Below are 139,225 nucleotides of genomic sequence, written 5' to 3'. Positions count from 1 at the left end.
TTACAGAAAAGTTGCCAAAGATAGTACAGACAGTTCCTATATTCCCCACACCCAATTATCCCTATTTCTTTCTTCTCCTTCTTCTTCTCCTTCTTCTTCTCCTTTTCCTTCTTCTTCTTCTTCAACAAAGTCTTACTCTGTTGTCCAGGCTGGAGTGCAGTGGCGCAATCACAGCTCACTGCAGCCTCAACCTCCTGGGCTCAAGTGATCTTCCCACCTCAGCTTGCCAAGTGGCTGGGACTACAGGCATGCCCCCCATGCCTGGTTAATTTGTTATTTTATTTTAATTTTTTTTGTAGAGATGGGATCTCACTATGTTGCCCAGGCTTGTCTCAAACTCCTGGGCTCAAGTAATCTTCCCACCTCAGCCACCCAAAGTGCTGGGATAATGGACGTGAGCCAGGTACCTCACCCAGCCGAAATCCCTATTTCTTTCTTTTTTCTTTTTTTTGAGTGCCCTAAACCCTGGAATGCTGCAACTCTTACAGACTCCTAGATACAAAACTTTGGTAGATTTGGGGGAAATAAAGGAGAATTCCCTGGGTTACCAGGTAAAAAGTCTCTCTCTCTTCCTTCCCTTTCTGGCAGAGGAAGTCTCTGCACCAGGCTGCCTGGAGTTGGGGGAGGGATAAGGTGGTCACTCTAATGGCCATGACAGCTGGCACTGCACAGGGTCACATGTAAAGCCTTGCAGCCCAGCACGGTACTGGGGCTCACCCCACGCCTGTGGTCACTACTGCCTGGCTGTTGCCAAAGTTTATTCCAGGCCAAAGACATTTTATTCAGCAGAACAGGGTTTGTCCCATCAGGACAGTGGAGTCCCTGCTGGTCCAGGGTGGGTCTAGAAACACTGTCCAGAAACAAAGGCATGGAATCCGGGGGTTCAGGAGTCTCCCTGGTGCTTTATTTTAGTGTGGCTGAGCTGATACCCAAGTCACATGACAAAGCCCTCTGTATTCTTCCTTCTCCTTTCTCCACGTGGAGCGAGTCCCTGAGCTGCACTGCCTGGAATTGGGGGATGCGTGACACAGGCACACCCTTGGCCACCACAGCTGGTGCCACACCTGAAGTCTACACCTCTGTATTAGTCAGGGTTCTCTGGAGGAACAGAACTAATAGGATAGATGTGTATATAAAAGGGAGTCTGTTAGGAGAATTGATTCACACAATCACAAGGTAAAGTCCCACAATTAAGCCGTCTGCAAGCCGAGGAGCCAGGAAGCCAGTCTCAGTCCCAAAACCTCAAAAGTAGGAAAGCCGATAGTGCAGCCTTCAGTCTGTGGCCAAAGGTCTGAGAGCCCCTGGCAAATCACTGGTGTAGGTCCAAGAGTCCAAAAGATGAAGAACTTGGGGTCGGATGTTTGAGGGCAGGAAGCATCCAGCACGAGAGAAAGAGGGAGGCCAGAAGACCCAGCCACTCTAGTCCTTCCATGTTCTTCTGCCTGCTTTTATTCTGACCATGCTGGCAGTTGATTAGATGGTGCCCATCCAGATTGAGGATGGGTCTGCCTTTCCCAGTCCATTGACCCAAATGTTAATCTCCTTTGGCAACACCCTCACAGACACACCCGGGAACAATACTTTACATCCTTCAATCCAACCAAATTGACTTTCAATATTAACTATCACAACCTCCAAGACCAGGGTGGCACGAGGGCTTACCCAAGGACTACAGTCCATGTGTCCTGACTGCTACCTAAATTTACTCTGAGCCCCAAGCCACACTAGTCAGCCAATGGTGAGGCTGGTTGGGACTCAGTTTCCTCTTGCTGGGGTGGAGGATTCCCCTCCAGCCCAGCACTGTCCTCAATGCTCCTTCCATGGGCACTGGCAGAATTCTTCCCTGTGCTGTGTTCCACTGTGACAGGGCAGTTCTGAGCTCCGATGCAATGTTGCACACTCATTTTGCTCTCTCTTTCCCAAGCCCACAGATTCTTTCTCTATGCTGTGCTGCCTGTGGCTGGGGGAGGGGTGATGTAGATAATGCAAGACTGTCTTTCCTAGCTTTTCTTTTCTTTTTTTTTTTTTTAAATTATTATACTTTAAGTTCTAGGGTACATGTGCACAACGTGCAGGTTTGTTACATATGTATACATGTGCCATGTTGGTGTGCTGCACCCATTAATTCATCATTTACATTAGGTATGTCTCCTAGTGCTATCCCTCCTCCCTCCCCCCACCCCACGACAGGCCACGGTGTGTAATGTTCCCCACCCTGTGTCCAAGGGTTCTCATTGTTCAATTCCCACCTATGAGTGAGAACATGCGGTGTTTGGTTTTCTGTCTTTGCGATAGTTTGCTCAGAATGATGGTTTCCAGCTTCATCCATGTCCCTACAAAGGACATGAACTCATCCTTTTTTATGGCTGCATAGTATTCCATGGTGTATATGTGCCACATTTTCTTAATCCAGTCTATCATTGATGGATATTTGAGTTGGTTCCGAGTCTTTGCTATTGTGAATAGTGCTGCAATAAACATATGTGTGCATGTGTCTTGATAGCAGCATGATTTATAATCCTTTGGGTATATATCCAGTAACAGGATGGCTGGGCCAAATGGTATTTCTAGTTCTAGATCCTTGAGGAATTGCCACACTGTTTTCCACAATGGTTGAACTAGTTTACAGCCCCACCAACAGTGTAAAAGTGTTCCTATTTCTCCACATCCTCTCCAGCACCTGTTGTTTCCTGACTTTTTAATGATCACCATTCTAACTGGTGTGAGATGGTATCTCATTGTGGTTTTGATTTGCATTTCTCTGATGGCCAGTGATGTTGAGCATTTTTTCACGTGTCTGTTGGCTGCATAAATGTCTTCTTTTGAGAAGTGTCTGTTCATATCCTTTGCCCACTTTTTGATGGGGTTGTTTGATTTTTTTCTTGTAAATTTTTTAAAGTTCTTTGTAGATTCTGAATATTAGCCCTTTGTCAGCTGGGTAGATTGTAAAAATTTTCTCCCATTCTGTAGGTTGCCTGTTCACTCTGATGGTAGTTTCTTTTGCTATGCAGAAGCTCTTTAGTTTAATTAGATTCCATTTGTCTATTTTGGCTTTTGTTGTCATTGCTTTTGGTGTTTTAGTCATGAAGTCTTTGCCCATGCCTATGTCCTGAATGGTATTGCCTAGGTTTTCTTCTAGGGTTTTTACAGTTTTAGGTCTAACATTTAAGTCTTTCATCCATCTTGAATTAATTTTTGTATAAGGTATAAGGAAGGGTTCCAGTTTCAACTTTCTACATATGGCTAGCCAGTTTTCCCCGCACCATTTATTAAATAGGGAATCCTTTCCCCATTTCTTGTTTTTGTCAGGTTTGTCAAAGATCAGATGGTTGTAGATGTGTGATGTTATTTCTGAGGGCTCTGTTCTATTCCATTGGTCTATATCTCTGTTTTGGAACCAGTACCATGCTGTCTTGGTTACTGTAGTCTTGTAGAATAGTTTGAAGTCAGGTAGCATGATGCCTCCAGCTTGGTTCTTTTGGTTTAGGACTGTCTTGGCAATGCAGGCTCTTTTTTGGTTCCATATGAACTTTAAAGTTGTTTTTTCCAATTCTGTGAAGAAAGTCATTGGTAGCTTGATGGGGATGGTATTGAATCTATAAATTACCTTGGGCAGTATGGCCATTTTCACGATACTGATTCTTCCTATCCATGAGCATGGAATGTTCTTCCATTTGTTTGTGTCCTCTTTTATTTTGTTGAGCATTGGTTTGTAGTTCTCCTTGAAGAGGTCCTTCACATCCCTTGAAAGTTGGATTTCTAGGTATTTTATTCTTTTTGAAGCAATTGTGAATGGGAGTTCACTTATGATTTGGCTCTCTGTTCGTCTGTTATTGGTGTATAGGAATGCTTATGATTTTTGCACATTGCGAAATCCCTATTTCAACATCTTATATTCCTGTGGTCCATTTGTCACAATTAATGAACCAATATTGACCCATTATTATGAGCTGAATCCACACTTAATTCAGATTGGCTTCATTCTCCCCTACTGTCTTTTTCTCATCCATTACACCCTCCTGTGTGACACATACTCATCGTGTATCCTGAGGCTCCTCTCAGCGGTGACAGTTTCTCAGACTTGCCTTGTTTTTTGTGACCTTGACAGTTTTCAGAGGTACTGGTTGACTATTTTGTGGAGTGTCTCTCAATTTTCCTGGTGTTTTCCTCATGGTTAGACTGTGATGGTCATTTTGAGAAGACTGAAGCAGAAATAAATCACTGTTTCTGTCACCACATCAAGGGTGCGCACTGACATTGGGATTCACCACTGTTGATGCTGACCTTGACTACTTCCATGGTGTTGTATCTGCCAGGTTTCTCTCCTGGTAATGTTTCTTCCCTGATATGGTTTGATTGTGTCCCCGCCAAATCTCATCTTGAATTCCCACGTGTTGTGGGAGGGGCCTGGTGATAGGTGATTGAATCATGGGGGCAGGTCTTTCCCATGCTGCTCTCATGATAGTGAATTAAGTCTCATGAAATCTGGTGGTTTTAAAAATGGGAGTTTCCCTGCACAAGGTCTCTCTCTTTGCCTGCTGCCATCCATGTAAGACCTGATTTGCTCCTCCTTGCCTTCCACCGTGATTGTGAGCCCTTCCCAGCCATGTGAAATTGTAAGTCCATTAAACTTCTTTCCTTTGTAAATTTGGCAGTCTCTGGTATGTCTTTCTAGCAGCGTGAAAACAAACTCATATATCCCCCACCCCATTTCCATGCTGTCATGGTTGGAAGGAAGTCACCAAGTGCAGTCACATCTGAGGGGTGGTGATTTAAGCTCCACCTTTTCAAGCAAAGTATCTATGTAAATTATTTGGAATTCTTATGCAGAAGATTGGTCTTCTCTCTCCAATATCCTTCTTTCTTCAATCCTTTATTGATATCATTATGAGCTTGTAAACATTTATTTTATGCACAGGATTATAATCCAATACTGTTATTTATTTTGCTGCTCAAATTGTTCCAGCTCTGGCCATTGGAAGGGTTTTCAGCTGCCTGATCTATTCCTTTCACAATCCGCACCATTTGGGGTCTTATTTTTTTAGGATTTTCTTCTTTTCTGGCCCCACATGGTCTTCCACAACCCGAATGTCCTTCAACTGATGAACTGGTTGACAAATGTGCTCTATTCACATGGAGTACATTCCGTGGAATCAAGCACTGACATAGGCGACAACAAGGTGAGCCTTGAGAACTTGGTGCTCAGGGAGAGAAGCCAGACACAGAGGCCACGTAGTATGTGATCCCCTTTGCATGAAAAGTGCAGAACAGACAAATTCACGTGGAGAGAAACTGGAGCAGGGGTTATCAGGGGCTGGGAGCAGGGAAGCTGGCCCTGACTGCTGATGGGCACATGTTTCTTTTTGGAGTAAAAACATCCCAAAATTAGATCATGGTGATGGTTGCACAACCCTGCGACTATGCTGTACTAAAACCACTGAACTGTTCACTTTAAATGGGTGAATTTCATGACATGGATTATATCTCAATAAAGAGGTTTGGTTTTGGTTTTGGTTTTGTTTTGTTTTTAAAGGTACTTCAGCCGGGCACGGTGACTCACACCTGTAATCCCAGCACTTTGGGAGGCCGAGGTGGGTGGATCACGAGGTCAGGAGATCAAGACCATCCTGGCTAACACGGTGAAACCCCGTCTCTACTAAAAATACAAAAAAATTAGCCAGGTGTGGTGGCGGCGCCTGTAGTCCCAGCTACTCAGGAGGCTGAGGCAGGAGAATGGCGTGAACCTGGGAGGCGGAGCTTGTAGTGAGCTGAGATCGCGCCACCGCACTCCAGCCTGGCGTGCGACAGAGCGAGACTCTGTCTCCAAAAAAAAAAAAAAAGAAGAAAGGAAAAAAAAATACTCCAGGCTCATATTGTGTTCCCCGTCCCACCCCTAGAATCAGCCCTTTCTCCAGGTAGTGCTCGGTCCTGTGAGTGGAAGAGGATGTCAGGAGTCAAGATACAGGTGCTGGGCGGGCACCGCTGGTTGCTGGCTGGGTTTGGGCCTCCCCATCCACTGCTAAGCCCACCGCAGAGCAGCCTTCTGTGCTGGTCAGCATTGCTGTCAATCTTTTTCTTCAGACAACCAATTGCAGGCTTGGAGAGATTGGGGAGCTGGTCCAACACCCCACAGCATGGGCGTGAGTGGGCTGAGACCTGAACCGGGTCTGGTGGCTGTAGATACCTTTCAAGATGCCCCCATCTCCCCCTGCGGAAGGAGCTGGGATTCCTTGTGTCTTCTCTCTGGTTCGAGCCCAGGCCATGAACTCCCGAGAGTAACCCTGCATTCCCCTGGCACAGGGGCCCTCCTGGGGCACATGGGCATGGGAGCCCCATGCCAGCATCCAAGTCCCCAGCACGGCTCCTTTCCTGTGCTGGCTGCCGGCCGAGGGGTCTTAGCTGAAATCCTGACTCCTCCACCGGCACCCGGACCCAGTTTTCCCTGTGCGAATTGGGCAGGGAGGTGGCACTGGCTACCCTCCCAGGATCCTCCTCTACTCGGACAAGCTCATGCCACTAGGGTACCACTTGGGCCTCACCCATTCTGGGCCAGGGACTGGAGGGCTCCAGAGGATGTAAGGGGCCCTGGGCAGTCTCAAGGGGGTGTTGTGGGGCTCAGCAGGCATCAGGTGGAGGAGCAGTGGCCCGAGTGGGCCTTGAGCTGTGATTTATGAAGTGCTTCCTCACTGTGAGGCAAGGACAGGGATGCCCTCCACCCATTGGCTAGCGGCTGCCATGAGGTGAATGCAGGTTTCCAGCCACCAAACTGGGCACGAAGAGAACAAGGTCCTGAGACTCTCTAGAGACTCAGTGTGGCTGGCATTTGCCAACTGCAATTCTGGGGCTTGGGTCTAATGCCCCTCCAGCCCCTGCCCCCGGCACTGGCTAGAGAGAGACAAGGCTGAGAGAAAGGGAAGGATGGAAGGAGGGAAAAAGGAGGGATGGAGGGAAAGAAAGAGGGAGGAAAAGAGAGAGGGGTGTAGAGAGCGAAAGAGAGAGGGAAAGAGGGAGGGGTGGAGGGAGGGGTGAAGGGAAGTGGGAGGTTGGAGGGGTGAAGGGAGGGAAATAGGGAGAGGGTGGAGGAAGGGAAGGAGGAAGGAGGTCAGAGAAAACTGGAGGGTGGGAAAGAGGAAGGGGTGGAGGGAGGGAAGGAGGGAGGGGTGAAGGGAGCGAAGGGCTTTCAGAGGGAGGGAGCAGGAGCAGGACTCATCCACCGGTTCACTCAGAGGTCTGGGGCTCCTAAATGGGGACCCAGGTCCCTTCCTGGAGGTGGGATCAAGCTCCTCTGGGCTGGCAGGTTCCTTGCTGGGATATCGCTCCTGAAGGACCTCACCCATGCCCTTATTCCTTCACCTGCCCTGCTCATCCCTGAGTCCCCTCTCAGCCACCCTAGGGAGTTGAGTCTAACGCCAGGCTGGGGAGGCCCCATTAATTATGGCCCTGAGAGAAAGTCTGGGCTGTATTTGGAGAACACCCAGCTTATAAAAGACTCGGATTCAGCTTGTAAAATGCCTGATTAGCTTAAAGAGGAATGGCCCAAGCCTTCCCACAGGCAGAGGAAGCCAGGGCAGCTGGCAGTAGGGCAGCTGGCAGTGGGCGGCCAGGCTTCATTCCAACGCCTACCCCCAGCCCGGTCCAGGGCAGCCCCTGCCCTCAGCTCTTCCCTCAGAGCCTTGCCTAAGAGCCCAGAAGGATGACCCCTCTCCCACACGCCCACCCTGTGGGGGCTGCAGAATCTTGGCTCCTAAAAGGCCTTTTGAGAAATCATTGAGTTGAGCATTTCTCAGAGCCTTCTGCTGAAGGAAAAACAGCTTTCACAGACTCCCAAGAATACAGACAACAGTTTGAGAACTGTGGTGTGCACAGGGTAAATCCAGCTGATGCCCATACTGAGTTTCCAGGATTCACTCTGCCCTGGTGCACCATCTACACAAGCTAGTCCTCTACTCTCAAGATCCCGCCTCTCCACTCTAGTACTTCAAAATGCAGCCCAGTCCACTGGGTCTTCTCCAGGAAGGGGCGGATGGCCCTGGCACAGCCAGACTGCAAACTGTCACCCCACTGGCATCATCGGACTGTGATGATTTATGCTAATGCGGGTCCCACCACACACACTGAGACTCATACACTCACACACTCTCTCACACACACTCATACACTCTCTAATACTCACAGTTTCTCACACCCATTTATACACACACACTCACATACTCTCACACTTAGTCACACACTGTCACACACATTCAGTCTCACGCTCAAATTCTCACACTTACACACTCATACACTCACTGACACACTTTCACACTCACACTCATTCTCATATACACTCATACACATGCAATCAACTCACACTCATACACTCATGCTATACTAACACACATTCTTACACTCACTGTCACACTTATACACACACTCATTCACTCACATCCACACTCATATACATGCACTCACACACTCGCATCCTCACACTCACACTTGCATGCTCACACTCATACACTATACTAACACATACACTCATACACACACTCATACACTCAGTCATTCACACACTCATTCACAGTCTCACACTTACACTCATACACTCTGATACACACTTTCCCACTCACATACACTCACACACACTCATACACATGCACTCACACTCACACTTGCACACTCATACACACACTATACTAACACATTCATCATACACACACATTCATGCACTCACATTATACTAACACACACACTCACATTCATACACTCACATACTAACACACACTCATACACTCACATACTAACACACGCTCATACACTCACATTATACTAGCACACTCACCCTCATACACTCACATTATACTAACACACCCTCATACACTCACATTATACTAACACACCTTTGTACACTCACATTATACTAACACACCTTTGTACACTCACATTATACTAACACACTCACCCTCATACACTCACATTATACTAACTCGCTCTCACTCACATTATATTAACACACTCACACTCATACACTCACACTATACTAACACACTCACAATTTACACTCATACAGACACTCACACTCATACACTCACACTATGCTAACAGACTCACACTCACACACACACTCACACACTCACACTCATACACTCACACTATACTAACACACTCACATGCTTACACTCATACACACATTCACACTCACTATACTAACACTCAAACACACACACTCATACAGATGCTCACACTCATACACTCATTCACACACAATTAGCACACATCCACACACATATGCACTAACACAGTCACACATAGCATCATGTACATTCTTAGTCTTAAACAGTCTCACACATTCACTCACATACACACACTTATACACATGCATTCAGTCACGCGCGTACACATACACTCACACTATACTAACACACTCACACATTCACACTCACAAACCTTCTTACACTCACACTCACACACATTCATACACTCACTGTCATTCACACACTCATACACTCACACATCCCCATACACTCACACACACTCATGCTCATACACTAACACATTCTCACACACGCATTCACTCACATACACTTCTACACATGCACTCACACTATACTAACACACACTCTCTTACATTCGCACACACATTCTCTCACACACACTCATACACTCACTGTCATTCACACACTTATACACTCATACACACACATGCTTATACAGTAACACAGTCTCACTCACACTCTCATATACTCACATGTCACTCACAGTCTTACACTCACACACAGTCTCACACACAGTCACACTCACACATGCACTCACCCACCCCAGCCCCTGTCCTGCCCCTGCAGTGAGAAGGGGCCCAACCTTGTGCGGATTGGTTACTACTTAGGGCAGGGGGAGCCCAGTGCCAGGGCTCTCTCCCCAGACCACTGTTGCTGCTGTGACCCTGCCCCTTCTTCATTTTCACAGACTCAGAGCCCTGAGGCACTGGGATTGGGGGAGGAAGGGCATGTCACAGTCTGCACCATCCACAGTGGCACTGGCAGCTCACCATGGCTTTCCTCCTGGGGCAGGGCCCTGCAGAGAAGCTGGAGAAATGCTCCCTGCCTCAAGGTACCCATATGGGGCCTCCTGGCAGGTGTGCATGGAGCCCCTCTCCCACCAGAGGCTGTGTCAGGGCCTGCAACACCTAGCCGTCCTGTCATACCACGGATCTCAGTTCCTCCCAACAGCCCTGACCCTCAACCCCACTGAGGGGTGGGTGAGGAAACCTTCCCAGGGCTGAGGCTGTGTCTGCAAAGGTGCCTGCCCCAGAGTCCAGTCCCTGTCCCACCGCAGCTTTGCAGCTCACACGCTGCCAAGACCCAGGCCTGGAAGCCGCTAAGCCCAGAGGTGAGCTGGAGTGAGCGGAGCAAGAGGAGCTGAAAGGAACGGATCCTTCCTTTTCACTGGGGCCAAGGCAATGGGAGCCCACATGCCATGTGTCCCCAAATATGTAAGTTTTCAAAGGAGCAAAAAAACAGTTAAAATAAAATACTGTTGACAAGTATACCATCAACACCACAAGAAAAGCCTGGTGTTCATTCAAATTCCAGACTCCTTGGCCTTCATGCTGGGAGACGGCTGCAGAGAGAGCCAGTCCTAACCCTGGAGCTTGCCTACCCGCGACCCTGCATCCTGCATGGCCCCCACCTGGGCGTCCAGTCCCACCTTCCAGCCTTGGAGTGGGTGCCCAGCAGCTTGGCCTGGCTTCCGAGGGTGGATGGAGAAGAGGACCCTTGGGCTCTCGGGTCTGTGGAGAGGTCGGGGAAGGGATTCAGGCCCTCAGGGGCACCTCGAGGGCACAGGTCCAGACAGACGGAGGGTATCCAGAGTGCTCCAGACAAGGTGATCTTGCTGAGGGGACGGCAGGGGGGAAGCGTGTTCAGGGTAAAAGGCAAGGCCTGGGAAAGGCTGAAGGTGAGCGTAAGTGTCTCATGCACGCGGTGGAGAGGACTGGAGCCCATCCCAGTGTGGAGGGCAGACAGGACTGGAGCCCATCCCAGTGTGGAGGGCAGACAGGACTGGAGCCCATCCCAGTGTGGAGGGCAGACAGGACTGGAGCCCATCCCAGTGTGGAGGGCAGACAGGGTGAGGAGGGAGGGGTGGAAGGAGACCAGAGGGGGAGCCATCCTGAGGCAGGGAGCCGTCGGGGGTTGGAGGAGAGACTCCTAGGGGATGTGAGCTTGTGAGCTGCTGCCCCTCAGCCTCCAGAACCCCAGAGAGACCCTAAGGATAGAAATGGGGCCAGCCTCACTGTAAACAGGCCATGTCCCATGCCCCCAGAATATCCCTGTCACCCCACAGTCCCCCAGCCTGGCCTGGGGTTGGATGGGTAGTGATTCAGACATGGCTGGGCTGCCCTGTGCACCCTGGCTCTGCCACTGACCCAAGCTAAGCCTACCCTAGACAGGCAACACCACCCCCAGAAACTTGCCAGGAATGCACCATTCCAGGCCCCACCCAGTCCTCCACAGCCAGCATTTCGACCGGATCCTAGGTGATTTGTGGGCACACTAAAGCTTAAGCAGCACTGGCTCACAGTTTCCAGTCTCCGGTGCCTCAGTTTCCCCATTAGAATGGGTTTGGTGACCCCTGCTTGCCCTGGTGCAAGGAAGAGTGCAGAGGAGAGGGGGCCGTACATACTCAGAAGCAGTGGGGAGGGGGCTGTGCATACTCAGACGCGCTCTGGGCAGTCCCCCCAGGCTGCAGAGGCAGAGCCATGGCCCTCTGCGAACTCCCAGGACAGGGCCCAAGCTGCAGGGAGTAGGGGCCCAGAGACTCAGGACCAAGGGACAGCAGAGTGGGGCACAGGTGTCTTCTGAGAGTCCTGGAGGTGGGGCAAGTGAGGCCTAGTGGTGTGAGTCAGGCCAGCCCTGCTCTCCCCAGCGCACCTTCCGGCTAAATTACCAGGTCTGGCTCAGTCGGCGGCCACCATATAAAGGCACCTTCGCACTGTGGCTCCCAGTCCCTGGCGATGAGGCTCCTCCTGGTGCTGCTGCTTCTGGCTGCTCTGTGTGCTGCCCTGGGTAAGATGCTGGCCACCCCCGGGGAGGGATGGGGACAGACTGGGCACCCCGGGGCCGGGCGCTGGCAGGGTAGGCTTTGCCAAGGACCACCAGCCTGGGCTGGGGGCTGCAGGGAGTTGGGGGAGGCCTCTTCCTACAGGGAGAGCTTCTGGGGTCTCTATGGCTTGTGTGGGGAGAGCCCCCCTGCTGGTCCTGGGCTCCAGCCTGGGTTCCGTCCCCCTTTTCCCAAGACAGAGGGGAATTCTTGGGATGTTGGACTCTTAGTGCTAAAACAGGAAAGTTCTAAGAAAACCAGGGTTAGTTCATCACCGCCCTTCTAGCCCCGCTCTACCTGGACCTTGATGACCTGGCTTTGGGGCCGGAAATGGGGCCAGGAGGCGGGGGCTGTGGGTGGGAGGTGATGGAGCGTGTGATTATCAGCTGAATAACTATCAGCTAGGGATAATTAGCCCCATCAGCTTCTCCCGAGCGTGGGGTGAGGGTAGGGGAGAAGGGGGGAGGGCTGGGGACTTAGGGGAGCAGTCCTAGCTTGAGGAGGGGCCCACAGAAGGCTGGAAAGACAGATGGAGGGGCATCAGGAAAGTGCAGAAGTCAAGGTCAGGCTGCCCAAGCTAGGGTGCCCCGTTCAGATCCCTTCATTCCTGTATGGAAGGGCACGACACCTCCATATATCAGGGGACAACCATGGGAGAGAAGGGGCCAAGGGTGCTGAGTCAGGACATGGGGACACTGGCCTGGGACACCTGTGCTCTCTGGGGCTCACTTAGCTTTTCTGGGAGGTTGGCCCATATGATGCTGACGGTCAGACAGCGCCTGCTGGGAGCTGGTCACTGCTCCCAGCATCTAAGGAGGTGACCCCTTCATTCCCACCACAGCCCGAGGGCGTAGGGACTGCCAGGATCCCTACAGAGAAGTGGCAGTAATGTGAGGTCCTTGTTCAGAGGAACCTAGGAGTGTTTCCCAGCCCCACCAGCACCAGGAACCCAGCTGCAGGCAGGGAGAGCAAGGATGGTCAGGGTCGGACCCCAAGAACATGGATATTAGCTGCACAGGTGCAGAAGATGCCATCCATGCAGCAGGCACCTGCTCTGAAGTCAGAGCAGGTGTGCTTTGCCCAGGGAACTGCTACAGGACACCCCCATCAGGACCATCCTACAGGAAGCCTACAGGGCACCCCCTACATAAAACCCCTACAGAACATACCTAAAAGATACCCCTACAGAACACCCCCTAAACAACATCCCCTATAGAATACCCCATACAGTACACCTCTACAGGACATTCCCTCCAGAGCACTCCCTACAGGACACCTATACAGAATATCTCTACAGGACACTCCTACAGAATATCCCCTACAGGAAACCCCTTCAGAACACCCCTACAGGATCCCTGTACGTGGCACGCTTCAGGACACTCCCTACAGGACACCCCTTACAGGAAACTCCCACAGGACACCCCTTATGGGAAACCCCTAAAGGACACCCCTACGATACACCTCCTACAGGAAACCCCTACAGGATACTCCCTACAGGGCGCCCCTACAGAACACCTCCTACAGGACACCCCTACAGAACACCTCCTACAGGACACCCCTACAGAACATTCCCTACAGGACACCCCTACAGAACACTCCCTACAGGACACCCCTACAGAACACTCCCTACAGGACACCCCTACAGAACACCTCCTACAGGACACCCCTACAGAACACTCCCTACAGGACACCCCTACAGGATACTCCCTACAGGACACCCCTACAGGACACCCCTACAGAACACCTCCCTACAGGACACCCCTACAGAACACTCCCTACAGGACACCCCTACAGAACACCTCCTACAGGACACCCCTACAGGATACTGCCTACAGGACACCCCTACAGAACACTCCCTACAGGACACCCCTACAGAACACCTCCTACAGGACACCCCTACAGAACACTCCCTACAGGACACCCCTACAGAATACTCCCTACAGGACACCCCTACAGAACACCTCCCTACAGGACACCCCTACAGAACACCTCCTACAGGACACCCCTACAGAACACCTCCCTACAGGACACCCCTACAGAACACTCCCTACAGGACACCCCTACAGAACACTCCTTACAGGACACCCCTACAGGATACTCCCTACAGGACACCCCTACAGAACACCTCCCTACAGGACACCCCTACAGAACACTTCCCTACAGGACACCCCTACAGAACACTCCCTACAGGACACCCCTACAGAACACTCCCTACAGGACACCCCTACAGAACACTCCCTACAGGACACCCCTACAGAACACCTCCTACAGGACACCACCTACAGAACACTCCCTACAGGACACCCTTACAGAACACTCCCTACAGGACACCCCTACAGAACATTCCCTACAGGACACCCCTACAGAACACCTCCTACAGGACACCACCTACAGAACACTCCCTACAGGACACCCTTACAGAACACTCCCTACAGGACACCCCTACAGAACATTCCCTACAGGACACCCCTACAGGATACTCCCTACAGGACACCCCTACAGAACACTCCCTACAGGACACCCCTACAGAACACCTCCTACAGGACACCCCTACAGAACACTCCCTACAGGACACCCCTACAGAACACTCCCTACAGGACACCCCTACAGAACACTCCCTACAGGACACCCCTACAGAACACTCCCTACAGGACACCCTTACAGAACACTCCCTACAGGACACCCCTACAGAACACTCCCTACAGGACACCCCTACAGAACATTCCCTACAGGACACCCCTACAGGATACTCCCTACAGGACACCCCTACAGAACACTCCCTACAGGACACCCCTACAGAACACCTCCTACAGGACACCCCTACAGAACACTCCCTACAGGACACCCTTACAGAACACTCCCCTACAGGACATCCCTACAGAACACTCCCTATAAGACATCCCCTACAGGACACTCCCTACAGGACACCACCTACAGGACCCCCTACAGGACTCACCTACAGGACACCCCTACAGAACACCTCCTACAGGACACCCCTACAGAACACCTCCTACAGGAAACCCCTACAGGACACTCCCTACAGGATGCCCCTACAGGACACTCCCTACAAGACATCCCCTACAGGACACTTGTACAGGACACCACCTACAGGACACCCTACAGGACTCACCTGCAGGACACCCCTACAAGATACCCCCTATAGGGCACCTTTCTCGCTGCCTCCACCCCTAAGTCCTGATACAAAAGGCTCAAAGATGCCTTTCTGGGCGGCACAACTTCCAAACCAGGTTGTGGTGTTTCTGGCTTCTCCACCCACTGTCACACCCTGTCACAGCTCCTGGGGCCTCACACCCTGAACAATCTGGCCTTCCCTCTTCCCTGCTGCACTTTCTGTCCAAGTGTCTCTCCTCCAACTACAAATAGAAATCCATCCACCCATGTCCTTACAGGGCCACCCACTCCAGGAAGCCTTCCCAGATCTCCCTGCCCTCTATCAAAACTGTTCCCTCTTGGCCAAGTGTCTCCCCAGGGCATCCATGGTACCTTGCCCTTCTTCCATTCAGGGCCCTGAGACTGTACATCTCTCAGCCTTGCCCATGGAGCCCATGGACCCAGTCCTCAATGTCATTGGAAGCTGGGGGCAACCACACAGCACACAGGTGCCAGCCAGGAACACAGACCACCCATGTTCCTCCCAATTGCAGCCTGGACCAGGGCCTGGCTGCAGACCCCTACATGGCTGGGGTATGGGCATCACCAGCAGGCTTCAGGCAGATAACTCTCTCAACAGCCCTTAAGCACCTACTGTATGTGAAGTCCCCAGAGCCACACCTGCCCTAGGTAAGGCAACCCAGCTGCTTCTGGCTTCCCTGTCTGGAGCTCCCTGCAATCCTTTCACAGTAAAGAAGTGTGGGCCAGGGGCCAATATTTTGTGCATTTCATCATTTCCTCCTCCAAAAAGGCCACAGCATGGGCTGTTATTACTCTCATTTGGTAGGTGAGGACACTTTGATTCAGATAGAAGATGGGGACAGTAAGAAGTATAACACCTCTGAAGACACCTCTCCTTGTACACATCATGATGCCCCATCCCTTCTTCTGTCCACCATTTGCCACTCTACCCATGCATCCTTCCATCAACTCACCCATCCACCCACCCGCCCAACCACCCTTCCGTCCACCCATCCAACCATCCACCCTTCCACCCACCCACCCACCCATCCAGCCTTCCATCCATCCATCCACTCTTCCATCCACCCACCGACCCACCCATCCACTCACCCACTCACCCTTCCATCCATCCACTCCCACATTTATCCACCATTCACTCTTCCACTCATCCACTCACCATCTACCCACCCATCCACCCACCCATTCACCCTTCCATCCACCCACCCCCCATCCACCATTCCACTTGTCCACCTGTCCATCCACCCACTCACCCATCCACCCACACACTCAACCACCCTTCCATCCATCCATCCAACCATACACCCTTTCATCAACCCACCCACCTATCCACCCTTCCATCCATCCACCCACCCATCCATCCATCCATCCATTCACTCTTCCATCCACCCACTCACCCATTCCCCCCATTCACACTTCCATCCATCCACCCACCCATTCATCCACCATCCACTCTTCCACTCATCCACCAACCCATCTACCCTCCCATCCATCCACCCACCCCTCCACCCTTCCACTCGTCCACCTGCCTGCCCACACAGCCACTCACCCACCCACCCACCCATCCACCCTTCCATCCATCTATTCACTCTTTCATCCACCCACACACCCACCCATCCACCCATCCATTCACCCTTCCATCCATCCACCCACCCATCCACCCTTCCACTTGTTCACCTACCCATCTACCCACCCATCCACCCACCCTTTCACTCATCCACCCGCCCATCCACCCACCCTTTCACCCATCCACCTTTCCATGCACTCACTCACTCATCCACCCTTCCATCCACTCACCCACCCATCCACCCTTCCATTCATCCACCTACCATCCACTTTTCCACTTATCCAGCCACCCATCTACCCACACATCTGACCATCCATCCATCCACCCACCCACCCATTCACCCTTCCATCCACTCACCCACCCACTCACCCTTCCATTCATCCACCCACCATCCACTCTTCCACTTATCCACCCACGCATCCACCTATGCTTCTGACCATCCATCCATTCACCCACCCACCAACCCCTCCACCCACCCATTCACCCTTCCATCCATCCACCCACTCATCCATCCACCTGAATACTCTTCCACTCATCCACCCACTCATCCACCCATCCACCCACCCACCCATTCACCCACCCATCCACCCACTCATCCACCCAGTCTTCCAGTCATCCATCCTCCCTTCCACTCTTCCACTTGTCCACCTGCCCATCCGCCCACTCACCCATCCACCCACCCACCCATCCACCCTTCCATCCATCCATCCACTCTTTTATCCAGCCACCCACCCACCCATCCACCCACCCATTCACCCTCCATCCATCCACCCACCCATTCACCCTCCATCCATCCACCCACCCATTCATCCACCATCCACTCTTCCACTCATCCACCCACCCATCTACCCTCCCATCCACCCATCCACCCACCCTTCTACCCTTCCACTCGTCCACCTGCCCATCCACCCACTCACCCATCCACCCATGCACCCATCCACCCTTCTATCCATCCATCCATTCACTCTTTCATTCCCCCACCCACCCATCCACCCACCCATTCACCCTTCCATCCATCCACCCACCCATCCACCCTTCCACTCGTTCACCTACCCATCCACCCACCCATCCACCCACCATTTCACCCATCCACCCACCCTTTCACCCATCCACCCACCCTTTCACCCATCCACCTTTCCATCCACTCACCCACTCATTCAACCTTCCATTCATCCACTCACCATCCACTCTTCCACTTATCCACCCACCCATCCACCTACACTTCTTACCATCCATCCATCCACCCACCGACCAACCCATCCACCCACCCATTCAGCCTTCCATCCATCCACCCACCCATACACTCTTCCACTCATCCACCCATTTATCCACCCACTCATCCACCCAACCACCCACCCACCCATTCACCCACCCATCTAGCCACTCATCCACCCACTCTTCCAGCCATCCACTCTTCCATCCACCCTTCCATCCATCCACCCACCCACCCACCCACCTAACCAGCCACCCCTTCATCCATCCATCTTATCTCCTGATTTAGCTGATGTGGCTCCACTACATTCTCTAGAATCCCCAGTCCTCTTCCCAGTGACAGCTTCAGAGGACAGGGAGGCAGATGTGTGCCTGAGTTTACAGGTGCTAAGGAAGCCATGGGGAGAAAAGGGGCTAGGAAAACCCTTCGTGAGACCTGGGGCAGCCTACACCTGCCCCACACATACCCCTCCCTCATGCTGACAGCCTGGCATTCACACACACAGAACAAGAAGGGACAGAGGGAGTGGTCACCACCACGAAGTCCCTAGCCCTTGGGCCCATCCCAGGGAACTGGTGGCTCCCCTGGAGGGAGGGCGGAGGAGGCAGCTCTGAGGGGCAAAGCTGGGTGGGTTGGGAGCCTGGCGCTCAGCCCCAGCCCCAGGCTCACACTGATGGGTAGCACACGTGGCAGCCCCAGTCCAGGCCCTGCACTGCCACGTGTGCTGCAGCCACAAGCACTGCGAGTCCCTGGTGAAGTGCGCCCTGACCAACAAGTACTGTGTGATCACATGGGCCAGTGAGTACCTGGGCCAGGCCTACCCACCCAACCCTGCCCCACCGGGCATCTCCCCACCTGGGTGCCCCTGCCCTGCCCTGGTCCAGACCCTGGGACACCACTGCCCTCCCAAAAGGATCCCGCAGCATCCACACCCTTCAGGCTGTCAGTGGCAGCGGCTAATGCACCTATGTTCATCATCACATCTTTCTGCGGGTGTTAGAGGAAGCCCCACAGCTCCCCAGCAGGATCGTCAGAACAGGGCCAAGAAGGGGCTTTACAGCTTAAACCAGAGGACACCCGTTTAAAATACTAGGGCAGGAGAGAGCAGGTGGTGTGTATGCAGAAGCCTGGAAGACGCAGCCCTCCTGGAAGGTGCCCCATGTCCATCTCTGCCAGCCTCTGCCCTGGGTGCCTCTAGCTGAGCCTGGAGCTCTGCCCTCCTGATGACACCCTTTCTGTCCTCTGGCCTCCTGTGGACCCTTCTTCATTTAGATCTGGTTCTTCTGAGCTGCAGGCTGAGCGGGGTCCCAGAGCTCACATGTGGGGCAGTGGCAGTGACAGGCAGGGTCAGCATTCAAAGGCTGGAGGAGCCTGGGGGTCATATCTGAATCCTGAGGACCTGGGGAGGGCAGGAGGGAGGAAGCTCTCTGCAGAGGCAGTGGAGACCCTGAGAATGTAAAGCCTGGGAAAGGGCAGTGGGGCCAGAGATGGGGGGAACCCTGAACTGAGGAAGGTCCTGTCCCTGAGAAGGAAAGAGGCCTGGGATATGGTTGGAGGGGGAGGACTGATGGGCTCACACCCAGGACAGTCACATATGACCTGTGAGACCCTGGAGACAGAGTCACCCCTGAGCCTCAATGTCCATGTCCGGGAAGGGGATGAGGGATCTCTCTCCTGGTGGGTCTCTGTCACCATTGGGATCATGTCTGTGGGGGCCTCTAGCCCCCATAAATCACAGCTGTTGTGGTTCTGGGGCAGCCCTCCCAGGTTCCCTGTTCTGTGCAGGGGCAGGGGTGTTAGGCAGCCTCCCTGTGTGGTCCTGGGGACCCATCCTCGGGCCCGGTTTCCTACAAATCCCAATGACCACAAAGTCCCCTCCAGCTTGGACACAGAGCCACCCCATTTTACGGGGAGACACAGCATCCTTCCCAGGGTGCCAAGGTGCCTGGCGCTGCCCAGAGACACCAGCTGTTGCTCTCAAGGGCTAGGGGACACTCCTACCCCACTCTGGCCACACCTGATGCAGAGGGTGGCATGGTGAGAAGCTGCTCTTGCCTGCATCCCCCAACAGCTGCCCGCCAAGTGTATAATATGGGCCCCACACTGCAGTGGGCACTAGGCAGGAACAGAGAGGCCCGAAGCCCTGCCCCGTGGAGGACCTGCTGCGGGTGGTGGTCAGAAAACAACAACCCCCCCAAGCTGCAAGCAAAGCCAGTTAGAGACGGGCCAGGGGCACTCTTCTCCCCAGGCGCCCCTTGCTGGAAGCCTCGGCGCTCCTCCCATACCCGCAAGGGCTGCTGTCCGCCCCCCGCCTCTCCTCCAGCTGGCCCCTAACTGTGCCTGCTTCTGTCTGTCCATCTATCTGTCTGGCCAGGCAGCATTTCCTGACAGAGATCTCCAGGGCCCATCCCCCAGGGGCCTCAGGCGTTATAGCCAAGCCTGACATGGGGTAATGGGGTGGCAGAACTGACACCTGGGGTGGGTAGCCGAGAGGACAGAGTGGACAGAAGGCGTCCTGAGCACACACCAGGGTCTAAAAGCCTCTGGCAGGCGCGCGTCCAGGCATGGGTGGGTAGAGGAAATCTACCAGGTGCCCTTGTACCCACCGGCAGTGACCAGCCGGTGACTCCGGGCCCTCGACCTGCTGGAGTCACTCCATGTGGGTGGAGAAGCAGGGGCTGCCTGGCCCCCTGAGGGTCTGGGGGCTAAAGAGAAAGGCCCCTGGGTTCAACACCAACGGGTGTCACTATCGATCCCGCAGAGCGCCAGGCCCTGAGTGGTTCTGTCTGACTTCTGATTCGCTCCCTGGCAGCCCAGCTGAATGTCCCCATTTCACAGGCGAGGAAACAAAGGCCTAAGGCCCACGCTCTGACGTGGCCTCACTCTCCCTGGAGCTCGGGGCCTTCTCTCTCCAAACCATCTGACCAGTGACTGGTGTCTGGGCCCGCCCCAGGTCTCCCCAGGGATTACTCAGAGGCGGGGCCAGCTAACGCTGCCTCTACTCCATTTTACCCATAAAAACAAAGCTCCTTACTTAAGAACAGAGTGTAGGTTCACTAACCATGGGACTTACGTAAAGAACCGCACACTGGGCAAGAGGTAAGGGGTCCCTCCGGGGAACACCTGCCGGCTCTGATGCTCTCTTCAGTCCGGGAGCAGCTTCCGTTCATCCAGACCTGGCAGCAGCTCTGTCTCTCTGCTTTGCCAGGGCCGGGAAAGAGCTGGACAGAACATGGCGCTAAACCCTGCTAGTAACTACACGCAGCTATGACTGCTATGCATTCGGCACCGGCCGTGCAGCCCCACTGCTCTGAACGCTCATCAGGAATTCATTCCTTTAACCCAAGACAGTGGCGATGAGGAAACAGCCATAGAAGCCCCCAGTCCCACACCCAGCTTTCAACAAGAGGCCCCTTGGGTCAAGGTTACAGCTTCCAGAGTGTTCTGAGCAGTGTGGGTTCAGGGAAGCAGCTCCCCTTTACCCAAGGCTACTGGGCTCTGAGTGGCCCCCACAGCGCAGGTGCAGAAGCCAGGGGAGTCTCACACAGACAGCAGTGCTGCCTGAGGCTGCAAGCCTGCTCCTTCTTACCTGCTCCCCAGGGCCCCTGGCAGACCCTGCCTCCCTTTCCCTACAGGACATGAGCTTCTGCAGCTGAGCAGCCTGCCCCATCCTCATCCCTGACCATTTCCCGACTTGGACGAGCGTGGGACCTGGGCTTTTCCTCTGCTCCCTGAAACTCTGCAATGAGACTGGGGAGGGAGGAGCCGCTCAGTTGCTCCTGGCCCCAGATGTCATGGAGGAGCCTGGTCTGAGGGAAGACTGATCCCCTTGGGCCAGAGGAAGGACCTTGCCCACAGCAGACAGTCTGTCTGAAACCTGCTCCTCCAAGCTGCCACCCCAAGCCCCGTGGGCAGGGGCCTCCCCAGGGTCTCCCAGCACAGGCTGTGCCCATGATGCCAATGCGTCCCAGGCTTCGGGCCTCCCCGGGGCCAGGCAGCTGGCAGATGACACAGGGTACCCACAGAGCCTTCTCCTCTCTCCACAGCCAGCCCCGGCGGCATCCTGGTCATGAAGTCCTGCTCCCCGACGTGCTCCAACAGCACTGTGTCCTCCGACGGCTGCGCCCCCTCTGTGTCCTGCTGCCAGGGTAGCCAGTGCAACCACAGCGCAGCCGCAGGCCTGGTGGGCAGCCCCGGGACCCTGTGGGCCAGCATCGCAGCCAGCCTGCTGTGGGCCCTGCTCTGGGCAGCCCGGTGAAGCCCTGCGCCTGGAGCTCTCGGCACGGGTCCCCTGCAGGCTAACCGGCTCCCACACACCCCACCTGGGGCAGCAGGGTCCTAGTCTCAGCTGCCACGCCCCCTCCCTCCTTTGCCCAGGCCACACCCAGCCCCTCCCTGGCCCTGGAGAGAGATGAAGGACCCCACCCCCTTGGGCTCCTGCCCTGGTGAGGGAGCTCTACCCCTGAGTCAGGGAATCGCTGATGGTATGCCTCAGAGGGGATGCCTGCTTCAAGACCAACACCTGCAAGATCCTTTGCTGGGGTCCTGGGACCCCTGGCCAGCTGCGAGTGGGAAGAGCCCCCCAGTTCTCTCCAGCAGCCTCTATCACTATTTCGGAGGCTAGGGGTTGAGGCACTCGAGCCGGGGATTTCTCCCGCTCCCGTGCTCGGCCTGACAGAACTCCCGTGCCTGTGGCCGTCAGACCCTTTGGGCCTCCTCTTCTGCCCACAGTGGCCCTGGAAGAAAGGACACAGCTCAGGGGTTCAGGCATTGCATCCCTCTGACTCTATCCTCTCCGCCAGCCACCCAGTTCTCACCCCATCCCTCCTTCCCTCCATTCGTCCTTCCCTCCATCCATCACAAACCTGCCCAGGGTACCCTTGCAGCAGATACCCTGAGAAGGGGCCTGTCCCCAGGGCTCTCACTGGGGGCTCAGTCTGCTGGTCAGTGTCCCCAGCCCGAGGACCCATCCAGGTGAACACTGGCCTTTTAAATGGTCCCCTGGCTGCGCACTGTCGGGCTTGGGCAGGTCACCTCGGGGCTCAGTGTCAGGCACTGGAACTGGGGGGTGTCCATTCTCACTGGGCGCGGGGGATCGTCCTGGCCCTCCAGGCAGCGACACCTGCCAGCCCACCTCAAAATAAAGCTGTGAGCTCTGCCAGTCCTCATTCTCAGAGACGCCGGGTCCAGGGGGTATTTCTTGTCCCTTGGGAAAAGGGAAGGGCCCCTGCAGGTAAAGGTGGGTGGGGCCGCTCTACAGAGGGGAGGGTGGAATTCCTGGTGTCGAGGTTCAGGTGTGGGAGAAATGCTCGTGCCTTGTTACCTGGGAATCCTGAGTCCACACTGAGCCCTGCTCGACCATTGAGGCAGAAACACACGTGCGGTCAGTCCCAAGTGGAGGGGTTACCTGGGGTCCTCTGGGAAGCCCTTCTGAGCCTTGGTGTCCCTTGTCTATGCAGTCCCACCACAGGCTCCCATCCTGTGTGCTTGGTCTCAGCCCTGCAGGGCGCCCCCACACCCCGCAGCCCTACATCTCTGGTGAGGGCACAGGACTCCTTCGACCACCCTGGACAGGTTTCTCGAGGCCATGTCTCCTCCCTGAGATATTCCAGGGTGGCAAGGCCAGAACCACCCCCTGCCCAGGGCTTGGCTATGGGGACAGGTGCAGGGCCCTTCCTCGGGAAGCCACCCAGGTCCCAGCGCCCACAGTGTTCTCATGGTTTCTCTGCTCCCGTGGCCTGGGAGGCCCTTCCCTGGCCCAGAGGCCTCCTCTGTCCAGGTCTTGAGCCCTTGCCCTGCTGTTCTGCCCTTTCAAGCTTGGAAGCCAGGAAGAGATATCCTTTCCCTTCCCCGAATTCTTTATCCCTTGCCTCCCTTCCCCAGGTGATGGGCACAAACTTCCAGGCCAGATGAGTGACAGTGGGCCTCCTGCCTGGCAGAGCCGGCTCCCACAGCCCAGGCGCCTGAGCCAGGAGCCATCGTGCCAGCTGGGAACCTCCCTAGGCGGGTGTTTGCCTCCGCTCTGGGAATCTGAGAGGGCAGGTGTGCAGGCCAGATGCCCAGCCTCCCCTGCGGCCCTCAGCTTCAGCTCTCCACAGCTGCCGGCCTCCAGGCAGTGAGCCGGGCAGGATGTTCCCACAGCCGCCCTGGCCCGGGGCTGCCGCCTGCCATTGGACTCTTGTTCCAGAAGGAGGAAGGCCTCCCAGCAGCGCCCTTGGCCTGCCCAGTGCTTCCTCTCAGCCTCCCGGGGCCGCTGCCCCATCTCGGTGCCCCGAATGTCCCAGCGGCCCCCCCGCAGCCTGCCACTGGTCTCCCAAGCCTGTGCCTGTGCTGAAGAAGCAACTCTGCTGGAGGCACCCAGGAGCAGGGAGCGCGGGTCAGCGGGAGAAGCTCCAGAAGCTCCTGCTCCCCGAGCGGGCTTTCTCCCAGTCATCGCGCCTTGAGCTGTCCGGAGGCCAGTAGAGGGCCTAGCGGGTTGAGGGGACCTGAACGAACCCCCGGGAGCCAGGCTGTCAGGATTTCCGCAGGCTCCCCAGCACAGCCTCCCGCAGGCCCCGGCCTGCTGGGCTCTAGGGATCCACGGGGAGGCTGGTGTGGGGTCAGGTGCTCTCAGCCATCCTGAGAGTAAAGTTGGAGTTTTCTTTTCTCAAGGAAGGTGGGAATCCTGACTCTTGCCTGAGGAGCCTTCCCAGGCAGCCTGACTCAGGAGGGCTCACCCTTCAGGGCAGGCCCCACCCTTGCAAGTCCCAACAGAAACTGCATCTGATGCCACCCCACAGCCCACGGCCTCCGCCTGCAGGAGCCTCTGTGTCCGGAAGCCAGGCCCAGCAAGGAGGCTGTTTCCACAGGCAGCTGACCACACCCACTCGCCACAGGGGAAGAGCCGGGGCACGGGGAGCCCCACTCCTGGGTTGGCGAGTGCTCAGCAGGACCCCTGGGCTCTCCGGCTTCCACATCACTAAGTCAGCAGCCTGGAGGGCACCTCCTGCACTCCAGGCATCGTGGCTGTCCGATGCCACCATGACAGACTGTGCCCGCCCTCGAGTGGGCAGGTGAGAGTGGGCACAGCAGGCAAAGTGACAAGCTCACGTGGGCTGCAGCGCCTGGCCAAGGTGTGAGGGAGGCAGGAGGGTAGGAAGGACAGGCCTCGGGGGCCGTGGCTGGGGCCCTCTGGAAGGCGCCAGTGTCTCTGACAATGGGGTCAATGTGCAAAGGCCTGGAGATAGGAAAGGGCTTGATGGCCTGACAGGACACCTCTCTGGGCACCAAGAGAGAAGGGGGTACCCGGCCCCCTGAGATGGACAGAGCACACAGCCAGCCCAGTCAGGGCCCAGAGGCAGGACAGGGAGGCTGAGAATGCGGGGAGCACTGAGGGGATCACCAGGGGAGGGACTGCATCCAACCCCAGTGCAGGGTGAGGGGCGGGACCGCAGGGCGGGGACCGCAGGGTGAGGGGTGGGACCGCAGGGCAGGGCGGGGCAGGCAGAGGCAGGCACAGCCCCCAGCCAGGAGGAGGCAGGGCCAGACTGAGGCCAAGGGAGGGGCAGAGGGAGGACGGAGATGCAGGCCTCTGGGGGCCCTTGCATGGCTGCTGCCGGTTTGAGGAGGAGCAGTTTGGTGGAGAGCTGGGGCTGAATGGGTTGGAATGAGTTACCTCTGAAATGCCCGAGGGAGGTCTGGGTCAGGAAGGAGAGGTCACCAGGCTCAGCAGGGCTCAGGCTGAGATGTGCAGGGCAGTGGAACCCAGAGCCAGCATTGTGGTTAGATCCTGCTGTCAGTGGGGCCAGCTCTGAAATGAAGGTGGGTGCAGCTTTCTCAGGTCCCTTCAATGCCGACCTGGTTCCTTGTGACCTGGGCAGGCAGTCAGAGCTGCTCCTCTGTCCTGGGCACAGCTGCATAGGCTCAGGGGCTCCTGGGCCTCCATGCTCCTTCCACTCAGCATCTCCTACTCCCCAAGGACCCACCCACTTCCCTTCTTACGTAACACCCTCTTGATCCCTTAAGTCCCTGGGGTCCTGGTGAGTTCCCTGGCAGGGCCTGGCATGGGCCTCTCTTCCCTCCCCTGGAGGCCTGGCCCGGTACCCAGTGAGGACTGCAGCAACACACACACCTCCTGCAGGGACAGTGCACCCCAGGCCCTGTCCAGGACCCAGCATCCAAGTGGGGTCCTCAGGACTCCCAGGCTAAGCAGGGAGCAGCCATGCTGGGCCGCTCCAGCCTCAAAACTCAGCAGTCACCTGATCTCAGGAGGAGCAAAGACAAGTCTCCTCCACCCAGGTCATGTGGGGACAGCTCACACGGCCCTGTGGAGGTGCTGGTGCCAGTGACAGACTGAAGACAGGGCATGCAGTGCATGGAAGATAGTTCTTTCCTTCTTAAGGCCTAGGATCCATGATGTCCACCCAAGTGATCCTGTAACCTTTAAAAAGCATGTGTCTACAGTCTGGGTGTTGCCGGCCCCAGAGCTCCATGACCTACTGCAGACCCAAGGGTCTCAGAACTCTTGCCAGGGTGGACTCCATGGCCTTTGAGAATTACCGTTTTGTCAGGGGCAGGTGTGGGTGAATACAAAAGGAAGAGTGGGTAGAGAGACAGAGGGACATCACTGTAACTAACGCCTACAGGACACATAAGTGGTATAAGGGCAGTGCCCACTGGTGGGAACACTGAACTAGGGACAGGCCCTGGAGGGACGAAGCCACTGCAGACCACCAAGTAACCCTTGCCTGAGAAGCACAGAAGGCTGGTCCGAGGTCTTGCTAGGACTTCCTGTGAGGGAGCTTGTCTGCACTGACTCATGGTGGGGAGTCCTGTGGTGGGATAGGAACTCCCACAGGGCAAGGGAGGACCACAGGCAGGTAAGAAGAAGAATGCCTGTCCTGAGGACAGGAGAGCAGGAGAGAAACAGCCCACCTACCAGGAGACCCTCTGGAAGGATGCACTCAATATCTTGGGAATTTTCCTTATGACTAAGAGAAAGGTCACACTGCGCCATCAGCACTAAATTCATCCCATGTCTTCCTAGGTGGCCAAAATGTCTGACCCACTTGCCCAGAGAAGGCAGGATGGGTGGAGGATGAATGAATGGATGGCTGAATGGAGGATGGATGGATGGAGCATGGATGGATGAGTGGTTGAATGGATGGATGAAGGATAGATACAGGATGGATGGACAGAGAATGAATGGATGAATGGATGGATCAATGGAGGATGAATGACAGCTGGATGGATGATGGATGGATGAGTAGATGGATGGATGGATGAGGAATGGATGGAGGACAGATGGGTGAGTGGGTGAATGGATGGAGGATGGATGATGGGTGAATGGAAGATGGATGGATGAGTAGATGGATGGAAGGAAGATGGAGAATGGGTGGATGAAGGATGGATGGAAGGAGGATGGATGGATGGATGGAAGGTGGACTGATGAGTGGATGGATGATGGATGGATGGGTGGACAAATGGTAGATTGATGGATGACTGGATGGATGAAGAATAGATGATGAGTGGATGGAGAATGGATGGATGGATGATGAATGGATGGGGGACAGATGGGTGATTGGGTGGATGGACGGAGGATGGATGAAGGGTGAATGGAAGATGAATGGATGAGAAGATGGATGGATGGAGGCTGGATGGATGGAAGATGGAAGATGGATGGATGGAGGTTGGATGGATGGAAGATGGAGGATGGATGGAGGCTGCATGGATGGAAGGTGGATGGATGAGTGAAAGGATGGATGGGTGGACAGATGGTAGATTGACTGCTGGATGAGAGATGAATAGATGGATAGACAATAGAAAAATGAGTGGGTGGATAGATGGGTGGGTGCATGAGTGGAGAATGAGTGGGCAGATGGTAGATGGATGGATGCATGAAGGATACAGGATGGATGAGCGGGTAGGTATTGGGAGAGAATGAAGGCAGGGGATTGAGGGAGGAAAGTGAGGTGGGTCCTGTGTTCACCCGCCTTGAACCTACCTCATGGAGCTAAGGGTTGGCAGCCACAAGTTCCAGGCCACAACAGGAAGTAGATTGAGCTGTGGCCTAGCAGGGGGGAGAATCCAGGAGTGCAGCATTAGCACAAACCCTCTGACCTTCCTTAGAACCCTGGTGGGAGCATGTCCTAATGTGTGAAAATAACCCCCATCCAGTGGGGCTATTTCTCATCCAGGTTCCTTGGGTCTTGCAATTCTCGGGTTCTGTGTTCTGCAAGCCCATGCTAAGAGCCTGCAGTCTTGGAACTCTGAGGTCCCCACAGTTGTTTGTGCTGTGATTCTGTGGCTCCATGGCTGCACTCCTCTGCAAACTCTCTCCCACTACCTCAGGATGGACACAGTTCACACCCTGAGGGACTCTCCCTCATTGCCTAGACTTTGGCACCTGGGCACCCTTGACTAGCCCCCTGAATGCCAGTGCCTCACAGGAACCGTGCTGGTCCTAGGTGCTGAAATGGTGCCTCTCCCAGGGAAGGTGCCAGCCCTGCCTGTGGGCACCACCAGCCAGGCCTGAGAACAGGTTTGTCTCTCTTGGGTCTTAGGAACCTGGGGCCCCAGTCCAGCCCTTGCTGGGAACAAGCCGTGCCCCAAGGTGGAAGGGTTTCTCCATCCACGAAACTACTCCCTAGATTGCCACCCTGGCAGTGCAGGAAAGAAAGACCCGGCAAGGATGAGGGGCTTGTATGGAGGGGCAGAGCTGGCCTCCAGCCCTGGCCCCTGGCCCGGCCCATGGACACCAGGCGTACCCTGGGAGGGGTGGCTGGTAGCCAGGGTCCCGGGAGTGACCTAAGACTGGGGCAGGGCCAGGCATGACCCTGGGAAGCAGGTGAAAGAGACCTTTCCTGGGATTGTGGCTCCATGTGTAAAGGTGACTCCAGCACTAGAGGGAGGAGTGGGGAGGCCTGGGTGTGAGGGAAGGGCCCAGGCCCAGAGGCCCAGCCTAGCTGTGGCTCCCGCTTGCTGGGTGATGCCGGGCAAGGCCGGGCCCTTGCTGTCCATGTGAGGACCCATTTGTGCAGGTGAGGGGCCGAGAGGAGCAGGGCAGCCTCTAGAAAGACACCACACACTCAGCCGCTCAGCTCGGGGCAGCACCTGCCCCTGCAGGGGAAAGAGGCAGAAAAGGGGCCTGTCACCTGGGCCCCAGTGCCCTTGCCCGACACCCACCTGCTTGCCAGGTGATGGCCACACACCCCTCCCTGCTTAGACAGCTCCACCCAGGTTGGTTCTCTCTCGGCCTCTCAGCCCCAGACCCTCAGCCTCTGCATTGTCACGTCCCTGCTGTGGGTCCTACAAAGCCAGCAATTGTCTGTTCCCACTCCCCACTGGTCTGCAGGCCCTGGGACCGGGCCCTGTCTCTCTCCTCTCTTGGTCTCTGTTATACCCAAAGTGCCTTGCATATGGCTGCTCTTTATAAAATGTTGTTGAAGAAGGAATGAATGAGTGAGTGAATGAATGAATGAATGAATGAATGAAGTGCCTCAAGGCAGAGGGATGCATTTTGAGCCCCTGGGGTGTGGCTGGGATTCTGGCTTGCCCAGGTGACAGTCTGAGGGTGAAGAAGCCCCTCCCTGTGCCCTGGAGCTTCCCAGCTCCTCCGACCCAGGCATCTCCTCCAGCCCAGGCATCTCCTCCGGCCCAGGCATCTCCTCCAGCCCAGGCATCTCCTCTGACCCAGGCATCTCCTCCGGCCCAGGCATCTCCTCCGGCCCAGGCATCTCCTCCGGCCCGGGTCCCCGCCTTGTCCACCGGGCACCCACTCAGCCAGCTCCTCCAGCCCGGGACCCCGCCTTGTCCACCGGGCACCCACTCAGCCAGCTCCTCCAGCCCGGGGCCCCGCCTTGTCCACCGGGCACCCATTCAGCCAGGACAGGGCCCAGGGCTGGGCTGGCGGAAGCCTGGAGTACCATGCTGTGCTGCCCTGAGCCAGGTGCTTCCCTCTCTGAGCCGCCACACCCCTGTGTGATCCTAGGGGCCCAGCACAAGGTAGAGGGTCAGAAGGTAGGGGAAGGGGCATAAGCAAGGAACTTCTGCTCCAGACAGAGTCTGCTCCAGACAGAGGCCTGGGCTTGTCCCCGTGCTGGGCTTCTCCCTGTGCCGGGTTTCCTGGTTCAGGGAGCAGCAGGCAAGACTAAGGGGGTGGGGTGGTGGTTTTCCCTGCCCCAGGCCCCTTCATCGCCTCTCCCAGGTGTTATTTCTGCTGCCAACACCCTGATGGTACCAACCAGGCCCAGGGCCCCAGCTCCAGGGGCTGAGTGGGAGGGGTGGAGTGGAGAGGGCCCAGGCTCTAGAGAATAGAGGAGGGAGGAGGGGGGAAAGGCTGGTGGTGATAGTGAGAAGTGCTTGAGACCCCACCAGGTTCTGCCCCACTCAGGGGGCATCCCGGCACCTGCCTGGCACTCTCTGACCCTCATTTCCTCACCGGTGAACAAGCACTGGGCAGGGACTGTCATGAGCGGCCACAATGGCTCCTCTCCCCATTCCATCCCCTGGCTCTGAGGCTCTAGTCAGGTCACTGCCTACGAGAAGCCCTCCCTGACTGCACTGTCTCCATAAGCTCAGCTGTCCAAGAGCTCCTGGCGTCAGAATCACCCACTTTCTCCTGAGAGTAACCTGTGTGTAGGGCTACTCTTCCTGCTTTTGCTAGGACCACCCGGGATGGGCGGCTCATCCTCGTGGGCAGCCCTGCCAGGTCAGAGGCCCTCCTCCCACAGAACTGGAACCCCGCTCCGGCTTCCATGCCTGGCAGGGACGCAGCCACAGCGACGTCTGAGGTGTCCCACGGGGGTGAGCCAGGTGTGCAGGGCCCTCCTCCAGCCCCAGGTGTGGGGAGCCCACTCCCCCGTGACCCCACACTCTGACCCCACTCTCAGGCCACCTGACATCCTGGACCCTCCAGCACCACCAGGCCCAACAGGAATTCCAAACCTGTTCTTCCAGCAGCTCTCATGCCCCTGGCCACAGTGACTCACCCCTCCCCACCTGCCATGCCCACTGAGTCACCACCCTGTCACCAAGCCCTGAGCTCTGCTTCCCAAGGCCCCTGGAAGTACCTTCCCCAAAACTGCCCATGCCTCTCGCTGTGCCCCATGGACACAGGGCCTTGGAGCTGGAGGAAACTCCTCCCTCTGGGTGTGGGCGTGGACCTCTGGGTCACCTGCTTTGTCAAATGAGACTCCACGCGTCCCCATCAAGCCCCAGCCAGGACCAGACACCAGAGGCAAATGTGGGGCTGCCCCAGGGGGCTCCTGCCTGCACCCCTCCTGGTTTCCAAAGGCACCACCAGACACCCCCTCCTGTAGGTGGATCCTCCAGGCCCTGGCACTGCGTCAGGGAGAGTCCGGCCAGGAGCATTCTCAGGAGACATTTGCTGGGATCCCCGGCATCCGTGACGTGGGGCTTAGCAAGGGAGAGATGCCAGGAGGAAGGGCCAGAGGGTCTGTCTCAAGCCCAGGCCTGACTAGCCCCGGTACCCATGGTGCCCCCAAGAGCCTCAGCCCAGCCCAGGACCACCCTCCCAGGAACCGGCCCTGCCCTGCCCTGGCCCTGTTGTTGTTGGTTCATCAGCCACGTGGCAGCAGCGGAGGCTGGGCCCAGGGCTGACCTCCTTCTGTGCCCCCGCTCCCACTCACCATCCGCCTGGCCAGGGCAGGGGCAAAGCACGTCTGTAGGTCCCTCCACACAACCAGGTGGGTGCTGCCCAGCACAGGCGAGCGGCAGAGCGGGCTGGGCCGAGCAGGTGGATGGGGGCTCCGAGAGGTGGGCTCCCGCGCTAGGTGACGGGTGCTCAGGACCCCGTTTCCACGGAAAGAAAGTCCCTCCTGTGAGAGTAAAGAGGGTGAAGGTGGGGACTGGCCTCCACTCAACAGGCAGCAGACCAAGAACCTGCTTTGAGGCCCTGGGTGCTGGGGCCCAGCCCCAAGGAGTTCACAGTCTTGGAGAGACTGGAGCTGGGACACCTAGAGAAATAGTTGCAAAGTAGCCAGGATGGTGCTGCCCCCAACGTAGCAGGAGCGGCCCAGAGAATGGGGGAAGGAATCCCACGGGGAGGGGTCCTGGGGCCCTGGAGGGTGGGAGGCAGGGCTGGTGGAGACCAGGAGGGCTCAGTCTCTCCCTGCGCAACGCAGGATGGAGTTGCTGCCTCCACAGCCCAGGCCTTCCACCCACAGGGCTCCCCAGGCAACTTTGAGGGCCAGGTCCTCACAGTCCTCACCCTGTCCAGTGCTTACCTCTCTGCTGCCCCAGCTGCCCTCCCTGCCTCGGGGTGGCCTCTCCCTCTGCCTCACACACCCCATCAGCCCACAGCTGCCCCGAGCCCCCGCAGCTCAAGGACCTTCCACGTCCCAGGCAGCAACCCTGAGCCCAGAGCCAGAAGGGTAGGACCAGCACCTGCTCTTCCTACCTCCCCGGCCCTGGGCACCCACAGGCACCCACAGGGCGCCTGGTACAGGCTGCAACTCTATTGAGGGAACTATGGGGGGAATGCAGGGACAAAGACACGGGATGGTGATGGTGGGGAGTGGGGGGTGGGGTAGCGGGTGGCAGGTCAGAGACAAAGTGACCCAGGAACAGATGGCAGCACGAGAACAAGACCCACAGAGACAGAGAAGTGAAAGCGGGAGAGACGGAGGCGCAGCAGCTGCAACAGCAGGGCCAGGAAGCCACTGGGCCCCGTTGCGGAGGGCAGACCTCTGCCTAGGGGGGCAGCAGAGGCAGTGCCCAGGGACAGCCAGGCTGGTGGGCGTGGGCCAGGCAGGGTGGGGCAGGTTCCCATCCTGGGCTGACGCTTGCACAGAGCCCTGCGGAATGCCGCTGGCTGGCGGACTGCCCACCCCCGCCCAGCCCGTGCCTATAAGGCCTCCGCAGTGCAGGGGCCCCCACTGCTCCCAGATGACACCAGAGATGAGGAAAGTCCTGCTGCTCCTCGCCATCCTGGCCGTGGCTACGGGGCCAGGTGAGGGGCTGGGCCAAGGGGACGGGCAGGTGGGCGGGCGGCTCTGGCCCGTGTGGTCACCAAATACTAGGAGCCTGGCGCTGATGACCTCTAGGCACAGAGAACCCCGACACTGGGCGCCAGACTCTTCAAATTTAAAACAACACGGAGCCCCAATCTTAAGCAGTGTCAGATTTACAATGTTTCAGAATCTGAGGATGTCAGAATGGATTCCTGGAGTCACGGACCCCGAGAAAGTGGCGCAGGGGATTGTCTTGAGATGCTTCTCACTGGGAGGGCAGCCATCTAGCCCCTGCCACCAGCCCCTCCCGGTCCCCAGGTCTCCCCCAGCATAACCCAGGACAGCCCAAAGGCCACCAAGCCCTTCCCGTTATAGGCTCAGAGCAGCCAAGCTGGCTGCCCCTGGGGCCTTAGCTCAGTGAGGCCCTCGGAAACATGGCCATCTCCTCCAGCGACAGCCCCTGGGGTGGGGACAACAGCCAGTGTCCTGCAGACTGCTCTTGGCAGTCACAGAGCTCCCTGAGGCCTGGGAGGAAAGGCCTGCAACACACCCTAGACAGGGCCAGGGCAGGACGCCTCTTCCAAGCCGGCCCAGGCCGGAGCACCTGTCCCCGGAGGCTGCATTCAGGACACAAGCCCCACCAGGGCCCAGGGTCCGGAGTTGGGGGCCTAGGGCAAGGGCAGCAGGGCCTCTGTCCAGGAGGGGTCTCTGCGGGTCGGGGAGTGGGCCCTGCTGAGTCACCAGGAGGCCTCTGCTGGGCCCGCTGAGCCCGACTCCCTCCCCGCCAGCCCTTGCCCTGCGCTGCCACGTGTGCACCAGCTCCAGCAACTGTAAGAAGCCTCAGGTCTGCCCGGCCGGCTCTCGCTCCTGCAGGACCATGCACACGGGTGAGCAGCATCTGTCCAGGTTTCCCTGGGACTGGGGGGACCTCCCTGGCACTGGGGGGACCTCCCTGGCTGTTGTGGGTGCTGGCTGGGAGGCTGGCAGGGATTGGGGGTCAGAGGTAGCTGCAGGCCTCACCACACTCACCTGTGCCCAGTGGAGCCTCTGAGGGGGAATCTGGTGACGAAGGACTGTGTGGAGTCGTGCACACCCAGCTACACCCTGCAAGGCCAGGTCAGCAGCGGCACCGGCTCCATCCAGTGCTGCCAGGAGGACCTGTGCAATGAGAAGCTGCACAATGCTGCACCGACCCGCACCACCTTCGCCCACAGCCTGGGGCTGGTCCTGGGCCTCCTGGCCCTCGTCTTAGCCCCCAGCCTGTGACCTCCCCCCAGGGAAGGCCCCTCATGCCTTTCCTTCCCTTTCTCTGGGGATTCCACACTCCTCTTCCCCAGCCGCAATGGGTGTGCCAGGAGCCCCAGGCTGAGGGCTTCCCCGAAAGTCTGGGACCAGGTCCAGGTGGGCATGGAGTGCTGATGACTTGGAGTAGGTCCCACAACCCCACAGAGGATGTAGCCCCTCTACAGAGGATGCAGCCCCCAGCCGCATGGAGGGTGGGGACAGAAACCCTGTGGATCCCCGGATTTCACACTCCTTCTGTTTTGTTGCCGTTTATTTTTCTACTCAAATCTCTGCATGGAGATAAATGATTTAAACCAGTGTGGTTTGTCTGTGCTATTCTGGGACGGAGGAGGTCAGGGGTGGGCATCAGGCCACACAGGTCCCCTAAGCCTCCAGCACATGTCCCCTGGGCCAGTCGTGGAGCGATGCCTGAAATGGCACCATCTGTCCCCACCCTGGGAGGGCAGGCTGCTCAGATGCCTCCCCACTGCCCCAGAGGCGGAGGGCGCTCCTGGGGTGAGGCCTGAGTAGGAGCCCAGGGCAGAGGGCTCACAGGCCCTTCCCGCACACAGCACCTAGGGTAGAAGGGGCTCCTCACCCTTTCACCCTGGGTCGTGTCCCTGAGACCGGGGTTCAGGAGCCTCCAGAGAGGCCGGCTTGGGACATCCCAGGCCCGACCTGAGCTTCGGAGCCAAGTAGGCACTGACTACCTACAGCCATCGCCCAGGGCCAGTCCAGCTGCCCAGGGAAAGTCTAGCCACAGCCTAGGAAAAGTCCCATGGACCCCGTCCATGGGAACCCAGCAGCCCCTTGGCCAGACCTCACCAGGGTGAAGTTAGACTGGGCAGGGAGCATGACGCAGGTAATACGGGCCAGGTGAGGCTGCTCAGAGGCAGGGAGGGTTCCGTGCCTACTGCCTGGGTTCTGGCTGTATTTCGGGGATGAGGCTGTGACGTGGAGTGAGAAGAGGCCCCAGCAGAGGCCCCAGCAAGGAGCCCTTCTCCTTCTGGAGAGGGCCAGAGGTTCCCGCAGGCTGACCCCACATCCCCAGCAGGTGAAGTCTCAGGCCTTACCCAGTCAGAGCCGAGCTCTGCCTTCCCCCAGGCCAGCTCCCTCACAGGCCTGGCCTGGAAATTCCATGGTGGCCAAGCCCCCTCTGGCCGTGGCCAGCAGACGGTGGTGTAGCGTGGGTGGCAGCTGGTGAGGGGTCAGTGGTGCTCCCCGGCCCTGGGTGCAGGCACTCAGCTGTTTGTCCAATGCACCATGAGACCAGGAGGTGAATCATGATTTCGGGAGGCCTGCTCTTAACATGTGTCCATCCTGCTTCCCCTGGGATCCAGGGCCACTATGCAACCCCATCCTGGAGGGCTGCCTGCCCAGCCAAGGCCCTGCAACCCAGGACTGGGTCTGGGTGAGCTTCACTGTCTCCACCTTGGGATCTCCCTTTTCCTCACCCAAGCTCCATCTCCCCAGGTGGCCAAGGTGGGTCACTCCTTGCCCTGAGAGACCTTAGGCAAAGCACTCCACCTCCAGGCGCCTCCGTTTTCCTCCACTGGGCACCCACCTTGTGCAGCCAGCACCCCATATGCTGCCTGTGGCTGTAAATGGTGGCCCTGGCCTCCTGCAAACCCTCAGCCCTCCTTCCAGCCACTCCAAGGCTGCAGGCATTTCCTGTTCCCCTCGTGCGCTCCTGGGGCCCCAGACCCCACCTAGTGCTCCTGCCCTCGGCTGGAACTGGGGTGGTGATGGTGCTGGTCTCATAGTGCGTTGGACAAACAGCTGAGTGCCTGCACCCAGGGCCAGGGAGCACCACTGACCCCTCACCAGCTGCCACCCACGCTACACCACCGTCTGCTGGCCACGGCCAGAGGGAGCTTGGCCACCATGGAATTTCCAGGCCAGGCCTGTGAGGGAGCTGGCCTGGGGGAAGGCAGAGCTTGGCTCTGACTGGGTAAGGCCTGAGACTTCACCTGCCGGGGATGTGGGGTCAGCCTGCGGGAGCCTCTGGCCCTCTCCAGAAGGAGAAGCGCTCCTTGCTGGGGCCCCTGCTGGGGCCTCTTCTCACTCCACGTCACAGCCTCATCCCCGAAATACAGCCAGAACCCAGGCAGTAGGCACGGAACCCTCCCTGCCTCTGGGCGACCTCACCTGGCCCATACTCCCTGCATCATGCTCCCCGCCCCCTCCGGTCTCACTTCACCATGGTGAGGTCTGGCCAAGGGGGCTGCTGGGTTCCCATGGATGGGGGTCAGCTCAGGCAGCTGGACTTGCACTGGGCGGTGGCTGTGGGTAGTCAGCTCCCACATGGCTCCAAGGCTGGGGTTGGGCCTGGGGTGTTCCAAGCTGGCCTCTCTGGAGGCTCTTGAACCCCAGTTTCAGGGACATGACCCAGGGTGAAAGGGTTAGGGGGACCCTTCTCCCCCTGAGTGCTGGCATGCGGGAGGGGCCTGCAAGCGCTCCTGGAGGACTGCGTAGGAGCGCCCCCTTGTGGCCACCAGAGAGCCGGGTGCTGGGGCTCCTGCACAGGGAAAATCCGCCCTCGCCCAGGCCAGTGCCACTCATGGCCCCATGTGTGCCCTTTTCCACACCACTCTGGACAGGTGGCCTGAGTCCTGCCAATCCTGCAGGACAGGGTGTGCGAAGGCACCTGGGCATGGGAGTCGGGCAGAGAGCAGAGGGGTAGGAGTGCCCAGGGCGCAGACCCACCCATCCCCACTTCCGCGTGGGGAAACTAAGGCTGGGCAAGGGAAAGTAACTCCTGCCACTTCACGGCAGGCTGGCTGCAGGAATCCTCATTCAGGGCCCAGGGAATGGGAGTGCTCTGTGCCCAGTGCCGCCTGGAGGCAGGAGCGAATGCCACCTCCCCCACCACTCCCACCCCTGAAAGTCAGGAAACCAGGGCTGCGGCCACCAAATTCCAGGATGGAAGGAGGAGGCGGTTCTGCCGGGGTCAGGGAAGACTTCGCAAAGCAGCGGCCGGTATAGAGACAACGGAGCAGCATGGGTGAGGCTGTGTGCGCGCCCTGGGCAAAGGCCCAGAAGTGGAAACCGACCTGCAGGATCCAGAGAGGGCCAGGCTGCCTGTGTGGCTGCCGTGGGGCCTGGGAGCTGGCAGGACTCCAGACCAAGCCCAAGGACAGTCACAGCTGCTAGCCCATCACTGCCCTCTGCCCTGCTCCTCCAAGGGTCCCTAGCTCAGTCTCCCAGCCTCCAGGCTGCTTCGCTGTGACCCTGCTGGACAACTTCTCAACAGTCCTGGACACAACCTGACCCCAGCCCCAGCCAAGACCCTGTCAGGCATCATCAGCCCCACACAGGGCCTGCAACCCTGTAGGTGTGGACAGCACAGCTGGCCAGATGGGGGCCGGCAGCCCTGCCTTGTGTCCCTAGTGCCCCTGAAGGAGGAGCTCCCTCTGCCGGAGCCCCAAGCTCAGAATCTGCAGGGAGATGTCTTAGGCACAGGATTGAGGGGTGGGGCCCCAAGGCACAGATGTTGAGGTTCGGCCAGCACCCAGGGGTGGGGCACTGACCCTGTCATGGGGTGCATGGCTGACTCTCCTGGCCCATCACCAGGATGCAATTTTCTCTATGCCTTAAAAATGGAAATGCTAAAAGCAGTCAAAGCACAAAGTCCAGACAGAGGGCAGCTCTCAGGGAGACTGCAAAAGCGACCGACGAGGTCCTCTGACAAGGGATCCTTCCTCCACCTGCTCTGAACATCTACTCTCCTCACCATCCAGTCGGGCCTGAGCTCCCACCAGAAAGGAAGGAGCATTATTTGGTCAGGTCAGGGGGGCCCACGAGCCTCCCTTCATGCCCAGTTTGGGCAGCCAGATCCCACAGACAGCTCGAGGGGCAGCCCCAGCCGCCCACCCCACTGGGAGCCCCCAACTCAGGAGCAGCTAGCTTTGGTTTTCAAGAGTCCTTTCTCTGGTCCTGCCGTCCAAGCCGGACTGGGAGGGTTGCTGGGGTCCTCCTCCTGGAAGTGCATTCTCAGACACTGGTCTCATTGATTTTTCTCTATTTTCTTTTTCTACCGCACTTTTTATTTTTATTTTTTTAATTTTTGCTTTTATTTTTGCTATTTTCTTTATTTTGCTTACCTTGGGTTTGATTTGCTCTTTTTGTTCTAGTTTCTGAGGGTGAACATTTAGGTAGTTTTTTTGGAGAACTTCCTTCCCTTCTAAAAGAAGTTTTACTTCTTTTTTTCTTCTAAAAGAAGCATTAGTGCAAAATTTCCCTCCAGGGCCCACTTCAGCTGCATCCTTTGACTTTGATGAATTGTGTTTGCATTTTCATTCAGTTGGACATATTTTCTGATTTCCTTTTTGGTTTCTCCTTTGACCTATAAGTTGTCTAGAAATATGTTGTTACTCAGTTTCTAAATATTTGATGATCTTGTAGATATATTTCTGTTATTGATTTCTAATTTAGCTCCATTGCAGTCCACGCAAATAATTTGTATGATTTTAATCCTCATAAATTTACTGAGATTTGTTCTATGGCGCAGAATACAGTCTGCCTTGGAGGACATTATCGGTAAACAAAGGTGTGTTTGTCTTCTGTGAGGTGGAGTGTCCTGTAAACGTCAGTTGGCCGTGTTGGCTGGTAATTTGGTCCACATCTGCTTCCTTACAGACTTTTTGTCTATCTTTATCATTTCTTGAAAGAGGAGTGTTGAAATCTCTGTTGTTGTGGATTTTCTTTTTCTTCTTTCAGTTCTATCAGATGTTGTTGGTGTTTTGCTTTGTGTATTTTGAAGCTTAATTGTTAGATGCATACATATTCAGAATTGCTAAGTCCTCTTCATGAACCGATCAGTTTGTCGTTTGGTAATGTCCCTCTTTTTAAATGTTTTCTTTCTTTCCGGTAGAGACAGTGTTTTGCTGTTTTGCCCAAGCGGTCTCAAACTCCTGGCCTCAAGCAATCCTCCCACCTTAGCCTCCCAAAGTGCTGGGATTACAGGTGAGAGCCACCACACCAGGCCGGTAATGTTCCCTCTTTGATTATAGTCTTTGCTTTAAACCTACTTTGATATTGACGTAGTCATGCCTGCTTTCTTTTAATTGGTGTTAGCATAGTATATCTTTCTCCATCTTTTTATTTGTATCTTAATTGTGTTTTTATGTCTGGTGAGTTTCTTGCTGACAGCATATACTTGGCTGTTTCTCTTTTTATCCAATCTGACAACCTCTGTTTTTAACTGAAATGTTTTTGTTTGTTTCTGAGGCAGAGTCTCACTCACTCTGTCACCCAGGCTGGAGTGCAGTGGCACCATCTCAGCTCACTGCAACCTCCGCCTCCCACGTTCAAGCGATTCTCCTGCCTCAGCCTCCCAAGCAGCTGGGATTACAGGCATCCACCACCATGCCCAGCTAATTTTTGTATTTTTTAGTAGAGAGGGAGTTTCACCATGTTGGCCAGGCTGGTCTGGAACTCCTGACTTCAAGCGATCCACCTGCCTCAGCCTCTCAAAAGGTTGGGAAGACAGGTTAGGATTACAGGTGTGGGCCACCGTGCTCGGTCTAATTGAAGTGTTTAGATGACATAGTGTCATTATTGCTGTGGCTGGGTTTAAATATATGTCATCTTGCTATTTGTTTTCTATTTCCTTTCTCCCCTTCTGCAGTCTGTGTAACATGTGTTTTTATAAATAATTCTGTATCATCACCTTTGTTGATTTATCAACTAGAGTGCTTTGACTTTTGCTTTTTTTTTTTTCTTTTTTTAGTAACTCTTTAGTGTCTTAGTATGCACCTTTGACTTACTAGTCTGACTTCAAGAAATAGGAGACCACTTCACATGCAGTAGAACAGATCTACAACAGCGAACTTCCATTGTCCCTCTCCTGGTCTACTTGTATTACTTTTTTTTTTTTTTTTTTTTTAATTTGACACAGGGTCTTGCTCTATCACCCAGGCTTCAGTGCAGTAGTGTGATCACAGCTCACTGCAACCTCCACCTCCTGGGTTCAAGTGATTCTCCCACCTCAGCCTCCTGGGTGCAACCACAGGTGTGCACCACCACGCCCAGCTAATTTTTTGTATGTTTTTAGGGACGAGGTGTCTCTACGTTGCCCAGCCACGCCTGGTCTAGAACTCCTGGGCTCAAGCGATCCACTTGCCTCAGCCTCCCAAAGTGCTGGGATGACAGGTGTGAGCCGTGGTGCCCAGCCTGTACTACTGTTATCATACAACTTACTTCTACATTTGCTACAAATTCCTTAATACATTGTTATTATTTTTGCTTTAGGAAATCAACTACCTTTCAAAAATAAGAAAAAAAAATTACCTTCTATTTCCTATTTCTGGTGTCCTTTATTCCTTTATGTAGATCAGTATTTCTGCCTGAAGAACTTCCTTTAACACAAAGGTCCCCAACCCCCTGGTCATTAGGAACCACGCCACAAAGCAGGAGGCGAGCGGCTGGCGGGCGGGCAAGGGAAGTTTCATCGTATTAATTCGTCGTGGTCTGAGACTGAAGCCTGCGACACCCTCTGGTTCTGACCTATGCGTTTCTTTCACGCCTCTTATCCACCGGAGTGTGAGCTCCATGGCGTGGGAATATTCTGGAACGTCGGCTGGTTTTACTCTCTGCCCTCTCCCCAGCTCCTGGCACAGGAGGGCGCGCATTACCTGTCCGCAAACAGAACCACCAACTGGCCTAGTTTGTTGGGGACCGAAGGATTTCCTGGAACCAGAGCCCGCTTGCCCAGAAGGCATGGGGTATTCTGTACCTCAGGCCCACAAAAATGTTTTAAAGAAAAAAATGAGCTTTAGGGTCGAAGAAAAGGTTTTATTTTTCTTTCTCACATTGGAAAAAAAATGAAAACTTTCGGACTCATGAAATTTTATTACATTTTGCCAAAACCAGAACCAATAATGTAAGTATTTAAAGTTATGTGAAGACAATTATTTAATGTTAACATTATGATGGTGAGAGGAACCACGGAGCACGGGGCTGCCTTGCAGGCCTGCGTTCCAGCTTTGCTCGGGGGGACCAGAAACGGGGGCGGAGCGCGGGGGAGGCAGGCGGAGGCCATGGGCAGCGAAGCGGGCGCGCCAAAGGGCACCAAAGGGCGCCAGGTCCGGAACTGCTGGGACTGGGCTGGAGGAGCGCGGAGCTGGGGCGGCACCGCTGGTGCCAGCCCACGAACGACGCGGTGGGGGCGAGTGGGCGGAGGCGGCTGCGGGGAAGGCTGGGCTGCCGCGGGAGCCGGTGAGGACAGCCTGCGGAGTGCCCGGGCGGAACACGTGGGTCTGAGGGTCGCTAGAGAGTCCCTGCGTGGCTGCCCGTGTCGGCGATCCAGATGCCTGGGCTGGCCTCGGGGTCCCAGCGCTGGCCCGGCGAGCCTACGGTCCGGGGGGCGGGGCCGGGGCGGGGCCTGCGGTGAGCTCGGCTCGGCGGGTGTCCAGGAGGCGGGGCCGGGCCGGGGCGGGGCCTGCGGTGAGCTCGGCTCGGCGGGTGCCCAGGAGGCGGGGCCGGGGCGGGGCGGGGCCTGCGGTGAGCTCGGCTCGGCGGGTGCCCAGGAGGCGGGGCCGGGGCGGGGCGGGGCCTGCGGTGAGCTCGGCTCGGCGGGTGCCCAGGAGGCGGGGCCGGGGCGCGGCCGGGGCGGGGCCTGCGGTGAACTCGCGCTGGGCGGGCCGTTCCGGGGGCGGGACTGGGCTGGGCCTGCGGTGAGCATCCAGCGATGCGGCACGGGTGCTGCGGGACACACAGACACGCGTACAGTTAGACCGAGGCAGGCACCTACCGGCGAGCGGCCGCGGGTGACTCCCAGGCGCGGCAGTACCTCAAGGTGGTGAAGGTCACAGGTGAGGTCACCCTGAGAGTCCCGCTCGCGCCAAGAGCCCTCCCCTCCACCCGGGACCGCAGTGTTTGGGGCGGGGCTCTCCGAGAGGGGGAGGGAAGCTCGCAGCCGCAGGTCTGGCCTCACCCAGGCCTTTGGCATCCTAGGGTTGGCCTGGGCAAATGTGTCCTGAGAGACGGATTTGTCGTTCTCAGGAAGGCGTAAGTTTAATTTAGCTCATCCCTGCTGGGGAGCTTCTGCGGTGGCCGAGGACTCAGACAACCCTAACCAGGGCTCTGGAGGTTTTCCTGGAAGAGGGGACCCCAAATAGGGACACCCCAGAGCAGAGGGGAGGGGAACAGCGAGAAGAGACCCAGCCCTTGGGCCCAGTTCTGCCGTGGCCAGCCATCCGGCCCCCAGGGCCCTGCGTGGGATGAGGTTGCAGACCACCTCCAGAGGACCTCTGTACCAACCACCCCCTGGTAAAATCCTTGTTTAGGCCTGGTATTTAAGGCCCCTCTGCCCACCCCCACTCCTCTAGCACTGCCCCTCATCCTCCCCCCATCTCTCCTCCATCCAGCGCTACAGGCTGTTTTGAGCTTTTGCAGGCGCTGGTCTCTGATTGAAATGTCCCGATCTCTTCTCCCTTCTTGTCCCCTCCCAAGTGTCTCCTCCTCCAGGACCCTTCCCTGACACCCACTGAGTTGGGTGGCTCCTCTGCCCACTGTCATCCCTGCCCAGGCCCCCCATGGGTCCTTCAGGCCCAGCACTGACCACCTGTCTTTGCCACCTGCTGTGCAGGGCTGCAGCACTCCCAGTAGACCAGGAGCTCCAGGAGGCAGGGCCGGCCCCACGTCCTCTGTGCGCCACCCTGAGTTGGATCCTCTGTGCGCCACCCCTGAGTTGGATCCAGGGCTAGCTGCTGTTCTCCTCCCCACTCTCACGCTGCCCTCCTGCCTGCAGCCATGACGCCCCTGCTCACCCTGTTCCTGGTGGTCCTCATGGGCTTACCTCTGGGTAAGATGGACAAAGGACAGAGGGATGGACAGACCCACGTTGAGGGAAGGTGGGCTGAAAGCAGGGAAGGAGACCAGAATTCCCAGCGACCACCCCTCTTTCTAGCCCCCTGCCCTGGGGAAGGTGATGGGCTGGGGACCTGATGGGCTGCAGGAGGGACCTCTCATGTTCTGCGACCCCCGTTCCCTTCCCACCCATCTGCCAGCCCCAGTCCAGGCCTTGGACTGCCATGTGTGTGCCTACAACGGAGACAACTGCTTCAACCCCATGCGCTGCCCGGCTATGGTTGCCTACTGCATGACTACGCGCACCTGTGAGTCTGGGGGCCCTGCGTGGCCCTGCCTGGGGAGGATGAGGGGGAGGTTCTGCCCTGCCCCTGAGCATGTGGAGGTCCTGAGGAAGGAGGCTCTCCTGTCCCCGGATGCTGTCTAGGAGCTCTAAGCTGAGGGGCCCTGCCCTGATGGCCTTGGATGCTGGTGTGGGGCTGGCTGGGCCCCCTGCCCCTCTTAGCGGAGCTGGCTCACTGCCCTGCCCCTCTGCAGATTACACCCCCACCAGGATGAAGGTCAGTAAGTCCTGCGTGCCCAGCTGCTTCGAGACTGTGTACGATGGCTACTCCAAGCACGCGTCCACCACCTCCTGTTGCCAGTATGACCTCTGCAACAGCGCCAGCCTTGCCATCCCGGCCACCCTCGCCCTGGCCCCCGTCCTCCTGGCCACCCTCTGGGGTCTGCTCTAAAGACCCTGAGGCAGACCCACTCAAGAACAAAGCTCTCGAGACACACTGCTGCACCCTGGCACCCAGTTCACCCTGCCTCACTCTCCACCCTCCCTGCGACCTCCTCAGCCGTGCCCAGGGCTGGGACTGTGGGCAAGAAGACACCTGATCCCCCCCAACCACCACGCGACCTCACTTCGAGGCCTTGACCTTCCGATGCTCTGTGGGATCCAAAAGGGCTGGGGGCACTGGCACAGTGCTGTTTATGGGGAGGGGCCCAGTCAGGAAGGGAGCACTGATCAGATGGGAGCTGTGGCCAAGTCCACCTTCTGGGAAGCCCTAGGAGAGGCCCCTGCCTCAGCCTGCCCCGGGTGTGCTGGGGCACGGGGAAACGAGGACCTCCCCCAGGTGGGGTGGTTGGGGGGACTCTTAGGAGGAAAGGCTCTTCCAGGCCTAGGAAGGCTGTCACACTTCCTACTGAGGCCAGGAGCTGCCAGGGCTGGTGCGGGATCAGGGCTGTGGGAGGAAGGCCTTCGGCACTGGCCCCTGTGCTAGGAAGGCTGCCAGGCCTGCATTGGAGCCACCCCCTGCAAGGGAGGGGTGGCCATGCCTCAGCAGGCCCCAGTGCCCCCGAAGCTGTAGAAGCTTTTCCGGGTCCAGCAAAGGGTCTGTGTCCTCTCAGTCAAACTCCTTGACATTTCCCACCCCCTCATGGGGAGGGCGCTGGGCCTGAGGCTGGCAGGACCTAGGGCCTTGCTATATTTGGTCGGTCCTGGTTGCTGACCTGGCCAGCGCTATTCCGGGCAGGGAGGGAAAGGGGCAGGGCAGGTGGCCCGCTGAGGCCTGGTCCCCAACCACAGCGGGACCTGGCCGAGCAAGGCAAAGGACACGGGATTGGGGGATGCGCCCACAGGCTGGAAGTTGGGAGCAGCCTGGGGCAGTGCGGGGGCAGGGGTGGGGAGGGCGAGGGCTGGAGGATGAGACCCAGCCCCTCCCCACCAGCAGGATGCACACAGTGAGTGGGTGCCTCCATCACCTTCCACCTGGGACTGCGTCCATGGGGAGGACAGGGTGGAAGCTCCAGGTGGGTATGAGGACTCCCAGGGACCCCACCCCAGGCCTGTGAAGCAGGGTTCAGCCCAACACCCACCAATTCATCCCAGATGCAGGTAGCCCTGGGAGCATCTGCCCCCGCTGCAAATGGAGCCATTGGGGGCATGAGACCTTTTGGTGCCAGCAGTCACGCTGCACCTGAGGCCCCCACCTGACCAGTGCTCCCAGCTCTGGTGTCCTTGGAGGAGCCCTTCAAGCCATCCCGCATGGGCAGGATGGTGACACGTCCATGCAGTGGGACTGCCCCGGCCCCAAAGTGTGGCCCTGGTCAGGGGAGCCCCTGCTGGGAACTGCATCTCCAGAGCTTTGATGCAGGACCCCTGGGGGCTCGGGGAGTGAGAGGCTCCACCCCAGGGTCTCCTTGCAGTGAGTCTATGTGCAGGCCTGCCTTCTGCTCCTGGGGCTGGGGCTGATGGTCCAGCCTCAGTCTCCTGAGGACAGGAGGGGTCAGAACCTTGCTTAGGGCACACCCAGCTCCTGTTGGAGAAGGGAAGTGCCGGTCTTCTGCGAAGGGGCGTTGGGTGGGAATGGGCCCGGAGTGGGAGGAACGTGACTCCCCAGAGGGAAGATAGGCCTCATACTGGGCCAACAGCTGGGAAGGGGTTGCTGCAGCACAGAGTGGGCCTGGACTCCCCTCGCCCCTACCCCCAGTGGTTGTGGCTGTAGCACTGAGCCTGGAGAGCGGGCCCGGCCCGGGGTGGCTGGGAGGCTGCCAGGTGCCTCCCAGAGCTCCCAAGGGCCCCCACCTGCAAGTGCCAGCCTCAGGGCAGTGCCCAGAGGAGGCCCTCTCAGCTGCAGCCAGCGAGGCCTTGGGATGCTCCCTGGGAGGGAGGCGGCTTTGGGCTCCTAAGTCTGTGGGAGAGGCTGGGAGCAGTCACTGCGCGCCTTGCGCAAGCCCATTGTCGGTCGGGTGGTTTCCTCAGCTGGGCTGGGAGGGGCTCCAGGATCAGGTCCTCCCTGTCTTGCTTCTCAGTGGGGTGATGGGGAGGAGACCTGGCCACCCAGCGCTCAGGGGCAGCTGAGAACAAGGACCTGCTGGAGCTGGAAGTGCCGTGGTGTTGAGGGGTGGGGTGGGCAGCTTCTCACACCTGCCTCCTGCCTCCACCTGTCTACCATTCCCCCACCCTGACTTGTCCCAGCCCAATGCTGACAGCACTGCCCCCAGCCCCATACATGGTTCTGCCTGGCTGGCCTGCCCTTGGTACCTGGCATAGAACACACAGAAGGCACTCGGCTGGGGGCCGCTCATGGCCAGGCCCGCTCATGGGGAGTGCACGGCTGTGCAGCACCAGGGAACCGGGACAGCAGCGCCGGCAGAAATCACAGCGGTAAACTTGTCCCGGTTGTAAGCATCAAGGTGGCAACGGACATGGGTCCCCCCACTGCACTGTGGCCCTGAGCACTGTATAGCAGCCCTGCAATGGGAGCCATTATCTTGTCCCTTTGACAGAGGAGGAAACTGAGGCACAGGGAGGTGAAGTAGCTGCCCCCAGTAGTGCCTCCTCGCTTACTCACCACCCCCTGTACCACAGTGCAGCCGCTTCTCCCACCAGCTGGGGTTCCTTGGACCCCCAAGCCTGGGAAGGGGGAGGTGAGTTTACAAAGTGGAGAACTTAAAAGGAGAAAAGCGGAACCAGAGGTCTGAGAAGCCCTGAGTGGTAGAGTAAGGCCTCCAGCGCTGCCTCTGGGTGCAGGGCAGAGTGGCAAAGTGAAGGGGGAGAGGCACAGGGCACCATGGGGGCCCAATTCCTACTTCGGGGATCTCTGTGATAGAGCCGAGGGTCCCCTTCGTGGGGGTAGATGCCCAGGGCTAGCCGTTCCCACTGTCTGTGTGGACCTGAGTCCTGGACATGCCCGAGTGACTCAGGAGCGGCTGCTTGGGCGGGCTCGGGCACCCCAGGATGTTATACATTCTGGGAACTGGACAGGAGCGGCTGCTTGGGCGGGCTCTGGCATCCTAGGAACATTCTGGGAACTGGAATCAGCCACTAAAGAAATTGTAGCTGTAGGCGGTGACCCTGGGAGTGGGACCTGGGGACATGGCTGGGTCAGCATGGGGACACCTGGCTCCAGCAGGGGCTCTGGTCTGTCCTGGGGTCTTTGGGGCCAGGGCTGCGGCCCTGGGCAGGCTTCCTCCAGGCTGGAGGAGCCAGGACCTTCCTCCAGCCGGAGGTCCTGGCTCCCCCACTGTGTCATCTCCCATGAAGGCGATTTGGTTTATAATTCTGAAACTCTGAAAGAGGTCGAAAGAAGCAGAGAGGCCCTCGGTGGATATGCCGAGCTTTTCTGCTGGTGCTTTGTCCCACTACTCTGGGTGGCCTGTGCTCCTCTTCGAGCCTCGGTTCGCGGGGAGGGCCTGAATCTGCCAGCTCCTCTCAGGATCTCCTTCTCTCCGGGCCCTCCCCAGCCTTAAGGAGCCTCCCAGACAGAAGGGTGGACAGAACCACCTGGGCAGCCCGAGAGACACGCGGGAGTCCTCCTGTGGACAGCCCTGCCAGCTTCCGCCCAGCCCCAAGCTTCATTTGCATCTTGAGGAGTAAGGGGTGGTGAAATGGGAATGCTGGTCTGGCTCAGCTGGTCGTGGGCATAAGTGCCGGCTGGATGGATGGCATCTCTTCCTCCTGTCTTATGTCCTGGGGTCCAGGTGCTTCCCAGCGCCATGCCCCTGCTGCTATTGCTTGCCCTAACCCTCACCCTAACCAGGACATGGACTTCCACCCGCAGGCCACTCTCTCCCTGGCCCACCATGTACCCAGCACCCAGGAGAGCTCCAGTGTTGTTTCACCAAGCCATGAATAAATCAACAGATTCACGTTGTCTGTGCTTCTCTCCAGCCCCACTGCCTTGGCCTGAGCTCAGGCCTCACCTTTCCAGCCTGGCTGGGCTGGCACTCCGGGCTCCATGCAGCCACACTCCTGTCTACCCTACCTGGTCCAGGCCCTGGGCTTTTCTTGCCTCCAGGCCTGACCTGTCCTTGGAGCCAGGCACAGGGAGGGAGACAGGCAGGGCTCCTGGGGCTTGCTGAGAATTGCCCCCAGTTCCGTGGGAGAGAGGCCAGCACCCCCGAGGGGCAGACAAGCCCCTGGGGAAGGCTGGGGGTGCAGAGTAAGGGAGGCGGGAACCCCCTAGGACCCCATCCCACCATCTCTGATTTCTCAAGCTATCTGGTTCCTGACCCCAGCTTCTCAACTGCCCCAGGAAGGAGGACCTGCATCTGCCAGCCCCTCTCTCAGGATCTCCCTCCTCCTGGGCCCACCTCCCAGCCATAAGGAGCCCCCTAGACAGAGGGGTGGACAGAAGCCATGTGGGCAGCCCAAGAGACGCACAGAGGTCCCCAGGTTGGCAAGGCTAACTGGTTACAGACAGGTCCTTTGGGGCCCCAGCCCCTCACCAGCCTTTGGAGGAACAGCCGATGGCTCCCGCTCTCCAGGGTGTCCTTTCTGGGCTCTTACCTTATCCTTGGGGCCCCTTTTAGTGCCAAGGGCCTTTCTGTCCCCCGACTCCTGTGCACAGATCCTGGAGCATCAGTCACAGCGTGACAATGGCCGTGGTTCCTTGTTCGGATGACAGACGACGGAGAGGCGGCTCACAGCCATGCTCCCTCTGCGCTCTCCCAGCCCTGGGGGGTCAGGATGGGAAAGTTCTGACTTCTTTGGAGGAGGTCTTGTCATCGAACTCACTCTAGGGTGGGAGTACGGGTGAAGACCTCTGGCTTACACCCAGCCCTGAGCTTCATGTGCATTTTGAGGTGTAAGGGGTGGGCTGGGTGCTGGTGCCTGAGGCCCTCCCTCCTTCCCACCAGACCTTCCTTCCCAGCCGCTGAGGGAGACCGGCCTGTGGCCGTCGCCTGCCTGTTGCCAAGCCATTTTATGGGATCCTCAGTCCCGTCAACCAGGGCTATCCTGCTTTACCGACAAGAAGAGATGGCTCCTGAGATTACACAGGCCCGCCTGGAGGCCTAACCAGCAAGCTTTGGGGCCAGGTTGGCCCCTATCGCCTGGACCCCAGCCCAGCTCCTTGGCTGAGCCCAGCTGCCCGGTGACTCAGACCCACAGAGTCTGCTGAGCGGGCGAGGGCCAGGGCGGGGTGCCAGCAGGTATAAGGCAGCCGGCCAGGGCGCTGAAAGCCCAACCTCACCAGGAGAACATGCAGTTCCACACTGGGCTCCTGCTGGCCGCCATCCTGAGCCTACAGCTGGGTGAGTCCAGGGGCTGGGGCCACCTCCTGCTCAGGGCCCCCATCGCTCTAGCCCAACCGCTGTCCTTCCAGCCCTGGGCCATGACTGCCCACCTCAGGAGAACCCATTCCTGTCCCCCACCATCTGCCAGGTGCAGCTTTTCCTCTGAAAGCCTCCTGCAATCCTGCAGGCCCATCCAGCTCAGCCCCAGCCCACACACTGACCCCCACACTGACCCCCCAACTTCTCAGGGCACACAGCCCTTGGCTCAAACCCCCTCTTCCTCTCCCCAACCCCCAGACCTCTCCAGTCCATAGTGACGCTCCTCACACACGCACCTTTGTGTGCGCGCATACACACACTCTGAATTTGCACCCCCCAGCCCTCTTGGGCCTGGCCTCCCAACTGGCTTGTCTCCTGAGGCCACCCTCCCTGGACTCCCTCCTCCCTCTTGCCTGGGAAAACCAAGTCCCCCTGCTCTCCCATCCCCAGTCCCTGCGCCCAGGTCCTCTCCTCTGCTCCCTGCTTCCCTGGGTGATTTTACCCACTGCCCATCCCCCAATCCTCACGCCCCCCCACAGTGCCCACGTCTGCTACAGCTGGTCCTGTCCCCCCAGCTTCAGGCCCCTTGGCCCAGGGCCTTCCTGAGGGCTCCAAGGGTATGACTCCTCTAGCACAGCCATGCACACCTGGCCTTGGCATCCCCCAGCAGAGCCCAAGCATCTTCTCTTGGCAGGGCATCTCCACTCCCATCCCGAGACCTGAACAAAACCAACTGGCCCCTTGATCGGCCGGCCGCCCCCACCTCCAAGCCCAAGCAGCCCAGCCCCCCAGGGGCCAAGCCTCTGCGTCCCTGGCTGTGGGTTGGATGACCTGGGTATCCCCTGCCTCCCAGGCCCTGAATGAGCAGGTGGTGGAGCATCGGTGAGTCCCTGGCGCTGGCTCAGGTGTCTCTTACACCCCTCCAGCCTCCATCCCCAGGGGCACCCTCCTGGCCTGTAAGCGGCTGAGCCGCTGACTCTGAGGACTGCCCCAGGGTCATGAGGACAGACCAGCTCTGTGATGAAGGTCTGAGACACACAGGGGCTTGGGAGGGTGGGCATGTGTAGGGGGCAGGCAGGAGCTGCTTCCATGCCACCCTTGGGCACCCATATCCTCACCCCTTCCTTCTGGTGCCCCAGCCTCCTGCCTATCTTCCCTGCTACCCCCCACCCCAGGCAGCTGTGACAGCCAAGGGGAGCTTCAAGCCACTTTGGTGGGAAGGGGCAGAGGGGGGCTTGGAGGCAGCTGCCACCACCTTTCTTTTTTGAAGGTGGGGTCTCAGCTTGCTCTCCGGGGCTGGTAGAGGGGCCAAAGCTGATGGTAGGGGCCTGCCCTGGCCGGAACTTCCCGTCTGTGTCACCTTCTCTGTGGTGTCTCGATGGAGGATCCCACCCACAGGACCTAGGGGAGACCAGAGGACTCTGGCCAGTGGCAGGGGCCTGGTGTGCACTGAGGTCTGAGGTCAGCTCCGTGCTGGTGCGTGCAGAGCCATGCTGTCAGGAACCCGGGCTTGGAGCTGGCGCTGACCGGGGCTGACTCCAGCCCTTCTCCACCTTTGGCAACAGTGAGGCAGGGGCAGCCCAGCAGACACGGGATAAGGCAGGCATGGCTTCCAGTGTCCTGAGGTTGGGCTGCCTGGGGCACAGCTCAAGAGGAAGCCAGGGCCTGTGCCTGGTGCCTGTGACAGAGCAGCCCTCACATCCTTATGGTCACACCATTGGCCCTGTCACCCTGCAGGCTCCTATGCAGAGAGAGCAGACCCGGGGCCAGCAGGTGTTAGGGACTCTGTTTACACAGTCTTGGGTGTGTGAACCCAGGGTGAGGACAGGGAGGGAGGGAGTTTGAGGCTGAGAAGTGGACGGAGGTGGTCAGGAAGGAGAGGACAGAGTCAGGGATGAAGAGGGGCAGAGACCAGGCAGGGAAGCCGTTGGGGAGTGCCCAGGAGGGCTAGTGGGCCTTGGGAGTGGAGCAGTGCCCAAAGCAGAGAGCAGGACTGCTGGGCAGAGACACAGCAGCACTGGCGGAAGAACATAGTGTCTCCTGAGCACGGGCCATCCTCCTGGATAAAGCAAGGCAGAGCTCACCGCTCCCTGCTGCTGCTTGGGCGCTGCCACTGTAGCAGGATATTTTAAGGAATTAGAGAGACCGAGGGGTTGAGGAAGATATTTATTATTTAGGTGCAACGGCCCAATCGGATTAATAGCCAAAGGACTGAGCCCTGAACAAAGAGTTAAGTTACCTTTTAAGCATTTCATGGGGTGGGGAGAGATCTCTGCAGGGTGAAGCATGTTACAGAAGCGAGAAACAAAGACAGTTATTCAATTAATTGAGACATGCATTACATCATTTCTTACTTTTCAAGGAAAAACATGTTTTACGACTTGAGTTTATCTGTCTGTGACCTTGCAACTGCACAGCTAGAGAAACAGGGTCTTCCCAATGCCTGGGAAAGGGAGAGAGAAGGCTCACCAGCCACAGACAAACAGGCAGTTAAGTTTTAAAGGACTCCAGTTCTTTCTTTTCCTCAGGGAATTGGGTTTTCTTACATGCAACTGAGTTTCTGTTTACACGTTCTTTTTTTTTTTTTTTTTTTTTTTTTGAGATGGAATCTTTCTCTGTCGCCCAGGCTGGAGTGCAGTGGTGCGATCTCGGCTCACTGCAACCTCTGCCTCCCAGGTTCAAGCAATTCTCCTGCCTCAGTCTCCTGAGTAGCTGGGATTACAGGCACATGCCACCACGCCCAGCTAATTTTTTTGTATTTTTAGTAGAGATGGGGTTTCACCATATTGGTCAGGCTGGTCTTGAACTTCTGACCTCAAGTGATCCACCCACCTTGGCCTCCCAAAGTGCTGGGATTACAGGCATAAGCCACCACGCCTGGACTACACATTCTTTAATTTCTTTTAATTCCTGTTCTACCACGTCCTGGTCGCCCTTGCCCTGGGCTCCCTGTGGAGGCAGGAACAGCCCCATCATCTCAGCCACCAGAGTCCAGTCCCAGGCGTCTAAAGGGTACCACTCAGTACCCAGAGGCAAAAGGGGGCATGGCCAGAGAGAGCGTCTCGGGGCCCCTCTACCTCCCCCACACCCCACATCCAGGGACCCCAAACAGCCAGGCTGCTGTACCCTCACTCCCCTGGGACATCACACCACAAGCCAGGGCTGCCCGGCCCCACCCTTGCCCAAGGCTCCTTCCTGGGCAAGGATGCAACCAGCTGGCTCCAGCTGCAGGGCTGCCAGGCACCCTAAGATGAGGGACAGGGGCCCAGTTCCTAGGAGGACTGGATCACAGAGTTGGGAGACTGGCCACTGAGAAGGGGCATGTGCTGCTGGGTGGAGTTGAGTGGGCACCGTCACTGCAGAAGGTGGCCCACACCTGCCTCCGGTCCATTTGTGTCCTGTCTGTCCCCATGCCGGCAGCTGCAGCCCAAGCCTTGTGGTGTCACCAGTGCACGGGATTCGGAGGGTGCTCCCGTGGATCCAGATGCCCGAGGGACTCCACCCACTGCGTCACTACTGCCACCCGTGAGTGAGGGGGCCAGCGGTGGGCTGGCCATGCCCTTCTTGCCCAGGTGGGAAGATGTGGGCTCAGAGGGGGACAGAGCCTGATCCAGGCACCCAGTAAGTCAGAAGCATAGGGGAGAGTGTCCACCAGCGATGCCAGGGAAGGGTATGAGCAAAGGGCCACGTCTGCCCCCAGGAGTGCCCGCATGCTTCATGTACCTGGGGTGTCTGACCCTCAGCTCAGTGGCAGATGGGGCAGCACGGTCTGGGCAAACAGAGGCTCAGGGAGCTCCATGGTTTCTCTCCTGCCCACTCAGGGGTCCTCAGCAACATCGAGAACTTGCCTCTGGTCACCAAGATGTGCCACACGGGCTGCCCCGATATCCCCAGCCTGGGCCTGGGCCCCTACGTATCCATTGCTTGCTGCCAGACCAGCCTCTGCAACCATGACTGACGACTGCCCTCCCCCAGGCCCCCGGACACTCAGCCCCCACAGCCCTCACGGCCTGGCGCCAGGGCTCACGGCCGCCCCTCCCTCGAGCCTGGCCGGCCCACATCTCCCGGCCTCTGCAGCCACCATCCAGCATCACTTGTCCTTGGGAAGTCCTGTGTGGAGTCTTGTCTAAATCTGCTGCTGTCCAAGCCTGGGGCCCATCGTGCCTGCCACCCCTTCAGTTCCCAACCTCCCCCAAATAAAATATGATTGGATCATGTGGCACAAGCTATCCAGTGGGAGTGGAGCCCCGCCATCCTGGGCTTGGGGGTGGAGGGGAGTAGATTTGGGAGTGCCTCGCTACCTCACCCCAGGCTAAACCCTACTACCCCACCCCCACCTGCCCTTATCACGGAACAGGCCCTCCCACCTCCAGCCAACTGTCAGGCCTGAAGGGCACAGGGGCCCAGGCCCCCCAGGCAGTTGCTGTTCCTGAAGTAGCCAGAGTGGGAGTTGGGGCTGGGGCACACGAGGAGACTCCCACCCCAGAGCGGGAGTTGGGAAGCCTCAGAGAAAGGACATCCCGGCTGAGACACGGAGGCTGTGCGGGGTGGAGGAAGGGAGGAGGGGCCCTTGGCAAAGACGGCTGCCGCAGGCCTTCTGGAATAGGGAGAGAGGTGAGGCAGGCTGTAGCTTCCTCACCCTCGCCCTCATACACACCCCTGGGCCAGTGGCCCGGCCTGCCCCTCTCTAGGAAACCCCCAGTTCTGGTAGGGAACACTACCTCCAGCTCCTCTGGGCCACTGGGTACCCAGCATGCAGGGCAGGGCGCTGGGGAGAGATGCTGGGAGTGGGATGAATCAGACTGAGGTGATGGGCAGCTGTGGCCGCCCATCTCGGGGTGGACGTGGGAAACTAGGTGAGCGATGTTTGTGGAAGTTGATCACTCGCTAGGCAAACATGGCGTCATGGCTGAGCTTCGGGCTGCAAGGTTGAATGAGACCCCCACATAAGCCTGGCACTCCCCTCGGAGAGGCTGAGGCGAGTCCACATCTGCAGGTCCCCCCCACTGAGTTAGCACCTGCCGAGAAAAACACCGTCGGTCCCTTTCCTCGGCCTTTCTTGTTCTCACCTTCGCAAAGTTCTGGTGAAGAATCAGCTCAGGAGAAAGCTGATGCAATTGTCAAGCTGCTCCACAAGGAGGGGGTGTCCCAGGCAGGGCCTCCGGACATTCAGGTGCCAGGACAACTTTCAGAGTAACCCCAGGCACAGAAGGAGATGCAAACGGGGTGCGCTGGAGATACCCAGATAAGCTCAAGAATTGAGGTGACAATGGAGTGTTTCTCAGATCTGCGGGGGAGGGACAGGGCACCCCACAGCCACCATGGAGCACTGCAGCGTGGAGCACTGCTGCGAGAACAGGGTAAGGCTGGATCCTCACCTCTCTCGTTATAGCCAAAGGCATTCCAACTGAATCAGAGGTTTCGATATAAAAAGAAGAGGTTTTTAAATGCTAGACAATTCAGAATAGAAAAGCAAGACACATTCCTGAAGGGACTGGACACAGAGTTGCTGTAAACACAGTAATTCCACTCCTGGGCCAAATTCCACCCCCAGACGTGGCCCAAGAGGAGTAAACAGGCGTCCACACAAAAGCCGGTGCACAAACATTCGCAGCGGCGTTATTCACAGCAGGCAAAAGGCAGGAAAAACCCAAATGCCCATCAACTGATGGACGGATCCACAGAGATGACAGACCCGTACCAGGGGATGTTATTCAGCCACATAAAGGAATGAAGCCCTGACCCACGTCAAAACACGGGGAGCCTTGAAAATACGGGGGAGCCTTGAAAACAAACACGACGCTGAGTGAGACAGCAGCCGTGCACAACAGGCCAAGCAGTGTACGATTCTATTTCTCAGAAGTAGCCAGAATAGGGAGCTCTATAGAGAGGAAAGAAGATGAGTGGTTACCAGAGGATGGCAGGGATTATTAAGAAATAGGGAAAGGCCGGGCACGGTGGCTCACGCCTGTAATCCCAGCACTTTGGGAGGCCAAGGAGGGTGGATCACCTGAGGTCAGGAGTTTGAGACCAGCCTGGGCAACATGGTGAGACCCCGTTTCTACTAAAAATACAAAAATTAGCCAGGTGTGGTGGCACATCCCTGTAATCCCAGCTACTTGGGAGGCTGAGGCACGAGAATCACTTGAACCAGGGAGGCGGAGGTTGCAGTGAGCTAAGATCATGCCACTGCACTCCAGCCTGGGCAACAGAGCGAGACTCCATCTTAAAAAACAAACAAAAGGAAATAGGGAAAAGCCAGAGTACTTTTCCTGCTCTCACACAATACAGTACTTCACCCCGTCACCAAAGTGTGTGTGTATTTCTCTCCACCAGCAACCAAGCCACACTGCAGTGGACACCGTCTGGGTGTCCTCCATTCAATTCCGACGCCATTCCCATGGAGGTCGCGTCAGATCCCGCAGGTGGAGGGCTCAGTCCCACGTGATGAGCCCCACTTCCGATGCCAGTCACAAGCCCCAGGTGTGGCCTGTGCTTCTGACCGACCTGCCATGAATCAGGGTTCCCACGACCCCCTCCTCGGGTTTGATGACTTGCTGGAGCAGCTCACAGGACTCAGGGACGCACTGACCAGCATTTACCCATTTATGACACAGGCTGTGACGAAGGTGCGGATGCACAGCAGGTGGAAGAGACACGCGGGGCAGGCATGGGGAGGGGCGCGGAGCTCTCAGGCCCTCCCAGGGGCACCCCCAGGCACCTGCACACGCTCTGCTGTCGGAAGCTCCCTGAACCCTGTCCTTTTGGGGAATTACGGAGGCTTCATTACGTAGGCATGATGGATTAAACTACCGGCCACTGATGAACCCAACCTGCCGCCCCCTCCTCTCCCCTGAAGGCTGGGGGTGGGGCTGAAGTCCCAGCTCTCTAATCCTGTGGGTCCCCATCCTGAAGCTCCCTGGGGACCCCCAGTCACCAGTCCTCTCATTAGCGTACAAAAGATGCCCTTGCCACTCCAGGGATTCCAAGGGTTTTAAGAGCTGTATGTCAGGAAACCAAAATATCCATTTCACAATCTCACAAAATAAGCATCTCACGTTCTCACAGGAATGAACCAACGAGAGTGCTAAAGCGTTCAGGGTTTATTTTCAAGATGATGAAAATGTGCTAAAACTGTGAATACACTAAAAACCACTGAATTACACACTTTAAATGGGTGGATTGTGTAGTATGTGAAGTATATTCAATAAAGCTGTTAAAAAAAATGTTAAAGAAAAGACACAAAACCAGAATTGGGATTCATAAATACTATCTAAAAATCTAAAATAAAATAAAATAAAACAAAATAAACAAACTGAAAGACAAGAAAAACAAGGAAATATTTGCCACACATGTAACATACGATGATTCCCTCCACACATAATGTCCACGAAAAGAGTCAAACTGTAAAATATGTGAAGACATTTATTCTGAGCCAGATATGAAGGGCCATAGCCCATGACACAGCCCTCAGGAGACCTGAGAACATGTGCTCAAGGTGGCTGAACATGGGGCACAGTCTAGTTTTAGGGAGACTGAAGACATCAATAAAATACATGGAAGAGGTACATTGGCTCCATCCGGAAAGGCGGGACAACTCCGGGGGATGAGGCTGGGGCAGGGTGGGGCGGGGGTGGCGCGGGAGGCGGGATTCCAGGATTTAGGCAGATTTAAAAATTTTCTGATTGGCAATTGGTTGAAAGAGTTAAGATTATCTAAAGACCTGGAATCAATAGAAAGGAATGTGTGGATTATAAGGGGTGTGGAGACCAGGGTTTTATCATCAGATGAAGCCTCCAGGTAGCAGGCTTCCGAGCCAATAGATGGTAAATGTTTCTCATCAGACTGCAGGTCTGTGTGGATGTTAACACTGGTCAGCTTTCCCTGAATTCCAAGAGGGAGGAGGGATGATGAGGCTGTCCAACCCTTTCCCATCATGGTCCAAACCAGTTTTTCAGGTTCACTTCGGAATACCCTAGCCGAGAAGAGAGTCCATTCAGATGGTTGGGGGCGGGGGCTTAGAATTTTATTTTTGGTTTACGGTAAATAATCCTTCCAGATCCCCAAAGAGCAACAGATATGAGCAGCCTGTTCAGAGAAAAAGCCATTCAAGTGGCCAAGCCAAGGAGAAGAAATTCAACCGTACTTAGAATCAGAGAGGTGCCAAGCAGTATCGTAAACCCCCAGGCAGGAGAGCGACCCGGCCACGTGGTGAGAAAGGACACGGACCAGCCTCTGTGCTGTCACAGATGCAGCCCTTGCAGGACAAATCAGCCCTGTCCAGGAAACTTCAAAATGCCACTAGCACTTTGTTGAATGCTGGCTCCCTAAAATGTCAGCAAAAACCCAAGGACAGGTCACCCCAGCTCCCTCCAGCACTCCTGGGATTTGAGTCTGATTTGAGGTAGGTCTTCCTAGGTGGGGGTTCAGTTAGGGTTGGGCCAGGACTCGGAAAAAGTAGTTTAGAATTTTGAGGCCATGGGTTCTGAGTCTGGAGGTGTCCCCCAACGGTTTCTATTGAAGAGTCAATAGGCCTTTTGGGAAGATCTTCAATAAATGATAGCTATTTGCTGCTTTATCTTCCTAGAAGCGTGAAGCTCAGGAATGAAGACGCAGGGTGGAAAGTCGTGGTCTAGGCCTGGCACGATGTCTCACTCCTGTAATCCCAGCACTTTGGGAGGCCAAGGTGGGCAGATCACTTGAGGTCATGAGTTCAAGACCAGCCTGGCCAACATGGTGAAACTCCATCTCTACTAAAAAACACGAAAATTAGCCAGGCGTGCTGGCATGCGCCTATAATCCCAGCTGCTCAGGAGGCTGAGGCAGGAGAATCACTTGAACCCAGGAGGGGGAGGTTGCAGTGAGCCGAGATAGCACCATTGTACTCCAGCCTGAGTGACAGAAGGAGACTCTGTCAAAGAAAAGGGAAGGGGAGGGGAGGAGATGGGAGGGGATCGTGGTCCCATGAACAGTGAGCCCTGTGGGTGGAGTTGGCTCCGGTTCTCAGTGTGAACAAGCCCCACTGCTCCCCACTGCTCCTAACAGGGTAGGGGGCAAAGAACGTGCACAGACAGATGTTCCCTGCAGTTTTCCCATCATGAAGCTGCAGGTGAGCTAACCTGTGTGCATGCAGAGGGTGGCACTGGAGGGCACATCCCTTCTGGAAGGACACAGGATACCTCCTTCCAACGTACAGCCCTTGGTGCTATTTGTGCCTCCACTTCCTTTTCAACATAGTAACATTGGTTTAGGAGCCATTGGTCTGCCCTGCTGGAGCCCCTCAGGGGGGATGCCCGGGAGAGCCAGAGCCCAGGTGGGGTAGCCCTTGAGACTCCCGGGAGGAGACCACCCTGAGGGCAGGCTGCGCGGGAAGGCTCACTGGGCCCTGGAGCTGCCGTGGCAGAGACAGCTCTTCTGGGTTCTGGGTGAGGGTGGGTGTTGCCAACATAAACTGGGAGGGACCGTGCAGGGGACAAGGCCACAGAGGGGGACAGTGCCAGCTCCTACAGGGCTCTGCGTGTCAGACTCAGGATTGTGTCTCCTGCCCACTCAGCACCTCTAAACCTGACTCCTTCCAGCCAGCCCCCAGGCCTCCCTGAGCCTTGCTGGCATCTAGCCTGGAAGGGTGCCCCGGCCTGAACTTTTGACACTTCCTTTTCCCGGTCCACCCAGGAAGCTGCTCAAATAGAGGAATTCCTCTTTTGGAGGCAAAAAAAGAAATGAGGCCGTCCCATACGAGTGTGATCAGAAACTACCCTGCCCCGGGCTTGGCCACAGCCTCCCACATGGGGCCTGGGGACTCCTGCCCCAAAGCAGAGTACGGGGCAGGGGTGAGAGGATGGAGGAGAAGCCACCAAGAGCAGAGCAGGTGGGGCTGTGTACAGGCAGGGCGTCCCTGGGTGCAGGGGAGATGCCCCCAGTGCTGCCCCTGTGGCACCTCACTGTGGCTTGGGGCCAGCCTGTGTTGGTAGAAGGCCCTGGCTTCCACCCACAACCATGCCAGGACACTGCCTGGCGCTGCAGGGGCTGGAAAACCACAGCTCCCTTTCCCAGGGGCCCTGGAGCCTAGGGGTGACCTCTATTTCCTGAATGTGGAAGGCAGGAATCCAGACAAGGCACCTACTTCTCGGCTGGCCACACGGGGTCCTGGCTCATGGGGCTTCCTGGCCACAGGCCACCTGGCAAAGGTATACACATGCACAGGCCCCGCCCACCGCCTCCCTGATGAGCAGTGGCTCCGCCCACCGCCTCCCTGATGAGCAGTGGGCATGGGGTCTCATTCCAGGAGTCTTTCCTCAAGGCCCATTGAGAGCCATCAGAAGACATTACTTGCAAGTGACCCTTGAGGGTCAGATTCTGGAGCTGGTCATCCAACCTCTGAGGGTCCCATCAGCCGAGAAGATGGGCAGCAACAAATCAGCTTCCAAATCCCTCCCCTGGGATGAGGTGGCCATGGAAGGTGAGGCTTTGGGGACAGCTGCACTTCATCATAAAGGCGAGAAGGGGGAAGGCAAGAGCAGAGGCCAGAAGCCACCTCCAATGAACCTCAGCACTTGCAGAGAGAATGACAAAGTTGGGGGTTTTACTGTTTGGTGCAAGATGCAGCCAGGGACGGAACATGTCTGCTAGTGGCAGAAAAGGAAGACAGAGACTGAAGCTGGAGGAGGATGCAGTGTGCGTGACTGACTGGCAGGCAGAGGGGTCACCTAAGGAGGACTGGAGGCCCTAGGGCAGAGAGTAGCCTCCGCCAGATGCCAGCAAGGAAACAGGGACATCAGCCCTGTGACCTCAAGGACACGGATTCTGCAGTGCCTGAGTGAGCCTGGACGAAGATTCTTTCTGGAACCTCCAGGTTGGAGTCCAGCCCCACCACACCTTGACTGCGGCCTGTGGGACCCTGAGCAGAGAGCCCAGCTGAACCCACGTGACAAGAAAGACCGTAGCTAAAAATGAGTGTTGTTTTAAGCCACTACGTGTAGGGTGATTTGCTACCCAGCAATAGACGCTAGTGCAGCTTGAGGCTCTGATGAAACTGGTGGCCACGTTGAACGGGCCCACATGGCCGGGAGCTGAGGGCGGCCTCCACCAACAGACAGTGAGGAACAGAATTTGGCCAACTCCACACCAGCTTAGAAGCAGGTCCTCCCCAAGCTGAGCCTTGAGATGATTATGGCTCAGCCAAAGCCTGCACTGAAGCCTGGGAGTGACCAGCAGCAACATGAAGCCATGCCCAGACTCCGAAACAGAAACAGTGATGCAGTAAGTGTGGGCAGCCACAGGATACTGACTGACCGCAGGGCGTGAGCAGACACAGAGCACTGGGTACTGATGGGACACCAGATGACCATGGACAGACCCTGGGTAGCACGGGACATGGCAGACCATGGAACCTGAGCTCCCATCCCACCCTGGGTACCATCCGACCCACTGACCTGTCAGCAGAAACTGCCAGGGACCAGAGTGTGGCCTCTCTTCACTGCTGCCCTCCCCCACCAGAGTGCCTCTAGGAGACAGACTTGAAACTTCACCCCGGCCCATGGAGAGGGATCTGGGGAAGGTCCTGGAGAAAGGCCTCACAGCAGGGGTCCAGTGTGCCCAGAAAAGAGGCAGTGGTGTGGGAGCAGGTGCAAGGGCCCCATCTGATCCCTGGATCACAGTTCAGGAGTAATTTCTTGAAGTCAGCAGCTCCAGTGGCAGCCTGACAATTCCTCAGTTTAGTGGCAGCATTACTGTGGGTGGAGGTCATCCCTGGAGGCTGTCTCTGGTCACACATTGAGCCCTGATCCTAGTTACACACTGATCCCAATCCAAGTCACAAGCTGAACTCTGACATTTGTCACATGCTGAGCCCTGCTCCCAATCACACACTAAGCCTTGATCCTGGTCACAAGCTGAGCCCTGACATTTGTACATGCTGAGACCTGCTCCTAATCACACACTAAGCCCTGATCCTAGTCACAAACTGAGCTCTGACTTTTGTTACATGCTAAGCCCTGCTCCTGATCACACACTGAGCCTTGATCTTAGTCACAAGCTGAGCTCTGACATTTGTTACATGCTGAGCCCTGCTCCTGATCCTGATTACAAGCTCAGCCCTGGCATTTGTTATGTGCTGAGCCCTGTTCCTGATCACACATTGAGCCCTGATCCTGAATACAAGCTGAGCTCTGACATTTGTTACATGCTGAGCCCTGCTCCTGATCACACACTGAGCCCTGATCCTCACAAGTTGAGCCCTGACATTTGTTACATGCCAAGCCCTGCTCCTGATCACACACTGAGCCCTGATCCTAGCCACAAGCTGAGCTCTGACATTTGTTACATGCTGAGCCCTGCTCCTGATCGCTACTGAGCCCTGATCTTAGTCACAAGGTGAGCCTTCCTCCTGATCACACATTGACTCTGATCCTGGTCATGTGCTGAGCTCTGACATTTGTAATATGCTGAGCCCTGATCTTAATAATACACTTATCCCGGATTCTGGTCACACACTGAGCCCTGACCCAGAAGTTCCTAGTGGAACTGAGGAGGGAAGGGTGTGGTCTTCTCGAAACACAGTCCTCCCAAAGAAAGCCAGCCCAGACCCTGGCCAGGCCACATTTTTCCACACCCCAATCAGGCAGCTGCAACTTTGCAGAAAGGCTTAGCCTGGATCTCTCCACTGGGGGTCAGGCAGAAATTCCAGGAGGAGCTGGATGCCTGGGGGCCAGGCGTGTGTTCTGGGTAGAAGGCACAGGTGGGGCCCCTGGGTTTGAGGACAGGAAGGAGCTGGGCCATGCCATGTCAGAGGAATTGGGTCAGGCCTCAAGAGGAACCCAGGGTGTGTAGGGTGGGGTGTCTAATCCAGTTAGCTGCACCCAGCATCAACGGCCAATTGCAGCGTGGCTGAGTGGCACCATGCAAAACCAGACAGGCTTGCTGCTGTTCGGCCTTCACCCAGCCCTGGCTGGGCGGCCTTGCCTAAGTCAATTACTTCTCAGAGCCATAGTTCCCTTATGCAAAATAAATGCATTAGCACTGTGCACTTCTGGAGCTGCAGTGAGGAAAAGTGAGATCCACTAGGCTAAGTCTCTGACACAAGTGGGGTGCTAGGGAATCCTGGGTGCCCCGCTCACTACCCCTGCACACTCTGCCCCCACCTAGTGCTCAGGGAGACACAGGCTCTCTCAGTCGCTGGGGCGAAGACCAGATCCCAAACAGAGCTGATCCAGCAGGAAAACCCAGGGACCCCAAAAGGGCCATGGCAAGGAGGGGGTGCGGGCAGGTGAGTGCAGTCTACCAAAGACAGAATTTCAACCAATGGGGCAGGAGAGGGAAGGGCATTCCTGGCAGTGGGAACAGCAGGAACGAAGACCAGGAGGGGGTGGGATTTAGGCGCTCGGGCTGAAGAGCTCCAGTGTGAGTCTCAGCATAGCTGACATCATGGCCTTGATGGCCAGGGCCCAGGAAGACGCAGGCTGCTTGTCATGCATCCGTCCCCCCACCCCCACACGCTACACACTGGCAGCAGCAGGACTGGGAGCAGGAGGTGGCAGGATCACAGACCAGACACAACCTGGGGAGGCTGGTGCAGGCACTCTGGGGGGATGTCCGTAGGGGGAGCGGGGAGCTGAGCTGGAGATGGCCTGAGTCATCCCAACCCAAAGTCACTGTCCCCTGTCTGGGCCCGGGGCAAGGAACTTTCCCTCAGTTTCCTTACCTGCAAGCAGGCGGTAAGCCCTGCCTGAGGGCAGCCTTATCGGAAGGTTAGAGATGAAGGTGTCCAGCTGGCAGGTGGCTGGGGGCATGGGATTAGCGCCCCCAAGGGACCCCAGCTCCTCCCCACCCCACTCTCCATCCAGGACCTTCTCTGCTGACCCAGTAGTTTTTGGCGTTTGTCTCCTTAAGCCTCTGAGCAAACCGTGTAGCTGACTGTCCGGGTGGCAGTTCAGTCCCAGGCCCCCAGTACCCAGCCTGACCACCCAAAGGAGCTGGGAGGTGGGACCAAGGTCCTCCTGGGAAGATTCCAGCCCGGAATCTGGGAAGATCCAGCACACGGATCTGCCCTGGAACACAGATGACCTGAAGCAGGAAGGATCCCTGAGGAGCCAGCAGCAGAGAGTGGCCCACCACCCTTCCCTGTCCCCTTCCAGGCCGTGTAGGGGGGTCCCTGGGCTGCCTGGGGTGAGTCAGTGGGGGCTGTCCTGGATGGAGGGGAGTGGAGAGAAGAGTCGAGTCATAGGGTGTGTAGGAGTCAAGGAGGGTCCCCACAAAGGGAAGGGGGGGCAGCCCCAGGACACGGCAGCAGAGGTGGGGAGCTGGAGGGGTCAGGAAGGGGCCGGGAGGGGACCCGCCCGTTACTGGAGGAATGAGGAAGAGACAGGGAGGGTCCCAGGTGGGTGGGGTGGGCCTAGAGGGCCAGGCTGGGAGTGGGAGGAGCAGCCTGGAAGGATAGGGAGCCCCTGGAGGCGGGCCTGGGGCGGGGTCTTCACACCTCCACCCTCGGGAAACTTGATCCCACTAATCCGCTCAGCAGACCGGTCTGTCGGCCACCTCACTTGGTGTCCGCTGTACCCCGCCGGGCAGGAGCACTCCCACTAGGGTGAGAGCACGGAGGAGTGGGCCGGACCATGAGGGGGATGCGGCTGGCGCTCCTGGCGCTGGTGCTGGCTGCCTGCGGAGAGCTCGGTGAGGCGTGGGACCCACGGGGAGCTGCGGCAGAGGGAGATGCCACCCACTGACATTCGCACACTGTTCCTGGGGAGGGCACCCCAGGAAGGGGCCTCAGAGGCAGGAGAAGCCAGAGGAGCGGGGCCGGGGTGTGGCCCACCCCTCGCCATAAGGAGAGGAGGGTGGAGATGGAGAGAGGGGCGGGCGGTGAGGGGGGCAGGAGCCTAATGAGGGTGAGCAGAGGGTGGCCTTTGAGGTAGGCAGGGGGCAGCCAGCCACATCCCTGGGCACCAGCCTGGGTGTCGCACTTTATGGGGGGTTATGGGCACCCGAAGGGCCTTGAGCAGGGGAAGGAAGGGGACCCCAGGGAGGCTTTGAGGCTGGGGTGGCAGTAGGGATGGAGACGAGTGGGGAAACCAGACACACGGGGTGGGGTGACTCCCTCACATGGGGCCTGAAACAACCATCGGGGCAATGTCCTGGACTCAACCAGAAGCAGCTGGGCCCAGAGACCCCTGGCAGATGGCTCTGCCCATTTCCCAGAAACAGGTGCACCAGAGGGGGCAGAGGCCCTGCTGGGTTCCCAAAGTGGGGACGGAGGAGTCAGGCCTAGCTGTGCAGCTGGCTGCCCCAGCCAGCATGGGGGCCAGCCAGACCCACCTGGGCTGCTGCCGTTGGGGCTGGGGTCACTAGAGCAGGAGGAAATTGAAGCCTCTCTGTCCCCCTGCCGGCCTGTGAGTCCCTGTGGGAGACGAGTGGGCACCCAGACGCAGCCTGGACGTAGCCTGGTCCACCCTGCATTCCATGGGCCTCCTGGCCGGATCCCTTAACCCCAACAGCAGCACTTCCCTGATGGGGAAACTGAGAGGGTAACCTGCTCCCAGCCACGCCCCCACCTGAGGCTTCCTGCTTGAGGTGCCTCTTGCTATGAAGATGCCAGGGCTTCAGTCCCCCTGAGTCTCCCAAACGTTTCCAAAGGGACTTGGCTTGGCCCCGCCCAGGCCTTGCCGGCTGGATCCCCGCCCCCAGCAGCTGACTCTGACTCTGGGATGCAGGGTCCCGAGGCGGAGCCCAGCCTGTCCCCAACCCCAGGCTCCTGGTATTGTTCCTGAGTTTTGGCCGGTGGGCACCTTGACCCTGGCCAGTGTCACTGTCCCCTTCAGACCTGGGCTTCCAGGACAGACTGTCTCTAGGCTTGGGAGGGGTGAAGCCTGCCTGACAGCCCTTGTCCCTTCTCCCCAGCGCCGGCCCTGCACTGCTACGTCTGTCTGGAGCCCACAGGAGTGTCCGACTGCAACACCATCGCCACCTGTACCATGAATGAAACCATGTGCAAGACAACACTCTACTCCCGGGAGATAGGTCAGTGGGCACGGAAGGCGGGCAGAGCTGGGTGCCCGGTCAGAGCCACCTCCAGCCCAGTCACCCCCAGCCAGCTTGGCCCCAGTGCACAGCCACCACCTCACCCATCTCCAAAAATGGCTTTCTGCCTGAGCTAGGCCTCCCTCTGCCCTCCCCTTTCTTCCTCTCTCCCTCCTGTCCTTCAGTGGGGAACACATCTGCGACCTCGTTTTGGGGGGACTGGGGAAGGTGGGCACACTTACAGACTTTGGTTTCACAGTCACCTCAGGGTGGGAACTGCCCCATCAGGTAGGGTGCAGAATGCCAGGTGTGTGCCTGGCACATGGTAGACACCCGGACAACACCAGTGGGAGGAAAGAAGAAGAGGAGGGCACTGGGCCAGGAGGGATGGAAACCCGGGTGGTGACCCCAGAGTGAGGCCTGCATGAGGTGGTGCCGGCAGGGACCAGGGCTTGGAGGCAGTAACCAGCCCTGATGGCTGACTCTTCCCGCACCCCACAGTGTACCCCTTCCAGGGGGACTCCACAGTGACCAAGTCCTGCGCCAGCAAGTGTGAGCCCTCGGATGTGGATGGCATTGGCCAGACCCGGCCCGTGTCCTGCTGCAACACTGAGCTGTGCAATGTAGATGGGGCACCTGCTCTGAACAGCCCTCACTGCCTGGCTGGGGCCCTCACGCTTCTCCCACTCCTGAACCTCCGACTCTAGAGTCCCCCCCAACCCCCATGGCGCTGCGCCAGCAGGCCCTGTGCGGCCCAGCCCCGAATGCTTTGAAGAAGTGCCCCCTGCACCAGGACTCCTGAGTCTCCTTTCTGGGCACAGACCTGCCTTCTAGGGCAGAGAAAGGGGCCCCGAGCTGCATCTCTAACCCTGTCTATGTCCCCGTTCCTGTTTGTCTGTCTCTCTTCCTGCCTTCCTGTGATGTTAAGCTCTATCCCATCGTGAGAACAGCCACTGGGCCTGGGACCCCCACACAAACCATGCAGATCTCTGCTCTCAGGGGATGTGGGGGCCTGACCAGGGTGGGGCAGGAGCTGAGACCCATGGGCAAGGGAGCACCACATCTACCAGGGTAAAGTCAGGGCCGGCTCCTGGAGGAGGGGGCATCAGGGCCAGGCCTTGAATGACGGAGAGATCTGGCAGGCCTTGAGGAGGGCAAGGCATTGTCAGGTGACAGGAAGGTCAAGGCAGTGACCAGGATCTGGGGTTGTCCCCTGGAGCACCCCACTACCCACCTCCCCAGCCTAAGCAGGGCCTTGCCCCAAGGCTGATGGTGGAGGCTGCTTTGAGGAGGAGGCCATGGGCCAGATCCCACTGAGTCCACTGCCTGCCTCTCCGGGCTCACCCCACATGTCCACTTCATATCCCTGCCCTCACTTAGCTCTACTCCCAGGGGTCGGGTGCCCAGGGGGCCAGATGCCCAGGGCAGCACAAGTTCTGGTGCAGAAGGGGCCTTCATTTCACCTTGGCCCTAGGACAGTGCCCCAGTCCTCCAGGCAACTCACCAGGGAGTCCTCTGCCCCAGAGGCCTCCAGGCTGAGACTCCCCATGATCACAGGCAGGGACATGCATGCACACACATGCACATGGTCCTAGAAACACACAAGGAACTCAAGGACATGAGGAAGGACAGGACCCAGTGGTCCTACTACCCAGCACTGGCCCCTCCCAAGGGCTGCGCAAGGGAGGTGGTGGCAGGAGACGGGCCCCAGCCTGGACAGAAGAGAAGAATGTTCACCCTGGAACCTGCCCCTCCCCCTGGACCCTGCAGACCCCCACTGAGCCTACCCACCTCACCCTCCCTGCTTCAGGAGCTCTTTCTGGGCCCCTGGGTGTCACCCTCCTGGGACTAGACCTGTAGTTCACAGTGGGCGCTATGGTCCAGGGCCTGCTCCCAGGGGCCAGGCCCCCACAGCCCAGTGAGTCCCACCACCTGGAACACAGTGACCATCGGTCAGAGATGCCTTGGGGGTAGAATGAGGGCAGCCTCCTGGAGAGGAAGGGGCCTGGGAGGCTAGGAACATTCTAGTGCTGTCTTGGATGCCGCATCCAGGCTGTGACCCTGAGCTCTGATTTTGTCAAGAGGGAGACACGCTCTCAGCCATCAAACATGTCACAGCTCTCAGCTGGCTTTTCTCAAGACTCTCACAAAGTGGCCTCAAAGCCTAGTCTGAGACTCTATTTACACACACACAAACACACACACACACACACACACACACCCTACAGAGACTGGGAACAAGGCCTATCTGTGATCAGAGATCAGGACTCAGCCTGGAATCAGGATGGGGGCTTAGTCTTTGGCCGGTGATCAAGGCTCAATCTGTAACCAGTGCCAAGCCTTGATCTATGATTGATGTCCTGGCTCCGTGTGTGAGCCTGTAGCTCAGCCACAGAGTATGACTCAGTCAAGGGCCAAGGATCGGGATTCGATCTCTAACCAGGATCCAGGCTCAGTGTGTGATTGTGTGATCAGGAAAAGGCTTCAGTCAATGATAGGGGAAGAGGCTCAGTTAAGGCCCAAGCACAGGCTGTGAGTGAGGCCCATTCCAAGCCTCAGAGCCCTATCTTTGACCTTAACCTCACCGTCCACGATGCCACCTTTTGGGTGCCTGTCCCTGAGATTCCCCATGACCCAAGTCCTTCAACCAGGCTTACTCCTCAGCTTGCCAGTGGGGTAGGAGGGGCTTATAGTGAGTGCCAGGGCAGGGACCCAGGGCCCCACCAGTGCAGTGCCCTGGGCAGTTTCACAGCCTGTAGGAATGAGCAGGGCAGGGCATGGTTTGATGGGAAAAGGAAGAGCCAGTGGTTCCAGATTTTGGTTAGAAGAGGAGCCAGGAGCAGGCAGGGGAGGGGAGGAGTTGAACCCAGTGTCTGGTGGCGCAGGCCACTCCCACCCCTGGCGGGCTGATGGGGTGGGCTCTGCTCCTCTCTAGGACCTGCCAGTTCCAGCACCCTCTGCCCCGGCCCCATCACATCTGGCCCTGAAATCAGAGGAATGATGAGACCACCTTGCCAGCCGTCCTTTTTTCTCTCCTACTCCTGACCTTCCCAAGGCCACCTGCTGTGACCTTCCAGAACAGGACGAACCCCTGCCTCACTTCCTCAGGGAGCAGGTCTCAGCCCACCCCGGGCAGGGATGTCTGGATCTCAAATGCAGACAAGAGAGCCAGGACAAAGCTGGAACCCAGCACTAACCTTCTTTTTTTTTTTTTTTTTTTGAGACAGAGTCTTGCTCTGTCGCCCAGGCTGGAGTGCAGTGGCACGATCTCTGCTCACCGCAAGCTCTACCTCCCGGGTTCACGCCATTCTCCTGCCTCAGCCTCCCGAGTAGCTGGGACCACAGGAGCCGCCACCTCGCCCGGCTAATTTTTTGTGTTTTTAGTAGAGACGGGGTTTCGCCGTGTTAGCCAGGATGGTCTCGATCTCCTGACCTTGTGATCCGCCCGTCTCGGCCTCCCAAAGTGCTGGGATTACAGGCTTGAGCCACCGCGCCCGGCCCCCAGCACTAACCTTCAAGAGGACAAAGCACCCTCAGGACCTCAGTCATCACCTCCCATATCTCGGCATTAGCAATCCCCCCACCGCACTGCCAGGACATCTTCCTCAGCCTCAGCCCTGTGCCCGCTGTCATCATGCCATCTAAGCCACCAGTCAGTGTCCCTGGGTAGCTACTGCAGCCACCTCCAGCTCCTTGCCTCCCCCTTTCTATTCTAACCATTGTTAAATCAGCAGCCAAAGCTGAGAGCTCACTCAGTGCCTGTCTATGCAAAAAACCCCAATCCTGGCCAGGTGCGGTGTCTCATGCCTGTAATCCCAGCACTTTGGAGGCCAAGGTGGGCGGATCACGAGGTCAGGAGATCGAGACCATCCTGGCTAACGTGGTGAAACCCCGTCTCTACTAAAAATACAAAGTGGTGGCGGGCGCCTGTAGTCCCAGCTACTCAGGAGGCTGAGGCAGGAGAATGCGTGAACCCGGGAGGCAGAGCTTGCAGTGAGCCAAGATTGCGCCACTGCACTCCAGCCTGGGCGACAGAGCCAGACTCCGTCTCAAAAAAAAAAAAAAAAAACTCAACCCTCCAAGGTACTTGACTAGCTACCAGACTCACCTGTGAGATGTGACTGGCTCTGCAGCCTGGACACAGGGTCAGAACCAAGGCTGGGGGTATCAGACTGGCAAGTCCGAGATCCCATGGAAGAAGGCCTGAAACAGGTCTGTCCCAGTGGGGCAGGTTCTGCCCTGAGAAGGAGTAAGATTCCCATTCCCAGGGGTGTCCAAAGCTGTGCTGAGTTCTGTTAGAGAGGTTACAAAGCATTTGTACCCTGGGGAGAGGTCATCCTGAATGCCCACAAATACCCATCCTGGGTCACCTTGGAAGAAACAACATTAAGCCTGTCTTTAACTACTCATCCACCCATTCATTCCATCCATCCACACATCCACCCACCCATCCATCCATCCATCCATCCTCCACCCACCCACTCAACCATCCATCTCCCCTTTTAGCCATACATTATTCACCCATCCATCCTTCTACCCATATGCCCACCCACCCATCCATCACTCTCTTCATCCATCCACCCATCCCCTATCCGTTTATCTATCCATACATCCATTCATCTATCCATCCATCCATCCACTCATCCATCCACTCATCCATCCACCCATCCATCCACCCATCCATCCATCTTCTGTCCAGTCTCCATTTATTCACTCATCCATCCATCCCCCCTTTCATCTACCCATCCACCCACCCCTGCATCTATCCCTCTTCTCTCTCCCAACCATCCACCCACCCATCCATCCACCCACCCATCCATCCACCCATCCACCCACCCATTCATTCAGCCATCCTCCATCCATCCACCAAGGCACCTACCTATTCATCCATCTATCCCCCTTCCATCTACCCATCCATCCATTTTCCATCCATCCCCCATCTATCCATCCACCCACACATCCATCCATCCATCCACCCATCCATCCATCCATCCATCCTCCACCCATTCCCCCATCTATCCATCCATCCATCCATCCATCCATCCATCCATCCATCCATCCATCCATCCATCCTCCAGCAAATACTGCTCAACGGTCAGCATGGTCAGACCCAGGCTGTGGGAGAAGGATTCTTAGAGGAATGGAAACATGTTCTACTTGAGGAGATGACAGTCCAGTAGTCCCTCAGGCCAGCCCAGACAGGGCAAGCATCAAACACCAACGGTGGTGGTGGGGCTTTTTGACTGCATGCTGAAGGCAGTGGAGAGCCAGGGAGCGTTTCTGGGAAGAGCAGTGTCATGGCCAGTTTGAATTTTAGCTGGTCTCTCTGAGAGGAGGGTGAAGAGTGTAGCCAAGGAGAAAGGGTCAGGCCCCTGGGAAAGAGACTGGGCTGACATGGCAGATAGCTGGGGCTTGGTGTGAACTGGCTCAGTGCTGCAGGCCTACCATGGATGAGAACTCCGGGGTTTGGGAAATGGAGCTGCCCTCAAAAAACCTGGTCTCCCGGTTCCGCATGTCGGGAAAAGGTGTGGATTCATGGAGAGGCAGGAGGAGGAGAGGGCAGTCACCTAACTAGGGCATAAATTCTCCCTGCTTGAGTCGTGTCTGACACAGTGCTGCTTTTCCACCTGCCAATAGGGTGCTGGCCTCAGGGATGGGCCAAGTTAGTGCCCACTCTTCCCACACAGCAGAAAGGCTGCCTGTGCCCCTCTGCTGGCTGATACTCCCACCCAGAGCACCCTCTGAGGACTTCCCTCCCTTTCAAAGCCAATGCAAGCAGCAGCTGAGAGCAGTACCCCTGTCCTCAGCATCTGCCCACCTCTACCCCAAGTACACCTGCACTGTAATCAACACAGAGCTGAGGCAAAAGCGTGATGGAGACCCATCCTTTGCCAGATACTTGCTAGTTTTCACAACCACCCTCTGGCAGATGTTCCCCTGACCAGTGTATAGATGAAAGAAAGTGGGGTGAGAGTGTCTTGTGAGTAGACATAAGCCACACGGAAGGCTGGGTGGAGCTCAGGTTCCAGAACTGGACAGTCTCTGACTCCTCTCGAAACATCTGGGTGTATCTGTGGACCAAGCCCTGGGGAGAGGCTGCTCTTGGCTGCCATCTGTGCACCAACCCATGTCAGCCCCTTTGTTTGATTTGCAGTAACTACGCCCTCCCTTGGCTTTCTTGCAACCATCCCATAGCCTCACACAACTCACCTCAGCCCACAAGGCCAGGTCACTTCAGCTTTCACAACTACTAACAGAAAACCAAAGACTGGAGGGAAAAAGGGACCACATCAAGGCCACAGATGGAGAGAGCAGTAGGCCAAGACCAGAACCCAGGACTCCTGGTGCCAGTCCAGAGCTCCTTCCGGCATCGAATTCTGCCTCAGAAGGGCCCACTCACTCACTACACATTTGTCTGCCACCACGCTTATAGCCACCCATCCCTCCATCCCTGAATTCTCCCATCATTCATTTTTTCACCCATCAACTATCTCAAATGTCATTCATTCAGTAATCCATCCACTCATCTTTCCCCCATTCATTCCTCTATCCTCCACCCACCCATCCACCCATCCTCCATCCATCCTTCTGAAATCCACCTATCCAAACATCTATCCAACATCCATCCATGCATCCACCCACCCCTCCTCCACCCATCCTCTGCCCATCCACCCATCCATCCCCCATCCATCCACTCATTCTCCTCTCATCCCCCATCCATCCACTCATCCTCCCCTCATCCCCCACACATCCACCCATCCATCTTCCACCCATTCCCCATCCATCTCCCACACATCCACCCATCCATCCCCCATCCATCCCATATTCTCCCCCACTCATCCATCTACCCATCCAGCCATCTATCCATCCATCCATCCACCCACTCCTCCATCCATCCATCCACCCATCCATCCATCTATCCATCCCCCACTCATCCTCCACTCATCCCCCACCCATCCACCCATACATCCTCCACCCATTTCCCATCCATCCCCCATCCATCCACCCATCCATCTCCTATCCATTCCATATTCATCCCCTACTCATCCATCTACCCATCCATCCATCTATCCATCCATCCCCCACCCATCCACCCATCCAGCCTCCACCCATTTCCCATCCATCCCCCATCTATCCACCCATCCATCCCCACCCATCCAAACATACGTCCTCCACCCATTTCCTGTCCATCCCCCACCCATCCATCCTCCACCCATTTCCCATCCATCTCCCATCCATCCATCCATCCATCCCCCACCCATCCACCCATATGTTCTCCACCCATTCCCCATCTATCCCCCACGCATCCACCCATCCATCCTCCACCCATTCCCCATCCACCCATCCATCCACCCACCCACCCGTCCATCCATCCATCCCCCATCCATCCTCTATTAATTCCCGACCCATCCACCTATACATCCTCCACCCATTTCCCATCCATCTCCCACCATCCACCCATCCATCCCATATTCATCCCCCACACATCCACACACTCATCCATCCACCCATCCACCCATTCATCAACCCATCCATCCCCCATTCATTCACCCATCCATCCCCTATCCATCCCCTATTCATCCCCCATTCATCCATCCCCCATCCATCCATCCATCAACTCATCCATCTATGCAACCACCCATTAGGACATCACAGGACAGAGAAACCAGAGAGGCTGGTATACCTAGAAGGACTGTGGAGAGGAGCACCTTAGTGGGCCTCACAGCATGGGGAAGATGTGGGACATCAGATGGGAGACCAGGCAATGTGGTCACTGAGCGGCATGGCATAGGCAGGCATGGATATGGAACAGGGTGTGGTAGGCGGCATGCAGTAAAGAGCAGACAACACAGTCAGGCCAGGAGGCTGGAGGATGAGCAGAATCCTATTGTCAGGAACCTAAAACCAAGAAACTTAGGCTTGGTCTAAAGGTCATTAGTGGGAAGGGGCTGGCAGTGATGAGCGGCCACTCCTGGGCCCAACCCTGTCAGCCTGAGAGCAGTCTAGCTGCCCCACGCTACCGTCACCTGACACCTGCTTCCTACCTCTGGCCTCTACTTTGCAGGTGTGTATCAGGTGTACCCAGACCAGGTAGAGGTCTGTGGAGAGGGCTGCAGGCCCGGCTGCAGGGAGGGGGTGTCAGGCAGGGCTAGAGCAACAAGGGCAGAGGCCACACTGACCCGGGTCTTAAGGGTCCCCCAGGTTGGGGCTGGGTGGCCTATGTGAACCCCAGAGGCACAGCCAGGACATGGGGGCTCATCCGAGGGGCAGTCTGAGCTCAGTGGGAAAGGCCTTCTCTGTCAGAGCTGTCCCAGGACCACTGGACATGGCTGGGGAAGAGTGAGTTCCCCAGTGCTGGAGGTGTGCAAGCAGAGGGCAGGGTCATCGTCCTCAGAGCTCCCAGATCCAGCTCCCTGCCTGCCTGCCATGTTCCTGCCAGCTGCCTCCCCACTGGGCCCTGTACCGCCTTCCTGACTCACACGGCCAGTTCTGCCACCGCCCAGAAGCCGGTGCCCAAGGGGCTGGGTATAAATCCTTGATGTGAGGCTGGCTGCCTCTCGTTGCTCCTGACCACGGAGCAATGGACTCTCGCTGGGCTGTGCAGCTGCTGCTCGTGGCAGCCTGGAGCATGGGCTGCGGTGAGTAGGCCAAAGGCTGGTGGGGACCCTGCCTCTGAGTTTATCTGCCCACCTCCTAGGGGGATGGGGCTGTTAGGGGTGCTTTGGAGCCGAGAGCCTCCTTAGGCCCCCATGAGGCTCACACTCCTCATTCTCAGTGACCCTCCTGGATCCCAGAGCCCAGCTTCACCCTGGGACAGGGGTCATGGCTCCATTCTGCAGGAAGGAAGATGGAGGCTTGGTGGAGGGATGCAGCATTCAAGTCTGTGGCTCAGCTCAGTTAGAGAAAGCTGCCAGAGAGGCCCCTTTGAAGGGCTCCCCAGGGCCTTGAAAGATGTCAGCGAGACTCCTTCAGCCCCTGCCTCCTGGTTCCAGGATGAGGCCCCCGAGGCCAGGTGATGAGGTTCTGCCCCCATCCCTCACCTAGGTGAGGCCCTCAAGTGCTACACCTGCGAGCAGCCCATGGTCAGTGCTGCCTGCAAGACCATTACCTACTGCAAGCCGGAGGACACAGCCTGCATGACCACACTGGTGACGGTGGAGGCAGGTGAGTACAGGCCCCACGGCAGTGCCGGCTGCACTGGAGTCAGGGCCACCTCCCCCAAGTGCCTCCCTCCTTTGCTGGTGCTCCTCTCAGCCCAAAAGGCAGCAGGTGGGATGGGCAGAACAGGCTGCCACACCTTGGCTGGGGTACCTTCCACGAGGGTGGCACAGCCCCCTCAGAGATCCAGTCCTGGGGCACCAGGCGCTGGAGGTGGGTGGGGCTTAATGGTCGGGGTCCCCTGGGGGCTCAAACACCAGCTCTGACACAGACCCACTGGGTGGTGTTGCCACAGCCTCTGGGCTCGGGCTCCCACCTCAGGGCAGGCACTTCAGAGGTCCGACAAGTCCTAATAATTCATGAACAGGTCACAGTCGGAGGAGGGCTGGGCCCCGGGCGGCTTCACAGATGTGGGCTATTGGGAACGGGGATCCCAGGGAGGGCGAGGTCAGCGGACGGCGGTTGGGAGCAGTGCAGCAGCAGGCAGGCGCTGCAGAGGAGTGTGGGTTCTGACACCGGCCCACCCTGCAGAGTTCCCCTTCAACCAGAGCCCCGTGGTGACCCGCTCCTGCTCCCGCTCCTGTATGGCCACCGACCCCGACAGCATCGGGGCCGCCCACCTGATCTACTGCTGCTTCCGAGACCTCTGCAACTCGGAACTCTGAACCGAGGGCGGCAGGGTGGAAGGTGCTCCTCAGGCACCTCCTCTCTGACGGGGCCGGCTCCACCTGCGGTCACCTCCCCCTGCCTCCTGCTGCCGGGGCACAGCTCACTCATGGCGTCTGAGGGGAGAGAACCACACCAGGGGCACCCTCTGCCTTCCATACCCCACACTTATAAAACATAAATAAGCCAAGAGTGGAGATGACTTTTGTCCTTCCTGGGCACTGACACCCCGCAGAGCTGGCCTTCAGGAGAGCCAGGCTGAGTGACAGCACATTCTAGGCACCTGCTCCTCCCTATCACCCAGAGCCTCTGTGACCCATTTCACAGACAGGAAAAGAGAGACTTAGGGGGAGAAATGCCTCCTGGGCCCCTTTCCTGATGCAAACTAGCCTGGCATCTCAGACCAAGGCCTGTTTCCTAGCCCAGGGAACATCTCCTCCCGCTAAAATCTCCCCCGCAGACACTGGAGGCGTCACTCCCACCCTGGAGTGGAAAGGAAGCTCAGAGTTGGAATCCACTTTCCTCCCAGGGTGGATGCATCTGGCTCTGCCTGCGAGGCCCAGGGGGTCTTCCTGGGCGTGTGCACCTGGGCCTGCTGGTACCACACAGCTCCACGGTTTCAGTCACCTCCTCTGACAACTGCCCGCTGTCCCCTTGGGACGGCTGAGGAGATTAGAGGAGGAGGAGCCCAGGGTCCTCAGGACCCAGGAGACCTGACTTTCAGGCTTGCTTCCCCCTCTGCCTGGCCCTGGCTGTCCCATCACAGTCACAGTGCTCTGTGCCACTGTCGCCACCGTCAGGAGGTGGGCAGAGCCAGCGGGGAGCACGGGCTGCTGTGGGCCTGAGCCACCCCCAGACATTGCCCCTCATCAGGCCCCAGTCCCCTGGTGTCCCCTGGGCTGCACACCTTCTAAGCACTGCCCAGCTAGGTCTTGGGTTCTAAGGCCTCACACGTCAGCTGGGCCATGCCCGTGGGGTCGTGCGGGCACCTGCGGCTGCTGGGGTGGGAGCAGTATGCAGCAGGCAGTAGTCTGACCAGTTGGGCATATCCGAGGCGCATGCGGGAGTAACCAGGGCAGTGGCGGGGGTCGCAGGACCCCTGTGAGAGCTCACCTCTCTCTATGAAGGGCCCAGATGTCAGAACCTACCCCTACCTCTACACCCTCCCAGAAATACCAGGAATTAAATGCTCTCCCTGGGGAGCAGCCCCGACCAGAGAAAGCTGCCAGAGAGGCCCCCTTGAAAGGCTCCCCGGGGCCTCCCCGCTAGCCAGCACCGGGCCTGCGGTGTGGCTGCCCGTTAGGGCACGTCCCCTGGGTCATGGCCGGACCTCCAAGGGCCTCACCAGGGCCTGGATTGGAGCCAAGGGGCCAGGGCCTTGACCTCACCAGGTGGACCAAGCAAGAAGTCGCCGCATCTCTGGCGGCGTCCCCAGAGGCGCAATGGGGTGAGGCCTCCAGGCTCTTTCGGAGCGCAGTGGGGAAGGCTCAGCGGGTGCCCCCATCCCTGGGAAGGTACCTGCGGGGGCCCCCCGGCGCTGACCCCGCACAGCCAGCAGAGGGCGCGCGCCCGAGCCCCGGAACCCGCGCCGCGAAGGCCCCTCCCAGAGCTCTCTCCGCGAGCACGCAGCGACCCTGTGCACTCTGCCAGGAACCTCCACTGCGAGCGCGGCCGCGCCGCCTGGACCCCGGGGTCCCGCAGCACAGAGTTCAGAGACCGGCCTGGAGGACCGGTCATGGCTCCATTCTGCAGGAAGGGAAACTGAGGCTTGGGGGAGGAATGCAGCATTCAAGTCTGTGGCTCAACTCAGTTAGAGAAAGCTGCCAGAGAGGCCCCCTTGAAGGACTCTCCGGGGCCTTGAAAGATGTCAGCGAGACTCCCGCCCTGCATGTCGCCGCGACCCTCCCAGGAAATGCGTGGGGAGTCCACGGTCCAGCAGGGACCTCGGGAGGGCGCGCCCACGGGGTGGGGCTCGTGGGGGCCAGGCGCTCACTACTGGGGCGCGCGGGGTCTAGGGAAGGGAGTGGGCGCCGCATCCGTGACCGCCGCAGGACGTGGGGAAAGCTGGCGGGGAAGCAGCCAGCTGCAAGAGGTGGCGGTGGAGGGGAGGGAGAGGGGCGCCCAACCGGGCCGCTAGGCCCTGCTGCGCGGAGGGGAAGCGGAGGCCCTTCTGAACCCCACTACCGCGGAGAGGTCCAAGGAGCCAGCGCTACTCTTGCGCAGCTTTGAGAAATCTCTAAGATAAAGGAGAGGGGTGTGCAGACCCTAGGGCGTCCCTCCCTGCCCTCAGGAGCAAGACCCTCCACCTCCCCAAGTGTGCCCCCAACTCCCAGGTGTCCAGAGGGGAAGTCATGCGGGAAGCGGCGGCCTGGGCCTGGGACGCATCAGCCCCTTTGGCCTGCCTCGTTGAGCCCTTGGGGGCCACACTGGGAATTCCCTGCCTTATTCTGTTTCCCTGTCCATGAGGTGGGCGATGGTCTTGCTGTCCCAGAATTCCGGACACCAGGCACAGCCGAACTCCACTCAGCAAGACCTCAGATGTGGGGATCTGTGTCCCTGGGCCCTGAGGGGACACAACAGTGGCCACTCAGCAGACTGAGCCTAGAGGCAGTGGCTGGGTGCTGAGACTGAGGAGGTAACTGGCTCAGGGTGAGCTCCGGGGACACCCACCAAGGCAGTCGTGACTCCACCTGGCCATCAGAGGGCACAGCACCCACTCCCCCAGGACGACCGGCCCGTGAGTCGTGACTGTCCACCTGGCCATCAGAGGGCACAGTGCCCACTCCCCCAGGACGAAGGGCCCGTGCACAGCCACCACCCAGGACCTCTGGACACACTCCCATACCCTGTACCTGTCCCTTCTTCACTAGGATCCACCAAGGGCCTCCTGGGCCCAGCACCTGGACACTGTGCAGACACCTCCGGGGGTGGGGGCGGCTGGGGCAGAAATTCTGCAGCTGTTGGCCTTGGGGGAAGGACGCGGGCTGAAGCAGTCACTGCCCTTTAACTTCTCTGAGGTGGTGGGCCCACAGGAGCAGAGTGGGCTCTAGTGGCCCTGTCAGGACAAGGCACTGGTTCGCTTCCAATCCCAGCCGCCCATTCCCTGACCCAGGCCAGTCCTGCTGGCAGGAATCAGCACCACCACAGCCAACAAGGGCCCTCCTCCCCCCTGTGGTCCGCCCATCCTCCAAAAACAAGACCAAGAGAGGGCCCTGCTGGCTCAAACCTTCCTCTAAGCCAGCCTACGACAGCCCAGGATGTTCAGCCTCCGCATGGAGAGAGAAGTCCCAGAGGCCTGCGGGCGCTGCCCGTTCAACCACCTTGAAGCTCTCCCGTTGCTTGTGCACGCCCGTGCAAATGCATACACACACGAATGCACACAGGCACGCACATGCATATGCACACTGGATACACTCACCCCTAGTCCAGTCACTGAGCCCCACTCCCCATCCAGGCCAATGTGCCTTCCACCACCCGGGGACAGCTGCTGAGCCAGGGACCGCAATGGCATCATCACATAGTGTCCCCCTAAGTCCCCAGGCACCCTGTCCTGTGACCCCTGCCCTGCTCAGGCAGCTGCTCATGACCACTGGCTGGACGGCATCCCCACAGCCTCGTCTGCAGCCCCACTGGGAAGCTGTCTTGTAACACTCAGCTCAGACACCCATGGCAACCCCACGAGCCACCTCCCCCAAGGACCCCCAAGAAAGAAGAGGCTTCTGGCCAACCGCCCTGGCTGCAGACCCCAGACTTGCCGCTCAAGTTTGCTTCCCCTCTCCAGCCCTACTGCCCCATCACTAAATGCTGGGTTCATAGCTGTTTCCAACTGCTCACTCCTTCCCTGACCCTCAGAGCCTTCTGGACCCTCCCAGGAAGGTGGTCAGAGCATGGACATGGCCACACCCCACTTCATTCACCTTTATGTCCAGGAGGGTCCCACTCCCCCTCTACCGCTTTTGAAGGGCCCACAGAACAGCCCCTATGCTCTGCCTCCCATCCACCACCCACCAAAATCCATTGACCTCTGCCTCCAATGGCTGCCCGCACCCTGCCAGAGGCTCTGGGAGGCTGGAGGCCCAGACCCAGTCTGGGGCATGACCTCCAGGGTAATCCCTGAAGGAGGGAGAACAGCAACCTGGAGCCGGCATCTGTAGATGGGGCTGCAAGCCTCAAGAGCTGGGAACCAGGGGGACCACAGCAGGAAGGGCTCCCCAGGGGGCTTTGAGCAGCACCTTCTTGGCCTCAGTCCTATGCCCCATGGGATGAGGACAAGTGCTGCCCTGCCACCCTGATCCCTAAGTTAATGGGAGCCCAAGAAGCCTGGATACCCCCCATGCCAGAAAACCCATCCTGGGAATGGGCCCCACCTCAGCCTGTCTGGATGGTGGTGGTGGTGGGAGCTCAGAAACAAGGACCTCCCCAGCATGCTTGCAATGAAAACCCTTTAATGTTGGGCTTTCTTTAAATAAAACAGAAAGATTGCAGCTTTCCAGTGGTGGCTGTAAGTCAAGAGCAGCAGTGGGGGCAGGCGTGTCCTATCAGGGGCAGCGCTGTAGCTCCTGGCTCTGGCTCAAGGTGGGCTTCCTGGAGGTAGCGGCAAAGAGGCAGTTCTGGATGTGCAGGCACAGATGCAGGGGCACAGGCAGGTGGGCACAGGGCCCTGAGCTGACAAGAATGACCACCACACCCCGCTAGATGGGGCACCTCCTCTCTGGGAGCTGAGGGCATCAGCTGGAGCCTCAGGCTGGGACCAGCCCCAACTTTGCCTCGGTGACTCTGGGCATTCCAGTCCTCAGTTTCCCCAGCTGTAAAGTGAGGTATTAGGCAGGAGGAGGTGGCCCCAGCCAGTGTCCTAGTAGCCTGGTATCTCCATTAGGGAAGCCTGAGAAGCTGCCAGGAGAGGCTCTGCTAGTGCAAGGCAGGGCCGGCCCAGCAGCTGACAAGGAACATGCTAAATACAGAGGGCACAGTTGTTAAGAAGATGCCTGCTGGCCGGGCCAGCGAGTGGTACAGAGGCCTGTGGTACTACAGGCCCAGAGAGGGCAGGGATCAGCCCCAGTCACAGAGCATGGCCCTGGTGGGCACTCAGGGGTGGGAGTGGGCAAGGGCACCCCTGCAGAGTCCCACGCCTGCTCTGTTCCCTCCGACAAGGGAACCCCCAGCAGGAAGCCTGATACCTCTCCAGGAGCCCCTGCGCCACCCAGTCACCTAGTCTGGCCCCTCTCAGCCACAAGGCTACCCTCCCATCCAGCCTGACTGGAGGTGGAGGAGGAGGAGGCGGCAAGGCCGACTGCAGCGGGGAGCCCGGGTGCCCTGTCCTCTGTCGGCAAATGCCTCCCTTCCATCTGCCTCCAGCCCCAGCCTCTGACCACCCAGGCTCTGCCCCAGGCCTCCATCCCCCTCAGCGGAAGCCAGAGGAGGCTGCCTGGCAGATGCTGCTCTGACCCGTCAGGAGCGCCCACTGCACCTGAATCAGGCCCAGGTCCTGGAGAGGCCAGGCCTGTACCCAGGATGCTTTGGCCGGGCCCTGCCTCAGCCCTTGCAGTGGTCAGAGCCAGGATCTAGACTCAGGAGGCACCTGTGGGTCCCTCTGCTCCAGGCAGTGTCCTCCCCTACCTAGGCCCACACGAGTGGCCTCACTGTAGGGCGAGACAGGACTCCCCTTTGCTCATCCATCCTCACCTTGAGGGCAGAGCTGGGTGAGGATGCCGATGCCACCCCCTCCCTCTGCCTAGCGTGGAGCCCAGCACAGAGGGCTATCAATAACTGGGGGGCCCAGTGGGTGAAGGGGGGTGGGCCAGCTGCTCAGGAGGCCACTCCAGCTGGAAGAGAGTGCAGCCCAGCCTGCCCATCTTCAGGCAGCCCCCAGGCCCAGGATGGTGGCCGGAGCAGGCAGGGTGTGAAGGTGGTGGTCACTGGTCCTTGGTGACATCACTGAGCCCACTCTCCATGCGGAGCAGCTGGCTGCTGGCCTCGTTGTAGGAGATCCAGTGCTGCAGGTCAGCGGGCAGCTCAGGGGGCTCCACCTACAGTGGACAGAAAGGGGACACCCACCAAGCTGCGGCCTTCTCACCTCTGGGCCACTGCCCACACTGCTCCCCAGCCCATGACCTTCCAGGAGCCCCCGCCCCGCGGCCTGCCATGCTTTGCCCATGCCTCCCCAGGCCCTGCATACGTGTGCGACCCCTGCATACCCACCTTGACATGGCCCCACTTGTGCCAGGCCCATCTCCCCTAGGGGCCATCCCCAGAACCCGGCCAGAAGCCCATGAAGTTGGCAGGTTGGGAAAGGCTGACGAGAAATCCAGGGGCCTCAGGGTGACAGGGGATGTCAGGCCTCGGAGCCCAAGCCAAGCCATCGCATCCCCTGGGACTTGTACATATAAGCCCAGATGGCCTGAAGAAACTGAAGAATCACAAAAGAAGTGCAAATGCCCTGCCTCGCCTTAACTGATGACATTCCACCACAAAAGAAGTGAAAATGGCCGGTCCTTGCCTTAAGTGATGACATTATCTTGTGAAATTCCTTTTCCTGGCTCATCCTGGCTCAAAAAGCTCCCCCACTGAGCACCTTGTGACCCCCACTCCTAGAACAACCCCCCTTTGACTATAATTTTCCTTTAGCTACCCAAACCCTATAAAACGGCCCCAGCCTTATCTCCCTTCGCTGACTCAGCCCGCCTGCACCCAGGTGATTAAAAAGCTTTATTGCTCACACAAAGCCTGTTTGGTGGTCTCTTCACACGTGACAGAGGGCCAGGATGGGAGCCCTCCTCCGGGAAGGTACCACACAGGGCTCACTGGGTCCTCTTCTTTCTCCAGGGCACCCGGAGGACGGCACTTCATCCGCCAGGGCAGCCTGGGCCTGACCACTCTACTATCAACCCTCTCCACACACACAGCCACCATGTGGCAATGGCAGCCAGGCTCCAGGCCACTCCTGAGGGGTCCACAGCCTTGCAGATGGGCATTGGGAGCGCCCAGAATGAGGGGACAGGCCAGGCACAGGCCCACCCCCACTTCAGGGAAGAGCAGCGTACAGATGTGCTCAGAGCTGGAGCCCAGACCTTCCCTGCAGATGGGCCAGGACCCCCACGGCAAGTCCCAGCAGAGCTGGGCCTGGACTCTTCCCTGGACGACTCCCCTCCCTCCCTAACTAGTTTCAACCATGTGACCGACGCTCGCTCCAGCCCAGCTCTGCCCCTTTGGCCACATCACCGCAGGCCAGCCTCCCAACCCGCGAGACCCCAACCCGCGAGACCCCGCCCCGGCTCAGCCTGCCCAAACTGTACCCGCAGGCGTTCCACGGCACCCACAGGGTCTCTGCTGTTCTGGGTCCCAGCCTTCACCTCCCACAGGGACCTCACCAACCAGCCCCTGCCTGATGTTATCACGCCCTCTTTCCCAGAAAAGCAAGCCGGGTCCCCCATCTCCTCAGCCTCCGCGCCCGGCTCTCAGCCTTGGTGGCCTTCCCCTCTGGACTCCAGATGCATGAAAGACATACAGAGCCCAGCACCTGGGGGCAAGGAGAGATCTAGGCCCTTTAGGGGGTTCCCAACTGTAAACCAAAAATAACATCCGAAGGTACCCCCAACCATCTGAATGAACTTCTTCCAATAGGCCAGGGCCCTCCACATTTAACCTGAAAGACCAGCCAGGCCGTAAAGAGGGTGTGAGACAGGCCTCATTATGCCCTCCAGCATTAACAACACACACCTTAAGTCTGAAAAGAAACTTTCACAATCTAATCCCTCTGAAGCCTGCAGCCTGGAGGCTTCATCTGCATAATAAAATCTAGGTCTCCACAACCCTTATCTTAATCCAGACATGCCTTTCTACTGATAATAGCTCTTCAACCAACTGCCAATCAGAAAACTTTTAAATCTGCCTATGACCTGGAAGCCCCCCTTCCAGATGGCATCAATGTGAACCCTTCATATAGTGATTGATGTACTGTGCCTCCTGGAAATGTATAAAAGCAAGCTGTACCCCAACCCCCTTGGGCATGTGTCCACCTGTCGTCAGGACTGGTGTGTCCTTATCCTTGGCAAAATAAACTTTCTAAATTGACTGAGACCTATCTTGGATACTTTTTGGTTCACATGACTCAACAGAAACAGAAGACCAGGGAGCTGTGCCCTGTGGCCTGATGTGCAGCGCCATCGCTCCTCTGAGCCTCAGTTTCCCCACCCCTGACATGACCTCTCAGTGTCAGAGGCATTGGAACCAGTGACTCCATTTTGAGTGAGGGTTGGGAAATGAGGCTGGGGCCTGCTGGGCTGCATCCTCAGAAAGTGAGATATTCCGAGCCTCTAGATGTTCGCAGTTGTAAAAAGTAAAGTAGAGGTTCCTCTTCAAGGACTTTCCTCCTGATGTAATTAGGAACAAATAGTAACTTCTCTTAAAAGCAAAACTTATTCAAAGACCTGTGCTAACATTCTTAAATATCTGCTAGCCGTGATAAAGAAATCAATGTACTTTATGTTCTTAGCTCCCACAATTTAGCCTAAATATTTGCCCTGGCATGCTTATACCGGTCCAAGCAAGCATTAGGTCATAGCCTGTTCCTCTTCCTTATTTGAAGGTGTTTTTACCTTTCTCAGCATTCCACAAATTACTTCCTTCCTTTGTTCTCCTATGCCTTTGCCTCTTTTACAAAGTTCTAAGTTGCTAGCCCATCAGGACAAATATGGAATGTGAGGTCCCGTTCCAGCCAATGGAAACCCGGACACAGCAGTAGGGTGGATGCGTCAGGTTATAAATGACCCTGTTTCCTTTGTTCGGTGTACTCTCGTGGAAAAGCTGCTAGCGAGTGTACCCTTTCTGCAGGAAGTAAAAATGGCCTTGCTGAGTAAATTAATGTTCAAGTGCTATTTCTGTACGGCACCGGGGAACAAGCATTTCAAACGATTTGGCAGCAATCCGTACGGGAAACGGGATGATGGCGAGAGAGAGAACGAGAGAGAGAGAGAGAGAAAGAAAGAGAGAAATTAAAATGTAGAGGGAAAGAATAAGTAAGAGAGAAACTGGAAGAGACAGAAATCAAAGGAAGACACAGAGGGTGAAACTAGGAAAAATAAATAGTGTAAAAGGAAGGCATAAAGTTAAGACATGTTGAAGATTGTGAAAGTCTTAAGAAAAGCTATAAAAGGGAATTTATGCAAGAAATAGTGTATATTTTAAAAGTAATTAGGCCTCCTGAATGTAAAATTATTTTTTTAAAAAAGTTTATATACAAGGAATGTAAGAAAAATAAAATATACTTTTAATAACAGGACTATAAAGAGGTATAAGAATATGGATTTCTACCTACATTAAAAGGTTAAAAATATATTTTGTTTTAAAGGTTTAAGCAAGTTTTAAAGTGTTAACTGTAAAGGAAATTCCGTATGTAAACATATTGGCTAAAGTTAAAGGGGTATCATGCAGTTTTTCTGTGAACTGGTCATTAAAAGCACAATAGATTTTTCTTAAAGCACTAACCTGCTCTTTAACAAAAATTATAAAAGCTTAAAAAGAGTCTATAGAAATCTTACCTTATAGTCAGACATTAAAATTGAATAAATAATGTCTACAAGATTTTATTAAATTTAACATTAATAGCACTTAATATAAAGGTAAGATTTAACTTATCTGGTATAAAATCACACAAAAAGCACTGTCAAATATAAAATGGTGTTTAGCTTTCTTAAGGCCCAAAGGCGGCCGGATAAGTCACAAGAAACCTCATGTCCAAGGCCACAGTGCACAGGGGCAGTGAAGGCCCCAAGAAGGCCAAGACCTTAAGAGGAAGCAGGGCCGCAGCGTCCCCTGGGCTGCGCTGAGCAGGAATGGAGTGGGGCTTCAAGCCCTGGATATGCAGCAAAAGTTATATACTTAATTTATCTTCCACTTTCCCTTCCCTCGGAACTCAAAGTCTTTTAGCACAGCTACCACCCCTAGAATTTCCAGTACACCAGCACCAGCCTGAAAACCACGTCCTCATCAAAAGACAGAAAGAAAACACTTGAGCCAGCCTGGGAAAAACGCTATTTTATGCTGTTAACCACTGAGACAGGCGTCCGCAGAGCCAAGAAAAAATGGTCCCACCATTTTTCTTGAAAGATGTTTCAAGAAAACATCTTTCTCTCAGAATCATGGGTTACTGTACTAGGATCAAGCCCTACTAAGTTAAAGAAAGCTTAATTTTCACATACCTTCTATATTGCTTCCTTTCCTTATTCTGTTACTAGTTCCTTTGTTATTACTGTAACTAACTCACCTCAGACCACTGCCTTTAATGCTTGCTCTGTCATACCTTGCGGAAATGTAAAAGATCAACAGCAGCTAGCCTTTTCACAGACACTTATGTCCCAGCCCTCTGACAGTTACCCTAGCACTCATTGTTGCAATGACCTGCAGCCAAGATGCCGATTTTCTGCTGCTACCACCTGGCAACCTTATAGTAAATGGGACTACACCCTTTACACTACTCAGGAACAAAGCTGGACTTCCATAAAAAAGGTCTGTGCAGTTCTAAAACCCCTCATCTATTTCACTGAAAGGACTACCCCTTCTGTCAGCCTTATCAATATAACCCTGTCCTTCTCTCTATCACCACCTCCACCTTAACTAACTCTAGGCCTGCCCTTAGTCACTTCTGTGGTATGGGGACTGACATAATGGAAAAGATCCCCTAGGTATTTTTAAATACGCATTATTCCCTCATCTCTCCCTTCTTCAGTAGCCTCAGTTCTAGATCTCACACTAGTTGCTTCTACATCTAATAATAAAACTAGGGTGTCTATTGTAAAAATAAGAGATCTAAGACAGATCTTAGCCATCAAAACAGAGTATCAAGATGCAAATGCCTGGCTGAAATGCATTAAATATTCCGTTCACACTTTAAATAAAAGCGATTGTTATGCATCGGGTTATATAAATGGCCCTGTTTCCTTTGTTCAGTGTACTCTCACGGCAAAGCTGCTGGCCAGTGTACCCTTTCTGCAGGAAGTAAAAATGGCCTTGCTGAGTAAATTAAATTTATGTTCAAGTGCTATTTCTTTACGGCACCGGGGAACAAGCGTTTCAAACACAGTTAAGGGAACAAATTAATAATGTTTACTAAACAGACCCAGACTTGGAAGTGTCCAGATACCCCCGATATCTGGAGAACAAAGGCATTCCTAATTTTGAAACCCCGTCTCTACTATACAAAAAAGTAGCCGAGCGAGGTGGCGGGCGCCTGTAGTCCCAGCTAGTGGGGAGGCTGAGGCAGGCGAATGGCATGAACCCGGGAGGTGGAGCTTGCAGTGAGCCGAGATCGCGCCACTACACTCCAGCCTGGGCGACAGAGCGAGACTCCATCTCAAAAAAAAAAAAAAAAAATTGTAATTAAGAAAATTAATCCTTTATCACAAACCCTTGTAGCAGAACACATCTCCTCATATATACAAGCATTGCACCTAGGGTGGACGCGTTCCTTCTGTTACAGGAACGTCCTATTCAGTCTTTGGAGCAGCTATTCTTTCACCACTTTACTTTCTTAATAAACTTGCTTTCACTTTGCACTGCAGACTCGCCCTGAATTTCTTCTTACACAAGATCCAAGAACCTTCTCTTGAGGTCCGGATCTGAATCGCTTTCCTGTAACATTAGGACTGATGTGAGACATTGACCCTCCTCTGCTCGGGAGGCACCTGTCCGAGACCGGAGACGGCAGCGCCCTAAGGGCACACCAGGGGTGGGTAAGCCCTGGCTTCCTGCATGGACGCTCCAGGCAACTTTTCAGGCATCTGCTCTGGCCATATCGGCCACCAGTCCCCAGGGCCCCAGTTGTCACGCTGCTGGGGAGGTTCCGCCCTGCTGGAAGGAGCGAGTCCTGGGGAGACGCATGGCCCTCCTCTCTCCAACTGCAGAAAGGCCAAAAGGCTTCCAGCTCCTCGGCTCGGTACTTCAACCCCAAACCCAGGTGACCAGGACCCAGGCCTTCAGCTCTAAGCTGTGCGAAAGGGGGGTTCAGGTCCTTGGGAACTCCTAGGAACCTCTTCTAACTGATCACCCCTCCAGCCTATATTCAGGACCAAGAACCAGAGAGAGAGGTCAGCACTCTAGCCACAGAACAGAACCCCAGGCGAGAGGGGAGGAGTGAACATGAAACCGTGAGGCGCCAGGTTAAGAAATGGCAGGAGGGAAGCACGCTAAGCCAAACTATGGAGTTGATTCGGGGACCCTAGGAACCCCAGGAACCCCCATGAACAAAGGCATCAGTGAGGAATGCCCGGTAGAGAGGGACGGGCCGGAGCGGCAAGAGGCAGGACTCCAGCAGTACCCGAAAGAGGTGCAGGCAGCTGGCCTTCCCTAGAGGAGGTGGCCGGGGACTAGGAGAAGCCCCTGGAGGTCCCGCAAAGGCCGTGCTCCGGGGCCAGGGGCGGGGGCCGCTCACCCTGCGCTGGCACAGGTGCTGCACGACACGCTCGGGTGAAGTGCCCAGCAGGTGCTGCCGGAAGCGCAGCAGCGCGCACACGAAGCCGTCCCGCAGGCTGACAAAGCGCGCCTCCAGGTAGAACGCGCGGTCGTCCCAGCCCAGCAGGCGGGTGCGCACCTCGAAGGGCTCCAGCAGGCGCAGCGAGCGGCGGTGGCGCGCACATGAGGCCGCCAGCACTGAGTGCGCCCGCAACTCCCTCAGCGCCCCGAGCACCCCGCAGCGGGTCAGGTGCGCGGTGCGCGCAAAGTCGGCCTCGCGCAGGTAGCGCGCGTTGTTCATGTGCAGCAGCAGGTCCAAGTCCGAGGGCAGCACGCGGCCCGGGAAGCGCTGCTCGGCTAGCAGGTCACGGACGCGCGGCTGCAGCAGGCGCGCGCGCAACACGGCGCACGGGAAGCGCACCAGGTACCAGCCGTCCAGCAGCGCAAAGACGGCGAGCCCCAGGGCCAGCAACGCCACCAGCAGCCCCAGCATCGCGGCGGCAGGCGCGGGGTGCTGCGAAGCCGGTGGCGCTGGTGCCGGTGTCCGCGGCGCTGGCGACGGTGCCCGCCAGGCCTCTTGGGAACTCGCGAGCGCAGCGCGGCCGGAGCGAACCACAGCGCGAGGCCGGCCGGGGGGGAGGTGCCCGGAGCCCCGCCCACGGTTGCTTGATCCCCTCAGCGCTCTAGGTGGTCAGTCCCGCCGCCCAGGCCTGCGCCACTTTCGCGTTCCCCGGGGCGGGGCGGGCGGCGCGCTGAGCGCCACAGCGGCACCTGGCGGCCATGAGCGTCGCTGCAGGCGCGAGGGTGTCCGCGCGCCCCGGCGTCTCCGCCTCCCCCTAGCGCGGGCCCCTCGCCAGGCTCTGAAGACGCGGTCTGGCCCTGGCCATTGGGCCCTTCGTCTGAGCACAGTCAAAGGCTCTAGCAGCTCCGCGGCCCAAGCCGCGGGACTTTTCGTGGAAAATGGGACCCAGCCCGGACGCCAGGGGCGCTGCAGCGGACTCTGCGGTAACCTAGCTTCTGCTCCAGGACCTCCACCCCGCAGCGCGTGCTCAGCGGCTCAGGGCGAATCACGCTCTGGTCCCCATGCGCATTTTCAGCCCCAGCCAGTACCTCGTTACTCGCCCTCACGACTCTCATTCTACCCCCTAAAGGTCCTGGCAATCCTAGGCCTCTCCCGAGCATTCCCGCCCTTCCTCCCTTTTGAAACCGGAGCAAATCAGGGCTGGGCGGAAGAGGGGGAGCCCGGGTGAGAGTCATGACTCAGCTGCGGACTTCAAGTGTCCCCGGAGGCCCTGGGGCGCAGGCCCAGCGGGCTGTGGCACAACTCGGCTGTCCTGTGCCCCTTCCCTACGAGTCTGGGGAGGAAAGGCGGCCCAGAGAAGGCCGGACCAGCTCTCCCCGCCAGCCCCAGGCTCTCAAATGACAGCGGATGCCGGCGACCCGGGATGGGGTCCCAGAATTGCTGGGTTAAACAAGCTCAGGATTCAGGCCTGGGCCTGGGCTCGGGTTCCAGGGTTCTGGACCTCCCTTAAAGGAGGAGCTCCCTGAGGCGGCATCTGGCTCTGCTTGATAGTCCGAGGGACAGGGAGCTCACTACCTCTCAGGGCAGCTCCCCCAGTGCCGAGACCAGCTCAGTCTGGAAGACCCTAACCCAGCGCGCTAGAGGAATTAAAGACACACACACAGAAATATAGAGGTGTGGAGTGGGAAATCAGGGGTCCCACAGCCTTCAGACCTGAGAGCCTGCAACAGAGATTTACCCACGTATTTATTCACAGCAAGCCAGTGATAAGCACTGTTTCTATAGATTATAGATTAAAAGTATCCTTTACGGGAAACAAAGGATGGGCCAAAATAAAGAGTTGAGTTTGACTAGTTATCTGTAGCAGAAGCATGTCCTTAAGGCACAGATCGCTCATGCTGTTTTTTGTGGTTTAAGAACGCCTTTAAGCGGTTTTCCGCCCTGGGTGGGCCAGGTGTTCCTTGCCCTCATTCTGGTAAACCCACAACCTTCCAGCTTGGGCGTCATGGCCATCCCTAACATGTCACAGTGCTGCAGAGATTTTGTTTATGGCCAGTGTTGAGGCCAGTTTATGGCCAGATTTTGGAGGCCTATTCCCAACACCCCAGCATTGCTCACACTTGTCCCTGAAGTGTCACCTTGTTGTGGCTTGCCTCTGAGCCCTCTGCCCCGGGGAGGGGTGGCCGCTTGAGCTGAAAGGACTGAGGACATAGGCGTTGAGCCTGTTGGCCATTGCTCAAAGAATGCAGCCTCCTGGTCACCCAGGAGGTGACCCTGCCAACAAAAAGAGTGAAACACTGTGCAATGTTTGAAGAGATTTATATTGAGCCAAATCTTAGTGACTGTGGCCCGTGACATGGTCTCAGAAGATCCTGAGAACTTGTACCCAAAGTGGTCAGGTTACAACTGGGTTTTACAAATTTTAGGGAGACATAAGACATCAATCAGTACTTGCAGGATGGACATTGGTTTGGTCCAGAAAGGTGGGGACAACTGGAAGTGACAGAGGGACTTCTAGGTCATAGGCAGATTCAAAGATTTTCTGATTGGTCGAAAGAGTTAAGTTGGCCAGGCATGGTGGCCCATTTCTGTAATCCTTGCCATGGGGAGGCCGAGGACCATTTGAGCCCAGGAGTTAGAGACCAGCTTGGGCAACAGAGAGAGACCTCACCTCTACAAAAAAATAAATAAATAAAAAATAAAAAGAGTTATAAAGACTTAGCATTAATAGAAAGGAATGTCTAGTTAAGATAAGGGGTGTGGAGACCAATGTTTCGTCTTCAGATGAAGCCTTTAGGTAGCAGGCTTCAGAGAGAATAGATTGTAAACGTTTCTCATCAGACTGAAAGAGTCTGTTCTCTCAGTCTTAAGGGCTGTGTTGATGTTACTGCTGGTCAGCTGGGCCTGAATTCCAAAGGGAGGAGGGTACATTGAGGCATGTCTAATACTCATTTCCCATCGTGGTCTGAACTAGTGTTTCAGGTTAACTCTGGAATGCCCTTGGTCGAGAGGAGGGGTCCATTCAGTGATAGGAGGGCTTAGAATTTCATTTTTGGTTTACACTGCTATGTCCTATCCTACCAGGGGAAGGACCCACAGCTGGAGGCTTAGCCCTGGAGATACCAGTGAAGATTGTTGAATGAGAAGCCAGTTGGAGCTTCCAAGGTCTCTACCCACACTCCAGGCCTCCTCTGCTCCTGCCCCCACCCATTCATTCCCAGTTTCTGCTCTCACAGCTCCCCTCCCACCCACATGCTGTTCCCTCCTCTCCCATCTTCCCCTTCCTGGGCCCAGAGACTGGGAGAGATTCTCAGGGCTCTCCTTGCACAGGGAACCTCTCCCAGGGTGCACTGGCCTTGCTACAATCTTACACAGGGAATACATAAACAAGAAATACTTTTGTCCCTCTTGGACCCTGAAGCCAGGAGGCCAGGGCTGGGTTGGCCTCCTAACTGCTGTGTCCCAGGGCCACAGTGGTGCCAGAAACCCAGCAGTCTCAGCACCCACGAAAGCTGGAGGGACCCACACCTGTCCCATCGCTTGGTTGCATCAGTCTAATGCAATGGATTTGGGCAGCTTGGGGTGGGTCACTGGCAGTTTGCTGGGGGACTTGCAGGAGTCAAGGTCAGGTGAGGGACTTCTGGGTGCTGGACCTGGCCCTTCCTTGGCCTGGGCTTGGGGTGTCCAAGCCCGCAGAGCCGTGCAGGGGGAAGGAGCTAGGCAAGCAGGGTGGTGGTGCTCCTGGCTCCCTGGGCTCCTCAAGGATCCTCTGGATGCAGTAGTGCTGGACGTCACCTCCAGAGATAGGCCTGCAGCGTAAGTTCTGGTGGCCATCGCCTGGGTTCCAGACTCCAGGGTGCCTAGACCAGCTCAGTCAGGGAGACCCTAACCCAGCAGCGCTAGAGGAATTAAAGACACACACACAGAAATATAGAGGTGTGAAATGGGAAATCAGGGGTCTCACAGCCTTCAGAGCTGAGAGCTCCAAACAGAGGTTTACCCACGTATTTATTAACAGCAAGCCAGTCATTAGCATTGTTTCTATAGATGTTAGATTAACTAAAAGTATCCCTTATGGGAAACAAAGGGATGGGCCAAAATAAAGGGATGGATCTGGCTAGTTATCTGCAGCAGGAGCATGTCCTTAAGGCACAGATCGCTCATGCTATTGTTTGTGGCTTAAGAATGCCTTTATAGGCCAGGAGCAGTGGCTCAAGCCTGTAATTCCAGCACTTTGGGAGGCCGAGACGGGCAGATCACGAGGTCAGCAGATCGAGACCATCCTGGCTAACACGGTGAAACCCCGTCTCTACTAAAAAATACAAAAAACTGGCCGGGCATGGTGGCGGCGCCTGTAGTCCCAGCTACTCGGGAGGCTGAGGCAGGAGAATAGCTGGAACCTGGGAGGCGGAGCTTGCAGTGAGCCAAGATTGCGCCACTGCACTCCAGCCTGGGCGACAGAGCGAGACTCCGTCTCAAAAAAAAAAAAAAAAAGAATGCCTTTATGAGGTTTTTCTGCCCTGGGTGGGCCGGGTGTTCCTTGCCCTCATTCTGGTAAACCCACAACCTTCCAGTGTGGGCATTATGGCCATCACGAATATGTCGCAGTGCTGCAGAGATTTGGTTTATGGCCAGTTTGTGGCCAGATTTTGGGGGGCTGTTCCCAACATGTCCCCCTTCTTTGATTTGCAAAACAATAAAAGCAAGGGCAGCTTTGTCACAGTGAGCTACTTCTTGCAGGAGTCAGGATCCGCATCTGCAGACTGTACAAAGACAACACAGATTAAAAGCACAATCATTGAAATCACAGAGCTTCCAAGTGTTTTTATCCATTTTAATGGGTTACTAGCTGCTAATCTATCTGTGGCTCCTTCAAGCACTCCAGTTCCTGGCATTAAGGTCAGGTGTGCCTGGGATGCTTTAAATACTTGTTCTTTTAATTTTACAACATCCAAAAACAAGTTTGTAGAGTGTCCTTCTAGATGCTTTTTTATTCTTTCCCAAATTTTGATCTTATTAAGCCACAAATCCTTATGTTTAGCTCCTACAATGGGCCATATCATTTGAGGTTGAGGTGCTACTATACCACCACGGTTCAAGATAATAGAAACTCTTATTGTACTTCTTATCATTTCTACCATCTGACATTTTGTTCAGATCAGCTGAACATAGTGTGGCCGTGGCACACAGACTGAGAGGTGCAATTCAAGCTAAACATCCCCTTAGGGGACCAATTAATAATGATTCCGTGCAGCACCTCTGCCTGTTCTGCAAAGCAATCTTCCTAAACAAGTAAGTTCATTTTTTCTAACTGGGTCCAATTCTTTTTACAAATAGGTTTTTGAGAGCGGTATGCCTCAATTATAGGAGCAGAGTTGTTATGGTAAATACTGAGATCAGAAAGCATGTGTAACTGTGTCATAGAGTGATTACATCCAGGCACTATTACCAGCCAAGATTGATAAATATGCCCAATAAGTACAATTGTTCTCTGTGTCAGCCCTTGTTGAAGGAATACTCATGGCACTGGTGATCATCACTATCATAGTTACCATTGAATTACTCATTGTGACTGGCTGTCCTGCTTTCCTCAGGTTTTCCTCTGCCATCGGTGACAGCTTCTTGATCTGTCCCCAGGTGGGTGGCTGTGTGCGATGGGTGTCGCTCATGACAGTTGGGGTCCTCCTCAGTGTCAGTCTCAACATGGCTGCAACCGGGGGGTCCTCGGGATCCTCCCAGAATCTCTTCCTCAGCATCTGGCTTATGATAAGGTTTCAGGTGTCTTGATGGTATCCAAATCGGCTGCTGATTTTGGCCTGGAGAAATATAAGCATAACCTCTACCCCAAGTTATTATTTTACCTATTTCCCAACTTTTTGTTATTTGATCTCTCCACCAAATCAATTGTTCTGCTTCTGTCTTTGCAGCTGGTTTCTGTAGATGCTGTTCAGCTGCTGAAAACATCTGACCTTTGGGCAGGCTCAAAAAATTTGAAGTTAATAATGCTAGATTCAGTTGCATCTATGGTGTTCCATATTCTCTATTTCCCCCCGTCTGCTTTTGCAACTGCTGTTTTAGGGAGAGCTTCATTATTTCCACTATGGCTTGTCCTTGAGAATTGTATGGGATACCAGTAATGTGTTTAATATTCCACATAGATAAAAATGTAGTTAGAGCTTGGCTAGTGTAGCCTGTGGCATTATCTGTTTTAATAGAAGCTGGAATACCCATCACCGCAAAACACTGCAAAAGATGACGTTTTACACAGGCAGAAGGCTCTCCTGATTGGCATGTGGCCCAGACAAAGTGAGAAAAGGTGTCCACACACACACGTACATAAGCTAGTCTCCCAAATGAGGGAACATGTATGACATCCATTTGCCAAAGAGAGTTAGGTTCCAATCCTTGAGGATTAACTCCCTGTAGAAGATGAGAAATGTACCATTTGGCAAGTTGGGCATCGCTGGGTAATATTTTTAGCTTCTTTCCAGGTAATGCTGTATCTGCGTTTGAGACCAGAGGCATTAACATGGGTTAAATTATGAAAGTGTCTAGCATTAGATACTGCAGTAGCAACTAGGCGATCAGCCATTTGATTCCCTTCAGTCAAAAGTCCTGGAAGAGGTGTATGAGCCCTAATGTGAGTGATGAAAGGCTGCATTCTACGCCTAACTGCAGTTTGCAGTTGAGTAAATAAAGTCATCAGTTGTTCATCTGTATGAAATCGTAACTGAACATTTTCAATTAACTGTGTGGTATGAACCATGTATGAAGAATCAGAAATCACATTAATGGGCATATCAAAAGCAGTCAATACCTCAATTACAGCTACAAGCTCCACTTTCTGAGCTGAAGTATAGGGCATCTGAAAAACTTTACCTTTTGATCCAGAATAGAAGCTTTACAATTTCTAGACCTATCTGTGAGACAATGAAAACGCTTAGCAGGCTGCAGGTTGTTTACTGCAGGAATTGTAAATGCAAACCATTCACAGTCTTGCTCAGCTAAGGGGATAGTAAAAACAGTCTTTTAAATCTGTGACTATTAAAGGCCAATTTTTTGGAATTATAGCAGGAGAAGGCAATCCTGGCTGTAATGCTCCCATAGGTTGTATAACGGAATTGATGCCTCTTAAGTCAGTTAACATTCTCCATTTACCTGATTTTTTCTTAATTACGAAAACTGGAGAATTCCAAGGGGAACATGTTGGAGCTCTGTGCCCATTTTTTAATTGTTCAGTAACTAATTCCTCTAACGCCTCCAGTTTCTCTTTACTTAGCGGCCATTGTTCTATCCAAATTGGCTTATCTGTTAACCATTTTAAAAGTACAGGTTCTGGAGGCTTAACAATGTCTGCCATCAAAAATGATATCCTAATCTTTGGCAGGAACTTTGTCTTTCTGCTTGAAGTGGTTCTTTTAAACCTTGCAAATTTTTTTCTAGTCCCATACCAGGGACATACCCCATTTCATGCATCGTATGTTGACTTTGAGGAATACATAATTGTTCTGCAATTAGAACTTGTGCTCCCCATTGTTGTAATAAATCTCTCCCCCATAAATTTATAGGTACAGAAGTTATAATTGGTTGAATAGTCCCAGGTTGTCCATCGGGCCCTTCACAGTGCAAAGGGCTTTACCAACTCCAACTATGTTAAATTGAGCAGGTTGAATTGGCCATGCAGACGGCCAGTGCTGTAGAGAAATGATTGAAATATCTGCTCCTGTATCTACCAAACCTTTATATTTATTTCCCTGAGTAGTTATTTCACAGGTAGAACATTTTTTTTTTTTTTTTTTTTTGGAGACGGAGTCTCGCTCTGTTGCCCAGGCTGGAGTGCAGTGGCCGGATCTCAGCTCACTTCAAGCCTTGTCTCCCGGGTTTACGCCATTCTCCTGCCTCAGCCTCCCGAGGAGCTGGGACTACAGGCGCCCGCCACCTCAACCAGCTAGTTTTTTGTATTTTGTAGTAGAGACGGGATTTCACCGTGTTAGCCAGGATGGTCTCGATCTCCTGACCTCGTGATCCGCCCATCTCGGCCTCCCAAAGTGCTGGGATTACAGGCTTGAGTCACTGCACCCAGCCTCACAGGTAGAACATTTGTCAGTGATTTGATTTACCCAATAAGCTGCTTTGCCTTGTTTATTTGTGCTGCCAAATCCTCCTGTTTGTTTAATTTCACTTTTTCCCATTCCCACATATGGCACAATCAGGAGCTGTGCTATGTGCTCCCTGGCTCTGCTTTCCAGGAAGCAGAAGTAGATATAACAATTTGAATTTCCCCGTTATAATCTGAATCAATGACTCCTATATGTATTTGTACCTCTTTTAAATTTGACCTAGACCTTCCTAGAAGTAATCCGATCATCCCTGCTGGGAAGGGTCCACAGACTCCTGCCGGGACCTTTTGTGGGGGTTCCCCGGCAGAAGGCTCCCAGCTTTTGTGCAGCATAAATCTACTGCGGTGCTCCCGGCTGTGGCGGGGACAGACATCGTACAGGGCCGAGGGAATGGCCTGAGCTGGAAATGCCCCAGTTTGGAATGGGGCCGGGATGGGCCCCTCATGGCGTTTCCCAAAATCGGGTTCCCACCTTTATCAAACTTAGAGTGACACTGATTATCCCAATGTTTTCCTTTTTCACATTTTGTACATATTTCAGGCTCAGCAGTTTTCTTTTTTCCCCTACCTGGCGGCCTGACTCACTGATTTTTTCCTACATTCTTTTTTAGTATGACCATGCTTCCCACAGTTAAAACAAGCTCCGGGAAATGGAGTATTTCCTTTATCCACTCTCAGTCCTGCCATTGCCTGTGCCAACAAAGTAGCTTTATGCAGATTACCTCCAATACTGTCACAGGCCTTGATATAATCAACTAAATGTGCTTTCCCTCTGATAGGTCACAGAGCAGCCTGGCAATCAGGATTAGCATTGTTGAAAGCTAATAACTGCAACACTATATCCCGAGCAGCCGAATCTGCAATCACCTTTTTAAGAGACTCCTGTGACCCAGCTATAAAATCCACATATGGTTCTTTTGGTTCCTGTTTTATAGCACTAAAGGAAGGGTATTGTTCTCCACTTGAAGTGATTTTTTTCCCAAGCTCTAATGCACACTCCTCTAAGCTGTTCTATGGCATCATCCTGCGTGACCACTTGTGCATCTAAACCAGCCCAGCCGCCAACCCCCAAAAGTTGGTCTGCAGTTATATTAACTTGCGTTTGGGCCTGGGCATTGCGAGCAGCCTGAATGGAAACTTCATCTGCCCACCAAGCTTTAAATTGTAAGAACTGAGCAGGAGTTAGACAAGCTCGAGTAAGAGCATCCCAGTCAGTAGGAATCATCCGACTGGAAACAGCAGCATTCTTTAACAGTCCCATTACACAACGAGAACCTGGTCCATACTGATTAATAGCTTGTTTAAATTCTTTGAGTAAATTAAAAGGAAAAGGCTGAAATGTAGCTATAATATTTCCCTGCTGATCTGGGGGGTGTATTCTAACAGGGAACTGCCAAGCCTCTAAATCACCCTCTCATCTAGCTTGCTAAATTCCTGCCTGAATAGAACTAAGAGCAGTCGCTCCAGGCACTGCTCGAACAGTCACTGGGGCAACTACTTTTCTCCCAGTGTCCTCCAGAAAAGAAAGAGCTGGAGGGTCAGGTCACTCTTTTTCTTCAAAATAATAATGAGGGGTGCAGAAGGGTAGGGCTGAACCTCTCCCTCCTTTGCTGCTTTAGCTTTAGCTGGCAAATAAACCTGCTCTGTACCCTCTTCTGTTACTTCGTTATACTCTCCTTCCTCCTCATCATCAGTGTGAAAAAGCTCCAAGGCAGAATGAACCAGACCCCACACTTGTCCCATTGTTACCCTGATGCTCCCAAGCTCCCCTTCTTACTCACCACGGGCATTGCTTTAAGAGTACTCGGGTGTCCTCCAGCTTAGTTCCATGTTCTCCAACCGTCGCTCCAGCAACCCTTTGACCTGGATTCGAGCCCGCACAATGGACGCCACTTGCCAAGACCAACTCAATCAGGGAGACCCTAACCCAGTGGCACTAGAGGAATTAAAGACACACACACAGAAATATAGAGGTGTGAAGTGGGAAATCAGGAGTCTCACAACCTTCAGAGCTGAGAGCGCCAAACAGAAGTTTACCCACATATTTATTAACAGCAAGCCAGTCATTAGCATTGTTTCTATAGATATTAGATTAACTAAAAGTATCCCTTATGGGAAACGAAGGGATGGGCCGAAATAAAGGGATGGGTCTGGCTAGTTATCTGCAGCAGGAGCATGTCCTTAAGGCACAGATCGCTCATGCTATTGTTTGTGGTTTAAGAACGCCTTTAAGCGGTTTTCCGCCCTGGGTGGGCCAGGTGTTCCTTGCCCTCATTCTGGTAAACCCACAACCTTCCAGCATGGGTGTTACAGCCATCATGAACATGTCACAGTGCTGCAGGGATTTTGTTTATGGCCAGTTTATGGCCAGATTTTGGAAGGCCTGTTCCCCATACCAGGGTGAGGAGGAGCAAAGGCTCAGGGCACTGCCCAGGGGAACTCTGCAAGAGAACAGCAAGTGTGGACCCGCCCCAGCCCTCAGACTCACTTTCCTCCCACAGAGTGAGTCACACAGGTCTTCCCGGCAGCAGCTCCTCTGAAATGCTCGCAGATATTACTCTAGGGTTTGGGGATATGAGCGCTGGACTTTTCTTTTTGTTTTTTGCTTTTCTCTCATTTCTAAAGAGGAGGCAAAGTGGGAAGACAGGGAGGTGCGGGTTCCAGACCAGATGGAGCTGTGGGGCCCTGAGCGAATAGGTGACCTCTGGAGCCCAAGTGCACCAGGGCTGTGGCCTGCACTGTTGGTACAGGTGGCCCTCCCTGGCTGATCCTTGGAGAGAACCCAGTGAGACCTCCCACGTCGTTACCTTTCCTCCATTCACCTGGCCCAAAGCATTTCAACATGAGGAAATCCAGGGAACGGGGTGTGAGTGTACTGTACCTACTCTGTCCTGGACACCCCCAGCCTGCCTGATACCGATGGGCCCCAGCCCCGGAGCACACTGCCTTGTGTCTCTGAACCTAAGCCCCAGGGAGAAAGACCCCCTTCCACCAGGGGGTAGGGGCTGCTGTGTGGGCACCTGGGTGGGCTGAGTCCTGCTCAGTGAGGACAGCCACTCTTATCACTGAGGCATCTGCCTCTGCACTGCAGGCCTCCAGAGCCCCTCCCTGGCCATCCCAGCATTTTGGATCCTCTTTCCTTGCTTTTCCTTTTTTTCTCCCAGTTTTTATCACCAGGGTGACCAGGAGCAACTGGAACAGCACGTGGAACATACCATACCAAGGGTTTGATAACTGTGTGCTAAGTGGATGGAGCCAGGCAGGGCACCAGCCTCCCTCACCCATTGTCCTTGATGCTCCCCAGGGCAGGTCGGCAAGCCCAGGCCGGAAGCTTCAGGAGACACAGTGTGACCAGCAGCACTTGCCTGAGCCTTGGGCCCCAGTTACTTCACCTGAGCCCGTAGGGGTGCAGAGTTCTGTGTGGGGTTGCCAGATCTGCAGGGCCCTCCCAAGAAACAAAAGCCTAGCCCTGGACTCTGGACCTGAGCCCTGGGCCAAGGCAGATCTGTGTGCTGAGTGTGCTTGGGCACCAGATGGTGGGTGCGCATCAGGAGGCTGAGTCCAGAGCTCCCCATGGAAGCTGGGCAGGCTGGGGTTTAGAGGAGCTGTAGAAGAAGCACCTGAAGAAGCTGCCATGTTGGCAGCAGGTCCAGCAGTCAGAAAGGGATGCCCAGCTACAAATGTTGTTGGATAAGTTGACCAGGTTATTGCAACTCCAGGGGCTCTGTGCCCAGACAAAAGGAAGAGGATGCAATAAGATATAGGAAAAAGAGGGTATAATGGCAGTGTGATTAGTATTAAACGCAAGATGCAGGTTTGGTTAATATGCACTGGCAGGTGACCTGCTCCCAGCCAATATGGAGCAGATAGAGTAATGCCAACCTGTTGGGAACAGGCCCCCAAATCTGGCCATAAACTGGCCCCAAAACTGGCCATAAACAAAATGTCTGCAGCACTGTGACATGTTAGGGATGGCCATGATGCCCACGCTGAAGGTTGTGGGTTTACCGGAATGGGGGCAAGGAACACCTGGCCCACCCAGGGCGGAAAACTGCTTAAAGGCGTTCTTAAATCACAAACTATAGCATGAGCGACCTGTTTGGCCCATCCCTTTGTTTCCCATTTTAGTTAATCTGTAATCTGTAGAAACAATGCTTATCACTGGCTTGCTGTCAGTAAATATGTGGGTCAAACTCTGTTCAGGGCTCTCAGCTCTGAAGGCTGTGAGTACCCTGATTTCCCACTCCACACTCTATATTTCTGTGTGTGCATCTTTAATTCCTCTGGCGCCAGTGGGTTAGGGTCTCCACGACCGAGCTGGTCTTGGCACCAACCAATAGATTATTAAGAAACTCCTAACGATTTAACAGGAATAGAAGAGTGAGTGCATCCGATCAGTCATTTTATAAGAGGGTGTTACTTAACCACTGCTGTCTTCCAGAGGCAGCTTCCTGAACAAATACTTGAGATCCTCTACAGGTTTACAGGAGTAGACTGTTTTCTCCAAGCAGGTCTGTTGTCCATCAGGAGAAGCAAAAGTTTTTATTCTAGAGACATGGATGCAACTGGGAAGTCCTTCCAACTGTACAGCTGTTGCAGTGGCCGAGGAAACCCGGTTTGGACTCTTTCATTTCTCAGTTAACTGAGCCTCTGGGCTTCCTTCTTGCCGTGTCTAGAGCAGGACCTGGGCTAACAGGGAAATGATTTGGAACTCCATTACCTGACTGAGGTCACATCTTATTATCATATTGGAAGATTGCCTGCTGAACTTGTCCCAAGTGAATGATATATTTTTGAGCCTGATTTAAATCTTCATGTAGAAGAAAGTGGCCAGGAAGAGGCTAGCAACAAGAAGAGTGGGCTGGGCAGATTCATTCTGTCCTGGCTTCCCAGGATGGAGTGAGCAGTCCTTTCCCAGTGCCCCTCCTTCCTATAGTAGGAACATGGGTTACAGGAGCCAAGGGGCCAAGCTGCCCTCTCTGACTGCCTGATTGGCAGCTTCACCAGCCTGGCTGTCTCCTCAGCTGGTTAAAGAACTGCCTGCTGAGGCCCTTCACAGTGCATGACAGCTACCTGGGCAGGGAGCTGAACTGCCTCAAGAAGGGACAGAATCACTTTGTTATGTTTCATAGGGGAACCCCTAGCAGTCAACAATCTCCTTTTTCCACACAGCTGCATGAGCATGGAGCACTAGGAACCCATACTCAGAGGCAAGATATACATTAAGTCTTTTTCCTTCCCTGAGTTAAAGAGCCCTGACTAGGGCTCTGAGCTCTGCTTCCCTAGTGGAAGTGCTTGGGGCAAAGACTTTTGCTTCTACAATGTGGTTCAGGCCAACAGCAGCATAGCTTGCCTTCCGGACTCCATTTTCTACACAGCTGCTCTCAGATATAAACAATTCTTTGTCTGGATTTTCTAAGGGGGAGTCCTGCAGGTCCATTCGGCTAGAATAGGTCTGCTCTAAAGTCTCCACACAAGTGTGGTCCAGTGTCTCCAAAGGGCGTGAGGGAACCGGCATGGCAGGATTCAACATCTAACACACCTTTAAGGTTCAGTCGAGGGTGTCTAGCAGCAGGGCCTACTGTTCAGTCAGGCTTCCCCAGCCAGCGGGGCTCTTTTATTTCTAACACATTCAGGACCTGGTGAGGAGTGTCAGCCTGAAGGGGTTGGCCTTGTGTGAGTTAAGAGGCCTCTCTGACCAGGAGGCTGGTGGCCACCACTGCCCTAAGTCAGCTGGGCCTCCTCTGGGCTACTCAGTCCCATTGTGTGAAAAGTAACCACTGGCCATTGGATGGACTCCAATTGGAATTAGAATATCCAGGACTTGCCTGAACCTCAGATATACAGATAGGAAGAAAGGCTTCTACAAATCTGGGAGTCCTAGGGCAGAGGCCTTCCTAACTCAGATTTTAGGGTTTCATACGTTTGCTGACAGGCTTGTACCCAGCGGGATGGTTGTTTTTCTCCACACTTGAGTGGGTTTAAGTATGAGGCCAAAGTTTAGGATCTAAACTTGGCAGAAACCAGTTATCCACAGAAATCCATGCAGCTGTCTTCTACTACCAGGGACTGGTGGTGAAACGATGGCCTGCTTTCAGTCTGGGGCAAGCATCCTGGCTTCTGGGGTAAGTATGTACCCTGGGTATCAAACCTGTGTCTGGGAGATCTGGGCCTTTAAGGGGAGCCAAGAGGGTCAGTAAATGGATTCCCTTCTCTAGAGGTACTGAGACTTATATTGCATTCCACTGGAGGGAAACTGAGGCTCCCAGGTTGGATAATAAATCATGACCTATTAAAGGAAGGGAACTCTCGGCCGGGCGCGGTGGCTCAAGCCTGTAATCCCAGCACTTTGGGAGGCCGAGACGGGCGGATCACGAGGTCAGGAGATCGAGACCATCCTGGCTAACACGGTGAAACCCCGTCTCTACTAAAAAAATACAAAAAACTAGCCGGGCGAAGTGGCGGGCGCCTGTAGTCCCAGCTACTCGGGAGGCTGAGGCAGGAGAATGGCGTAAACCCGGGAGGCGGAGCTTGCAGTGAGCTGAGATCCGGCCACTGCACTCCAGCCTGGGCGACAGAGCATGACTCCGTCTCAAAAAAAAAAAAAAAAAAAAAAAAAAAAAAAAAAAAAGGAAGGGAACTCTCAAGAACAGAGGAAATAATGAGTAATAGCCTTAAATCCAATTTCACAAGTCAAAAGAAAGGCAAATCATTTTAACTTCTCCTGGCCATCTATTTCCATCACCATACAGTTGGCATTGCAGAGGTCCCACAGGTTGGGTCAGAACAAAGTAGGTGGTCCCAGTATCCAATAGTTATTCAAGTTTCCTACCTGCCACATTGAGGGTGACCTGAGGCTTTGCAGTGGTGATGCTGACAGAACTCGTCAGGACTGCAGCTGGGTGAGCACTTGGGCTCTAACCAGCACAGAGGGTGGCCTTTTCATCCAAGAGTCTAGCATCAAGAGGAGTGGGTTGGGGAGATTCATTCTGTCATGACTTCCCAGGATGGAATGAACAGTCCCTTTCCTGGTGCCCCTCCTTCTTATAATAAGAACATTGGTTGTGCCTCAGTCCTATTGCTGCTGGTTGAGGTCTGGTTGCTCCTTGTCTGGAGTGTTTCTTTTACCTAGGGTCACCTTGAGGCAGACCTGTAATTATGGCAGCCAAAATTTTTGCCTTCTTTTTCATTCTCTCATCCTTTTTTTCCTTGTCTGCCTGGTCCTTATTGTTAAAAACCTTAAAGGCCTCCACTATCCATATCACCTGAGGTGTCTTAGGGTAAGATTCCAGTTTCTGAAGCTTTCTCCAAATGTCTGGTGGAGCTTGAGTTATTAAATGCATGGTAGTTGTATGTTCATTTTTATAAGAAACTGTCAAACTGTTTTCCGTAGTGGCTGTACCATTTTAAATTTTCACCAGCTGTGTATGAGTGATCCAGTTACTCTACACCCTTTTCAGGATTTGGTGTTGTCACTATTTTTTATTCTAGCCATTCTCATAGGTATGTGGTGATATCTCATTGTGGCTTAAATTTGCATTTTATAAAGGATAAGGATGTTGATTAGTTTTTAATCTGCTTATTTGCCACCCATATCTGCTTGCTGACAAAATGTCTGTTTATATGCTTCGTCCATGTTCTCATTGATTTTTTTTTTTTTTTTTTTTTTTTTTTTACTGTTGAGTTTTAAGAGTTCTTTATATATTTTAGATAAAACTCTTCTTTGTCAGATTGTGGCTTGTAAATATTTTCTCCTAGTCTATGGCTTGTCTTTTCATCCTAATAACAGAGTCAATAGCAAAGCAAAGGTCTTAATGTTGGTGAGGTCCAGTTTATCAATTGCTCCTTCTATGGATTCAGCTTTTGGTGTCAAATTTAAGAACTTTTTACCTAGCCCTAGATGGTATCTTTTTATGATTTTTAGTCTAGAGATGTCATCTTTTTATTCATGATATTGATAATTTGTGCCTTCTTAGTCATGATCAGTCTTTCTAAGTATTTATAAGTTTCATTAGTTTTTTTTTCAAATAAGCAACCTTTTATTTTGAGTTTTGGTGAATTTTCTATTAGTTTGAATTTCTTCTTTCTGTGGATATATTTGCTATTCTTTTTCTAATTTCTTGAAGTAGATACTCAGATCTCTGTCTTTCCGACTTTTTCCCATTAATAGATGATTTTAGATCACAAGTTTCTCTTAAGCATATCTTTGTCACTATGTCACAAGTAATAATAGGTCATACAATAGTATAATTCTTTTTTTGAGAAACAGTGTAATTTTTTTGAACACTGTGTCATGCAGGTTGGAGTGCAGTGGCATGACCATGGCTCACTGCAGCCTTGACCTTCCAGGCTCAGGTGATCCTCCCACCTCCACCTCCATAGCAGCTGGGACTACAGGTGTGCACTACCACACCTCACCAGTTTTTAAAATTTTTGGTAGAGATGGGTTCTCACTATGTTGCCCAGGCTGCTAACTCATGGGCTCAAGCAACCTTCCCACTTCACCCTCCCAAAGTGCTGGAATTACTGGCATGAGTCACTCGCTGTACCTTGCTTCAGTATAATTTAATACAAATACTTTCCAACTTCCTTTGTGACTGTCTTCTGAGACTTAGAATATTCATAAATTTATTTCTTATCTTCCAAAGCTTTGGGGATATTTTATTTTTTGATATCAGTTTTTTATTTAATTGCATTATGGCCAGAAACATGCCACATGATTTCAAGTCATTGATGTTGTTGAGATTTGCTTTATCCCCAGCATATGGACAAAAATTTGATGAACGTTCCATGTACACTTGAAAAAACTGTGACTTTTCAGTTGTTTGGTGCAGTGCCCTGTATATGTTAGTGGGCCAAGGTTGTTAATGATGTTCAAATATTGCATATCTTTATTAATTTGCTGGATTGTTCTGTCACACACTGAAATAAGTATGTTGAAATTTACCATTTCATCTTTTATTTCTATTAATGTTTGCTTTATATATTTTGAGGCTATGTTAATAGATGCATACACATTTAGAATTATTGTATCCATCTGTTGGATTTACCCTTTTGCAATTATGAAAAGACCTCCATTATAGTAATGTTTCTTGTATCAACATCACTTTTGTCTGACAGTAGAAACTCTACCAGATTCTTTTACTTAGTGTTTGCCTGGTGTTGACTCAGTTTACCTAAGTTGACTCACCTCCACACCGCCATCCCCACTCCACCTCTGTGGCTGGCCCTAGCTCCGCAAACCCATTTCTGCTGGGCCAGCTGGTGCTGTGCTGAATTCTCCCACTAGGGGCACCAGAGAAAGCGTGCAAGGCTTGGGGAAGATGGGGGATGTGCTCCTTTCAGTTTGCTTCCGGTTTCTTTCCCAGGCTTCCAGTCTACGTGCCACTGGGGCCACGTGTCTTCTGGACGCTGCTGGTTCACCTGACAGGGGCACTTCCCCACCTAGCTGCTAAAACTGGACTGCAGGTTCCCGACTCTGCAGAACCAGCTTCATCTCCCAGCTAGATACCTCAAACCACTGCCAGGGATGCCTCATTTCGGGGGTCTAGGTTTCAGGTCACAGGCCCTTCCGGCTCAGACCCTGGCAGCAGCTGCCCTCCCTCTACAGATGCCAGATCCCAGTGTGGCAGCTGCCCTGGGGTGCCTGGGGAGTGCCTCAGTTTCATGAATTCCAGCTTATCAGTTTTATTAATTCTCCCCTTTGTACCCCAGACTGAGTGGTGGTAGCTGCCTTGTGTGGTTGCTGTTTCTCTGTTATGTGGGCTGGCAAACCAAAACCTGAGACCACAGCCAGCTGCAATCCTGTGTTTGTACAACCTGTGAGCTAAGAATGTTATTTATTAAGTAGAATATTAATAAATAAATAATAATACTGAGTGTGATTTTTTTTTTTTTTTTACTTAAAGCATCTTCCATAGGTATATATGAAATTAAAATACATTTTATTGGGACACAACTGTTTTAATTCATTTTCATATTTATTACCTCTTAGCACAATGCTTGAGCCTTGGAATACTTTTAACTCCTTTCATTCCTCTGTCACCTGTGTTACTGTGGTGCATACAATTATTCACACTACTTATATTCATTATATTAAATCTGCTGTATAATTTTTTACTTCTATGTATTATATTCCTAAAGGCCTTGTTATTATTGTCTTATCCAATAGATTTTCATTTATATTAACTAATATTCTTTCCATTGCTTATGTTTGAGATAATTTTTCATACACCGTTTGGATTCCTTTAGTGTGGTCTGATGGTGATAAATTCTATGAGGGTGTGTTTCTTTTACTTTGTCTTTACTTTTGCATTTTGAAGGGTATTTTGTTTTGTAGAACACTCTAGAATTAGCAGTGATTTTCTTCCAGCAGTTTCACAATGTCCTTCCATTGTCTTCTCTCATTGCTTACTTTATCTTTTTGGAATTCAGGTATTGGTCTTATTGTTGCTCCTTTAAGTATTGTGGCTGTTTGCTCTGGCTACTTTTAAGACTTTCTCTTTATTCTTGGGTTTCAGAAGTTTTGCAATGATGTATCCAGGTATGATTTTTCCTTGTATCAATTCAGCTTCAGTTTCTTTGAGTTTCTCAAATCTGTGGCTATTTTCTATCAGTTTTCAAAAATGATCTCCTATATCTTCAAATATTGTGTCTGTCCCTTTCTCTTAGTGGATCCATGGTCTATCAGTTAGCTACTGCTGCATAATTAGCCACCCCAAAGTCCACCGATGTGAGACATCCATTTTCATATCATCACTCATGGATCTATGGGTAGGCCCAGCTCAGCTGGGTAGCTCTGCTTCTCACTACAGATCGTGAGTCTACTGGGATGGTTCTACAACACACGTCTCCCATCCTCCTGGTACAAGTGGTCTAGCTGAAGCATTTTCTTCTCAGGACGATGGTGGGGGCATGAGAGAAATCCCAATCACACAAGCTCATCTCATGTCTTTGCTTGTGTCACTTCTGCTGATTATCATTGCCTGAAGCAAGTCATGTGACAACGTCCAATGTGAATATCAGGGAACTAAACCGAGTCTTTGGCTGGAGGAACTACAAAGTTACATGGCAGAGGGTACTGTATAGCAGAGGTCCCCAACTCCACAGTCCGTGGCCTATGAGGAGCTGGGCCACATAGCAGGAAGTGAGTGGCAGGTGAACAAGGATTCCAGCCTGAGGTCCGCCTCCTGTCAGATGAGCAGTGGCATCAGATTCTCATAGGAGCACAAACCCTATTGTAAACTGTGCATGTGAGGGATCTGGGTTGCATGCTCCTTATGAGATTCTGATGATCTGAGGGGGAACAGTTTCATCCCGAAACCATCCTTCTGCCTCATCCATGGAAAAATTGTCTTCCATGAAACTGGCCCCTGGTACCAAAAAGGTTGGGGACTGCTGTTGTATAGCGTAGGGTGAAGAAACAGAGTCAATAATTACATTGACTTATATACAACTATGCCAGACCTTTTCTCCATGTCCCAGGTATCAAGGCTTTTTCTGTATTCTCCATTCTTTTTTTAAATTTTGTGATCTTCAGTCTGATGGTTCCTACCCACCATTCTAGTTTACTCTTCCTTTCTCTGATTGTCTAATATGCTATTAAATTCACCTCTTGGGCCTTTCTATCATACTCTTGATTTCTATTTCATTAACTTCTACCACTTTGTTATTTTCTTAATACCTACTTTCTGACTTTTAAAATGGAATTTTTTGTTGTTTGCTTTTGAAGTAGGGTCTCACTTTGTTGCCCAGCTGGAGTGCAGTGGCACGATCACGGCTTGCTGCAGCCTTGACCTCCTGGGCTCACGGCATCCTCCCATTTCAGCCTCCTGAATAGCTGGGACTACAGGTGTGCACCATCATGCCCATCTACGTTTCGTATTTTTTGTAGAGATGGGGTCTCACTTCGTTGCCTGGATTGGTCTCAAACTCCTGGGCTCAAGCGATTCGCCAGACTTGGCCTCTCAAAGTGCTAGGATTACAGGGGTGAGCTCACACGCTTGGCAAAATCGAATGTTTAATGTATTAATTTTCCAATTTTCTTCTCTCCTATTATAAACATTTAAATTTCTAACTGATTTATAAATTTATCCTTGAGTACTGCTTTAGCTTTATCCTGAAGGTTTTTTTTTTTTTTTTTTTTTCCATTTCTGTATAGATTTTTAACTGTTCAATTTAAAGTATTTTAAAATTTTCAGTTTGGTTCCCCCCTCCAGTTGTTTTAGAGACAGGGTCTTGCTCTGTTGCCCAGGCTGGAGTGTAGCGGCCCAATCATACCTCACTGTAACTTGAACTCCTGGGCTCAATCAACCCTTCTGCCTCAGCCTCCCAAACAGCTAGTACCATAGGCATACAACACCACACCCAGCTATCTTAAAATTTTTGTAGGGATGGGGTATTGTCATCTTGCCCTTGCTGGTCTCAAACTCCTTGGCTCAAGCAATACTCCTAACTCAGCCCCTCAAAGCTCTGGGTGATTCTCCATCTTTGAGAAGAAGGCCTGATCTGTAATTGTTGGGTGCAAGGTCCCACATATGTATATTCAATCAGTCTTGTCAATTATCTTGTTCAATGTTTTCACTATACTTTGTATTCTAGATCTATCAATTATTGGGCAATGTGTGTTAAAATATTTCATTATATTGTCGATTTTGTCAAATTTTCCCCTTATTTACAACATCTTTTACTTCCTTATATTGAAGCACCTCTGGAAAACATATAATTTTAAATTGTTAACATATTTTTATAGTGACTTGAATATTTTGTCATTTATGTCTATTAATATTTTTCCTGGAGGTCTATTTATCTCATATGAATAGTGTAAGTCCACTATATCTTCTGTCATTTTTTGTGTGATTAACTTTTCTGTGGTCTTATGTTTTGGGTGTATCTTTTTATGGATGAAAACAAAAAATCAGTATAATAATTAGCTTTGAACTGGTGATTTTTTTGTTTTCTTTTTTGAGACGAGGTCTGATTGTTGCCCAGGCTTGAATGCAGTGGTGTGACTGTGGCTCCCTGCAGCCTAAAACTCCCAGGCTCAACCCGTCCTCCCACGTCAGCCTCCCAAGTAGCTGGGACTACAGGTACACACCACCATGCCTGGTTAACTTTTGTTTTTGTTTTTTTTTTTTATTGTAGGGACGAGGCTTTGCCATGTTGCCCAGGCTAGAACTGGTGATTTTATTTGTTGTCATTACTGAGGCATAAGGATATATTTCTATCATCTTGTTTAGTTCTTTTTCTTTTATGCTTTTCACCATTCAATATTGATCTCTTATTTTTCTATACATACATAGAAGTTTAAAACTCGATTTCCATCATTTTGCATTTTGGAATTTACTCTTTATGTTTAATTTTCTTTCTTTTTTTTTTATTTTTTCCCCCTTTTGAGACAGAGTCTCGCTCTGTCACCCAGGCTGGAGTGCAGTGGCGCGATCTTAGCTCATGGCAACCTGTGCCTCCTGGGTTCAAGCGATTCTCCTGCCTCAGCCTCTCAAGTAGCTGGCACTACAGGCATGTGCCACCATGCCCGGCTAGTTTTTTTGTATTTTTAGTAGAGACAGGGTTTCATTGTGTTAGCCAGGATGGTCTCGATCTCCTGACCTCGTGATCCACCCACCTGGGCCTCCCAAAGTGCTGGGATTACAGGCGTGAGCCACCATGCCTGGCCAAATTTTTTCCACATATCTGAACCTCCTTATGAACTCTGCAAAAACTACAGAACAACTCTATCACCTCCCTCTTTCCTTTTATGCCACGTGTGTCTAGTATTATCACTCTTCTTTAAGCCCCCATAAATTGGAAATTCTTATTGTGCTATCTATTCAATGACAGTTTTGATTTTTCCATATGTCTTAGTCCTCTCTAGCTGCCATAATAAATTACCACAAACTGGGAGGCTTAAACAACAGACATTTATTTCTCACAGTTCTGGGGGCTGGGAAGTCCAAGATCTAGGTGCAGGCAGATTCAGTATCTGGTGAGGGCTCACTCTCTGGTTCATAGATGGCAACTTGTCATTATGTCCTCACATGGTGGAGAGAGATGGAGCTCTCTGGTGGCTCTTCATATTAGGAGACTAATTTTACCAGATCGGAGGCTAACACCTATGACCCCATTTAACCTTAATTACTTACTCCAAATGCAGCCATTTTGGAGGTTAGGGCTTCAATATGTGAGTTTGTGGGGTGGGTAGGAAAAACAGCACAATTCAACCCATAGCACCACACATTAATATATCTTTTTCTATGATTCCTTCTTTCATTGCATCTGCCTGAGATTATTTTCACTCATTTTAAAGAATATTTTGGGAGTTCATTTAGTAATGGCTGAGCAGTGGTAAACAATTTCAGTTCTGTATTTATCAGAAAATGCCTTTATTCAAATATTCAGTTCTACCTTAATTTCTTGTCATTTTCTTTCAACACTTTGGAGACACTAGTACACCATCTTCTAAATTCCATGTTCAAATTGAGAAGTTAGTGCAAATGTAATTGTTGTTATTTTTTAGATGTGTGTCTTTTCTCTCTGGCAGGTTTTAAATTTTCCTCTTGGCTTTGGAATCCTGAAGCAATACTCTGAATGTGCCTCAATATGATTACTTCATCTGAGTATTAATGTCTTTAATCAATTTTGGAAAAACCACTCATTGTTAATTCTTTGAATATTGTCTGTACTCTCTTCTTCTGAAATTCTGCTTATTTCTATATCAGACTGTCTAATTCTATTATCCCTGTCTTCTAGTTTATTCTTTGTATTTTCCAACTCTTATTATCTCTGGGTCACATGTGAGTAGTTTCTTCAGCTCATGTTCCAGTTTCTTATTCTCTCTTCGTCTGTCTCTAATCTGTTAATTCAATTTATCCCTTGAGTTTTAACATATGGTGGTTATATGTTTTTTTACTTCTAGATGTTCTCTTTAGATTTTTTTTTATTTTGGGGGGATCAAGGCTGCCCAGTATTTTTCTGATGGTATTATATTCTTTCCTGATGCTTTCTATGATTTTTTCTTTCTTTAAAGTTATTTTAGTTTTATAAAACAGAGATGGGGTCTTCCTATGTTGCCCAGGCTGGTGTCTAACTTCTGGGCTCAAGCGATCTTCCCACTTTGGCCTCCCAAAGTGCCAGGATTACAGGTATGAACCACCATGCCCAGCTGATCTTTTATTTCTTTAAGGAAACCTATTTTGTATTTGATATCTATTTTTTCCAATGTTTAAAACCTTTTATGCTCTAATTCTACTCACTCTTTGCTTCCTGTTTTTATTTTTCTTTTGTAAATTTTGATTTATAGCAGGTTTATGGAGACAGTATCTATGAGAATTCTATGATTTCTGGACTCACAGTCTATTCCTTCAGAGAGAATTTTCCTTTGATTTCCAGGCATCTATAGAGTGAAACTAATCCATTATTACCTTACATTTATTTCTTGGTTCAGAGTGTAGTGTATTTAACTAGTAATATAAATACAAACCCTGTACTCTGGATGTTTCTGGATTCTGAGGTGAAACTTCTCTTCCTATTTGTACCTTCATGCAGAGCCAATAGTGAGGCAGACAGGGTTGTGCAGACTGTGTCTTTCTTCCTAGTTTAGTATTTAATTTAAGGTATATCCCTTCCTAAGCTCCTAATTTATGTGTTTTTTAAATTTTAACTTCCTATCTTATGGACATCAGGTGCCTTGTCTCCTATCCCCTACATGTGGCACAAGATAATTACAGAAAAGCAAACATTCTCAAGGCAGCTTCCAGCCTCCTGACTTAACTACTATGTTGAATCATGATCCAGTTCCCATTTTATTTTTGGCCTCTGAAATGTTCGTGTTAACTTGGCATAGAGTTGAAAAGGATTTAAGATATTTTTTCATTCAGGATTTAAAAGTGTTTTTTTTTTTAATTTTTTTAAATCTGAGCAGCCAGAGAATCAGATGAAGTGTTTTATAATAGAAGAGTTTTAAGCTATTGCAAATAGTCTGAATATCATGTCCCTCCAAAATGTTGCAGTCTAATCTCCATTGCATTGGTATTAAGAGGTGGGGTCCTTTGGGAAGTAATTAGATCATGAAAGTTCCATCCTCTTAAATGGGATTAATGCTGTTATAAAAGAGATTGAAAGGATCATTCTAGCTCCTTCTGCCACATGAGGACACATAGAAGGTGTCATCTATGAGGAACAGGCTCTAATCAAACATTGGCTATTCTGGTGAGGGCTCAAAAGAAGAGAAGAGCTATAGAGAAAATCCTCAGTCTTCTTGGAGATTATCCAAGTGGTCATGATCAAAATCTGGGTAGAAACATGGACAGTAAAGGCCATTCTTATGAAGTACCAGACAGAAATGAGGGACAGATTTTATCAGAAACTGAAGGAAAGGCAGTCCTTGTTACTAAGTGACAAATAACTTGGCTGAATTGTGTTCATGTTCTAGCCTTTTGTAGAAGGAAGAACTTATCAGCAACAAGGTAGAATATTTGAAAGAAGAAATCTCTAAGCAAAGTGTTCAGGGTGTGGCACAGCTTCTCTTGACTGCTTATAGTGAAATGTAAGAAGAGAGTCATGAATTAAAGACAGAATTTATCATCAAAAGGGAAGCAAAACTTGAATATCTGGAAAATTCTCAGCCGACAATATTGTAAAGAAGTGTGTCCAGGAGAGAAACCAAAGGTGTGGTCAAGCAAATGTTTGATAAGGAGACTAGTATGGATAGAAGGAAACTGTATGTTATTCATCAAGACAATGGAGGAATGATCTTGAGGGCATTTCTGAGACTTTCATGGATGTCTCATCCACCACAGGTCCAGAACACCAGGGTCTTGGGAGCAAAATGATTTCAAGGCTTTGCTCTCTGCATTCCAGTTCTGGGCCTGCATTGGCTGTTACAGCTGTGGCTCAAGTAGGCCCAGGACCAGTTCAGAGTGCCACCCAGGAGGGCAGCGTATGTGGTAAACCTTGGCAGCATCTGTATGGTACCATTTCCACACGGGCTTTGGAGGAATGGTTGCCTCCACCTAGATTTCAAAGGATGCCTCAGACAGACTTAGGGCACAGGCAGAGAACAGCAACAGATGTGGCGGGGGTCACTGGAGAGAGCAATACTCAGTGGCATCATAAAAGCAGGGCTGCCCTGAAGACCCCAGAGCAGTAGAGCCACCAGCATGCAACTCCAGCCTGTGAGAGGTGCACCTAGCAAAACCCGGAGGGCAGGCTGCAGGGCTGCCAAAAACCTTGGGGGTTCAAGCCCCACTCCAGTGTGTCCAGAATGTGTGGCGTGGATTAAAAAGTATTTTGGAGACTTAGATTTAATGTTTGCCCTGGCCGGGCGCGGTGGCTCACTCCTGTAATCTCAGCACTTTGGGAGGCCAAAGCGGGCGGATCACAAGGTCAGGAGATCGAGACCACAGTGAAACCCCGTCTCTACTAAAAATACAAAAAATTAGCCGGGCGCGGTTGCGGGCACCTGTAGTCCCAGCTACTTAGGAGGCTGAGGCAGTAGAATGGCGGGAACCCGGGAGGCGGAGCTTGCAGTGAGCTGAGATCACGCCACTGCACTCCAGCCAGGGGGACAGAGCAAGACACCGTCTCAAAAAAAAAAAAAGATTTAATGTTTGCCCTGTTGGGTTTTGTACTTGATCAGGGCCTGTCACTCCTTCCTTCCTATTTCTCTCTGTTGAAATAAGCATGTTTATCCTATACCTGTCCCACCATTGTATTTTGGAAGCATGTCACTTGTTTGATTTTGCACGTTCATGGCTGGAGACAAATTTGCCTCAGAAGAAATCTTACCTTGAGTCTCATCCGTATCTATTTTAGGTGATACTTAGATAAGACTTTGGATTTCAGACTTTTGAGTTGATGCTGGAACTACATTAAGACTTAACTGAAGTTAAGAGTTTTGAGATGGAATAAATTTATTTTAAATGTCAGAAAGGCATGAGTTTGGGGGCAGGCAGGGGCAGAATGGCATGGTACAAATGTTTGTGTCCCTCCAAAATTCATATTGAAACCTAATCACCATTGTGTTGGTATTAAGAGGTGCAACCCAGCCCGGCGCGATGGCTCACACCTATAATCCCAACACTTTGGGAGGGTGAGGCGGGTGGATCACCTGAAGTCAGGAGTTTGAGACCAGCCTGGCCAACATGGCAAAACCTCGTCTCTACTGAAAGTACAAAAATTAGCCGGGTGTGGTGGCAGGTGCCTGTAATTCTGGCTACTCAGGAGGCTGAGGCAGGAGAATAACTTGAACCCAGGAGGCGGCGGAGGTTGCAGTGGGCCGAAATCTCACCACTACACTCCAGTCTGGGTGACAAGAGCGAGACTCCATGTCAAAAACAAACAAACAAACAAAAGAGGTGCATCCCTTTTGGAGGCACCCCTCAAGAATGTGATTCATGCCTTTATGAAAGAGACCAAAGGGAGTGTCTTCGCCTCTTTAGGTCTTTCCAGAGACACATAGAAGCTGCCATCTATGAGGAACAGGCCTTCACCAGACATCAAATCTGTTGGCATCTTGATCTTTGACTTCCCCACCTCCAGAACTGTGAGCAATAAATTTCTGTTCTTTACAAATTAATTAATCTAAGGTCTTCTGTTATAGGTGACTCTCTAATGTGGCAGATTGTTGGGAACAAGTTTCTATACTCTTTATTTTTCTTATACTACATGGCTAAACTCTCCACTTTAATGTTTTATTGCAATGGTAACAATGTATATAGGCTTATCATGTTTTTGCGTTTAGACAGAACACTACTAATGCTTCACCACTAAGTATGGTGTTTGCTTTAGGTTTCTGGTAAGTAACTTTTTTCAAAATATTGAAATTGCCTTCTATTCTTAGGTATCCAAGATTTTTAAAATGTTATAACTGAATATAGATTATCATTTGGTTATTATTCCGTATTCTCTTGCTATGGTGAGTGATATCTTTTCCTAAGATTTTATTATTCTCGCATTTTTGGGATAAATTGTACTTATCATAATGTATTAGTATTTTACTACACTTGGATTTGATTAGCCAATATTTTACTTATTTTTTGTTCACAATTATGATGGCTTCTAATTTCCTTTCTCGTGCTGTTTCTGTTTTATAGTATCAGTTTTGTGTTGCCCATAAAAGAATTTAGTCAGTAATAGTTTTTTAGTGCTTGAGATAGAAAGGCATTTCAGAGACCTGGACATGTTTGTTTGACAAAGCAGAGCCTTCAGAAAGTCTAGCTGTTTTGAGATTTATGAATTAATTCATGTGTATTACAGGAGGGTCATTTTCTGTTTTCAGAGATCAAGACATGAAATCCATGTTCAAGATACTTTCTAGTGTGTCTTCATGTATCCTCTGAGTCTAGCCACCAGGCTACCCGCAGCTCTTGGAAACCCTGACATACTTATTCTTAGAAAACTGCTTTCTGGACTCAAAGTGGAACCTCAAATTTTCAATTTTGTTTTTAAAGCCTACACATAGGTGATGATCTATACATGCATATATATTTTGGAGAATTTATAATTCTGAAAACCATGCTGGTCTTACAGAACCCAATTACCCTTTCCCCGTGTGTGCTCCAAGCTGTGGTGGCACGTGAAAGGGGGTCCTTCCGGCAGTGGCCCACAGCCCTGTGCTGCTTACTTGCTCATTTCATTTACAAGAGCAAGAAATACACATTCTTGTGTTAAGTCATTATGATTTGGGGATTTCCATTACTCACACACCTGATCTAGTAGGAACACAGTAGCCTATTTTAACAATATCATTTATTCAATAATCCATTCTTTCCCCATTAGTTTTGAGCCTTCATTTATTGTGTACTAAGTTCTGGTTATTTTTAGTGGTTGTAATCTCCTTCTTTCCTACTCTCTTAATCATGGGATTGCCAACATCTGCTCTGTGTTTCTGTGCCGTCTACAGCCTCTGGCCTTGGTACTGTTCTTCAAAACTGGTATTTCTAACCTTACTTTGACTTCTCCACTCAGTCAATCTCCCACAGTTCATCACTCAACTGCTCTCTTTCCATCCTGACCTTCTGAACCGGCTCACACCCAGATATACTTTTGTCATCTGCCTTTCCCCCTCATAAACATGGACTGCTGCTGGGGAAAATCCACCACTGAACTCTTGCAGGTCTCTGCAAATGTTTAATGCCCTGTCTTAGCCATGACCTCCACAATGCTGGGCTATCCTATGTTATGTCCCCTAAGATATCCCTTCTCTCTTGCCTTTAGGGATAGTCCGAAGCTTCCATCATGGCACTCAAAGTACAACCTTATTTGTACCCTCATTCTCTGAGCAGGCACCACTGTATTCTGTTTCACAGAGAAAATGTGAGTGCTGGGGATGAATTCTTTCAACTTCCTGGTCCCTTCCCATACATGATCTTTCTCTGTATTCTTGCCTATTGCTCTTCCACGTTGATAGAAGTGTCTGCTCTCCTTGTCAGCATCTCAGCCTTGGATCTGTCCCCTGTTCTATTCTGCCTGTGTAAGGACCTTCCCTGACCAGCTGGGCCACCATCTCCTGCTTCTCCAATCCCTCACTCTAGACTGACTCTTAACCTTTTGTCAACATATACTCAAGCTTTTACATTCATAATGGAGCATCTATGTTGAACCTTATTCTTTTCTAGACACTACCCTCCATTCTGTCTTCCATCCATGGTGACTTTTCTAGAAAGAGCATCTATCACACCGGAGACAGCAAACTCCTTGATCCATTCTAATTCCTAACCCTGCAGTAATTTTCTACGTCCCTTACTCAAGTAATTGGGAGTGCTCCTAGTATTACCAGAGACCCAGCAGTTCCCAATTTCGGACCTTTCCATATTCACATTTCTTGACTTGCTATTATTTTACATCACAGATTACATCCTTCATTTGAAGAGACTTTAATGGAAGGTTGCCATGGAAACTCTCTCATATGGCTGACCTCCTACCTCACTTGCTCTTTCTGAATGAAGTTCCCACTTTTGCCTGCCTTAACAAAAGTAATGCTCCGGAAACTCAAGTCCAGGGCTGTGAATTGGAAGCAGCTGGGGCTACTGTTTCTGGGTGCTGGTATGAATGGCAGGATGTGAACACAAGCCTGTGATGGGTAAAAAGATGTACACACAGGCAGAGCCTGACAGGTGCTGGTGGTCCTATACGGTCCTGAGTTGCTGGCACCCTCCCTGCCCACTGCCCCCAGAATGGACTTTGGCCTCAGGTTTGAAGTGTTCAGATGTGACTGAGATGAGCCTGTTTCCCATGCCTCAGGAAGAGCGAAGAAACTCTATCTGGAAGGTTCCTCAGGGTTCCCCACCCAGCAGCCTCTGGTATTAGACCAAGCAGTGGCTGGCCAGGATGGTGGTGACAGAAGGGAGACAAAAGTGGGCAGTGGGTAGGGTCACATCCTCCCTGACACTGAATAGGCAACCTGGGGAGGAAGGATGAGTGATCTTTAGAACGTTCATGGAAAATGCATACTGGGAAAAAGAATGCATGGATTTCAATTTTTTTTGCAACAAAATAAACTTATACTAACTTGTGAAAACATGTCTGAACAGGATCTAGTTTGAGGCCCTAAGAAGTATAAGACAATAGTTTGAAAAGAGCTCGTATCAGACACATGAATTCTGCTAAAATTGAAACCAGAACAAATATGCAATTGATGGTGAAGCTTGGCTGGAAAAATGGTGAAATCATTGATGATTTTTTGAAAGTTTATAGGGACAATGCCTCAAAGAAATCAGCAGTTTAAGTAAGTGGATTACTCATTGGAAGAAGGGAAGAGATGATGTTGGAGACGAAGTCCATAGCAGCAGACCAGCCACATCAGTCTGTGAGGAAACAATTCATCTTGTTTGTGCCCTAATTTAAGAGTACTGATTAATAACAGCAGAAACAATAGCCAATGCTGTAGGCATCCCAAGGTGTTCAGCTTACACAATTCTGACCAAAATTAAAGTTAAGTAAACTCTCCACTCAGTGGGTGCCAAAACTGTTTCTCCCAGCTCAGCTGCAGATAAGAGAAAAGCATTCTCTGGCAATTTTAAACAAGTGGAATCAAGATCCTGAAGCATTTCTTCAAATAATTATAGCCAAAGATGAAACATGGCTTAACCAGTACACTCCTGAAGGCAAAGCACAAGCGAAGGAATGACTACCGAGAGGTGGGAGTGGTCCCATCATAGCAAAAGCGGACATATCAAGGGCAAAGGTCATGGCAACCGTTTTGTGGATGCTCAAGGCATCTTGCTTATTGACTTTCTGGAGAGCCAAAGAACAGTAACATCTTATTATGAGAGTGTATAGAGAAAGTCCATGATTTAGCAGGAAAACACCCAGGAAATCATCACTCTGGAGAGCTTCATCAGAGAGCCCTTCTCCATCATGACAATGCTCCTGCTCATTCCTCTCATCAAACAAGGCCAGTTTTGTGAGAGTTTCAATGGGAAATCACTAGGCATACACCTTCCAGGCCTGATTTGGTTACTTCTGTTTTAAAACTTTAAAAAATCTTTAAAGTCCCCCCACTTTTCTTCAGTTAATAACGTAACAAAGACTGAAGTGGCATGGTTAAATTCCCAGGGTGCCCAGTTCTTTAGGGATGAACTGAATGGCTGCTACCATCACTTACAAAAGCATCTCAACCTTGATAGAGCGCATGCTGAGAAATAAAACCTATTTTTTAATTGTTATCTTTTAGTTCAATTTTTCTGTGAACTTTTGAAGTCCCCTTGTATTTGTTTCAGGTGGAACTCTGAGTCTGATTTCTCAGCTCTCCATGGATGGCTGCATCTTGATAGAGAAATGAAGGCCATTTACCCCGATGCTCTCTACTGGGCCCAAGTTTCAGATGTTGAACACACATGTGTGGGAATTTATGAATCCGTGCATCTGTGCCAGCTGGTGGGTGAAGTCTAAGTTTCTTCAACAGAATTAGTTATCTTCTGCCTCCTGGAATCTGGTAGGAAAGGTTGAGGAAAAGCAGCCATCCATAGTGCCTCCACCACTGGAATGGGGGCAGCCCTAACATGTGCCCCACTGTCCCCCATGCTGAGGAGTCCTTCACTCCAGGGATGTCTTCACCCCAATCATTCTGACTCCCCCAGTGTTTCTGCGTCACCTGAAAGGTCAGAAGCATCTGGGCACATACTCTCCATGAGTGGTGCTTTGGCATCCCTCCCCATCAATACTGAAGCCCTCAGAGGCAGAGGGGAGTCAAGGAAAAGAGTGGCCGTCAGCAATAAATGAGTTACAAGGTTTGATTTCAAACAGAAAACCCTGTCACCAAAATCACTACTCAGGAGATCTGGACTTCCTCTCAATGTGAGCTGAAGAACCCTTGAGGGTTAAGAGCCAACTTCACCTGATCCCCACTCTCCCATCCCAAGACCCTGGGAAGTCAAACCAAGAGGTAATCAACAGAAAACAAGTTTAATGCAACAGGTGACAATAGTCTGGAGCGAGTCCATGCTTCAGAAGGCTCAGTCCATGACAGTCCCGTGGCTCAAGGCAGGCTAAGGCCGGCTACAATGGAGACCAGCAGCAGGAGGACGGCCAGCCCCAGCCCACCACAGCTGTCACCCACACTCCCAGCATATTCTTTGAACGATGATGTGTTGATAGCCGGCCCCTGTAAATTGCAGTAGCGAGTTTTACAACACTTGAGGTAAAAGAAGGGCAGGGGCTCTTCCAGGAGAAACCGCTTCTCCTCTGGCTTGGGTATCTCAATCGCTGCACAACTAGCGGAGCATTGCTTCGAAATTATGAAAAAACGTGGAAATATTTCTAATAGGAAATAAAGACCGAGAGAAGGCAATCACGCAATTCCAACGCCTGACACCGAGGTCCTTCTGTCTGGGTCAAAGCCTTATCCCTGGTGGCCCTGTTCAAAGGTGCACACTCAATTGGGGCACCAAGTGGGGGTCGGGAGGACGAGGGCCAGGCCTGTGTGTTGAATGCTGCTTTGGAGAAGGGCTGGCTTCTGCGTGGTATGGCCTGTCCACATGCACTGGGAATGTGGGTCTAGGGGTCGCTATTTGGGAACACACAGGTCTCAACTTCTCAAACACAACGTTGGCTCAGGCCTTTGTGACCACAGACAGACATATGACTCCCAGCCATTATGGCCATCACCCAGGGCATGGAGCCGGCCTCTCGGTGGGCCTGGCTCGGCTCTGAGCTGGGGTCTTGTCTCATGACCACACTTCATCTTATACTTCACTGTACAAATCATTTTGCCATATTAAGTTAAAAAGTCAATGTTGGCTACACTGAGTCTGAAGCATCACCTCGGCGCCCCACCAACTTCGTGGATACCGAAGGGCTGGAGAGCAACTGCTGGCTGGAATCAGAATTCACCAACCCTGAAAATCGCCCTGTGGGCAGAATGTGCTGGGTGTCCAGATTCCCCTCAGGGAGGGCTTCATGTACCCAAAGGTTTTCAGGGGAATCACAGATGACAGAGCAGCGGTCTCCAGTTTTTGAGGCATGCACCCTTCTTCGAGAACACACTTGAAGGCTGTACACCTTGGTTTTGTGCATCTCTTGTAAGAGTGACACAGACACTGTTCTCAGTGGCGCATTTAACATTATTAAAGCTTAATTTTTCATTTAAAAATGGATGACATGAAACCCAGATTTTCTTCCTACCTCCCAATATTTTATCTGGACCCACTGTAGCAGGCACTGCCTTACACTGGCACAGTTCTTACGGACTGAACCCCACCCCACTCCCCCTTCACCTCTCCTTGGCCTCTCAGGACTTTGCTCTTCACATTTTAAAGGACAAAAAAAGGCAGGGTGCGGTGGCTCACACCTGTAATCCCAGCACTTTAGGGGGCCGAGGGTGGGTGGATCACCTGAGGTCAAGAGTTTGAGACCAGCCTGACCAACACGATGAAACCCAGCCTCTACTGAAAATAAAAAATTAGCCGGTGTGGTGGCGCGCGTCCATAATCCCAGCTAGTCAGGAGGCTGAGGCAGGAGAATCGCTTGAACCTGGGAGGCGAGGTTGCAGTGGGCTGAGATCACGCCACTGTACTCCAGCCTGACTCCATCTCAAAAAAAAAAAAAAAAAAAAAAAAAGCTACTTTCTATTAGTTATTCCCTATTGAGAAAAACTAGACAGCCCTGATTCCTGAAAGTCCTCTGTTCACCTGCCTGTTGGTCTCCAATAAGAGGGAAGATACTCACTCACGGCCGCTATAACGCAGTATGGCTCTGTCCATTGGCACCTCCTCGGGTTCTCGCACTCAAAAGTGTTTTCTCTCTCACAAACGTGACACCACACTCTATCGTCACCCTCGTCTGAAAGGAGGAATAAAAAAGAAAGTAGAATATTCCAGTTATCCGTGCCTAGCTGAGGTACACAGCCAGCATCCGAGCCAGCACAAACTCGGCGGGTCCCCATCTTTCTCCCCCTGAGCAGTGGCTAGGGCCACATGACTCTGAGTGAGCCGCATGGGGAGAAAGCAGGAAGGGTCTCAGGCCACGTAAGAGCTGCCCGCTTCCCCTTCGCCTTCCCCCATGATTTTAAGTGTCCTGAGGCCTCCCCAGAAGCCAGCACCATGCTTCCTGGACAGCCTGCGGTGCTGTGAGCCAATGACACCTCTCTTCTTTATAAACTGCCCAGTCCCCGGACTTCTTTACAGCCTGAGCGATTTGTCTTCTCTCCTGGGGGCTCCCCCATCCTCCCACATCCAAGCGCACAACATGAGCGCACAGCGCACCCCCACACGGCCGCGGCACCCTGACCCCGGGCACGGCCACGCTGCACCCACGGGCCCTGGCATCTTCCGGCCGACGGCTGCGGAAGCGACCCCGGGGCTCGGGTCTGCTCCCACGTGCCCTCCCGCCCACCTTCCAGGTCCACCCGCCTCCCAGGTCCTGCACCTGGCTCCCTCAAAGGAGGCCTCCTTGGTCTGGGTTGGGCTTGGCCTAGCTCTGCAGGAGGCGCCCACCCTCCTCCCGCGGTTTGAACTGTGCTCAGCCCGCGAAGCCCGCCGAGGCCAGGCCGCCGGGGCCTCCAGCCTGAGGGCTCCCGGGGACGCGGCGGAGCAGGGCAACGGCTGGGGAAGGGCCGGGCTCAGGCTGCCCCGCCGCCCGGGGGGAAGCCGCACGAGGCGAGGCTCCCCGGAGGCTTCCAGGCGCCGCGGGCCCCCTGAACGCCCTGTTCTGGCGGCCTAGTGGGGGCGGCGGCCACGCGGTGCTGGGCAGACGCCGCCGGCCCCGTCCTCTCGGCCCTGGCTGTCGGGGCGAGCCCGGCTCACCCGTCTGCGGGGTGTCCTCCGGATCTTGTTGTCTCGCAGTCAGGTTGAGGTGTGTCCACACCCGCGGTAGGGCCACGACCAGGAGCAAGGCGAGCAGCGCCATCGTCCCCAGCAGCGCCCTGTGAGAGTCAGCGCGCGACGCCCCCTCCTGGCCCTTCCGGAACCTTCTTAGCCTCCGCGCGCCGCTCCCCGGGTCTGGCCGGTAGGGGGAGCCCCGCCGACCCCAGGGCGCCCGCCTCCCACCTGCCGGGGCTGTCGGGGTTCTTGGAGCCCCTCTCAGCGCCCCGCGGCCACTGGCGGCCCTGAATGCCTGTTCTGAGTCCCGCCTTGTGCTCGTGTCGGAGCGGCCGGCAGCCAGGCAGGAGCGGGCGCGGGAGCCCCGGAAAACGCAGCACCTGAGCCCCAGGGCCGTCTCCTTGGGGACCCCACACTCCACAGAAAGTGGCCAGTGGCCGGGTAGGGGATTTTCTCCACTGAAGAGCACGGGCGCACCCCTAATAACTCGCCCCTGAATAGCTTTTAGCTCATTACAATACCAAAAAGACACACCCCCGGGCAGAGATTTTGGATTCTAAGGAAACACGCCGGTGCATTCGTGTGTGAGGTCACGGCGCATGCGTGCCCAGAGGACTTCGCAAAACTTGCTTACTGGTACGGCCCCTACCCGGGCCCTTCATGAATAATCCTGTAAAACTCTCATCAGGAGGGTCTCCCCAGCGTGAGTAGGGACGGACGCATTCTTTTGAGCAGCCCACCCTGTTCCTCTTTCAGGCTGTACTGCTTTCCTTCACCAAAAGCTCCAATAAGAATTCCTCCTGGCGCCTGTAGTCCCAGCTACTCGGGAGGCTGAGGCAGGAGAATGGCGTGAACCCGGAAGACACAGCTTGCAGTGAGCTGAGATTGCACCACTGCACTTCAGCCTGGGCGACAGAGGGAGACTCCGTCTCAAAAAAAGAAAAAAGAAAAAAAAGAGAAAGAAAAGAATTCCTCGTAAGTCACTAGCTTTTGGCTCTATCTCCTGAGTGGCAGATTCTGTCTTGTCTCTCTGAGCTCCTGACTCTTTAAATAAAAAGGTTACTTAACCCTTTGCCTCTTGCTGTGTATCTCTTGTCTGAATTCTTTCCTCCAAGAAGACCAAGAACTGGAGGATTTCCATGTCTCTCACACTAACAGTGCTACCCAAACATCAGGGTTGTCATCTAGGTCTGCTGCCCTGCACAGAAAGCCAATCACCAAGAGCAGTGCCAGAGAAGAAGGCCTCATTCAAGTGCTATAGCCCAGAGACGGGTGCTCAGTCACAAATCCCTCTCCTCAACCCACTAAAATTAGGAGTTTCTAGAGCAGGGAAGAAATGTCACCCCGTGTGGGAAAACAGAAATTAGGGAGAGTGAGGAGGCAGCTGGGCTTCATGACTGGTGAGGGGTCTGGCCTCAAGAACCTGCTGAGTTTCAGTGCCTTGATGCTGTCTGGAAGGCCCAACAGTTGGTTTCGTGAGAAAGGAACTCAGATAAGACAAATGTAACTTTCCCAAGTTTTAAGCTAGGGTGGGTCAATTTCTATGTTTATTCAAAAGAAACCCTAAATACTAGTTTTATGGGAAATTGGGCAGATCTGAGTAGACCCCAAAGGGCAATCCGCAGGTGTTGTTCTCCACCATGCTTTTTCCCCTCAATCCTCTGTGTAGAGGCCCTCTGTTACCACAGGAAGGAGCAGGACTTTCACACTCTTTTCCTTTCTTTTCTTTCTTCTTCTTCTTTTTTTTTTTTTTTTTTTTTTTTTTTTTTTTTTTTACAGTTGTGATATGGTTTGGATCTGTGTCCCCACTGAAATCTCATGTTGAATTATAATCCCCAGTGTTGGGGGTGAGGCCTGGTGGGAGGTGATTGGATCATGGGGGTGGTCCTTCATGAATGGTTTAGCACCATCCCTTTGGTGCTGTTCCTGTGATAGAGTTCTCACGAGATCTGTGTTTTTAAAAGTGTGTGGGCAACTCCCTCTCTTCCTCCCAGCCACGTAAGAGGTGCCCGCTTCCCCTTTGCCTTCCATCATGATTGTAAGTTTCCTGAGGCCTCCTCAGAAGCCAGGACCATGCTTCCTGCACAGCCTGTGGAACTGTGAGACAATTAAACCTCTTTTCTTTATAAATTGCCCGGCCTCAGGTATTTCTTTATAGCAATGGGAGAAAGGACTAATACAAGTTGCATCATATTCCATGGCCTTGATGTACCATAGCTAATTTAAATAGCCTCCTTGAATGAACATTTGTGTTGTTCACAGTGTTTTTACATCTCACACGTCAAAGTCAAACACATTATAGGATGAATCTCTAAACATGTTATTCGGGAATCACAGAATTGTAATTCTGGGCATACACAGACCAGAAATGTGTTTGGTGTGTCTGACGAACAAAGAGAAGGTTGAAAGTTTTATTTAAGAAATGTTACCTATTGTTTAGAAAGAAAACTTGTGGGCACTGGTAGAGGTTTGGGGAGCTGGCAGGCTCTGATGGGTGAGTGACACAGTAGGTAGACCTTGTCTTTGAGTCACGGCAGGTTGTTCCAGCAGCTGTGAGGTACACCTGATTGTAAAGTTGCAGCAGGCATTTCAGCACATGGGCTTGCAGATGGTTCTTGGAGCAGGTGCTGTCTGCCTGAGTGGTTTTCCTCTGGCCCTCAGCCTTGACTTAGTTGGGTATGACCAGAATAACTCAATATATGAAGTCAACTTTCATATACACAACACTGCAATTGTCCCTAATGTCATTCCTTACGTATATCATTATACTACAACTTCCCAGAAATGAGACCAAAGGATAAAAGTTAAATATATTTGCAGTTTATATGAGTATTGCCCAGTTGCTGTATCTGGTCTTTGAAGAATTTTGTCATTGAGGAGTGAGTGCTTGTTTTCATGGCAGCGTCAGAAAGAATATCCTCTTATTCACTCTTTGGATTTTCACCAGTCTGACAGATGAAAATGAAAATAGTATCCAGGTGTATTTTTAATTTGCATTTTTAAATTATGAGTGAGGTTGAGCACTTGATATGGTTTGACATGTTTGATATGGCTAGTGGATATTTGTATTTTCCTGTGATCTCTCTATTTATGTCTCTCATTCATTTTCCTGTTTAACAGACATTGCTTAACAGAAGGCAATATTTGAGTTGCTGACCAACCCCAAAATAGTTGTGAGGTACGATATCAGCAGGACTTGTTTTCTGAGCCTTGATCGTGACCCTGTGATCAAAACAGGACGTAACAAAGAAACTGGCCCAAACCAGCTCGGACCAAGATGGTGACAAAAGTGATTTCTAGTTGCCCTCATTGCTCATTATATGCTAATTATAATACATTGTCATAAGACACAAGGGCACCATGACAATTTACAAATGCCATGGCAATGACCCAGAAGTTATATGGTTCATATATGATGCCATAAAGGCTCATGACACTGGATCTTGGGAGTAATTTTTCAAGGAATATCAACAAAGTCTTTCCTGTGTGGTTAATTCATGAATGCTACTTTGGAATGTTCTGGATGGTCTAGACTTTCCTCTGTAATCAACACTGAGCCCTGCAGAACTTTAGGAGGGCCACCAGACCTTGCTACTCTTAAAGAAAAGGCTGAAGTGGAGGAATTGATTCCCACTGATTTTTTTTTTTTTTTGAGACAGAGTCTTGTTCTTTCACCAAAGCTGGAGTGCAGTGGCATGATCTCCACTCATTGCAACCTCTGCCTCCCAGGTCCAAGTGGTTTTCCTGCCTCAGCTTCCCAAGTAGTTGGGATTACAGGTACAAACCACCACGCCTGGCTAATTTTAGTATTTTTAGTAGAGATAGGGTTTCACCATGTTGGCCAGGCTGGTCTTGAACTCCTGACCTCAAATGATCCATCTGCCTCAGCCTCCCAAAGTGTAGAGATTACAGACATGAGCCACTCCACCTGACCTTGATTTTATTTTTAACCGTCCTGTCTGAGAGATTATTTGTGGAGGCTGACAACAAATGTGCAGGGTTTAACAGTGCAGTCTGCCGCATTTCTTCAGCTATACCTCATATTGTAAAGACCGTCCAGGTAATGCAACAAGCTGGAGGTAAGGGTTGCAGGTGGGATGCCCTAATATACTCCATTGGTCTAAAGGCACATTTCCTTCTTTTCCACCCACTATTGCAGTCCAGCCAGGCATAACTTTAGGAGAATGTGGTTTGGTAAACATGTACCATTTGGCACAGGGATATTTGAATTTGCTGGCATGAGGAGTGGCGAGACTTGGACTAGCTAACCATGAGAGTGAGTTAGTAGAGATGTGGGTGCCGTCATGCTGATGGCCTGCTCGGAGAAGCACTGGGCTGTTTTCACCCAAACACCCAACAGAGCCTGGTCAAATGCAAGGCCCAGTCCGGTCTGGGGACTTCTCTGGAATGCCTGTGCCAGTATAACCACGAATGTCCCTCAAACAGAGAGAAGCAAGTTATTATCTCTTACTGAGCCCTTTGCTAAACAAGAAGCAGAGCTATGTGGACCTATGAGAGATTTGGAGACACAACATTCCCCATTGAGGAATACACTGCCCTTGCTATTCTGAATTCAAATGGGTCCATGAGCCAATAGAAGCATTAACGTATTTGCAAGAGGTAGTGCATGCAGCTTCACGCAGGCCTCCTGAGCCAGTCGTCGAGCTGTGGTTGGGAATATCTGCTATCAGGACACTTGCCGCCTGGGAACCCTTGGCAGAAGCCAGCATTGCCACCCAGCAGGGGCCTCTGGTGTGTTGCAGCTGCTCCTCAAATGCCTCTGGCAGACAATAGCAGCTTATGACCTCCTTGCCAGGAAAGAGCATCAGATAGCCTTCAAACCAGAAATGCCTTTCATGTCTTGATGTCAGAGAACCATTCTACCAAGAGGAGAAGCAGCCCAGCAAGTCTCTCACCCAGAAAGGGTGAGAGTATATTCCAGAGCGGGGGGCAGGAGGACTTCCACAGCAGAGGCAATGGGAGGAGCCTTCAAGGGCTGCTGTGTGTTCAGAGCCCAGCCAGAGCCAAGCAGGCCTCTGAGCTCCCTGCTAGAAGTTCATGTCTGCAGGGCATGTGGCTGCTTGGAAATTAGCCACATAGACCTCACAGTCTGTCTTTGCTGGAGAAAGGCAGGGCAAACCATATCATACACCTTTATAACATTGTTTCAAATCCAGAAGTGTGATGCCTCCACCTTTGTTTTCTTTTACAAAATTGCCTTGGCTGTTTTGGTTTTTTTGTGGTTCCATGCCGATTTTGGATTTTTTTCTTTTCTCTCTTTTTTTGGGGGGAGGGATGGAGTCTTGTTTTGTTGTCCAGGCTGGAGTGCAGTGGCACAATCTTGGCTTACTGCAACCTCCGCTTCCCTGGTTCAAGGGATTCTACCACCTCAACCTCCCGAATAGCTTGAGACTACAGGCGTGTGCCACCATGCCCGGCTAACTTTTGTATTTTTGGTAGAGACGGGATTTCGCCATGTTGGCCAGGCTGGTCTCGAACTCCTGACCTCAGGTGACCCACCCACCTCTGCCTCTCAAATTGTTGGGATTACAGGCGTGAGCCAACGCCCCAGCCAGATATTTTTTTCTATTTCCATGAGAAATACCACTGAAATATTGATAGGGATCACATTGAATTTGTACATTGCTTTTGATGGGATTATTAGGGAACCAGGAGTGTAGGCGAGCCAGGGTGACACCATTTTCAAGCCAGTTCCATTTTAAAACTAGCAAGGCACATTCTTTGCCAGTCACAGCCCATGGTCACAGCTATTGACAGCTAAGGAGGGAGTTTAGGAATGCCTGCAAGGACAAATTCCTACGCAACAAAATGTCCAGATGCACCAATATCTCATAACAATACGTGCTCTTAAAATAATTAGAGTCATGTGGGAGGCTGAGGCAGGAGAATGGCGTGAACCCGGGAGGTGGAGCTTGTAGTGAGCTGAGCTCGCGCCACCGCACTCCAGCCTGGGTGACAGAGCTAGACTCCATCTCAAAATAAAAACAAAAACAAAAACAAACCAACAAAAAATAATAATTAGAGTCATGCTTTGATGTACTTACTCACTAAAATCCCAAGGATAGTTTACTTTAAATCAACAAAGTAATAAGTTTTGTCATGCTGTCAACCCACCCACACATAGACGTAACTTAGCTTAGCCTTTACGTAGATTAGACCCCTATATGAGAGGAGTTTAAAACAAGGACAGTGTGTTCCTCCTCTTGCTTTCTGAGGATGCCCTACTCTGCATCTGAGTAGCTTTCAATAAACGAACTCTTCTCACTGCACTCTGCGACTCACCTGAATTCCTTCCTGTGCTAAACCGAAAAACCCTCTTCCAGCCACATCTTTCTGGCGATGCACTAAGGGACCATAAGATGAGACCATATGCGGGGGAAATTTTGTCTGCAGCACCAATTGGCCACCTCTGGTAAATGGGGTCCCTCTTGGCATCCTGTGTCACGCTTAGACAAGGATGCTCGCCTAGAAAGTCAGGTTAGAGGCTGGGCCCACAAGGTTAGACGCCCTGCGGTATATCTGGAACAATGGAAGTCTCTTTGCAAGATGTTTGTCAGTCTGTGGTCTGAACTAATCCACCTTGTGCTCTCTGCTGGGGATGGGAAAGCTCTACTTCTCATCATCTCCCAGCTCATTGCTTTGCTGTACTGCGGGATTGGGCAGCCCTGAATGGCTGGCCCAAAGTTTCCACCTTCCAGTGGTGGCTTCTGATGCTCTTTATGTGTTTCTCTCTGTTCTTTTCTGCCTGCTTCGGATCTGCTGTTACTATTCTGCTGCCGAGCGGCGACTCTGCTTATCTCACGGTGTTGAGGTGAGACTCACTGTTTTTGGTATTACTAATTCAAGGCTCCTTGGAGATTGTCTTTTATTTTACAGTTCAGCCAGTTCTGGCTAAAATGTATGCATTAAAAACTCACTTAAAACGAAAGAAAAAAATGATGAAAAGGTGTTTTTTAAAAAGCCAAACTTCCTTAAAGACTACTTTACCAAAACTTTGGTCCACAGCTTTCCTTGAATTGCTTGTTGGATGTCTGGTTCATTTCCAATTAAGAAAAGTGTATGCTGTGGGAAACATGTTTCTAGGATTGTGGAAGGGTCTCATCTATAAAGCGCTAACAGCTGGCTAACAGCGCTGGCTCTCTTGCTTGCTCAGTTTTCCCACTCACAGATGAATGAGTGCCCTGCGCTGTCCCGTCCCTTCCCGCTCTGGTTTCCCGTATGCAATGTGCTCAGCCTTCCAAGCCCTGGGACACACAGGGACACTCATGCTCCTTTATGTTCCCCTAGGAACTGGGGGTTAGTGGACCTCACCCAGAGGTGTGGGGTCCTTTGGGTTCTGTCTGCTGGGGAGCCTGGAGCCAGGGATCCTCCAGGTCAGCCAACATCCTGTTGCATGGGGCTCTTCAGCCTTCCGGGTCCCGGGACTGCAGTGCCACCCCAGTGGAGAGCCCATTTAAGGCTCAGAGGGACATTTGCCAGCATGTACTGCAGGATCCCCCTCGTCCCCTTCATTGGCTGCATATTTGCTGTCTGTGCCTCACTAGTGATGCCCGTCATCCTGAGCTTGCATGCTCTGAAGCCCTTCTCCTGGTGATTTTCTTTCTTTGGGTTATTTAATTCAGCATGTCTCTGGGCAGCATTTGAGGCCAAAAGGCTCCCAGGAACTAGTCTTGTTGAGAAGAAAAATAATTTTGTCTAATTCAGAAGTTATCTAAAGGTTAATTAAAATGATGAACTTGAAAATAGTTACTTACGAAACAAGGTAGAAAGGAGCCAGTAAGTAGGGGAGCGAGAGATGTGAATAAAAGTGATGGATATGAAGATGTATTTTTTTTAAGGAAGATTATAAAGAATAGCAAATAATGTATGCAAAAGGATCTTGTGTGGTAAATTTTTGTCCTAAAGTAAAATGACTGATGATTATTAGTCATTAGTCATTAATATGACTATGACTTTTAGCCATTAGTCATGAATAACGACTAAATGATTATTTAGGAAAGAAAGAAGGTTAGGGCAAGGCAGAAAGTTCAAGCATGTATAAGATGGTCTGTGTACACTGGGATAAAGTTTATGAAGGGAAATTTATGAAAGGAGTTTTGTATATGATTAAGTTGGTTATAATGGAAAGGAAGCCATTCATAACAGTCTTTCTAGAAATTGGTCCCCTATGTTAAAACGAAGTTGTCTTGAGGTACTGATTTGCTCTTAATGAAGTTACAAAAAATTTTACTTTCAATTTTATACCCTGTTTCTCTTCTAAACTTCTCAGATCCATATTTTAGACATTCCATTGGTTCTGTCTCACTGCTTTCAACTTTTTCCCCCTTGAGCAGGCCCGAGAAGATGACCCTCTACTTCAGCATTTTTTGTCAGCTCCTGCATCCCTTTTTTCCTCCGTTTTAACTGTTGGAATGGCCTGATGCTAACGTTTTATCTTAAAGCTCTATAAAAGTAATGTTTTCTTCTAGTATAACTTGATTTTATATTCTTGGCTTTTCTTGCTGCGTCTAAATTTTCAGTGTAATCAGAAAACTTCTCATGCTGTTCCTAAGAGTCATATATGCCCATAACCTTAAACACTGTTCCTGCACATTCAAGCACTTCTTTCCTCAAGTTTGTCTTCCAGGTTATCTAAATGGGCTTCCCATAAGGAGAAGCAGTCTCACTGCAGAAGGTTTTCTCTGCCTTTTTATCAGCTGGCTTAAAAAAACAAAAAACAAAAAAAACAAGATTTTATGTTTTTTCAAGATAATTCCTATGCTGTCTTTATTAGCTTTGTGATTGCAAAAAAACTGAAAGTTAAAAGGGTTAAGGTTTTTACATCCATACGACCTTTCTCTATTGCTTGTTAAAGTCTTTTTGATTATTACTCTTGGTTAAGTGAATAACTATTATAATGACCTGTGATTTTATGTTGATAAAATGTTTTGAGCCTTTTAACATCTTAGAGAAATATCCTCAAAATCAAAATCCTAAATTTAGTCTCTGATTTAGTCTTATTGCTGGGGCTTATTAAACCTATAGAAATTAATCTCTGCAAGGTCATAGAATCTTTTTAGAGCTTTCTGGAAGACCATGAAGTCCAGTATCACCACCTCCAGCCTGATAATTATATATTGGAAGAAAATCAGTTAAAGGATTCCCTCAGCCCCCTTGAAGCTGTCCTTATCAGGAGTTTTTAACCAATCCTTATGCTTAGTTAATAACCTGCTGTAGGACTTTGACTCCTGGACACACATATCTAAAGATGGCACTGACTTCTACCAGTATCTGGCAAAAACTCAAGTTAACTGAAGGCTTGTCTTTAGACCTGGGCAAAGGGGACAAAGTAAAGTGCTTTCATGAGACACAGGGACAGGTCTGTATTCCAAAACATTACGATGCATTTCATAATTTTGCCTTTATCTGAAATCATATAATTTCTTCTATGTCTTTGTGGAAGGAAAATATCTTGGGCCCCCAAAATCACTAAGGTAGAGGGAAAATTCAAGCTGGGAACTGCTCAGGGCAAACCTGCCTCCCATTGTGTTCATAGTCATCCCTCTGCTCACTGAGATAAATGTATATCTGATTACCTCCTTTGGAAAGGCTAATCAGAAACTCAAAAGAATGCACTGTTTGCCTCTCACTTACCTGTGACCCAGAAACCCCTTCCCTGCTTTGAGTTGTCCCGCCTTTCCAGACGGAACCAGCGTGACTCCCTAGAATGTATGAAACCAAACTGTGCTCTGACCACCTTGGGCACATGTCGTCAGGACCTCCTGAGTCTGTGTAATGGGCGTGTGTCCTCAACCTTGGCAAATTAAACTTTCTAAATTAACTGGGGCCTGTCTCAAATTTTCTGGGTTCGCATTTGGTAACCACGGGGAGATTCTGAGTGGAGGTGCCCCTGAGCTTTGACAGAGCTTCTATCGATGCTTGGTACCATCATGAACTAATTTATTGCTCAAATCAATAGGACAATTTGCTGAGGTCTGCGAACTGCCCCTCCAGAGAATCCCTGCTCTCCCAAGATTTGGTCAAGATCTAAAGTTTATTTTGGTGTACAACTCCTTTATTTTGGAGTTTTACTTGCTTCCAACAAGGAAGGGAAGTTTTCCTGTTTCCATGACGATGGAAGGCAGGCAACTCCTTTATGGAATTTGAGCTTGCTTCCAACAGGGAAGATGAGTTTTTTCCCGCTTCTTGGATGGTAGAGAGCAGTCTTCAGCCTGAGACCCATCCCTGGGTAAGTAACTGAATTGGGGTTTGTCTTGGCTAAAGTTAAAGTTAACAACCAGCTGGTCTTAATTTCTTTTTACCGTTAGAGTGTTCAGTGATCATATAAGTTGTGTCATTGTTTGTTTTGCTTACGTTTTTTATTGTTTTTTATTTTTGATGTTCGTTTCTGTTTTTCTTGTTGTTTCAGTCTTTTGCCCATTGGGTTTGATCAGCTCTATCCAACTTGATCAAATCTGAAGGGAAGTTCCAAATTATGGGGAACAAGGCCTCTGAAGTGACTAAATTCCACCCCTCACCTCCCCTCCACACACACACACACACACACACACACACACACACACACAAAAAAAAAAAAGGTGGTATGGTTGGGGGAGAAAAACAGCCAGCAAAAGGAGAAAAAAAGGAAAGATTTTTGATTTTGACTACTAAAGGGGTTTTATTTACAGAACAAGGCCACCTTTTTGCTAGCTGAAAGCATTGGCTGTTGCCCCATGCTGCGGTTCCACAGCTAAGGCTCTGCTTTCTTTTCACCGTGACAGCCTGGGTTTGGTGGGTTTGGTTCCTAAATCAAGTCCTTCCTGGTTTGACACTTGGTACCTCTGAAATAGCAGCAATTTTTTCTGACTAAAATACGGTAACAAGGCCGGGCGCAGTGGCTCAAGCCTGTAATCCCAGCACTTTGGGAGGCTGACACGGGCGGATCACGAGGTCAGGAGATCGAGACCATCCTGGCTAACACGGTGAAACCCCGTCTCTACTAAAAAATACAAAAAACTAGCCGGGCGAGGTGGCGGGCGCCTGTAGTCCCAGCTACTTGGGAGGCTGAGGCAGGAGAATGGCGGGAACCCGGGAGGCGGAGCTTGCAGTGAGCCGAGATCCGGCCACTGCACTCCAGCCTGGGCGACAGAGCGAGACTCCGTCTCAAAAAAAAAATACCGTAATGAGATTTAAAAGGATTATTTTAAAAGGAGCTCAATGGTTAAAAGTCAGTTTAATTAAAAGGCTAACATCCAAGACATATGTGTGTGTGTGTGCACGTGCATATGTGTATGTTTGTATTTGAAAGGTCTTCATGTGTTTGTTTTTTAGTTGTTTTTCTCCTCTAAGACCTTGCCTTTTTTTTTTTTTTTTTTTTTTTTAGCAAAAGTTTTTTCTTCTCGGTTGACTGAATTCTGTTATTACCTGATTATTTGACTAAAATAGTTACTGCAACAGAGGCTACTCTGGGGTTTTTTAAGGAAGAGTGTAGTTTAGACACTTAGAAATGTTTTTGTTTTAAACTATTTTTTAAGTGCACTGTAAAAGCATCACGTTGTCTAGCCTCATAGTAATTCACCCTTTTTGGAGACCCAGCATTCAGTGTGGGCTCTACCCACACAGAGCTCAGAGATCTGGTTAAAAAAAGAAAAACAGGTAGTCTCTATCTAAATAAAATTGGTCTTCTTATATAATCCAATGATACATTTCTGTAATTTTATTATTGAGTTGGCATCCATCTTTAATCTTTCTCTAGCACCACCAGACATTTTCTCTCTGTACCTGATAAAATAAATTTTGCTATTTGACTTTCACCTGAGTTATTTCCTTTAATATGCAACTTTAAGGCTATTTAGCTGAGAACTGCCTAGCGTTGTGAAACAGGTTATCAAGAATCTGAAAGTCTAAGATATGAAAAAAAAGGTTTTTATGAATCTATAAGATGTACTTCTATCAGCATACCTAATATGTCTATGTATTTATGTGTTGTGTACACAATGTTTCACTATGAAAAATATATAAAAGAGCTCTAATTAATTGGCTCAAAGTGAAATAAAAGCACTTAAATACTTTATCGGGAAAAAAGGAAAGACTAGTCAAATGCTTTTTCAAATTTGAACTCACTTTAAAAATATTGCTAAAGTAATATTAGAAATGTCTTAAGAATTTCCAGCATACATTTTTGTTTGCAATTGTTTGCAATTATTAATAAGCAATTTCATACTTACCCCTGCCAAATACTATAAGTTGTCAAAATTTGGCAGAGGGTTTACAAAACTATAAACCCAGCCCAAATCATAATGATCTTTGCTTGTGTAATCTTTAATAAGCCATTGATATTGATTTAATGAATATATCTGCATCTTGAATTTAGTAAGAGTATCATAACTTCTAATCCTGTGGCTTTAGCCAGTCTAGTGCACAGGCAGTAAGGAAGTTTGTTTTGGGAAAGGACTGTTATCGTGTTTGTTTCAAAGCTAAACTATAAACTAAGCTCCTCCCAAAGTCCAGGAATGAACAAGGACAGCCTGGAGGTTAGAAGCAAGATGGAGTCAGTTAGGTCAAATATTTTTTCCCTATCTCAGTTATAATTTTGCAATGATGGTTTCATAACTTTAAATCATGACTATCACAGTTTTCATAAACAATCTAGGTAAACAATTCAGGTAATTAGGTAAATGTAATGGGATACATACTTGTAGAAAAATTTGTCATAATTTAGAATAGAAAGTTATATTAAATAATAGATATTTCACTATTTAGGTATTTTCCAATAAAAATATATTATAGGAAAACATTCATTCTTGCTAAAAAAAAAAAAAAAAAAGTGTGTCTTTTTTTTAAAAAGGTGAACAAGTTTTATCTAATTTAAAGTTTATTTAAAGGTTATATATAAAACAAGGTAAAGGAACCAGGAAATAAGAGAGATGTAAAGAAAGTTATAAAAATAAAGAGGTATTTTTTGTGGTAAGAAAGCTTAAAGAGTAATAATTTTATATGAGAAAGAATCTTGTATGGTAAGTTTAGTCCTAAAATAAAATGACTGATTGTTTAAGAAAGAGGATGTTCAGGACAAAAGACAAAGTCCAGGCATCTGATGAATGGTCTGTATAAGTCATAGTAAGAGGATTTATTTTTTAAAAAAACCAAAAAACTTTATATGATCAAGTTGTTTATAAGTAAAGGGAAATTATATTGCTCTTCCTAGAGACTGGGCTTGATGTAAAAAAACATTTATGCACTAAATTATTGGTTAGAACAATGAAATTTTCTTAACGGATTGATTTACTCTTAATAAATTATAAGAGATTTTAATTTTTTTAACTGAAAGTTCAACTTTTATTGCATCTCACCATTTTTTGGCTTTTCCTCCCATTTTAAAAGGCATGTTTTCTTAAAGGTCTAAGGAAACGTTTTCTTCCAACATAACATTATGTGCACTGCAGACGGTCTTTTCTTTTGCCTTTTGGTAAATGACCTCACAGATGTAACATTTTATTGAAATAATTCCTATGCCATTATTATCAGATTTGGTTTGCTTAGGAAAAGGATGATTTTTTGTTTTTGTTTGAGATGGAGTCTCACTCTGTTGCCCAGGCTGGAGTGCAATGGCGTGATCTCGGCTCACTACAGCTTCCACCTCTTAGGTTCAAGCGATTCTTCTGCCTCAGTCTCCCGAGTAGCTGGGACTACAGGGGCACACCACCATGCCCAGCTAATTTTTGTATTATTAATAGAGATGGGTTTCACCATATTGACAAGGCTGGTCTTGACCTCATGATCTGCCCGCCTCAACCTCCCAAAGTACTGGGATTACAGGCATGAGCCACCACACCTGGCCGATATTTAATTTTTTTAATTAAAGTTATTACATCTGTGTATCTTCCTGTATGTGCTTTTAAAGTTCTTGTGACATTGAATTACAGGGCTTTGACTGCTGGGTCTGAAAAGGACACCAAGTCCTGCTCAATTTTTAAACACTGACAACAATTAAAACCCCATCTTTGGGCCCAGTAGAAGATGCCAATCAAAATCAATTGCATTCCTGAAACACAGGGACAGAAATTAAAGCTATTCAACTCCTCAGGGCCCATGGACTACCTCGGTAGAGGTGGGTGCATGAGATTGTAAGGGCTGATTTTAAAGATAAAATAAGTCAGTTTCTCTATAAATTAATCATTAATGTTGAAGGCACACTGAAGCAAGACCAGCATATGGGCCCCTGAGTCAAATTAACAAGGTTTTCTTGAAGTATTAACTGACTCCTATATAAAGATTGTAAAGGTTATGAAAGGCTTATGGAAGTTGTATCTTATGATCAAGATTAAAATTTTATAATTTTTGAAAAACAAATTTACTTGGCTTCTTGTACACCTGTCCAAGATTAAGCTTGTTTCTTATGAGTCCCCACAGGCACCTGAGAAAGACGCCATGGCCTACACTTGTGAACTTTTACAATACCTAAAGCTGTTGTTTTGGAAATAAACAGATGACTAACATCCTTAGTGCCTCCTACTCAGCCTCCTTAACAGCTCCCATCCATATAGATTTGCACCCCCAGTGGATACCTATGGCCATGTGGTCACCTATTCAACCAGGCATAAATAGATTGTCTCTCATTTGGGATCATGAACCCAATGGTTACCAGTGTATTGATAACATTTGGTTCAGGGGTCAGTGTACAACAAGACCAGCAAAGCCCTATGGTATACAATTATATAACATCACTTACCTGAGAGCTAAGCGGGCAATCCGCCTTATATTGGCTGGGGTTGAGACTGCCATTGGCTTACTGACCCCATGGGGAAAATTTGCCTATCCTGAAGCAACTCTTCAAAACTTTACTTCTTCATTCTATACACTGTCTCATAAAACAGGAGACACTTAGATACATTAAAACTCTCGGGCCGGGCGGGGTGGCTCAAGCCTGTAATCCCAGCACTTTGGGAGGCCGAGACGGGCGGATCACTAGGTCAGGAGATCGAGACCATCCTGGCTAACACAGTGAAACCCCGTCTCTACTAAAAAATACAAAAAACTAGCTGGGCAAGGTGGCGGGCGCCTGTAGTCCCAGCTACTCAGGAGGCTGAGACAGGAGAATGGCGTGAACCCGGGAGGCGGAGCTTGCAGTGAGCTGAGATCCGGCCACTGCACTCCAGCCTGGGCGACAGAGCGAGACTCCGTCTCAAAAAAAAAAAAAAAAAAAAAAAAAAAACAAAAAAACACCTCTCTCTTGATTCCTTTACAGATATAATAATGGATGATAGATTAGCATGAGATTAATTATTGCTTGAACAAGGGGACATGTGCACTATAATCAATAAAACCTGTTGAGTTTATTAACGCTGAGTTAATACCTGAGTTAACACCTCAGGTCAAATAGAAGAAAATGCTTGTAAAATATATGAGCAAGCTGCCCGGTTGCATAAATATAACCGAGGTTCTGATCTCAACTATATCTGATCAACCTTTAAAAGCGCCTTCCTGAGTCTCACTTGGTTCTGCCCTTCCTAGGAACTTTGTTAGCTATCTTGTTATTACTAATTGTTGGTCCTTGCTTGTTTATCTTCTTGGTAAACTTGTGTCTTCTAGATTACAACAATAGGAAACATCCCAAAGGCTATGAAATGCTGGCAGATATTACGCTAGGGTTTAGGGATTCGAGCTCTGCACTTTTTTCTTTTTTGCTTTTCTATCATTTCTGGGAAGTTTTTTTTTTTTTTTTTTTTTTTTTTTGAGATGGAGTCTTGCTCTGTCACCCAGGCTGGAGTGCAGTGGCGCGATCTCGGCTCACTGCAAGCTCCGCCTCCCGGGTTCACGCCATTCTCCCGCCTCAGCCTCCGAGTAGCTGGGACTACAGGCGCCCGCCACCACGCCCAGCTAGTTTTTTGTATTTTTTTTTAGTATGTTAGCCAGGATGGTCTCGATCTCCTGACCTCGTGATCCACCCGCCTCGGCCTCCCAAAGTGCTGGGATTACAGGCTTGAGCCACCGCGCCCGGCCGCTTTTCTATCATTTCTAAAGATGAGTCAAAGTGGGAAGACTGGGAGGTGCGGGTTCCAGTCCAGATGGAGCTGTGGGGCCCTGAGCGAATAGGTGACCTCTGGAGCCTGAGTGCACCAGGGCTGCGGCCTGCACTGTTGGTACAGGTGGCCCTCCTGGCTGGTCCTTGCCCTTGGAGAGGTCAGCCGTCTGTCCTTCGAGGAGGCAGCAGGATGGGGAGGACCTCTGTCCCCCATAAGCCATGTGGCCAGAGCAGGCTCCTGCCCCATCGTGGTGGTGTGAGGGAGGGGCAGGGCTGTGCATCCTCACAGGCCCTTAGCTCAGAGGCCCTGTGACCTGAGGGACAGCTCAGGAGGTCGAAGGGGGCCACAGGTTTCAGGTTGGTCCCGGCATCAAGAGCCCAGCGAGGCTTCCCGCGTCCTTGCCCTTCTTCTCCTCACCTGGCCCAAGGCATTCCAATGCAAGGAAGTCTGGGGAACAGAGTGTGAGGGTCCTGTCTTGCTCCGTCCTGGACACCTCCAGCCCGATGTGGATGGGCCCCAGCCCTGAAGCATGCTGCCTTGTGTCTCTGAACCTAAGCCCCAGGGAGAAGGACCAGGGGATAGGGGCTACTGTGTGGGCACTGGAGTGGGCTGAGTCCTGCTCAGTGAGGACCGGCGCTCTTATCACTGAGGCATCAGCCTCTGCACTGCAGGCCTCCATCCTCCCTGGCCATCCCAGCATTCTTGATCCTCTTTCCTTGCTTTTTTCTCCTAGTTCTTATCACCAGGGTGATTAGGAGCACGTGGAATAGCACATAGACCATAGCAGGGGCTCGATAACTATGTGCTGAATGGAGGGAGCCGAGCAGGGCACCAGCCTCCCTCACCCAGCGTCCTGGATGCTCCCCAGAGCAGGTCAGCAAGCCCAGGCTGGCAGCTTCAGGAGACACAGTGTGGCCAGCAGCACATGCCTGAGCCTAGGGCTCCAGTTCCTGCACCAGAGCCCTGAGAGCTGCAAAGTTCTGTGCAGGTCTGCAGGGTCCTCCTGGAAAACAATGGCCTAGCCCTCGACTCTGGACTCGGCCCCGGGCCAAGGCAGGTCTGAGGGTGCCTTGGGCCCGGGAGGGTGGGTGGATGTCGGGCAGGCTGAAGCACAGAGCTCACCATGGAAGCCCAGCAGGCTGGGCTGGGTGTAGGCGAGGTGGGGAGGGTGTGACCAGTGCCCAAGGTCACTCAGATGCTGGCCTGGGGAGCTGCACCCTGCTGACAGTGCCACCCTGGGCCCGCGGTGTTCAGGAGGGAGGTCTCCCCGTGAAGTCACATGTCAGACGGGAGGGCTCTTTCCAGCACAGCTCTGCCCACTGGCTGCTCCATGACCCACCCCCAGAGTTCCAGTCCTGGCTCTGTATGGGATGTGGGCAACAGACCCATTCCCTTTCCTAAGCCTCTGTCTCCTCTTCTCTGAAAATCCCC

At 52.8% G+C, this 139,225-nt stretch overlaps 6 protein-coding genes and 1 long non-coding RNA gene across 16 annotated transcripts; 4 read left to right on the top strand and 3 right to left on the bottom strand.

The window, feature by feature from the left end:
- The first annotated feature begins 32,877 nt into the window (after nt 1–32,877).
- On the top strand, nt 32,878–34,542 carry LY6D (lymphocyte antigen 6 family member D). The gene is made up of 3 exons (XM_005564193.5): nt 32,878–32,952; nt 33,742–33,840; nt 33,993–34,542. The coding sequence occupies exons 1-3, from the start codon at nt 32,889–32,891 to the stop codon at nt 34,217–34,219; spliced, it is 390 nt and encodes a 129-aa protein (XP_005564250.2). The 5' UTR covers nt 32,878–32,888; the 3' UTR covers nt 34,220–34,542.
- Nucleotides 34,543–41,320: 6,778 nt separating this feature from the next.
- LYNX1 (Ly6/neurotoxin 1) lies at nt 41,321–47,686 on the top strand. 4 transcript variants are annotated; one of them, XM_065519715.2, is made up of 5 exons: nt 41,321–41,455; nt 42,242–42,508; nt 42,828–43,043; nt 43,249–43,356; nt 43,586–47,686. In XM_065519715.2, the coding sequence occupies exons 3-5, from the start codon at nt 42,992–42,994 to the stop codon at nt 43,780–43,782; spliced, it is 357 nt and encodes a 118-aa protein (XP_065375787.1). In that variant the 5' UTR covers nt 41,321–41,455; nt 42,242–42,508; nt 42,828–42,991; the 3' UTR covers nt 43,783–47,686. The 4 variants fall into 4 exon arrangements, with proteins under 4 accessions (XP_065375787.1, XP_065375786.1, XP_045254716.2 ...); XM_065519714.2 differs by lacking the exon at nt 41,321–41,455 and adding an exon at nt 41,894–42,051; XM_045398781.3 differs by lacking the exons at nt 41,321–41,455; nt 42,242–42,508 and adding an exon at nt 41,894–42,051.
- A 1,318-nt stretch (nt 47,687–49,004) lies between these two features.
- On the top strand, nt 49,005–53,312 carry SLURP2 (secreted LY6/PLAUR domain containing 2). 2 transcript variants are annotated; one of them, XM_045398782.3, is made up of 3 exons: nt 49,005–49,072; nt 52,514–52,618; nt 53,069–53,312. In XM_045398782.3, exons 1-3 carry the CDS (start codon nt 49,021–49,023, stop codon nt 53,221–53,223), a joined length of 312 nt encoding a protein of 103 aa, XP_045254717.2. In that variant the 5' UTR covers nt 49,005–49,020; the 3' UTR covers nt 53,224–53,312. The 2 variants fall into 2 exon arrangements, with proteins under 2 accessions (XP_045254717.2, XP_015310773.3); XM_015455287.4 differs by having other exon boundaries at nt 52,915–53,312.
- Nucleotides 53,313–63,594: 10,282 nt separating this feature from the next.
- Nucleotides 63,595–75,124, top strand: LOC123566754 (secreted Ly-6/uPAR-related protein 1). Of its 3 annotated transcripts, XM_065519713.1 has the most exons (4): nt 63,595–63,760; nt 64,985–65,104; nt 74,150–74,269; nt 74,795–75,124. In XM_065519713.1, the coding sequence occupies exons 1-4, from the start codon at nt 63,703–63,705 to the stop codon at nt 74,926–74,928; spliced, it is 432 nt and encodes a 143-aa protein (XP_065375785.1). In that variant the 5' UTR covers nt 63,595–63,702; the 3' UTR covers nt 74,929–75,124. The 3 variants fall into 3 exon arrangements, with proteins under 3 accessions (XP_065375785.1, XP_005564246.1, XP_005564245.2); XM_005564189.3 differs by lacking the exons at nt 74,150–74,269; nt 74,795–75,124 and adding an exon at nt 65,606–65,971; XM_005564188.4 differs by lacking the exons at nt 63,595–63,760; nt 64,985–65,104 and adding an exon at nt 73,665–73,743.
- A 4,233-nt stretch (nt 75,125–79,357) lies between these two features.
- Nucleotides 79,358–87,940, bottom strand: THEM6 (thioesterase superfamily member 6). 2 transcript variants are annotated; one of them, XM_005564187.4, is made up of 2 exons: nt 87,354–87,940; nt 79,358–80,955 (listed from the first exon to the last, which is right to left on the bottom strand). In XM_005564187.4, exons 1-2 carry the CDS (start codon nt 87,864–87,866, stop codon nt 80,842–80,844), a joined length of 627 nt encoding a protein of 208 aa, XP_005564244.1. In that variant the 5' UTR covers nt 87,867–87,940; the 3' UTR covers nt 79,358–80,841. The 2 variants fall into 2 exon arrangements, with proteins under 2 accessions (XP_005564244.1, XP_045254715.1); XM_045398780.2 differs by having other exon boundaries at nt 87,513–87,940.
- Nucleotides 87,941–91,386: 3,446 nt separating this feature from the next.
- Nucleotides 91,387–93,212, bottom strand: LOC141407467 (uncharacterized). The gene is made up of 2 exons (XR_012416677.1): nt 92,948–93,212; nt 91,387–92,158 (listed from the first exon to the last, which is right to left on the bottom strand). It is a non-coding gene; the product is annotated as an uncharacterized lncRNA (long non-coding RNA).
- Nucleotides 93,213–118,904: 25,692 nt separating this feature from the next.
- Nucleotides 118,905–121,884, bottom strand: LY6K (lymphocyte antigen 6 family member K). 3 transcript variants are annotated; one of them, XM_005564186.5, is made up of 3 exons: nt 121,755–121,884; nt 120,679–120,792; nt 118,905–119,271 (listed from the first exon to the last, which is right to left on the bottom strand). In XM_005564186.5, the coding sequence occupies exons 1-3, from the start codon at nt 121,855–121,857 to the stop codon at nt 118,991–118,993; spliced, it is 498 nt and encodes a 165-aa protein (XP_005564243.2). In that variant the 5' UTR covers nt 121,858–121,884; the 3' UTR covers nt 118,905–118,990. The 3 variants fall into 3 exon arrangements, with proteins under 3 accessions (XP_005564243.2, XP_073855670.1, XP_005564242.1); XM_073999569.1 differs by having other exon boundaries at nt 118,905–119,116; XM_005564185.4 differs by lacking the exon at nt 118,905–119,271 and adding an exon at nt 119,311–119,518.
- Nucleotides 121,885–139,225: the final 17,341 nt, after the last annotated feature.

This window comes from Macaca fascicularis, chromosome 8 (genome assembly GCF_037993035.2).
Source record: "Macaca fascicularis isolate 582-1 chromosome 8, T2T-MFA8v1.1".
NCBI classification, from domain to species: Eukaryota; Metazoa; Chordata; class Mammalia; order Primates; family Cercopithecidae; genus Macaca; species Macaca fascicularis.
This window is presented reverse-complemented; position numbering and strand designations above follow the sequence as displayed.

What these genes read in the sequence shown, in the direction of transcription:
- LY6K (XM_005564186.5), bottom strand. Translation starts at nt 121,857, where the DNA reads ATGGCGCTGCTCGCCTTGCTCCTGGTCGTGGCCCTACCGCGGGTGTGG. An exon ending in GGAGGACACCCCGCAGACGG is followed by an intron (nt 120,793 to 121,754) that starts GTGAGCCGGGCT and finishes TCCTCCTTTCAG; the next exon opens with ACGAGGGTGACGATAGAGTG. An exon ending in CTGCGTTATAGCGGCCGTGA is followed by an intron (nt 119,272 to 120,678) that starts GTGAGTATCTTC and finishes ATTTCCTATTAG; the next exon opens with AAATATTTCCACGTTTTTTC.
- LOC123566754 (XM_065519713.1), top strand. Translation starts at nt 63,703, where the DNA reads ATGAGGGGGATGCGGCTGGCGCTCCTGGCGCTGGTGCTGGCTGCCTGC. An exon ending in GGCTGCCTGCGGAGAGCTCG is followed by an intron (nt 63,761 to 64,984) that starts GTGAGGCGTGGG and finishes CCTTCTCCCCAG; the next exon opens with CGCCGGCCCTGCACTGCTAC. An exon ending in ACTCTACTCCCGGGAGATAG is followed by an intron (nt 65,105 to 74,149) that starts GTCAGTGGGCAC and finishes TCCCTCACCTAG; the next exon opens with GTGAGGCCCTCAAGTGCTAC.
- LYNX1 (XM_065519715.2), top strand. Translation starts at nt 42,992, where the DNA reads ATGACGCCCCTGCTCACCCTGTTCCTGGTGGTCCTCATGGGCTTACCT. An exon ending in CCTCATGGGCTTACCTCTGG is followed by an intron (nt 43,044 to 43,248) that starts GTAAGATGGACA and finishes CCCATCTGCCAG; the next exon opens with CCCCAGTCCAGGCCTTGGAC. An exon ending in CTGCATGACTACGCGCACCT is followed by an intron (nt 43,357 to 43,585) that starts GTGAGTCTGGGG and finishes GCCCCTCTGCAG; the next exon opens with ATTACACCCCCACCAGGATG.
- THEM6 (XM_005564187.4), bottom strand. Translation starts at nt 87,866, where the DNA reads ATGCTGGGGCTGCTGGTGGCGTTGCTGGCCCTGGGGCTCGCCGTCTTT. An exon ending in AGCACCTGTGCCAGCGCAGG is followed by an intron (nt 80,956 to 87,353) that starts GTGAGCGGCCCC and finishes TGTCCACTGTAG; the next exon opens with GTGGAGCCCCCTGAGCTGCC.
- SLURP2 (XM_045398782.3), top strand. Translation starts at nt 49,021, where the DNA reads ATGCAGTTCCACACTGGGCTCCTGCTGGCCGCCATCCTGAGCCTACAG. An exon ending in CATCCTGAGCCTACAGCTGG is followed by an intron (nt 49,073 to 52,513) that starts GTGAGTCCAGGG and finishes CCATGCCGGCAG; the next exon opens with CTGCAGCCCAAGCCTTGTGG. An exon ending in CTGCGTCACTACTGCCACCC is followed by an intron (nt 52,619 to 53,068) that starts GTGAGTGAGGGG and finishes GCCCTCCCCCAG; the next exon opens with GCCCCCGGACACTCAGCCCC.
- LY6D (XM_005564193.5), top strand. Translation starts at nt 32,889, where the DNA reads ATGACACCAGAGATGAGGAAAGTCCTGCTGCTCCTCGCCATCCTGGCC. An exon ending in GGCCGTGGCTACGGGGCCAG is followed by an intron (nt 32,953 to 33,741) that starts GTGAGGGGCTGG and finishes CCTCCCCGCCAG; the next exon opens with CCCTTGCCCTGCGCTGCCAC. An exon ending in CTGCAGGACCATGCACACGG is followed by an intron (nt 33,841 to 33,992) that starts GTGAGCAGCATC and finishes ACCTGTGCCCAG; the next exon opens with TGGAGCCTCTGAGGGGGAAT.